The 141,438-nt window shown below is 36.0% G+C and overlaps 6 protein-coding genes across 9 annotated transcripts; 4 read left to right on the forward strand and 2 right to left on the reverse strand.

The window, feature by feature from the left end:
* Window positions 1–4,196: 4,196 nt before the first annotated feature.
* On the forward strand, window positions 4,197–18,569 carry LOC121422925 (cytosolic Fe-S cluster assembly factor NUBP2 homolog). Its single transcript, XM_041618166.1, has 8 exons — window positions 4,197–4,365; window positions 13,517–13,605; window positions 14,798–14,901; window positions 15,598–15,669; window positions 16,224–16,306; window positions 16,717–16,827; window positions 17,195–17,264; window positions 17,739–18,569. Exons 1-8 carry the CDS (start codon window positions 4,237–4,239, stop codon window positions 17,882–17,884), a joined length of 804 nt encoding a protein of 267 aa, XP_041474100.1. The 5' UTR covers window positions 4,197–4,236; the 3' UTR covers window positions 17,885–18,569.
* Window positions 18,570–22,365: 3,796 nt separating this feature from the next.
* On the forward strand, window positions 22,366–49,680 carry LOC121422268 (exocyst complex component 7-like). Its single transcript, XM_041617184.1, has 23 exons — window positions 22,366–22,465; window positions 28,618–28,738; window positions 29,283–29,348; window positions 30,059–30,158; window positions 30,895–30,979; window positions 31,327–31,432; window positions 33,146–33,263; window positions 33,759–33,797; window positions 34,399–34,586; window positions 35,132–35,196; window positions 36,419–36,453; window positions 38,041–38,156; window positions 38,364–38,468; window positions 39,098–39,217; window positions 39,744–39,842; window positions 40,697–40,756; window positions 41,073–41,142; window positions 41,500–41,565; window positions 42,130–42,250; window positions 42,880–42,975; window positions 47,370–47,490; window positions 47,974–48,107; window positions 48,874–49,680. The coding sequence occupies exons 2-23, from the start codon at window positions 28,688–28,690 to the stop codon at window positions 48,968–48,970; spliced, it is 2,058 nt and encodes a 685-aa protein (XP_041473118.1). The 5' UTR covers window positions 22,366–22,465; window positions 28,618–28,687; the 3' UTR covers window positions 48,971–49,680.
* Window positions 49,681–54,861: 5,181 nt separating this feature from the next.
* On the forward strand, window positions 54,862–61,749 carry LOC121422994 (brain protein I3-like). Of its 3 annotated transcripts, none has more exons than XM_041618262.1 (3): window positions 54,862–55,724; window positions 56,746–56,766; window positions 59,598–61,749. In XM_041618262.1, the coding sequence occupies exons 1-3, from the start codon at window positions 55,604–55,606 to the stop codon at window positions 59,888–59,890; spliced, it is 435 nt and encodes a 144-aa protein (XP_041474196.1). In that variant the 5' UTR covers window positions 54,862–55,603; the 3' UTR covers window positions 59,891–61,749. The 3 variants fall into 3 exon arrangements, with proteins under 3 accessions (XP_041474196.1, XP_041474197.1, XP_041474198.1); XM_041618263.1 differs by having other exon boundaries at window positions 56,752–56,766; XM_041618264.1 differs by lacking the exon at window positions 56,746–56,766.
* Window positions 61,750–64,279: 2,530 nt separating this feature from the next.
* On the forward strand, window positions 64,280–94,435 carry LOC121422217 (CDP-diacylglycerol--glycerol-3-phosphate 3-phosphatidyltransferase, mitochondrial-like). The gene is made up of 11 exons (XM_041617124.1): window positions 64,280–64,378; window positions 68,421–68,704; window positions 69,945–70,022; window positions 70,675–70,958; window positions 71,648–71,829; window positions 72,208–72,947; window positions 73,567–73,726; window positions 73,935–74,000; window positions 75,196–75,278; window positions 76,013–76,162; window positions 93,778–94,435. The coding sequence occupies exons 2-10, from the start codon at window positions 68,456–68,458 to the stop codon at window positions 76,130–76,132; spliced, it is 1,962 nt and encodes a 653-aa protein (XP_041473058.1). The 5' UTR covers window positions 64,280–64,378; window positions 68,421–68,455; the 3' UTR covers window positions 76,133–76,162; window positions 93,778–94,435.
* A 5,676-nt stretch (window positions 94,436–100,111) lies between these two features.
* Window positions 100,112–119,614, reverse strand: LOC121422631 (WD repeat-containing protein 13-like). Its single transcript, XM_041617793.1, has 14 exons — window positions 119,445–119,614; window positions 112,025–112,080; window positions 111,276–111,367; window positions 109,242–109,296; window positions 108,234–108,364; window positions 107,361–107,443; window positions 106,888–107,028; window positions 105,982–106,148; window positions 105,086–105,229; window positions 104,694–104,752; window positions 103,883–104,002; window positions 103,214–103,332; window positions 102,307–102,455; window positions 100,112–101,879 (listed from the first exon to the last, which is right to left on the reverse strand). Exons 1-14 carry the CDS (start codon window positions 119,521–119,523, stop codon window positions 101,814–101,816), a joined length of 1,461 nt encoding a protein of 486 aa, XP_041473727.1. The 5' UTR covers window positions 119,524–119,614; the 3' UTR covers window positions 100,112–101,813.
* A 1,137-nt stretch (window positions 119,615–120,751) lies between these two features.
* LOC121422974 (eukaryotic peptide chain release factor GTP-binding subunit ERF3A-like) lies at window positions 120,752–139,706 on the reverse strand. Of its 2 annotated transcripts, none has more exons than XM_041618226.1 (14): window positions 139,382–139,706; window positions 137,340–137,459; window positions 136,415–136,531; window positions 135,911–135,944; window positions 135,487–135,564; window positions 134,618–134,798; window positions 134,063–134,217; window positions 133,233–133,473; window positions 132,222–132,302; window positions 131,423–131,524; window positions 130,811–130,882; window positions 129,066–129,155; window positions 127,598–127,766; window positions 120,752–126,852 (listed from the first exon to the last, which is right to left on the reverse strand). In XM_041618226.1, exons 1-14 carry the CDS (start codon window positions 139,584–139,586, stop codon window positions 126,812–126,814), a joined length of 1,686 nt encoding a protein of 561 aa, XP_041474160.1. In that variant the 5' UTR covers window positions 139,587–139,706; the 3' UTR covers window positions 120,752–126,811. The 2 variants fall into 2 exon arrangements, with proteins under 2 accessions (XP_041474160.1, XP_041474159.1); XM_041618225.1 differs by having other exon boundaries at window positions 137,340–137,462.
* Between the last annotated feature and the right edge of the window lie 1,732 nt (window positions 139,707–141,438).

A 141,438-nucleotide genomic window follows, 5' to 3' on the forward strand; every position in this document is an offset into this window, starting at 1 on the left:
GGAAAGGTTATTAAGAAAGTAAGTGTTTGCAAATACCTCGGTGTATTCATCGATGAGAATCTTAGTTGGAATAAGCAAATAGAGCATGTTAAGGCAAAAGCTGTAAAAAGTTTATATCTTCTTAAGAGGATAAGACCTTACATCAGTAAAACAATTGCAATGGTATTTTATAAATCGGCCATTCAATCATATTTTGACTATTGTGCCTCTGTATGGGGAAATACCTCAAAGACTAATTGTAAAAGATTACAAACCTTACAAAATAGGGCTCTAAGAACCGTTCTACAAGTTCACTATTCATTTCCAACTAAATCTATTTTTTCAACTTTAAACATTGACGACTTAGAGATTCGCCGAACTAAACAGCTGGCAATAGTAATGTATAAATTGTTACATGATTTAGGTCCCAATTATTTAAAAGAGATATTTGTTTACCGTAAATCCAATTATAATTCCAGATCCGGTAATATGCAGTTAACATTAAATTTGCCCAAAACCGAATTCGGAAAAAGACGTTTCCTTTTCCGAGGTGCAAAGGTGTGGAATTCCCTTGCAAAACACATTCCATTCGAAACCCCATTAAATACATTTAGACGGAAAATAAACACTCTAGGCCTATCAAACGTACTGAATGACCTCAAGGATTAACTTCCCTGTTTGCATGCCCCCCCCCCTCCCCCTTTCCCCATTTTTTTAATGGTAATAATTTGATGATTTTTGTTATGTGTTTTTGTATTTTATTGTTTGCTACAATGTATTTTTCACGTATGTAAAGTATTTTTCATTTGTAATCTATCTACTTTGTATGTTTTTAATATCTGGACCCCTCAGAAGAACAGCCGCTAGGCTGAAGAGGGCTATCCAGCCCATGTGTTGGAAAATGAATAAATAAAAAAAAAAAATAAAATCAAAAATCTCAAACAGTAAAACAGCCGTAATTAGTCCGCCAGTCAAAAAAATAGTTCCAAGTCACTTTTTTATCTTCCCAATTTGGGCGAAGGAAGTTTAGTAGTTACCATTTCTAGAATCAGTGTTAGATTTTGAATCATATTCATACAGTTTTGTCGGTTACACTTCGTAATTCCGAAGCTTCGTAATTCCGAAACACGTAAATTGCATATACCTCGATGTTCGTTAATCCGAAAACGAAAAAGGGTTTGTTAATCCGAACATTTGTGGCGTAATTCCGACGATTCGTTATTCCGAAGGTTCGATAATCCGAAAACGAAATAAGGTTCGTTGTTCCGAAGGTTCGTTAATCCGAAAACGAAATAAGGTTCGTTAATCCGAAAAATGAAAAACGGGAAAGCAGAGGCAAGGGGCGGGGGACACTGTTGCTAGTTCAATTATTATGAGGATGGGAAGGCAAGGGCGGCCGAACGAATTTTCGTTGGGGGTAAAGCCAAAAAAATGAAACTCATACGTCAAAATGGGCACTTTGGTGATATTTTCACCTTAAGATTATCATCTGCTTGAAGTCATTGTGTGTTTGATAGTGATTAAGTAGAGAAAAACTTTTTTGAAGTGACTTCTTATAATGGCAAAATGTATATTTAGGCTTTATTTTTGCCGAGAGAGTATAATGAGCGAGCGGCTTGGTAAAACAAATTCAAAGGTGAAGTTGTATAACGTTTTTTGTGGTCAATTATTCTTAAAATGGCATTATTGCGAGGTGTTGCGAGCGTGAATCACAAGCTAAAACTTTAGGTTATTTCAATAAAAAATGAAAATTAGTTTTTAAAAATCCGAGCAGATTTCTGCTGTCATTAAAAAGACGTGCATCTAACTAAAGAATTAACACGAGCGCAAAACGCGAGCTTAAACATACTGTCCAGAAAAGGAACCTGTTAAAGAAAGCATTTAGTGACCTCTTTAGGATGCATATTTCACCAATCGAATGAGAGTGCGAAGCGCAAGCTGAAAATTTGCAATATTCCAGCCTGAAAACTGAACTTAACTTGTATACTTTAAAAAGAGTATTTTATTTCGACAAACATGAAAAACAGCATATTTATTTTTGAAAAAGGAACTTTCCCATTTTGGAAAATATTAATTCCCCTGTTTTTTATTTCATTTTTGGGGTGCAAATGCCCCCTGCCTCCCTCCCGGCGGATCCAACTTTCGTCAAATAGGGGAGGGGGGCAATATTTTTTTTAGCCATATTTTCCTTGATCGGCAGTATAAAGTTGATTTTTGTTTGTTTCTTTGACGTTTCAATCACACGATGCAAGCAAGTGAAGAGCCTTTGCCAAATGTATGTTTTGAATGACTGTTTATACGGTGTGTGACTGGAAACCAGCTCCTAAATGAGTCAGTATGTGTCTTTTATTCATGAAGTTACAGTGATTTAAGTGTGCATTTTTCTTCTAAAGGTGCTCTCAAAATACGACTTTTGGACATGAATTTTTGAAACAGTCCTTGCCGTGGGAGGGGGGTATTCCCCCTCCCACACCCTCCCCCCGCTCGGTCGCTTCGCTCCCTCGCCGCTGGCGCCCCCCCCCCCTATTTCAAAATCCTGGATCCGCCCCTGTTTTTCCTTGAGAAGAAATCAGAAATGCTGCTTTGTTGGGGCTTTCTCTTCTCTGCCATTGTCCAGCTCCACCACGGCCACTTGCATAACACAGAAATTGCGACTTCTACTTCGAGTATGATGACAGTAAAACTCTCAGTACGGCATCCTTTCCAGTATACCGACGTCAGAATTGAGTTGTACAAAAAAGTATGAGCACGTGCACGCGTATAGCTTGCCTCAAGTCACGTCAATCGGACGGGTGCGCGGAGGAACACATCAGGGATGGATTTGGGTTTACGCGCACATCATCGGCAGCAATCGGGGGGGGGGGGGCGGGGGTGTGTTCTCCCTCAAATATTTCGGGGAGGTCGTCCCTCCTAGATTTTTAAAACTATTTTTTTTTCGATTTTGCTGGCAATTTTTTTTTAAAGATATATTGTAATCAGCAAACCTATAGATTATCAAACATTAAAAATGGGGTAAGGGGGGGGGGTTAATGTCACAATTTCTACTTTTTAACAATACACAATGTGTCCTCGGGACGTTTTTCCCCAGCACGAAAGTATTTTTATTCTCCCCCCCACCCCACCCCCCCCCGTCACATAAAATCTTCGCTCCTTACGCTGACATATAGCTGCCTATACACAGCAAACGCGGAGTGGGGTCGACTGGTGATTGAGAATATACAATTTTGCTCCTTGATAATTCGTTGGAAGGATTGCTTCGGCGAAACTTAGTTGGGGCGCCCTGGATAATATGCCTCTGAATCTACCAGAAAGTGTAAAAGTTAGTTTACATTAAATACAAATATGTCTGACCTATACAAATCAGTGAAAACGTACATGACCAAGGCAGAATGATAATGCTGCGCACGTGGCGCCCGATATAGGGTTTCATCTTTGAGTGAAGAATAATCTCGGGGATAGACATTATCATTCGCATCGTTGACACTTTCTCTCGCGATCTGTTACTTACAATTTACATGTATTTGCCATAAAGACGGACAAACGCATGTTACAAAAAACACAAAATTTCGGGAAAAAATGATATCAAATCCAACATCTTCACACTGGTCACTGCACCGCAACTCCCGATTACAAGTGGTGCAACTTTCCAACCAATCGACTTGCGCGCCCTGGAATTCCGGAATTTACATATTGCAATACAGTATGACAGAGGTGCATTTGTGCGAACACAAAGGCCATGAGCGTAAGTTAAAATATAGTTTTGACTAGATGTAGCCCTTGAAATTGACTACATTGTACCAATCCAGTAAATATAACCATCAAAAAAAAAAAAAATCCGGCGAAAATAGGGGGGGGGGCGCCCGGGGCGCCCCCCTCTGGATCCGCCACTGTTTAGACCAGTAACCGATGTTCCAATTTCCAGAGTTACCAGTTAAAATTATACTGGCCTAACTGGTCCAGTGGAACTGGTTTTTCCTTCTGGGTAGTAGGCCTATTTAAAAACCGCGTTACTATTTGCGAGAGAATTAATACCATGAATGTGAATTTGTAAAGTGCTGTGTACGTAGTCCTTCTATTGTAATGAAAATCATTAGCTTGTGCACAGAAGTTTCCGTGACTTTCCCCCGGGGACTTTCCTTTGTCAAAAAAAATCAACAATTTCAATATTTCGAAGAAAAAAAAAAATTTCCTTTTTAATTTTGCCTTTTGTTGATACCTTTTTAGCTTTAGCTGTAGTATTACCAGTATTTCAGCGAAATGGACGAAGTAAAGAACAATTTGGCCAGTGTAAAGCACACTATTCTCGTTTTGTCAGGAAAGGGTGGTGTCGGAAAAAGCACGGTTGCAACGCAGTTGGCCCTTGGTCTTAAATTTGCAAAGAAAAAGGTAAGATTAGATGAAGTTTCTCTAAAAATTCACTGGTCTCATTCGTGTTCCTCAGCCCCACATGCTTGTTTTTGTTGTATGTGTGGATTTGGTTGTGACGCGTGAGTGTCGTTTTGCGACTGCTGGCTAGCGACCGACGGGTTTCCATTCTCAGCCGTTCTCTGATTGGTCAATTAAGGCAGTGAGGTGTCTGTGTGTTCCGTGTGTGTATGTGTGATGCGAAGCGTGCAGTACATGTGTTCACTGGACGTGAGGGCATAGAGTAGACACCCAGTCGTTTTCTTGATTTTAACTTTACAATAACAACGATCAGGGATGGGTTTATTTTGTTGCAGTGTGTGCATGTGAAGGATATTACAGCTCTTAATCAGCTGACTCTCTTTCCAAACTTAAAAGTGTAATGATAATTGCTACATTCCAATTATTTGATTTGTTTGTTTTAGAAAGGGTCTTTTATTTTTTACTCAGTTTATCAATCCTCTCATTGATTAAAGAGAGTCTTCACTTAATTGCGTTTCATTACATTAACAGAATGTCCACTGTAATGAAAATGGAAACATCCCAGTCAATTGACCAGCATAATGTGAAAATGGAAACATGCCGGTCAATTGACCAATATGATATGAAAATGGAAACATGCCGGTCAGTTTACCATATGTTTCAGTGTATAATGAAAATGGAAACATGCCGGTCAATTGGCTATAGGTTTCAGTGTATAATGAAAATGGAAACATGCCGGTCAATTGACCAGTGCATAATGAAAATGGAAACATGCAGGTCAATTGACCGATATAATAGAAAATGGAAACATGCCGGTCAATTGGCTATATGTTTCAGTGTATAATGGAAACATGCCGGTCAATTGACCAATATAATATGAAAATGGAAACATGCCGGTCAGTTTACCATATGTTTCAGTGTATAATGAAAATGGAAACACGCTGGTCAATTGACCGATATAATATGAAAATGGAAACATGCCGGTCAGTTAACCATATGTTTCAGTGTATAATGAAAATGGAAACATGCCGGTCAATTGACCAGCAAAATGTGAAAATGGAAACATGCCGGTCAGTTTACCATATGTTTCAATGTATGATGAAAATGGAAACATGCCGCTCAGTTCACCATATGTTTCAGTGTATAATGAAAATGGAAACATGCCGGTCAATTGACCGATATATAATATGAAAATGTAAACATGCCGGTCAGTTTACCATATATTTCACTGTATAATGAAAGTGGAAACATGCCGGTCAATTGGCTATATGTTACAGTGTATAATGAAAATGGAAACATGCCGGTCAACTGACCAATATAATATGAAAATGGAAGCATGCCGGTCAATTGGCTATATGTTTCAATGTATAATGAAAAATGGAAACATGCTGATCAATTGACCAGTGCATAATGAAAATGGAAACATGCCGGTCATGGCTGTATATTTCAGTGTATAATGGGAATGATGAAAACATGTAAGTCAATTCTGTTCAATTTCTCTCTTAATTTTTGTTTATCCCTCATTGTCTATCTACTAAAGAGAAAGACTCAGACGTAGTGTGTTTTTTAATTTGCTTTTTCATTTTATATTCTTTGAAAAACAGAATGTGACAAGAACGTTTTTAATCAGCTATCATGATATATGAAAAAAATGAATGTGCGCATTGAAAATGAAATTTGGCAACAGACAAATGAACATGATTTTTTTTTCATTTTTTTTTCATTTTTTTTATTTATTCACCATGCAACACACAATAAATCGACAGAAATATAGATATAATGATACATAGGAGGAGCTGAACATAAACAAAATATGTGCAGATAGCATCATAGGCAAATACTTCATTTGAACTAAAACAATTGTTCTAAATAAAAATATTTAAAAAAATAGAATAATGATCTATAGCATGTTAAAATATAGACATTACTATGATTACAGAGATTATATCATCTTGATGTATTTAAAAAAAAAAACATGTATCAACTATACCATGAGGAAAAGTATGCTTGGAAAAATCATCACAGACTTACAGTATTTTGAAAGAAATAAATCCATACAAGTACAACTATACATGTATAACATATTGATAGCGGTATATAATTCATGGTGGCCAGTGCAGTTAAAAAAACTGTTCTCTCAGCAGGCCCTGCCATACCCCGGCTTTAGCTGCTCAAGCATTCAATGAATGTTAAGGGGAGTGAAGGGGGGGAGGGGGCATCATGCCCCAGCCCTTTTTGCATGGGTTAAGAAGGTGTAAATTTATTTTCAGTAATTACCAATTTGATAATAGAAAAATTATTGGGTTCATAATAAAATAACAAATACATATATTTGCATATTTTCAACTGAAATCTGTCTTTCAGTGCACCATATGTGTAAACAGGGGCCGCGGAAGCGAGGGGGCCGGGGGCTTCAGCCCCGGCCCCCACTTTTTTCCAAAACAGTGTACAAAAAGTTAAAAATGACCATAGGATTGTGATTTAATTTTTGCATGGTCAGCACCCCCCCCCCCCCACTTTTAAAACCGTTCCGCGGCCCCCCACCTTTTTCCAAAACCGTGTACAAAAAATAAAAATGGCCATAGGATTGTGATTTAATTTTTGCATGGTCAGCACCCCCCCCCCCTGAAAACCATGCCCCTATGCAGTTTCGATAGAAAAATAACTTTGGAAGTATAGTAATATAACTGCATTGCCAGATCCAAATCTGTTAGTAATCTATATGTCCCATTTTTGGTCCATACAGGCTGGGAAAATTTGTATCTCAGTAGAATAAAATTCACAGAGCATAAAATGCTGAAAATAAGTTCAAAATTGGATAATAAATTACAAAATATTCTGGGCATGTAGGCTGGGTGGCTGATGATTTCACATCCCCACGTTTATAAATCTCGGGTATGAAATAAGGTTAGTAAAAACATTCTACCAAGAACTCAAACAACGGGATTGACTGATTAAGTGCATTATTTTGCCGCAACTTATTTCATCTTCATGCATTTACACATGAAAAAGTGAATTTATGATTTCATGTAATTTACACTGAAGAAAAAGGAACAAGTGGGGATACGTGACATCAGCCCACAAAACGTACCTAATATGAATATTCATGACGATGTGCATCAGTATACTGTTTTCACAAAATATTGATAAACTTTGAAATTCAATAACTTTGTTATATCCTCCTACACACAAAAATTGATTTTAAAAAAGGCATTAACATTCCGAATTAAACCTTTCTTTAAATATATATAGCTATAGGGAACTACACTTTATGTCATCATATCAAACTAAAAAACTTGAAATACAGCTGATATGCATTCTCCACTACCCCCCCCCCCCCCCCCCCCCCCCCGAGCCCCGATAATACCCTAACACAATAATAGCGTGGTAATCCCTTGTACTCATGTATTGAATTTATATAGTCTCATGAGAATTAAAAAGGGGATTAGCATGGAAGTTCCTTGATATGGATAAGTCCCTTCAATAGTAAACTTGTCAGACATTAAGCATCCTGCCATATAAATCAACAATATAAAATACATTATAATTACAACTATTAAATCATATGCTATAGGCAAACCAAACGCCCATACTCACTGACATTTTTTTTGCACTGAAACATGTCAATTGACCAGCATGTTTCCATTTTCATTATACACTGAAACATATGACTGGCATGTTTCCATTTTTATTTTACACTGAAACATGTCAATTGACCTGCATGTTTCCATTTTCATTATACACTGAAACATATGGTAAACTGACCGGCATGTTTCCATTTTCATATTATATTGCTCAATTGACCGGCATGTTTCCATTTTCATTATACTGTTATATACTGCGCTGGTCGACTGGCATGTTTCCATTTTCATTTTACACTGAAACATATACCCAATTGATCTGCATGTTTCCATTTTCATTGTACACTGAAACATATGGTAAACTGACCGGCATGTTTCCATTTTCATATTATATCGGTCAATTGACCGGCATGTTTCCATTTTCATTATACACTTAAACATATAGCCAATTGACCGGCATGTTTCCATTTTCATTATACACTGAAACATATGGTAAACTGACCGGCATGTTTCCATTTTCATATTATATTGGTCAATTGACCGGCATGTTTCCATTTTCATTATACACTGAAACCTATACCCAATTGACCGGCATGTTTCCATTTTCATTATACACTGAAACATATGGTAAACTGACCGGCATGTTTCCATTTTCATATTATATTGTTGAATTGACCGGCATGTTTCCATTTTCATATTATATTGGTCAATTGACCGGCATGTTTCCATTTTCTATTATATCGGTCAATTGACCTGCATGTTTCCATTTTCATTATACACTGAAACCTATACCCAATTGACCGGCATGTTTCCATTTTCATTATACACTGAAACCTATAGCCAATTGACCGGCATGTTTCCATTTTCATTATACACTGAAACATATGGTAAACTGACCGGCATGTTTCCATTTTCATATCATATTGGTCAATTGACCGGCATGTTTCCACTTTCATTATACACTGAAACATATAGCCAATTGACCGGCATGTTTCCATTTTTATTTTGAAACATATGGTAAACTGACAGGCATGTTTCCATTTTCATTATACACTGAAACATATAGCCAATTGACCGGCATGTTTCCATTTTCATATTATATCAGTCAATTGACCGCCATGTTTCCATTTTCATTATACACTTAAACATATGGTAAACTGACCGGCATGTTTCCATTTTCATATTATATTGGTCAGTTGACCGGCATGTTTCCATTTTCATGTTTCCATTTTCATTATACTGTTATATACTGCGCTGGTCATTGACTGGCATGTTTCCATTTTCATTATACACTGAAACATATAGCCAATTGACCGGCATGTTTCCATTTTCATCATACATTGAAACATATGGTAAACTGACCGGCATGTTTCCATTTTCACATTTTGCTGGTCAATTGACTGGCATGTTTCCATTTTCATTATACACTGAAACATATGGTTAACTGACCGGCATGTTTCCATTTTCATATTATATTGTTGAATTGACCGGCATGTTTCCATTTTCATATTATATTGGTCAATTGACCGGCATGTTTCCATTTTCTATTATATCGGTCAATTGACCTGCATGTTTCCATTTTCATTATACACTGAAACCTATACCCAATTGACCGGCATGTTTCCATTTTCATTATACACTGAAACATATGGTAAACTGACCGGCATGTTTCCATTTTCATATCATATTGGTCAATTGACCGGCATGTTTCCATTATACACTGAAACATATAGCCAATTGACCGGCATGTTTCCATTTTTATTTTGAAACATATGGTAAACTGACAGGCATGTTTCCACTTTCATTATACAGTGAAATATATGGTAAACTGACCGGCATGTTTCCATTTTCATATTATATCGGTCAATTGACCGGCATGTTTCCATTTTCACATTATGCTGGTCAATTGACTGGTATGTTTCCATTTTCATTACAGTGGACATTCTGTTAATGTAATGAAACGCAATTAAGTGAAGACTCTCTTTAATCAATGAGAGGATTGATAGACTGAGTAAAAAATAAAAGACCCTTTCTAAAACAAACAAATCAAATAATTGGAATGTAGCAATTATCATTACACTTTTAAGTTTGGAAAGAGAGTCAGCTGATTAAGAGCTGTAATATCCTTCACATGCACACACTGCAACAAAATAAACCCATCCCTGATCGTTGTTATTGTAAAGTTAAAATCAAGAAAACGACTGGGTGTCTACTCTATGCCCTCACGTCCAGTGAACACATGTACTGCACGCTTCGCATCACACATACACACACGGAACACACAGACACCTCACTGCCTTAATTGACCAATCAGAGAACGGCTGAGAATGGAAACCCGTCGGTCGCTAGCCAGCAGTGTTTTTCGGGCGCTAAATGCCTAATCAACTTGTTAAAGGAGAATGAAACCATTGGAACAAGATAGCTTGTGTGAAAACAGAAATATCAAAGAAACAGATCAAGAAAGTTTGAGAAAAATCGGACAAATAAAAATTAATGAGAAAGTTATGAGCATTTGATTTTGAATATTGCGATCACTAATGCTATGGAGAAAGCAAATTGGCAATGAGACAAAGATGTGTGATGTCACTGGTACTGTGGTAGGGACAGTGATTTTCCGCAATCGCGGAAAACGGACGGAATTCACGGAATCGGCTGTTTGAAACGGAAAGTGGCTTTTCAAACGGAAAATCACGGAAAACACGTGTTTTCTCAAAAATGCACAAAAATGAAAAAAGCAACAGAAATTAATCCCATATCCTCAACAAAATACTAATATCAACTGAAAAAACACGATCTCACTTTGCAACAACATTCATGACAATTTACACATCGTAACTGCACTCGAGCCTCTCCATCACTCGATCGTATCCAAAGGCAGAATCCGGCTGTGTGTTGCTGCCCTCTGCATTCTGTCATAATATAATGATCACAGTGATTCATCAAATCCAAAATGGCGGATATTCGGAAGTCGTCGACTGCTCAAAACAATGTCCGAAAAGTCCCCAAATCAGCGATAAAATCCCATTTAACAATAAAATAATGCTAATAATATGAAAGGTGAGAATATATTAATGTTGATTATGTTTCCCTAATTTATTTTTTAGCTCGAATCTCTTCGATTAAAATGGATTTTAAAGCGATGTTAGTACATTGGTAGATGCAAATTTTGAGCAGCGCTAGCATTTTGACATCACTACTCGTTGCGTATTGGTTTTCTATGTAAACGGAATTGTCAATTTTTCTTGTTCACAAAGTCTATGGGGAAACGGAATTTCCGTTTCCAGACATGCTGAAACGGAATTTGAGATTTTCTGAAATGGAAAAGGCAATTTTTAGAAACGGAAAATCACTGTCCCTACACTTGTGAACAACTCTCCCCATTACTTTAGTATATATTTCACTAGAATTGCCTCTTTTATCACATCTATCCATAAATCATGTTTTCTGTCTACATGAGGGCATGTAATACATATTTTTTAAGAATACATCATGGATAAAGACATAAAGAGTGTGTATCATCATAAGAAAAAGCAAAAAGAGACATTTTGAGGGTATTTTATTGTCTACCAAAGGGAAAGTTGTTCATCAGTGACAACACACATCCTTGTCGCATTGCCAATGTGAGGATCTCCATAGCATTAGTGATTGCAATATCAAAATGCTCATAACTTTCTCACTATTTGTCCGATTTTCTCAAACTTTCTTTATTCTTATTCTTTGATTTTTCTGTTTCTACACAAGCCTATTTGTTCCAAAGGTTTCATTCCCCTTTAATGTTAATGTTAATGCAGTTTCGCACCGGCCGACTCGACTTCGAGTAGAGTTTCCCATGATAAATTGTACGCAAATGTCAACACATGTCTCTCACTCACAATTCGAAATCACAGCTTTTCCAAATAATCGCGATCAGGAACGGCTGTATATTTGTAGATCTATTTTGCCTATCCTCAATCTCGAATGTTGACACTTGTTCACTGCCACCATCCTGCCTGTGGGGAATCTACAGGTAGGACTAGTCACTATGGTATGCCAGTGCTGTACAGAGCACACTCTTTAAAAAATCATTAAAATATCACTTTTGTAACCAAAATTACTAATTCCCATACAGTTGCAATTTATTTTTCATTTGTAACTTGGGAATAATTTTTATATTCGCTAGCGCTCAAAAACTTGAATTTTGGGCATATAATACATGTATGTGTATGCCCTCTATTGGTGGAAACTAATATGGCAAGAAAATTTTCATTTTTTTTATCTCTATTTTTAATTAAGAAAAAATAATTTAAAGAATCAAATTTACTTAAGGGCCAAGTTGTATGACGAATAGGTGTAATGGAAACTGTCAGTGTAAGAAAATTAAGCATTTGTCCCCCCAAAAATAGAGAAAATGAGCCAAACATTGCCACCCTTATTTTGCCACACATGGAGATATAACTGAGAACAAGGTTATATCATAACCTTGTTCATTGAATGAGTGAATGTCGACGTTATATTGATCTACAATCTATCATTCAAATTATTCTCAATCTCAGTAACGTTAGACTGAGTCTCACATTTTGAGTCACATCACTCACAAGTCTCAGTCAGACTTAGACCAAAAGCTTCAGTCTCTGTTGATTGTTACGCTGAAATTTGTCAAATTCTCATTCGTACATGTATGGCAATGCATACCATGGCATTGCCGTAGTTTTGATATAGATCTAGACTTAAAATTATTATCCAAAAGTTCTGCCTGCAGCAGCTCACCGGTTTGTTCACCACATGTTCACTAACTTCAGCTCAGACCATATGAAAATGACAGAGAATCCAACTCCAAGCAAAATGATGTCTGACTGAGACTTAGTTAGAACAGTGAATTTTAGATTGAAGCCAAAATACAGCTGTTCCTGATCGTGATATTCAGAGAAGCATTGGGTATATTGACCTTGAACTGTGATTGAGAGACTTGCTACATGTGTGACATATGCGAACAGTTACTGGTGGAGAAAATTCTCTCGAACTCGGCCGGTGTGAAATTGCTTTAATTAGCGCAAAAAAAAATCTGTATTCAATCCTACAGTATGACAAAAGTTATTCTTGGCCATTTAAAATTAAAGAGAGTCGCCATTGCAGACACCATAAAGCCTATTGCAGAAAGAGTTGCAATTAAAGTTGAAATATCACCCGAAACTTGATTTTCAACTAATCAAAAGTGTGTATTTACGACTTGCCTTTTTTTCAAGTTGCGATTAGACTTTGAACAATGGGCCCCACAAAGCAGCCAATTACTGATACTGATTTTCAGTAATTAGTGAAAAATTAGAAAAGAACTATATGCAAATTACTGATTTCTGAAGTTTCAGATTGATGTTTTGTCCCATGGTATTTCTTTTAAAATACTTATTTCTTCACCAGAATACAGATTTCATCTTTTAAAATACTGGAAAATTCTTGTTCTTGTTGGCAGCTCTGGTCTCAGGTGAGACAACAAAATCTTGATGATATGCTATCCTGGTCTGTTTATTTTTTTTCTCTTTCTTTCTCTCCTTTGAATACAGAATTCCTAATTTTAAATCGATTTTTTTTTGTAGGTAGGGATCCTAGACATTGATCTTTGTGGACCTAGCATTCCACGGATGGTTGGAGTAGAAGGTCATGACGTACACCAATGTCCACAAGGGTAAGGAAGGTGGTAGCATTACTATTAATTGTCATTTATTCTCAGGCAAGAGTCCCAGAACTATCTGACTGGTTCTTTTAGACCTGTAAAACCCCTCAATATACACACACACTCACACTCATAAGAATCACCTTAAAGTATTAAGAGTTGAACAGAGCACATGGATGAAAATAGAATAGGGAGCCAGTTAATATTTTGATTTTCGTTCGGTTTATGAAACAACCCCCCCCCCCCTCCCTTCCCCTTTGTCCTTGAGTGTGCGATTGACACTCTCTTCATCCTTAAAGGACAAGTCCACCACAATAAAAAGTTTATTTGATTAAAAAGAGATAAATCCAACAAGCATATCACTGAAAATTTCATCAAAATCGGATGTGAAATAAGAAAGTTATTTCATTTTAAAGTTTTGCTTGATTTTAAAAGACAGTTATTTGCAGATCCTGGTCTGTATGCAAATGAGGAGACTGATGATGTCATCCGCTTACTATTTCTTTTGTGTTTTATTACATGAAATATTCTAGATTTCTCCTCATTGTCAAAAGAAACAATTAATTCCTCCCTGAACATGTGGAATTAGCATTGTTTAATACTATATGGTTCAGTCAAGTTGGTTCTTACTGTCAAATCTGTAAAAAATGAAATATTGTATAATTCAAACAGTAAAAAAACGAAAGAAATAGTGATGAACATCATCAACTGGATCATTTGCAAGTCACCGAGTTGTGCATATCACTGTTTTGTGAAAAATAAGCAAAACTTTAAAATGACATAGCTTTCTTATTTTACATCCGATTTTGATGAATTTTTCTGCGTTATGCTAGTTTGATTTTTCTCTATTTATTCAAATAAAAAAATTTCTGGAATGGACTTGACCTTTCAAGAGTCATTTTCCCAAAGTTTAACATGTCTCTCCATCAATCCCGTACATTCTAAGGATGACTCAGCTTTGGAACTAACCTCTTGCCAATTATAATTTATGATTTGGTAATCATTGGCCACTTTTCATCATATATGTTGATGGTAACATCACACTCAAGTCAAATAAAAAGAAATATGTTTTTAATGCAAAAAAAAATTGTAAGATTATTTTATGAAGAGGTGTATTTCTGTTTGATCAAACATAAATTTGTCCAGATGTTGATGAGGAGAATAATGAGATATAAATTATTTGATCACTTTGTTTCTTTTGCAGATGGGTACCTGTTTACCCTGATCCATCTTTAGCAATCATGTCAATCAGCTTCCTTCTCGGTAATCAAGATGATGCGGTGGTGTGGAGGGGACCAAAGAAAAATGGTATTGTTGAAATGATCATTCCTAAGTAACACTTGTATTGCTATATTCAGAAATATGTAAATTCATTATAAAAGTTTATTTTTTTAGTAGTGAATTAATGCACCCCTGCTTATGTGTAGGCTAAAAATAAAATATTTACTGTTTTTCAAATTAAAATGGGGTATGTGTCATAAACAACTTAAAACTTGTTTTTATGGCTACTACCACGGAAATGGGCAATCAAAATCAAAGTTTCCATGGTACAAGTTTGTAAATGGAAAAGTAACCATTGTTTTGTATTCATGATATTGGCCCCAGGTATCTATATTTTCATGCATCTTTCATCAGGAGTCTTGTTTGTGATAAAGAAAAAAATATTGAAATCATTTGATTTGACTTGAATACTTTTCATTCTTATATTTTTAAACAAAATCTCTAATCGGTCCATGTCTAACATAAATTAGTTCAATTTATTTTACTTAATAAGCATATTACATTCTGGGACAGGCTGAAGATATTTTCTTCATGACTCCTGTGTTGGTATAGGTTGGTCCTATAACTCTGGAACTAGTTTTAGAAGTATCAAATTGTGTGATGAAAAGAAACTATACCAAAGAATTTAATAAACCATGAAAGATTAGTGCATGTACAATATATCTGCAAGTATTTGCTATTGATTTTCACATCCACTGTCTTTTTTCTCTCTCTCTCTTTCAGCAATGATAAAGCAGTTTCTGACTGATGTTGTATGGGGAGAATTGGACTACCTTATTATAGATACACCCCCAGGTTGGTATGATTCAGAAAGCAAATTATGAAAGTTTGGTAATTGGTTGTCATTTCATTTTCCTCATTTCATTTTACATAGATTCTAGCATTTACCTTTTTTACTTTTCCCTTTTTTCTTTCTTTGGCAATGGGAATATATCAGAAATTGTTATTTAAATAATGTATTCACGTGTAAAATTGTCATTATCCAAATCATGAGCAACCTTATTTTGTACATTGTTGGAATGTTTGAGCATTATTTAGATTATTTATTTGATGAAAAAGAGTTGAAAAATATATCTGTTGTAAGGGGTTATTTTACCTCGAAATCCCCCTATTTTTTTCACATGGGATCAAAGCAGTGCATTAACCAAGATTTTATAAAAAATTAAACTGACTTCAAGAATCAACATCTCAGAATTTTCAACGTGCTGGCATTTTTTTTATGAATCATTGCCTGATTGTAACAGTTATTTTTGGTGTAGTGATTTCTTTAATTATTGTCTTATATTGCATAATCTGTTCATCGTATATTTACGTAATCTATTACAAAATTGTTTATTGTATAAACACAGGTACATCAGATGAACACATCACAGTGGTAGAAAATCTCCAGTCTCATAACCCAGATGGGGCTGTCCTTGTTACAACTCCTCAGGTAATTCAGGCTCTGTGATATGTCACCTGTTATTTGCTGATATTATATAAATCCCATGCTTTTTATAGTATGCCTTATATGTTTTTGTTTTTTCTATTTACAATGGAGGAGGGAAAATTATATTAAACCATTTTGAATCATCACCTAATTTCATTTGGGAGTTATCCAACAACAGGTTTCTTTACTTTTGACACTGCTCGTTTATTGTAATGTATTCCCTCCCCCCTTCTGATGGCTTCCCCTCCTTTTAACAATTCCTAAGCCCCCATTTGCATGTTCATAATTTGCTCAAGAATCCTTTCTTCCTTTGCCCGTGTATCTATCATGAAAAATGAATAAGATGGATTATTAGATCATTTTAGATGTGTGATTAAGCTAGTATAATATTGTGGAGTTTTTATCCTGTGCAGGCAGTAGCTGTAGGTGACGTTCGAAGAGAGCTAACATTCTGCAGGAAGACGAGGCTAAGAGTGCTGGGACTGGTAGAAAACATGAGCGGGTTTGTCTGCCCTCACTGTTCAGTAAGTATCTGCTTTATGATACATTAGGGGAAAATCAGTGGCGTACCTAGGATTTTCCACAGGGTGGGGCATAACCATCCGCCAAAAAATTGACAAGCAAAAAAAAAAAGGTCTTCAATCACAAATAAATGATATTGTACCAGAAAAAAAAAGTGACAAGCAAAAAAAAAGAGGTCTTCAAGATCGTCAGGGGGGGGGCAATACAGGTATTCAAGCTCTTCCGGGGAAAAAGGTCTTTCGAGCTCGTCGGGGGGGGGGGGGGGCAGGGATACGTCCTTTGCATGGGTTGTGACTCGTCAGGGGGGGCAGACTGATTAATTAATTTTCACTCTTCTCTCCCCCCCCCCCTCTTTTTTATTCTTTGTAGGAGTGTTCCAATGTGTTCTCTCAAGGAGGTGGTGAATCATTAGCAAAGGAATGTCAGGTACCCTTTCTAGGTAAAAATGGTTTGTTTTCTATTTCAAATAATCAATACAAGAGCAGACATGAATGTGTTTTTATAACAGAATAATTACCAGAAGGAATATTTCAAGTAGAAAAAACATTGTTGGAAGGTAATTAGTATAATTTTTTTTTTAATAAATTTATTGTTAAAATGCTTGTTTTCATTTACTTGTACATCATAAGAACACACACTGTCAGTTTTATTTCCACCCTGGACAGCTGATGATGTACCTTATGGGAGCAAAAAATTCAAGATTGATATAAACTAATTACATATTACAAACTGCATACCGTATTAAAATGAAAACAATCTGGGCTTATTAGAGATGGGAAAGAGAAAGAGAAAAATAAAAGTTATAGTGATATATTGAAGGATAATATGGTTATCCGAGCAATCATTGTTTTTAAAAAGCTTATTTTTTTACATAACATTTTATGAGTCTTCTTTCATTGTGTGTATTTCACAGGTAATATTCCACTGGATCCTCAACTTGCGAGCTGCTCCGAGGGAGGTCAGGGCTTCATCGAGGCCTTCCCATCATCCCCTTCAGCACAAGCCATCAAGAGCATAGTCGAAGCAGTCATAGAAAGCACCGATACAAGTACGACGTGACACATGCTGCCGGGCTTCAGGAATACAAGTACTAAGAACTGTCTGTATAGGTTTTAATAGTTAGAAATAATCCATCGCCAGCAGTGCATGGCACACACCCTCGTCAGTGATCAATGGTGTCTGAACAACATAGGCTGTGCAGTTTTAGACCATTTGATGGAGAATGAAATACCATTGATGACAGGAAGTGAACAGGATCAAAGATGAAGTATAATGAAGACACAGCTATATTCAGCTCATTACTGTTAATCATTCTCAAATGAATTTGTAAGTGTTCATGGTTGATTTTGAGCTGTATCTTGCATGCAGTGGCTGAATTGCGCACAAATTACATAATAGCAGCTTTCATAAAATTTTGCAATTAAACAAATGTTAGTAAATTTTGTGATGAACCTCGATTTCTCATATTGGCACATCATGGAATGAACATGATGTATAAATATTTACCCAAATATTATGATGAAGATGGCATTCTTGGTTTATAAGACAGTGGCATTGGAGGCCTCCAGACTTGATTGCTCCTTTACTGGTTTGAACATTTTGGCTATTTCACAGCATGCTCCTGTTGTCACTGTATTCAAACGTGTGATCATGTTTATTCTGCAACTCAGAATTCGACCCTTAAGAAACCACGTTTCAAGTATATTTTCAGTCATTTTTAGCCCCATATTGCACAGAACAGATACAAATTGCACACAAATAGCATTTGGTCCGACAATCGCTTTGTCTAATAGTCAGTCTAACTGTCAGTGCGTCTAATGCCCTGATGTTCTTGTATAATAATAATATAGGATTTGTATAGCGCTCATATCCACCTTGCTAGGTGCTCAAGGCGCTCCTATATTACCCGTGCTAATCCACTTTGTCTTCTTGTTCAATGAGTGCACTTTGTTCAATGAATATTTCGTTCATAAACAATTCATCAAATGATATACACAAATAATTATTGGCATTAGACCAAGGGGGTAGATGATGAAATGGGAATAGCGTTACTGGAAATTACACAAGTTGGTTGGTAGACAAACTGGTTGAAGATGAACTAGGATTAGACCATTTGGGATGAGACCAAATGCAAAGTAGACGAAGTGGATGTGGACCAAGTGGCAGTTAACCAGATACAATGCCATTTGTAGCACCGAATTGTCTGTGCACAACGGTGGACCCTTCAAAACTATTGTCTAATCTGGCTAGATCCATCTCTGACTGGAGAAAGAGGAATTATATCCATTAAGAGTTTGAAGCACACATTCAGCCAAGTTGAAGTGAATTATTTTAAAATCAGAGTTGAAACATTTAATGAGTAGAGTGAAAATGGAAGTTTGTTTTGCTGATTATCATGGGCGTAAATCCCGGGGGGGGGGACACTTCCCCCCTACAAGGGGGGGACACAATATCAAATGTCCCCCGACTATTTGTGGTCTTTTATTATTGGAAAAAAAAGTTTTTCCCCAAGTGTGAGCCCCCCCCTTTTTTGAAAGTGATAACCTTTTTTTTGTCAAATCTTCCAGCACCCCTTTTGGAAACAACATCAAAGTGACAAAAATTCTTGACATAAAGACAACAGATTATATTGGATAGTCAAACACATCTGATGTGAAGGCCTAGATTTATTTATTGTTAATTGTTGTTTTTCTGTTCTTGACTTCTTCCATTACCCTCAATTTATCATGCTTTCTGTAAGACTGCTTTAAAAATATATCTGTTAAAAAGTGATATTTTTGCATACTTTTCTAAGTTGATTTGCAATATCATATACAAATATTATTAAAATTGTGATAATTTGGAAAATGATTCATGAAGTTTATTTGTATTCATTTGATCGAGGAGAAGATTACTGAAATAATTTGAGTACATATATTGCACAATACATGCCGATCACCTACGTTCATTATGAGAGGCCTACTATCAATATTGGAGTCAACAAAATTTTCCTTTATAGCATGGGCTTCAAATGTAAATGGAAAATTCAAGAAATATTTAAGAATCCCAAGTTCATGGAAGAAAAAGGATTGATTATTAAAACCAGCCGTGAGCTCCCAGGAAAAATAGTTTTGAATCGGGTGCCAGTGGCAATTAGCTCAGCAATCATCATAGAAAGAATATCTACAAATGATTGCATCGACTACAATGTGCAATCAATCTTAAAAATCAAGTGTATGATTAATTGCTAATCAATGTTTGTGTTACTGGACCCAGGAGAGAAACATGATGTCTAATGCAGGGTGTTAAGTGCACTGTGGTTGACCACTCTATCAAAATTAACATGAAGGAGTGACATGATATGGGTGAAATGATTGTTAAATGAGTGAATACAAAAAGTGATGCTTTTGGTAAGAAAAGGAAAGTGGAGATGAATGTTGGATAAGTCATAAGTAAGGTTGGGTGTATTTGTGATATTAAGGTCACATTGCAGAAGGAGTTGCAATCAGACACAAATAAAAATCAATTGCAACTTGATTTTCAGTCAATGAAAGATGCATATTAGAGACTATTGCTTGATTTGCATTTGAATTCAAATCTTTCTGCTACCGTCCATTGGTCAATGGTATTTTCTATGACCAAGTGTGTACAGTATAATTTTTTCAGATAGGCCTATCATTTTTATAAATTGCACAAATATGAAAAACACAATCTGAACATTGGGCTATTTTAATTTCTGTGTTGGTGTAAGTATTGGAAGCACAATTCAGATAATGTTTCCTAGCTCCAACACCTAATGTAAGTTTTCAGAATGATCTAAAGCTCATTACCAAGTGTTCAACACCAAGCGAGATTTGTCCCTGGACCTTTTGTTTCATGCTGTGCTGATGTAAAAAAATTGACCCAACACTGAACTTGAAATTAACAACTCCAGAGCTCTCTCCCCTCTTCTCATGAATTCTTTCTATGTCTCTCCCCTATTTTTATTTCTCTGTCTATCTCTCACAATTCATTTCTCTCTGCCTCTCTCCCTCTTCTTATTTTTCTCTGTCTCTTTCCCTCTCCTTTTACCTTTCTCTTTCTCTCTCTGTGCATGCCCCCCCTTCATCTCTTCTCTCTCTCCCCTCACTCTGTTTTTTTTCTGTCTCCCTTTTCAGCTCGGTAAGTGTCTTCACAAATGGAAGTTGTAACAAAAGAAAAGAAATGTGGGATGAGGTTTAACCTGCCTCATTTGCAGAAAGGTGTATGCAGGGGGGGTAGGATTCACCCCCCTCATATTTTTTAAAACCTTTCTTTTTGCTTGTCAATTTTTTTTTGTTACGAAAATACCTAATTTTTCAAATTTTTTGGTTTAAAACCTTTTTTTTGCTTCTCAAATTTTCATCGGGTGAAAACTTCCCCCCCCCCTTTTTTCTGCTTGTCAAGTTTTCAGTCAACTCGAAAACCCCCCTTTCAAAAATCCTGCTTATGCTGTTTGCAGTAATATCTCCAACCATCTTCAATCAATCCTATCTTTCCCTAAAAGGAAAAGTGAAACCAGAAAAGTGAATTCAAACAAAAGAAAAAAATAAGTAAAGGATTTTAATTAATAAATTTCCAACCAAATTTAAAAAAAAGTGAATGTTTCAGTTTTCTAATAGATTGGAGTGTCACTCCAGTCTGAAAATAATAAAAGTTCATCAAAATCTATTAAAAAAATCATGAAGTTTATATTATAAAAATTTGGTAACATTTTTCTATTTCTTTTTTTTATTTGTGCAAAATTTTGATCTAAGTGCTCCTCTTCCAACTTTGATGAAACTATATCAGTGTTTTGTTTCTCTGATAATTTCTGACTGTTCTAATGTTATAATTTTCAGCCTGGATTATCCCTTAAACACTCATTATTTTGTATGCATTTCTTCTAAGCGAACATGCTCTCATGAACTTTGCACATACATATCAGGGGCCGCGGAACGGTTTTCAAAGTGGGGGGCTGACCATGCGAAAAATCCTATGGTCATTTTTTGTACACGGTTTTGGAAAAAAAGTGTGGTTGAAGCCCCCCCCCCCCCCCTCCCCCCGCTTCCATGGCCCCTGTATATATTCCAGTATTTTCTAAACACAAGAACAAGAAGAGTAATTGCTACCTGTTCCATCCCAAGTATTTAAAAATAATTATTTTTGCAATATTTATGCTTATTGTCCAAAAAATATCTTCCCAAATTAAGTGTGCATGGGATCAAGCCCATGCAGGTGCCATAATAAATCCTTCAATTATAGGCCTAAATCAAAATGTAAAAAAAAATAACTCCCAGCTTGTTTATGTTTCTGAATAATTTTAAATTTTCTTGTCACTATCAAAATTACAAATTGTGGCCATGTCCCAATATCTTGTATTTCTGTGTTTTAGGGTTTGTCGGGGCGCTCGAGAGTCACCAAGATTCTGGCTGTGATGCCATTTTTTCTGTTTTGTTCTGAAGACACTGTATGTTTTCATTTTTGGTAGAAATTGGTCGCTGTATTTATTCGACGGGGTGTTGGAAAACCAATGGAGTACGCTGTTGAAGTAACAGATCGACGTTTGTTATGTGGATTTACACGGTACCGGTACCGGTACAGGAAGAGGTCAATCAGATAGGATCGCCGAGTTTGCATGAAGAAATTTTTTATTTTCCACTGGCATGTATTTTGTTTGTTTTTATTTGCTTGTACATTATAGTCTACTTTTCTGTTGGATTAGTTGTTTAGATCTTATTTTGCTAGAAGTCATAACTGAGTCTCAATCTTAGCTTTGGCCGGCCAGGCCAGTTTGGGAGAAGGAAGTTACTGTTTGGGCCGGGCCCGGGACTGGCTGCTCGCCTCTGCTACTCCGTCTCTCCGGCGGGAAGCTCAGCTCCGGGCTGCGTAAGACTATGGGTCTCCGATCTCCGTTGCGTCTCAGTCACAGAATGAAAATCGCGGCGCTAGCGATAGCGCAGCATAAGAATAGTGAGTAGGCCTACTGGTAGTGGTACATGTACCGGTAGGTTGTTTTTGTAAATAAGGCGCTAGGCCTAATATAGACCAAAAGCTTCGGTCTCTGTAATGTTGGTTGTTCAGCTGAACTTCGTTGGCTTCACTCACCAAATACATAGACCGAAGTTAAACCGTTGTTTGTACGGGGGCTCAATGGCCACGGCTAATTTCTTGTTTTTCTCCTCAATACCGTGATATTTTACACAAACAGTGCATTCATATGGGCATTATCGTGATCCAAGTCCCCGGTGACTCGGATCCACGGACAATTTTTCACAACGTAAAACATGTCCTACCTGTTTCTACCAACCTCCATCGTAGTTGTGTGTGACTTGTCTCTTTTCAGTCTCCACCAAAGATTGTAGAGCGCCGCGTACGCGCGCTCTACAATCTTTGGTCTATCTTCACTTTATTGGCGTTATAAATCAGATCGAATTGCATCTATATACTCCTTTTCAATCTCTATTGCTTTAGTTGGTAAATTATACTTTTCATATAAATAAATCATGATTATATTCATCTTCTTATGTTTCCCACACTATGAAATTTGCTTTATTTCGTTTACATTTTTACTAAATAAATCGGCCCCGAGTATATCCCTCGAACAGTCTCAATTGCTTTATTTCGTTGATTCCTAATTTACTAAATAAATCAGGATTGAATCATCTTTTCAATCTCCATTGCTTTATTTCGTAAATTAGTACTTTTCATATACATAAATCAAGATTATATTCATCTTCTTATGTTTCCCACACTATGAAATTTGCTTTATTTCGTTTACATTTTTACTAAATAAATCGGCCCCGAGTATATCCCTCGAACAGTCTCAATTGCTTTATTTCGTTGATTCCTAATTTACTAAATAAATCAGGATTGAATCATCTTTTCATTCTCCATTGCTTTATTTCGTAAATTAGTACTTTTCATATACATAAATCAAGAGTATATTCATCTTCTTATGTTTCCCACACTATGAAATTTGCTTTATTTCGTTTACATTTTTACTAAATAAATCGGCCCCGAGTATCCCTCTTCTGCAGACATTGCTTTATTTCGTTTATCCCTAATTTACTAAATAAATCAAAATTGCATCTACTTTTCAGTATATATAGGCTTTATTTCGTCGTACTTTTTAATTATACTATGAATAAATCTCATTATGTTTGTCATGATTATGCTTTATTTCGTCTATCACGTTTTTACTAAATAAATCAAAATGCATATCTCTTAACTGTCTCCATGCTTTATTTCGTAAGGTACGTAATTAGAATGTCGGTCTATCATCATACTCCTCGTGATTCAATTCCCCCTTCATCCGAATTAAACCACTCTGCCACTTTTAGACAGTTTCCTAGAGATGAAATATTTTCGATAATAAGAATCATTAAAATCAATGAAAATCACATTAAAGACACTATTTAACTGTCTAAAGAATTGAATTAAAACAGTATATACTACTCCTTGTGATCCAAGTCCCCTCTCCTAAAAATACAAAACGGCAATTAACCCGTTGATATTCATCTACCCCTCATTTCCCTCCTCTTCAAAACCACTCTGCCACTTTTAGACAGTTTCCTAGAGATGATTAATAAATATTTTCGATAATAAGAATCACTAAAATCAATGAAAATCACATTAAAGACACTATTTAACTGTCTAAAGAATTAAATTAAAACAGTATATACTACTCCTCGTGATCCAAGTCCCCTCTCCTAAAAATACAAAACGGCAATTAACCCGCTGATATTCATCTACCCCTCATTTCCCTCCTCTTCAAAACCACTCTGCCACTTTTAGACAGTTTCCTAGAGATGATTAATAAATATTTTCGATAATAAGAATCATTAAAATCAATGAAAATCACATTAAAGACACTATTTAACTGTCTAAAGAATTGAATTAAAACAGTATATACTACTCCTCGTGATCCAAGTCCCCACTCCTAAAAATACAAAACGGCAATTAACCCGTTGATATTCATCTACCCCTCATTTCCCTCCTCTTCAAAACCACTCTGCCCCTTTTAGACAGTTTCCTAGAGATGATTAATAAATATTTTCGATAATAAGAATCATTAAAATCAATGAAAATCACATTAAAGACACTATTTAACTGTCTAAAGAATTGAATTAAAACAGTATATACTACTCCTCGTGATCCAAGTCCCAGCTCCTAAAAATACAAAACGGCAATTAACCCGTTGATATTCATCTACCCCTCATTTCCCTCCTCTTCAAAACCACTCTGCCACTTTTAGACAGTTTCCTAGAGATGATTAATAAATATTTTCGATAATAAGAATCATTAATTAAAATCAATGAAAATCACAATAAAAACACTATTTAACTGTCTAAATACTCCTCGTGATCGGAGTCCCCTTCCCGTGTTAAGTTCGTCCAATTTCCCATAGGAGGGGACTTGGATAACGAGGATTACTATTACTCGTGATCCAAGTCCCCTCTCCTAAAAATACAAAACGGCAATTAACCCGTTGATATTCATCTACCCCTCATTTCCCTCCTCTTCAAAACCACTCTGCCACTTTTAGACAGTTTAATAGACATGATTAAGGAATAATTTCGATAATAAGAATCAATAAAATCAATGAAAATCACATTAAAAACACTATTTAACTGTCTAAATACTCCTCGTGATCGGAGTCCCCTTCCCGTGTTAAGTTCGTCCAATTTCCCATAGGAGGGGACTTGGATAACGAGGATTACTATTACTCGTGATCCAAGTCCCCTCTCCTAAAAATACAAAACGGCAATTAACCCGTTGATATTCATCTACCCCTCATTTCCCTCCTCTTCAAAACCACTCTGCCACTTTTAGACAGTTTAATAGACACGATTAACAAATATTTTCGATAGTAAGAATCATTAAAATCAATGAAAATCACATTAAAAACACTATTTAACTGTCTAAATACTCCTCGTGATCGGAGTCCCCTTCCCGTGTTAAGTTCGTCCAATTTCCCATGGAGGGGACTTGGATAACGAGGAGTACTATTACTCGTGATCCAAGTCCCCTCTCCTAAAAATACAAAACGGCAATTAACCCGTTGATATTCATCTACCCCTCATTTCCCTCCTCTTCAAAACCACTCTGCCACTTTTAGACAGTTTAATAGACATGATTAAGGAATAATTTCGATAATAAGAATCAATAAAATCAATGAAAATCACATTAAAAACACTATTTAACTGTCTAAATACTCCTCGTGATCGGAGTCCCCTTCCCGTGTTAAGTTCGTCCAATTTCCCATAGGAGGGGACTTGGATAACGAGGATTACTATTACTCGTGATCCAAGTCCCCTCTCCTAAAAATACAAAACGGCGATTAACCCGTTGATATTCATCTACCCCTCATTTCCCTCATCTTCAAAACCACTCTGCCACTTTTAGACAGTTTAATAGACATGATTAATGAATATTTTCGATAATAAGAATCATTAAAATCAATGAAAATCACATTAAAAACACTATTTAACTGTCTAAATACTCCTCGTGATCGGAGTCCCCTTCCCGTGTTGAGTTCGTCCTATTTCCCATAGGAGGGGACTTGGATAACGACTATAGTACTCCTCGTTATCCAAGTCCCCTCCTATGGGAAATTAGACGAACTCAACACGGGAAGGGGACTCCGATCACGAGGAGTATTTAGACAGTTAAATAGTGTTTTTAGTGTTATTCTTATTTAGTGTTTTGATCATTGTTTCATCAACTTGGAAGAATATACCGCCACAGGAGTGAAAAGAAAGAGACTATTTTTGTCGTTTGAAAAAGTGTCCGAGTCAGTTGTTATTGTGTCAATGGGAAAACGTGTGGTGGAAGGAAGTCCCCGCTCAGTGAGAAGCTTCGCACCGTTTCGCATCGCGAACAATACATTTCTTTGAAAACCTTCCAACCGTGGATTCTATTGAAAGATTGCTGATATTTGAGGTGTGTCTCAAGTTTGTCCCCAGTGACTTGGATGACGATAAGGCCATTCATATGCACCTTTAGGTGATAATGTTTAAGTGACGACAGTTTCTTACCCTAAATTCCCGCTTTGAAACTGGCATTCAGAGGATTGTCTCTAAAAGTTGACACTTGCGACTCGAAGAGTGGGCAGCCATCTTGGTAATGAATTATTCATGAAAAGTGGCCGGCGAAAGTTAGACTCCGCCCCATGACCTTTACGTCACACATATACCATGTATACAGTGCCCGGGCGAGCAAACGTTGAAAAGGAAAAGAAAATTAATATTCATAAGCCTGACGTAAAAGAGATGATCTGATTGGCCAACGGTTTCGATAAGCAGTTGACCCGGAAGTTCATCCCACCTCATATGTTTGTGTACATTATCGACTTCGGAGGAACGAGTGAATTGGGAGCTACACGACAGCCGAGGAAAGTCACTGTTTTTGTTCCTTTTCAATTGAATTTTCACCACTTAAATGCCAATCAAAGCCTAGAGGAAATAACAAGCTGCATTTTGGTAAGCTTCTTTTTATATATTGTAATTCATTTAAGAAAATATTTGATGAGCCCCGCCGGGGGGATTTTGCGTTGTACCTCCCCTAATGGCGGGGACACGCTAGCGAGCCGTCTGTCGACGAGGAGAAATTAAAAAATGTTAAAAAACTCCTCGAAACAGACGGCTGCCAGCTGTCTAGGCCTAATATTAAGTTTCACATTGGCCGCCGGCCGATAACCTGACCGGGCCGTGCGATGTACTTACTATAATCCACTCATTCAGTGAACAAGGTTATGATATATGATATGCTATTCTATATATATAGCCTAACCAGCTTTTAGGTCGTTGTTGTTGTTTGTAGTAGTGGGTCGTTTCCACACACCTAGCCAGGGAATCTAGAGAGTAAAAATCATTTACTAACGTAACTAAGGTTAATCTCAACGAAGCCAGGTCTTCCTTTCTATTCATTTGTGTGTGGGCCTACCACAAAAAAACCTGAAACTTTCACCCCCAAGATTTCTACTTTCATTCTAAAAGATCTATATCTAGCCCTAAAATCATGTACATGGGATACAACTTCATTTTCGACATTTCTACACTATGGATTTTATTCTTAAACAAGAATTCATAAAAAAAATGAGAAAAATATCATGAAAAGATGGAAGAGACTTGCCCGATGTTTACGCCGCCATCTTGTTTCCTATTGTTCTTCCCCAACGGTACGCAACGCAAGCGTCCGTATCGTGGGTGAAGAACAATAGACCAATATAAGAGAGACCTACATGTAGGCTAATTTTTTGGTCTGTAGCAATGTGAATCCCTACCCTATGGCCTACAAAACTCTTTAGTATTGGAAACAAAACAGTACCCTTGACAAGCATTCCCTATATGGGCCCCTAAACAAGTACAACGATATTTTAATTGTTATGTCATGGGCATAATCATGGACATTGGCTTTACCTTTCCTTTTATAGTACACTGTACCACCCCACACACCTCTCTTAAATCGGACCTTAAACAAGTAGTGTTGGGGCAAAAGTACATCCTTTATAAAGTATTTTAGTCTTTTTATACCCTCGCAAATTGGACCGTAAACACAGTTTTTCTAGCGGAATATATACCCCTTTTTCATTATTTTAGTGTTTAAGACACTCTTATTACGTTACATATGTAACATGCCCTGTTTTGAAAAAGGAGATTCTTTTTACATGTCTTTTTTTGGGGGTCACGCATGGTATCCACTCGTCAATGGAAGTAGCCCCTGCGGCCCCACCAGCCATGCACAATTCAGATTTAGGCCTATTGAATTATCATTTTTCATATAGCAGGATTCACTTTTGGTTTTCATTTCAGGACTTGTAGGTGACCAGCTGATGTTAGAGTGTATCTTCCAACGTTGAATTGATATCTATCATCTGCAAATATGGAAGATACTGCACAAAAGATTCGGATGATAGAGGAAAAATTGGCAGTTGTAAGCAAACAATGATTTCTGCTCACATGTATTGCATGATTTATAGAAGTCCATTCTAAAATTAAAACATATTGTATTTGCAAACATAGATGACATGTGCATTACAATTTTTTTGTTTGCACAACATTGATGCATATTACATGAAAAAAATTAAGCCAAATTTTATTACTCCTCTAATCTTTGCAGAATACATTTAGATTAGATTTTCAGGAAAATTTTGCATTTTTACATTTTTATCATTTTACTTTTGCATAATTATGCATTATTTAGATTTATATTGTATTTCATGTGATGTGATAAAGACATAATTTTCCTTTTTTTCTTCTTCAAATGATTCTGAAGAGTGGCATTTTTCATTTGTTTAACAGATGGATTTTGCATTTGCAGTATTTTAATTCATTTCATATTTCATGTGATATAACTTACCGGGTAATTTTTTTTTTGTTCATAGGATGCTGAAGAGTTGCATTTTGAATTTGTTTATAATTGGAATTTCAATTCTGTATTTTGTGTGATATGAAATAACTATTTTTTTTTTTCAAAGGATGCTGAAGAGTTAACTTTTATCAAAGATAACTTACACAAGAGTCAGCATATGAGCCAGAATATGGTGAGTTATATTCTGATGATAATTCTACTTCAGAATGATTAAATTCAGGAATATTTGATGTATGTGGTACATGTACATTTAAATTAATGTACCAGCATACATACCTATTTAGGATGTAATCCTGTTTAATGCAAAATTTTTAGTCACTTGCTTGATTTATCAAGAAGCCAATGAAGTTGGGAATTTAAAGTGCATCACCACAGACAGGTATGCAGGTAGCCAATGTTAGACATTCTTCATATTGAAAGTTACAATGTAAATACTTCCACATGCATTAACAGTATCAAGGTTTGTCTTTGATTGATTGGTTAACATTTTCAGTGTAGAACAAGGGATCATTCTAAAAATTGTATCTTTGGAACAGGTCTCATGCCCAAAGCATATTCAAGGGCATTTGGATTACTTCCAAGTTGACAAGTGTGGGTAATTATTCTAATGCCCAAGCAGAAAACTGGTGTATTATTTTTGTTTTTATAAGATATTGATGTGGATCCTTGTTAGTTGATAAACCATCATTACCTCAAAACTATGACCATTTAATAGAACTAGTCATTAGCACAGTTGCCTGTTAGCTAAAATAAAAAGCTGGTTATGTGATACAATTCAGTCAATCATTTGATTATGCTCCATGTCACCATTTTGTAATGCTTGACATGCATTCGTTGTACAAGAACAGACATTTTGATTTTTAACTATTATTTACTTGTAAGGTGATGATCCTGACATCTTTTGAGAATCGTCTCCGCCAGCTAGAGGAAACTATCTTACCCGTCCACAGGGAGACAGTCACCTTGCAAAAACTACAAGAGAGTATCCTTTCCTATTATTGTTTAGACTAACAGGCTTAAACTATTGGACACAATTTGATCACAGTACACATGTATGTAATAGCTATGTCAATAGACCATTATAATAATTGATAATTATACTTTCTTGTTTAGCTCTTTCATGTAGCACTTTCTTTACCAAAAGTCTCTGAACAATCTAGAAATACAGTGGTGCTAAAACGTTTGTGAAACCCACCAGAAAATGCACACCTTCATGCTGAGTGTTGAATGTTGACAACAGTCCTACAAAGTCCGGCAAGCCCATAGAAATAAAGTTTATTGAATGTAATATTTTATCACCTGACTTCACAATCAAATATCTAAAAGATGGCAGAACTTGATTACTGTTAAATATGTGCATTTCCTGGTCTGGTTCCCTAACTTTTAAGCACCACTGTATATTGCAGGATAATTTACCTGGCCTGAGCAGAGCAGTTGTTAAGTGCTGTAATACTGGATTCCAATCACTGAAGTTTATTAGTTCACAATTTGTATTGGCTTCATCATAAGAACCTTAAGATACGAACACCGATGTTTGACAAATTGAAATATTTTCCATGGAAAAGGGTAAATTCATGGTTTTGAATATCATTTTTATATTATTTTAAACATAAAATAACTTTTATTGAACCTGCTTTGATGTTCCAAAGTTATATATTAATATTGTTGATTCATTTTGATTGAAGTATGTATATTTCTTAACTTGCCAATCTTGTAAGATATTGAATGCACCCTAGCTTCATTTGATCACGTTCTGAGCTACCATGATGCTGTTAGAGAATTAGAAAATGCTATCAAGGAAGGGTAAGTAAATAGAGTTCTGTTCAGTGATATGAGCAGTATCTTAGTGATTTTCACTCATTTGTTCAATCAGATGCAAGCATTTCAGTAGCTTATAAAAGTTATTGGTGGAAATTACTGACTTTTTATGTCATTTAATGTTTCCCCAGCCTTAATCAGTAGCATTTCTATTAAAACTCTTTCTCTTCTGCAATTTTGAAATCAAATATTTTTATAAATTTCATGAATGAACTTTGATTGAAAGGCAAGTGGTTTTGGCACTAGGGCAGGTAAGTCTGACCTCCTATATGTGAGACCTGTCACCTAGTGAATATCGGTGCCATCATGTGTTTTCTTATGTCCTTCTTTAGGCCTGGAGGAAACTATGAAAAGTATCTCAGTCAGATGGCACAGATACAGGAAGCTCTTGACTTCTTTGCCAAGAACAACCCAGGAAGTCCAGAATTGTCCAAAGCAGTGAGTATACTGTGCTCATGGTCGGTCATGGATCAGGGGTGGGAGAGGGGCTTGTCTGAATTTTTTTTTTTGACAGAATAGTACTTTTGAAAGTAATGATGATGATCTTTCAGAAGTTTCTTCTAACCCTCTGTAAACCCTGGTTACATCCCTGTTTATGATTGGCTGTGAGAACCAGATGGTCACTGTGATTGGTCCATCATGATTAGAATTTCAGTAGTCAATGGATTGATATACAGTGCGTCCCACAAAAAACGAAACCGAGGTGTATTGATGATTTATCATAACTTAATCACAAATACAATATAATGACCTACCATTGTAAAGCTAAGAATCTCCTCTTTCATCTGAAATTACTTAGATTATTTCTCATTCACGCATGAGTGAGCAAAAACAAATTGAAGAGGGGATACCAAAAAGTCATTTGGCGGGCTGTATCTGGGTTTCAAAAAGAAAACCACATTTTAAAAAAGTTCAATTTCTGCTCTTTTATTTAATACCTTAATTACAGAAAATGGTCAAGAAATAACAAAGTTCTGGTTATTTGAAATAAGGCTTGAATTTCAATAATTTCATAAAATGAAGAGGTTCTACAGGCTAGCGTTCAAACTCTCTTGACACTCTGTTTTGTTGACGATCAGCCATGCATTAAATCTTTTATTAACCATGCGATAGCTTCTGTGGGAAACCGGCGAAAACACATTTATTCAATGAAATTATGGAAATACAAGCATTGTTTCGAGGGAACATAACTTTTTTCCTTCTTGACCATTTTTTGTGAGTAAGGTATCAAATAAAAGAGTAGATGTTAACCTTTTTAGGCATATGATATTCTTTTTTAAATTCAGATACCCCCTGCCAAATGAGTTTTTTGTATCCTTTCTACAAATTGTTTTTGCTCACTCATGTGTGAATGAGAAATAATCTATGTAATAGATTCTAAGCTTTACATTGGTAGGTCATTTGTCTGTTGTATTTGTGATTAAATTGTGATAAATCTCGGTTTCTTTTTTTCTGGGATGCACTGTATATTGGGTTCCTATTTCATTACTGGATAAGGGAAATCAGTGAGAGGCTGCTATGCATTTTGACATAATGACACTGCCTTCAAAAAGGTCAGATAGACCTTTAGTCTGGACACCATTTTATGAAAGCAATAACAAAAACTAATTCTCTGAAAGTTGCTGTCATGAGAACAGTGCTTCAAAACAAATCAAAACCCAACAATTTTATCAAATTTGGCAGTGCCAACAACTTTTGAAAAGGTCTGTAGAACTTCTGTAAAGAGTCTGAATCTTAGGGAAAGGGATATTTGTTTTTTACCCTGTACAACATTATTTGGGAGGAATAAATCTGTCTTTATTAGTAAAATATGTTGCAAAGATTTTTCACAAAACATTTCTTAGATTTCTTTTAACAAATTCTTTTTAAGATCTAATTTGCTTTGATTTGCTGATTAAGTGACGATATAACATATATAGTTTGTTAATAATTATTAGGACATCAGTTGCAATTACAAGAGAAACTTGTTCAGGGGCCCATTGCATAAAACTTTTGCCATAAACAAAAACTCTGGCAAACAAAATTATGCCATTGAAAATAAAACAAAAAAAATCTGGCAAAAAATTTGCCAGAGATTTTTAAGGTAAAAGTTTTATGCAACGGGCCCCAGATGTACTAAAATAGCATTGTTTTGTTCTCTTTTTTATCCAGACTTCAATATTCAATACTGGTAAAGAATTACTTCAGCATGAATTCAGGAATCTACTTTCTAGACACAGTAACCCTGTTCCTCCAATCAAGATCCTAGATATCCTGGGTACAGATGAAGGTAATAACATATTTTCAATGATAGTAATGATAATAATTTGCAACATTTATGAAGCTTTTGATATATATGTGTAATTGCTGCATGCTATTACTCCTGCTCTAGCAAGACTACCCTGATTAGACACTCATGCATTCAAGGAATCAGAAAGTTAATTCCAAACTTTTCAGTTATCATGATTTCTCTTTCAAATTGGTAATGTATCAGTAATATGTCTATCTGTTTTGTTGTTGCTAAAATGATGGAATATAATTCAATGGCCAACCATTTGATATGAGTTGATATGCAATGCCAGTAAAGTTTGAATCTTTTGATGTTTCACTAAAATATGTTTTGCAAGTCTAAGAAGCATGATCATTATTTTCTCTAATATCAGATGGTTATATGATTATCAAGTTTCTTTGTAACAGTTGTGTTTATTTCATGCTCTCAAGTCATCATAATTCATTATTTATTTTTCTAATGTTTATAAATCTATTATCAATTTAACTATTTTAGAGTTGGCTCCAGAGGATGCGTCATTCAAGCAATTACCAGGTAATTTTGAGGCTTTCAGAAAATTTAGGCTTTTAGCAAATGGTTTTATACTGATTTCATGCTTAGAGGAATCCAACGGCTACATGAAATAAATATAATCTTCAGGCATTTCCCCTAATTCAGGCCCTGACATTTTCACACTTCAGGCCTTATCAGGCTTTTTAATGTAGAGCAGGCATGGGGTTCCATTGTGTTAGTTTCTTTTCAGGCCCAGTCAGCAAAATTGACTGACATTCATGATTAATGTTTTAAGGTAGCAATGAGACCAATCTGTTTAAGTAGCCCAAGTAGGTTGACCATGATTGTGTTAGGTGGTATGAGATTTAGATCACTTTCCAATAAACCAAGTGAATACAATCCTTTTGAATGAGTGTCATAAAATTCTTGAAGCCTTTGGCAGTGAATAGGTAATGATAATCAGTATTTTCATTTTGAAGTTTCCAGTATAAACCATGACTGGAAAATTGAATAAATGAAGCAAAATTATCAAGGAATTATTGTTCAAAGTGACAACAAAAAAGATATTCAGGCTCTATTAGCAGACCTTTCATCTGCCTTTAAAAAAAGGAAGGAAAAAAACTTTTGTTTATCTGTATTATAGATGATGTCATAGAAGAACTTTCTGAGATTTCAAGATGGTTGCTAAACCAAGGGCAGACTACAGAGTTCATTGAGATCTACCATTCCACAAGAGCAGCCACACTGAGAAAATCCATGGAGGGACTCAAAGATCACCTTAATAATAAATCCGGAGGGACAGGTCCTGGTGGGCCATATTCCCCTCTAGTGGTAAGTGGTTTTGTCTTCCCACCTTTTGATTTTGTCAGTTGGCATTGTTGACTGGTTTGGAAAATTGAATATGGGATAGACGTTCATACCATGTTTTATTTATTTTAGAGTAGTTTTAGACACATTTATTCAATAAAATAATAAATTTGAATTATTCAGTTGGTAATTATTATAAAGATGTTTGAATTATGATATTCAGTTCAGTAATGAATATTGTTATTTTTAACATATTGTATAGTTTTATTTCAATTTCAGTTTCATATATTACTCCTAAAGAGATCAGATAAAAATACATAAAATAGAAAATGAGGAGGGAAATTGCTGAAAAGGAAGATACCGTGTGATAGGTCAACCCGTAACAAAAATTTAATATGTCTATAGTTATACGAGCATGCACACAAACTGTTTCCGTCTGCATATTTTTGTTTATATCTTTGAGATATGAGAAATAAATATCAGATTTATTCAATTGATTGTTTTTGTGGATCAGATTTCTGGGCTGCTGCAATCAAAGATCAAGTATTTCTTTTCTACTGTTGATACAGGTTGGTGGTAAATTGCATAGAGGAAAAGAGCAACCACTAAAGAGAACTTCTCATCTTCTAAGATCGTAAGTATGCTAGAGGGCTCTTTCACAAAGGGGAGGGATGTTTCACAAAGTCTAAAGTGTGACTTGAGAGTCAAACACCGACATGCACATGTTGGTGACATAATCTGATTGATGGATACATGATAGTGTCTGTCCTGTACACATGATCTGACCAATGCAGCAATACATTACATGAAATTTAATCTTTGTGAAACACCCCCAACATTATTTATTTATTTATTTATTAGAACATTTATTCAGGTACAAAAGATCAGCAAAAACTGTTTTTCATCAATGACCTGATGAAAACATAAAGAACAACATAAATCATCATATCATACATGAAAATAAAGTCAAAATCTAAGTCAAAGATAACAATACTAAGTAACATAAATCAAGGACAAGTCCACCCCAACAAAAACTTGATTTGAATAAAAAGAGAAGAATTCAACCAGCATAACACTGAAAATTTCATCAAAATCGGATGTAAAATAAGAAAGTTATGGCATTTCAAAGTTTCGCTTATTTTCAACAAAATTTTATGAACGAGCCAGATACATCCAAATGAGAGAGTTGATGACATCACTCACTCACTATTTCTTTTGTATTTTATTATATGAAATATTTTGATTTTCTCGTCATTGTCATGTGAAATAAAGTTTCATTCCTCCCTGAACACGTGGAATTCCATTATGTTAACATTTTGTGCTTCAGGCAAGGAGGTCCTAATCGTCAAATTCGTAAAAATTGAAATATTATATAATTCAAACAATAAAAAACAAAAGAAATAGTGAGTGAGTGACATCATCGACTCTCTCATTTGAATGTAACTGGCTCGTTCATATAACTATTTTGTTGAAAATAAGCGAAACTTTGAAATGTCATAACTTTCTTCTTTTACATCCGATTTTAATGAAATTTTCAGCATTGTGCTTGTCTGATTTTTCTCTATTGATTCAAATCAACATTTTTCCGAGGTGGACTTGACCTTTAAATGATAATATGATACAAATAACTAAAATATTGTAAGTTATCAAAAGGGAACAGTTACTAATTTTAAAACTACTAATTGTATAATTTATTCGCTGATAAAAACACTGAACAATGAAATAACTATGGTATTATGTTCATGGCAATCAGTTATGCTGATGTACATGTCACTTACAGTGAATATTGTGTTATGACTGGAATTTTATCATTTATTATGTTTTCTTCTGAATTATGCTGTTTCTCTAATTTGCAGGGGAGGAAAGGGAAAAGTCTCCTCTAGTATGTTTGGTAAGTGTACATTTCATTACATTAGTCACTTGAAATTATCATTGATTAATTTATCTCATTATTGTCATGAACTATGCCATTGGTGGGCTGTCAAAACCTGGGTCTGTTTCACAAAGAGAAACGCAGACGCTCTTTGATATGAACACACTATCTCATTGATTATTACACAGTGACGCACATGAGTGATGCCTTTATATCGCATGCAGCTGGGCATCTTCAGTTTGACTCGTTAAGTCATACATAATTCTTTATAAAGCACACCCCAGGTATCTCAAAACTTACCCATTTTGAGGACAGCCTCGAAAATGCTTGATTTTAAAGTAATGCAATAAGTGGCAACCCTCCTTTTCCTACAAAGACTTTGCTTCAGTAATTAGGATTATGAGATTTTTTGATAATGAGATTTTTTAATTTTGTAATTTTTAGCTCATCCGGCCTGAAGGGCCAAATGAGCTTATGCCGTGGCGTGGCATCTGTCATCCGTCCACAATATCAAAATGCTTCTTCTTCGCCATTTCAAGTCCGATTTCAATTCTGTTTGCTTTATATGATAGCACTAGGTGGGGGATTCAAAACTTCTACACAGAATTTCAAAATTTATTGAATATGCTATTTTTTGTTTCCATCTGGTAGAGCTTCATGTGGTTCACCAAACTTCTATACAGAATTTTGAAATTTTGACCAGAACAATTTTTATGCTAATTTATGCAAAATTAATTTATATATATTTTAAAATTCACATAAAATGCTTTTTCTTATTTAATTGTTGACCTATTTTGATTTTTTTCTTCCATCTGGTAGAACTTTATGAGGTTCACCAAACTTCTACACAGAATTTTGAAATATTCAGTAGAAAATTATGCAAAATTTATTCATAAATCACAGAAAATGCCTCCTCTTCTTTATTTGTTGACAGATTTTGATTTTTTTTCTTCCATCTGGTAGAGCTGCATGAGGTTCACCATGCTTGTACACAAAATTCTGAAATTTTGTCTGGAATTTTGTCTGGAAAATTATTTATGCTAATTTATGCAAAATTTATTCATAAATCACACACAAAAAAATCTTCTTCATTTGATGATCAATTTCAATTTTTTTTGCTTTATATGATAACTCGAGGTGATGATACAAAATTTCAACACAGAATTTTGAAACTCATTAGATATGCTAATTTATTCATATATTCTCAAAACTTACAAAAATTACTTATTTGATTGTTGATTGATTTTGATTATTTTTGTTTTATCTGAGAGCTACATGAGGTTCACCAAGGTTCTACACAGTTAAGAAATTTTGACTAGAAAGTTATTTATGCTTAATTTATATGAAATTTATTCATATATCACAAAAATGCTTCTATGTCATTTCTTCATCAATTTCAATTCTATATCCTCAATTTATGTCACCAATATAATTAACTACAGTGTCAACTGGGCTGAAATTAAAATTGTGTTAGATTTCGTTGCGAGGTGCCGGATGAGCTCCACATCATTGATGTGCTAGTTTTTGCTCCATATGAATTTGGTTTTTGTTTTTATATCCTGCTGTGTATAACTATATTTTTCTTTGTGATTTTGATTGATGCAGGCCATAGACGAACTGGATCTAATGTATCAGAGAATACCTCAACCAAAGATGAACAGTTGGACCCAGAGACTGCCTGCTATCTCTTCTGTGTATCAAGTCTTATTAAACTCATGCAGGTACTCTAGAAACTGAATATATCTCTCTGTTTTCTCAGTTCGGTGGTATCTTCAAATTGACCAAAACCTTGGAAAAGCAAATTTTGTTTGTCTCTAGATATTCTGTTCAGATTTAGCTCTGCACATAGTGTGTTATCTTCCAGTGATGTACAAAATACAAACCAAAATGGATGAATGAGTAATAATCTTTTCTATCCTATATTTCAGAGTGAATCTCAGCTAATGGCAAACATCATACCTGATGAACACCAGAAGAAAACCTTTGATAGGATCATTGAGAAACCTCTTGATACTATTCTACATGATGGAGAGGTAAGAAGAATACATTTTTTCAAAGCTTCTGTAAGTATGTAGATGTTTCTCAATGCTTTTGTTGCTTCCATCCACCTCAGGTGGTTGTCGGAGCCATCAAGTTTCATGTCATCCGTTTAACGGTCCGACCTGTTTTCCTTGTAACAATAACCAAAGAACTGTTTGAGCAATCAACTTCAAACTGGTCCAGCTAAAGGAGAGTCAATGATCAGGGGTTGGCGGGTGAAATATGAGGGATCATGTAAGGCAATTTGACAATAAATAATAAAATAAAATAAACTAATAAAAAAATAATATTAGGGAAATCTTGTTAGTAGAATTAAATTTTGATGCAATTCTGTTTTCAGTTTATCTGCTTTGTATATTTTAAATCATGAAAATTGTGAATTGACCCTTCAGCATGTGCTGCTGGTAAATATATGTTAATGTAAGTCCCAATATTCTTTTTAGATTAATAATAATGATAATTAGTGATAAGGATAATTTTGTTACTTATGAGACACTAAGGACAATAGTACCATTCAACATACACCCATATATTATTACACAAATTTATAAGAAATAAGATTCGGGAAGAGGCGTTATTTGGAAAAAGATATTTGTTAAATTATTGAATATTTTCCTCGCAGCAAATCATCAGTGCAGCAAAGAGAGCTATAGCCAAGCACGAATACTCTGCCATCCTGGGTATATTCCCTGTGCTGAAACACCTACTAGCCGTCAAACCAGACTTTGATGAAGCTTTACAGGTATGTTACATGTTTTTTTTCATATAATATTTTTATTATCCATCCATTTATTCTTTGTAGCCTACTGATATTGATGTGTTAACAAAATCAATTTTCATTCGTCATGAGGGACACGAATTATCTTTAAAATCAAATTTGAAGATTTGTTTCTTTCTTTTTAATTCTCGATAGTAATTCATAGTCTATCTGAAGCTTTAACAAAGGGTCAGTACCTCAATGTGAATTATACTCGAGTATCATTAAGGATGGCAATATAACAAAAGTGAAGTGGTCATGCACATACATTTTTTTGGGGGGGTTTACAAAAACTATAGATTGGCTCTGAATGACAAATCATGTGTTGTCCAGTCTATTATTAGGCCTATATTGTATTTTGCATTGGATGGTCATGCAAATGAAGAAAATAGAATGATAGAAACAAAGCAAAATAGGAGAGTAAGAGAAATGTGAAAAAAAAAATATACAGTATGCGCAGTGTTCTTCATGCATATTGTATAACATTGATATTGTTATGTTGGTAACACAGGGCACAGCACCAAGTACGCGTAGTAAACTACCTAGTCTCATCTCCAGTCTGGAATCAACAGGATCAAAGGCTCTGGAAGAATTCTTTGATATCATAAAGGTACTCACTGGTTGTATATTCACATACAGTATATCTCTTACATTAGATTGCTGGGTTATTCATTGGTTTATAGGAGAATGGAACACTTGAAATAATTTGAATTCATATAAAAGAGAAAAATTGAAGAAACAGATCAGCAAAGTTTTGAGGAAGATTGAATGGATAATGACTATTAATGCTATGGAGATCCTCCCATTGGCAATGCTAACAAGATCTGTGATGCCACACATGTACAAATGTCTTATTGCATGTCCAATTTCATCCAAAATGTCATTCTTATTTTTTGATTTCCTGCTTTCACACAAGCTAACTTGCTGTAAGGGATTCATTCTCCTTTAATTATGCAAACATTAACTGTTGGATTTCGTTCATTAAACTGAGATATGTATATACAAATGAAAGAAAACATTGATGACCAGTGGGATTTTTGGGTAGTGAGGGTGATGAAATGTTCCTGTTGTTTTTTTCTTTTCATGCTCACCATATCATAGAAATTCTTGAGAATGAATACGTCAACATCATAAAATTGTCTGAGCATTTGAGCCTCCAAGAATAAAATACATAATAATAATGATGCTATTGCTTCTGATGACGACGATGATGATGATGATGATGATGGTGATGATGATGGTGATGATGATGTTGATGATGATGGTGATGATGATGATGATGATGGTGATGATGATGATGATGATGATGATGATAACAATGAATGAAAAATATATTAGGAAATACCATTATAAGTACATGTATACATGTATAGTTCCAAATGAAATATATATTTACAGATTCCTTAATTCTAGAACCTTTCTATCAATTCTCAATTTTATCAAATTTTTATTCCCTGAAAACAGAATGATCCTGATAAATCCAATATGCCAAAGGATGGTACTGTCCATGGTTTAACCAGTAATGTAAGTAAAGCCATTTCTGTTATTTAACTTTGCCTTCATTATAAATCCTATTATTGTGAAATAGAAAATTTAGAACGAACACTTTGCAAATGTTTATGTGATTCCATTATTCAATCAATTTTACTGTTCTTTTTTTGTTCCTTTTTTCAATGACGGCAAGTATGTACATTTATTTCCATTCGCCTTACGCATTGCATTTTATGCATATTTTTATTTTTCTTATTATTATTCTAAGTGTGTGTTGCAAAGAGCTTATATGCAATCAATTGCAATCTTTTGACGCAATCCTTTTTTTCCTCTCCCTTGCTTTCAACAGGCACTTATCTTCCTTGATAATCTATTGGATTTTGTAGAAACAGCTGCTGCTATGCTTGCCACACAAAAAGGTAATACTTTATTACTCAGTTTTGTGGAAGTTTTTAACTTAAATCACCCAAATTCAGTTATAAAATCATAACTAAAAATAGAACTGTGAAAAAAAATTCTCCCTCTTTTCAGCTTCTGCCATTATGAAGCATTTCTTCTTGTTCCAGTTCTGGGAAAAAAATTACTCCCCCCAAAAAAATAAATAAATGAATTAAAAAAACCTCAATATCTTCATAATCATGAATATTACAATGATAATTGATTTTCAGTTGTATTTTATATTATTTCAGATCAAGACATTCTCTTTAATTTGTTGTTTGGAATTTAATTGGCTTGGTTTATATGCTAGAAGTTTAATCTAATTTTATATGTTGCAGACCCCACCCTGCAGATGCGAAGTGCTGATCCAAAAGCAAAACAAAGAAGAGTTGCAACCTATGTTGGTAAGTACGGGAACTGTAGCTTTACACCTAAATATCTGAAAACTTGTATTTCCATTTCAAACTTGATCTATAATCGAAATTCTGTTGTGTCATAGAAAATGTACACAGCAAAATCATTAATTCCATTTCACAAAGGTATATTCAATGAATTTTTGTACTAGAAATGAAGCACCAAAATGGATTTTCAATTTTGATTTACCAGTATAAGTGAAAAATCACTGTGCTTGTAGTAACAATCTGATTATGATTGAGAATAGGAACAACCACGTAAGTCGTAAATATTTGTAAATATATAAATATGTATTGAAAGAAATATTTTTAAAATTGATTGTGTGTATAAAATTTGTAAGTTGCTTGGGGTGGGGGCGTTTACTATGTTTTTTGGGGGGTTTCAGATAAAGTTTGTGAGGTGCTATGTTTGCCATGCTGTCATGCAGAATATTTCAATCTGTTTTTCTTTTGCGGGGGGTGGGGATTTGTTTGTTTGGCTTTTTTTTCAGGTAAAGTTCATGAGGGTATGTGTTTGCCATGTTGTCACACTAAATATTTCCCTCTTTTCCTCAGGTAAAGTTCTTGGAGCTCTTAGTTTGAACCTAGACCAGAAGGCTAAGACCTATTCAGACCAGTATCTTGGTGCTATCTTTCTTCTCAACAACTATCATTACATCCTGAAGTCACTCCAGAGGTAAAGTAATTTGTGTTCAATAATGCAATATCCATAGGAAACTTCTGAATTCCAGGAGACTGTTGCGTTAAGAGTGTACACAAGGAGAAAACGAATAGTTTCCCATGAAATAGTTTGTTTCATTGCTGACACCATGCATAACTTTTTTTTTTCCAGAGAAAAGGTAACTATTTGCCCCCCATACATGCATTGGGCTAAAAAGACATACACTGCACCTAGCAACCTCAAGCCACTGAGCTCATCCTGTGGTTCCCAGGTGCACCTAGCATGGCTGCCTGCCAAGCTAGCTAGCAGCATATTAAAAGAGTTCGGTGAAATTTTTCATAAGATGTGACCTTATTTTTTTTTCTTTCTTTGTTATTCATGTTATTTCTTTGTGATTTGATGTACTGGGGAATAATAACAAGTGGAAGGGATATAAAGCAAACACATGGCTCGTTCTCAAAAAAGCTAAAACTATTCACACTCTGGGAAATAAGTTCTCCCTGGGGCCCTTGTCCTTTTGGTAGAAGAGTACAGTTTGATATTCCTCGATTGTTGATAATTTAGCCAGATCCTTGAGCATCATGGTGTATTTGTGTAGTAGGGTGCCATCAGCTATTTGATGTGTTATTGTTTTTTGTCTGTAGGAGTGGTTTGGTGAAGTTAGTGGTATTGAGTAATCCTGATATTGAATCTCACTATGAAGACATTATCAAGGAACAGAAGAGAGAATACTCCAGGAGGTAAGCAAACCTACATGGAGCCCATTTCATAAAACTTGTTACAATCACAAACTTGTAATAACAGTGTTTAGCTACTGAAATCATTCAATTTGATTTGCTATTAGTAAACTTGTTATGGAAATTGTCCACTTGTTATGGAAACAAGTCTTTATGAAATAGAACCCTTGTGTTGCACTCATTGATTAGTTGGTTGCATGAAAATACAAATGACAAGATCAGAGCTGCCAAGTAGTGCAGACTTTCAGTATTTAGTTGTGAAAAAAAAATGAGAAGAATACTGACAGTTTCGTGCAAAATGCTCATTTTTAAAATTCAGTTTTATGTGTTATCCTATGGCATTTCTTTGAAAGTATTGATTTCCTCACCAATCTACTGAAATGTTCTTCTTCATGTTGGCAACTCTTCAAGGCGACAGACTCAACGGAGAATGAAACCTTTGGATCAAGTTAGTTTGTGTGAAAACAGGAAGAAAATAAATTAAGAAAATGGGATTTAAGAATTTTTTAGTAGAAGTGGATGAATACTGAAGCTGTGAGCATTTGAATGTGGATAAGGCTATGGAGATCCTCCCATTGTTAAAGGATAATGAAACCCTTGGAGCAAGTCAACTTGTATGAAAGTTGAGAACTCAAGATCAACGAAAGTTTAAGTAAAATTTGACAAGCAATAAAGAAAATCAACCATGAGCATTTGAATGTGGAGATCACTAATGCTATGGAGACCCTCCTGTTGTCAAAGGGAACAAGATCTGTGATGTCACAGAAGTACAACTGTCCCTTTAAACACTGAAATACCCTAAAACCTCTGTTTGGCTCATTTTTACAATAGGACAAACAATTTATCAATGCTATAATGTTGAGAAACCTGTATTACATGTCCTCTCAAAAAAATAGACTAGATAAAAGAAGAAAATTTGAGTGAAATAAGTATTCAAGGAATGGGGAAGTTGTACGTGTGTAACATTACAGATCTTAGTCACATTGCAATTAGGAGGTTCTACACAGTATAGTGATTTAAATATTAAAATGCTCATAACTCTGATTTTTCATTCACTCTCCCTCAATTTGTCATTGATCTTTTTTTTTCTCTTATATGAATGGAACTGGATTCAAGGGTTTCATTCTACTTTAATGCAACCAAGATGGGTGATGTCACAAATAAATAACTAGATATCCTTTTATCGACAAACTGAAAAAAAATCTCTTTTTGCTCATTCTAATGGAAGTGCAAACTATCATTCAACAGTTCATTATATAAACCTTGATATATTTTGTTGAACTTGCATTACATGCCTTCCAATAAAAAAGAACACTCATATAGCACAGCGACTATGGTAAATATTCCATTATGGTAATTACCATGGTAACATAACTCAGCAGACAAGCTATTCATGATAGTTATCATAATGGCAAGTCACCATTATTGTAAAGCAAGTCTTTATGAAAAAGACCTCTGATCTACCAATACATGTTAACTCACTTAAAGGTCAAGTCCACCTCAGAAAAATGATGATTTGAACAAATAGAGAAAAATCAAACAAACATAATGCTGAAATTTTCATCAAAATTGGATGTAAAATGAGAAAGCCATGACATGTTTAAGTTTCGCTTATTTTTCACAAAATAGTGATTTGCGCAATTTAGTCACATGCAAATGAGAAAATCAATGATGTCCCCCACTCACTATTTTTTTTGTTTTTTATTGTTTGAATTATTCAATATTTCAATTTTTACAAATTTGACAATAAGGGCCAACTTGACTGAACCATAAAATGTTAAACAATGCTAATTCCACATGTTCAGGGTGGAATAAAAATTTGTTACATGACAATGAAGAGAAAATTAGAATATTTCGTACAATAAAATAGAAAAGATATAGTGAGTGAGTGATGTCATCAGTTCCCTTGTTTGCATACCAACTGGGATGAGTGTATGACTGTTTTTGTCTCACCTGCATAGCAGAGTGAGACTATAGGTGCCGCTTTTCCGACGGCGGCAGCGCCAGCGTCAACATCAAATCTTAACCTAAGGTTAAGTTTTTGAAATGACATCATAACTTAGAAAGTGTATGGACCTAGTTCATGAAACTTGGCCATAAGGTTAATCAAGTATTACTGAACATCCTATCAGAGTTTCATATCACATGACCAAGTTCAAAGGTCATTTAGGGTCAATGAACTTAGACCATGTTGGGGGAATCAACATCAAAATCTTAACCTGAGGTTAAGTTTTTGAAATGTCATCATAACTTAGAAAATATATGGACCTAGGTCATTAAACTTAGACATAAGGTTAATCAAGTATCACCAAACATCCTGCATGAGTTTCACGTCACATGACCAAGGTCAAAGGTCATTTAGGGTCAATGAACTTTGGCCGATTTGGGGGTATCTGTTGAATTACAATTTTGGATCTGATTCATGAAACTTGGACATAATAGTAATCAAGTATCACTGAATATCCTGTGCAAGTTTCAGGTCACATGATCAAGGTCAAAGGTCATTTAGGGTCAATGAACTTTGGCCGAATTGGGGGTAATTGTTGAATTACCATCATAACTTTAAAAGTATGTTGGTCTAGTTCATAAAACTAGGACATAAGAGTAATCAAGTATCACTAAACATCCTGTGCGCATTTTAGGTCACATGCCCAAGGTCAAAGGTCAATGTACTTTGGCCATAATGGGGGTATCTGTTGAATTACCATCATAACTTTGCAAGTTTATTGATTTGACTTTTGAAACTTGGAAATAAGAGTAATCAAGTATCACTGAATATCACTGAATATGTGCAAGTTTCAGGTCACATGATCAAGGTCAAAGGTCATGTGAGGTCAATGAATTTTGGCCACATTTGGGGTATTTGTTGAATTACCACCCTATCTCTGTAAGTGTATTGGTCTAGTTAATAAAACGTGGAAATAAGAGTAACCAAGTATCACTGAACATCTTGTGCAAGTTATAGTAGTTTTCAAAGTCAGCACTGCTGCTACATGTATGTTGAATCATGTGATGCAGGTGAGACGGCCAGAGGCATTCCACTTGTGTTGAATTAAGCGAAACTTTAAAATATCATAACTTTCTTATTTTTTATCTGATTTGGATGAAATTTACAGTGTTGTACTTGTTTGATTCTTCTCTTTTTATTCAAATCAACTTTTTGTTTGGGTGGACTTGTCCTTTAAAAGAGACGATTCAACTGAAATATGTACAAAGGTCATGGGGAAGTTGTTTCATATGTGACATCAAACTTCCTGGTTGATTGTAATTTTTGTGTAGAACCTTTTTTTTAAAAGAATCTTGTGAATTGGTTGAAGATTAAACTGATCCATAGACAAACATGCGATTCCCTGTCATTTTCATAATTAATGAATAACTTCTAGCTCTCATATCTACCCACTTGAAAGCATATCAGAGTCCAAGGTGGGTTAACTATGTTTGCACTGATAAAGTATTGTTCATTTATTGAAAAAAAATTGGTGTATGGTATTTCTTATCATACATGCTCTCCACAAGTCAGTGCCCTAAGAGGTATACCAGTAATCGACCAGTTCAGCAATCCACATGAAAGTGAATCATCAAGTAAATCCTGCAGAATTAAATTACCCAAACAAAAATGAATTGTATTATTTATTTTGCCAGGGCTCTCTAAGGCCTGTCATACTATGGTCTGAGGTCAAATTTTACAACATGTTAATAAAGACATTTTTATCTAGGGTGGGGGGGTATCTTTGTAAAGAACCCATAATATTCATTTATTTCATGAGCCATATGTTTGTATTTTTATTCGTTTTATTTTTTGGTTGATGCAATGATCATTGTGTGCCATAATCCCCCCGCCCCTTATCTGAAAGCACAGACTAATATGTGACACCAACTATACCAAGTGGAGGGTGATGACTAAGTCTCTGTGTCAGTCACAGTAAGTGAGCGACACTAGTCACTACTTGCATTATGCAAAATCCCAAGGTCTTTGCCTGCAGACTACCCCTTCTCCCCCCCCCCCCCCCACTATCAGGATTGAGAATCCTTTCAGGCTGTAATGGCTGAACTACCAACTTGTGGATCAATTTTAATTCAATGGAACAGCAAAAAAAAATCATTTTTTTTTCCTTGTTGCATGTAATAGTTTACCACTTTCCATAGTTTCCATTAATGGCATGTTATTTTCAATTTTTATGTTACCGTTATTTATTCATATATATTTGTATTTTATTTCGTCAATGAAAACTAGTGTCCTTATTTATCATTAATCATCATTTTGTACATATATATTTATTAACATTGAGAGGGCTTTCTTATGAATCAAACCAATTGTCTTGAATTGGACAACTCTGTCTTAAAGAAAACATAAATGAATAATTAATTATTATTATCCTCTTCACTTATGTGTGTAGTTGGAACAAGGTCCTAGCCTACATCCTAGAAGTCAACAAACCAGTGGGTACACAGCGATTAGCACAGGATGCAAGCAAACTCAAAGACAAGGAAAGGCAACAAATCAAGGATAAATTCAAGGTTAGTTTTATTCCTTGTCTATTTCATTATCACCAATACAGCAATATACCCTTAGATAATTCTACTTCTCTGATTGTTTTTATATGGTTTACAATGAAAAATTTTGAAAGCTTGTTGTATTTATCAGGGATGCCGCTTGCTTTTAGAATAATGTCTGAATTCAGACGCTTTGATCATGTTTTGGGGGCTAGAGAAATCACCTTTTTATGTAGGTAAAGAGTAATTCTCGATGATTTTCAGACTTTTTTTATCAATTCTAAGTGGCATCGCACCCGGCATGCCTGATTTGTATGTAGACTAATGAATAGTACTTTGGAGTATGAAGTAAGCGAATTTCCCTAGTAGTTTGAATTATAGAGATGATTTTTCATTATCCAAATAGCAATGTCAAGAATGGTGAAATCTGAGTGTCCTGATGAAATTTAGAATTCATAAAGAAATATGAAATCCAGTTGCTTTATTTTATTATTCGTTTTTGATCAGGGGTTTAACACGGAGCTTGAAGACTTGCACCGGATCCAACGAGTCTATTCGATCCCAGACGTAACACTAAGAGATGCAGTGAGGAGAGATAATAGAGACTTCATTGTCCCCCAATACTCCCAGTTCAGAGACAGGTGAGGCACACTTTTACTTAGAGTACGAAAGACGTCACAAAAAAAACTCCGGGGGGGGGGGGCATTTCAGTATATTTCATACCATTTCTCTGCAGAGCCTGATGAAAAAACATTCATAGTTCAATTTTTTTAGAAATTTAAGTTATCAGGGTTCCCACCATCATTGAAAATCCTGGAAAATATTTTAGTTATGGAAAGTCAGGGAATTTAGAAATTTGTGAAAAGTCTTTGAAAAGTCATGGAATTGCATTTACCTCTTGGCTATGGCAGCTTTCCAGTTTGTCGTGTCTCGCGACTCTCATACTCTGTGATCATACTCTGCTATTATAACTGGTGTTCATGATTTCCATTTTCCCAGTTTTGTGACATTTCAATTTCTACATAACTCTCGGGACGTCACGGGAGGTCATGGAAAGCAGCAATTTAGTCATGGGAAAGTCATGGAATTCTGTTTTTGAATTTTTGTGGGAACCCTAATTGTTTGTCTTGCACAAAGTAAAAGAAAGGAAGAATGACCTGAAAATTATATTCATGCTAGTCCAAGGTACGGCTAACCGAAACTTAAGTTTGATAGGAAGTGATCCTTTGGTGCCCAAGATTTGGCCATATTAATACCATTCACCATTAATTGTTTTGGTTCCAAACAGTCATCATCCTCATTTGTATTATTTGTAGTTAGATTTGTGACAGGGCCATCTTCATTTCAGTTTGGTGCTATGTTGATATAAATTGCACTTAATGTCATGTTTTTTTCTTACAATTACAGGTATTTCAACACAAACTTCACCAAGAACCCTGAGAAGTACATCAAGTACACACCGGACAATGTTAAAGAGCTTCTTGATAAATTCTTTGACCTATGAGCACTGTATCCCTGTTTTCTAGTTGGTCACACTCCAAATTGTATTGAAGTAGTATGCAGCAAATCATTGTAACTGATTTGTTGATTTAGCTTACTTCATGTAACTACATGTAAACTTAAACTTATTCAGTCAAGGTGTTCAGCCAAGCTCTATATAAAGTTATGCATTAATTAATGTACGGCTGATACATGAAATGCGATAATGATTTAAGTCATGAATTATACTTTGGCTTGATGATTGAATTGAACAGATAGAAAAATGGTCAGTCAACTACCCCTTTTATATTTCAACCTCTGCTAATGGATTGTCACAGTACATCAGCCACTAACATTCATTATCATTCCTTTTTTTTCACCTGCTGGTGAACAAATGCAATTTTAGGTTGCCCTTAAATGATGCTTCTAAAAGTAAAATGGGGAACACAAAAGCAAAAGTTGGAGAGCAGAGCTTCAAATCATAACCAGCTCTAATCAGAAATGCAGACCCCGACATATATAACCAAAAGGTGTGGTGGTCCCCCTGCATTCCCCCCAATCAGTTATATCGGGAGGAGAGACCTGCGGGTCATAGTGATTCAGTTCGCTTTTCGCCTCCCAGGCACAGGTGACGCCAAACAAATAATAATTTGGACCTAAAGCCAACAAAGTGTGTATTCCAAATACTTGGGAAAGAGCCCCTAACAAGAAGCATGAAAATTAAAGGCACTTCAGTATGTTGAAAAAAGAAAACATATTCAACAAGAATTACAAAAAAAAACATACAGAAGCAGTAACTATCACATGGTAAACTTGAAAACAGTTTTCATAAAGTGTGAATGTTATCGTTTCAGAAGAGATGATGTGAAGTTTTCCTGTACCATCCTTGTAAGCCAGTCTGGCATGAAAGAGAAAGAAGGGTCTCTTTCCCTGATCTTTGAGACTCTGAAACTCATCTCTCTTGTTTTTACGTTGCTTCATGACTTTCTTGGATTAGTCGTCAGAGACTTGTATATGCATATAACCGCAAAGGTATCAGAATCTTCCCTTTTTGTTCTGAGGATAGCATTCAACCTTGTGAAAAGGGGGAAAATGAAGGATCCTCAATTTTGACATGTTAATTAGAAGTTTATCCCATGTTATCAATCCTAAACACACCCTGCTAAAATACACTGGAATTGAGTAATACCTCTTACAGATCACATTTATCCCTGAATTTATACAAAAACGACAAGAGATGCTAAAGAATTAATTCATTAAGACAAACAAACCTACAGACATCTAACACAAGACATGAAACATAACATACAATACCAGACAACATTAAAACAAAACATGAATTATACAATCACTCGTTGCAAGAGAACATCTTTTATTCTTGATAAGGTGTAGGGCAGTCAAAGACCACTCTAATCTTATTTGGCTTTCTAGGATGATACAACCCAGTGTGAGGGATATAGTTAACACGGTCCTGTAGTCTGAGATGCTCAGCAGGCACTCAGCATTATTTTGGATGTAGTCTCTGCCGAACTTTGGGTTCATCCGCAACCTTCCAGACAGCTGGTTATACCTCTTCAGCGTGAGGCCTGCTGAAGGAAAGACTAACCTTTTGGAGACTTCAGAGGTAGCGGCATCTCGTAGTGGATATTGTAGCGTCTGCGGATACCACCTTCTAGGATGTCCAGGAATCTTTTCTCCACAGAGTACGCTCAGTGTTCAAATTAGAGTCCTTGAAGTCCTGTTCGCAGATTCAGATCATTTTCTCTGTGTCCAAGATCTCCTTTGCCTTATTCGCTTATGGCCCGGGGGCAGTTGTTCCCAATAAGGAGTGATGCCTTGATACTCATGTTGCAGGGCATGAGACACTGGCTCCAGATGAGGCCACTCCTTTATGAATTCGCCTTTGGGGATCTGGGACATACGAGCTGGAACAGACTCTCTGTAGAAGCATGATGGAAGATCGATCTCATTCTCCTTCTTGAAGTCCAGCACCTGAGGTCCACATACCTGCATGCTCTTGATGCTCATTGTGGTGTGCATTGTCGTTAGTCTGAGCGTGGTTTCTGCTGCTTGGACTCACAGCTACTCACACAGGCCATCTGATACAAAGCCTACATTGCTTTGATTGTCCAGGATTGCAGGAAACCTTTGGAAGGTTTATCCACACACTAGAAAAATCATGCAGTGCTCTTGGCCATCTTGGTCTGGAAGGGAGCAGAAGTTTGTACAATTGGATGAAGCTCCTTTGCCCTGGATCATGGCTTTTTCATATCGATGAAGGCTTGCAAGATCACTTCCTTTACACACCTTACACTTTCTTCGGTGTTTGCAATCTTTCACCCGATCTTTCACACTGCAGGTATCCTTGGTGAGAAATCTATTGTGTCTCTGCCTTAATTTCAGTATTTGCATCCTCCTTTTTCAGTATGCCGTGGCCTGTACTCTGTAACTTCACCACTTGTCCCTCCATAGCATCTATCAACCATGCCAACTGAAGTTCTCCCTGGTCTTCCTCTGTCTCAATATCTTCACTCTAAATAAATATTAAACAACTTAATAGTCTCTTGCACCCCTTATGATGCATCTCCTGTACCTCCAAGCACAGGATTCCTTGTATATCTATTGCAACCACAAGTTCTACTAAAGTCTTGGTGCATATCGGCCCAAGATCTTCCAGGGCAAACTCTACAATTCAAGACATGGTTTTCCTCAACAGTCAATGCCATGTTCACCCAAGAGTTGTTATACAAGGGTTAATTTGTTGTTTGAAGGTTTGCATGGTGGCATGTACAATTGCTGATGTGGTTTACGGTACACCATGTGGAGTGTTATAGAAGCAGTGGATAGAAGAAGAGAAGGAAGTGGATAGGCGAGAAAGTGGAGATTTGAGAATAGAGTATTCTTTCTTGAGAATAGTCCTGAAAAGGACTGTAAACCAGAAGGAATGTTGAGTGAGAACAGCTTGAGTAGTAGGGTTAATTTACTTGGAAATGTTTGATGGTGCATTGAGTCAATGAGTGATGAATGGTGAGACTTCTTCCAGTTAACTCTGACCATCCAGGCACTACCTCCAACATGTAGCCCACCTCACACCCATATCACAAATCTTCAACGAGAAGGAAAAATTGGCAAGTGTTTCCTCTGTGAGATATAGCAATGGAATGCTGTATTCTTCCACAGGAGGGAATATCTTGCACTTTTGATGTATTGTCTGATTAGAATGTTCTTAACAAAGGTTTGGAGATGCAAGCCTTTGTTAACACATGGAACGCCCCTCTAATCTCTTTTCAGGTCAGAATGTTTCCATGCCACTGACCTTCTTTAATGCCAATGAAATATTTCACTGTTACATGAAACATACAATCAATCTCATAGATCAATCATAATTCTTTGACACAACCTTTAGTGAATAATTACACCATTGATTCCATATCTTTATGTAGCAGGCATGTGAAAGACAGTTATATCAAATTTTTTCCAGCTTTTATAGAGAAGGCACGATGATATCAACAGGTCCAGAACTATGTTTATAAGGGGCTGCAGAATGATTGTAAAAGTGGAGGTAGGGCTGAACATGCCAGAAAAACAATCAGATGGTTATTGTTACGTTTTTATCCAAGAGCTCTTTTTATAAAAATATTTGAAATTTGTAGGTATCAACAAAACGATTTCCAAACATTCCATTTGCTCTAAATTGTAATTTCCATTTGACTCTGTTTTATTACTTTTGACCTAGCAGTCCTGTAAATCTATGACTGGAACTTTATAAATGGTATTTTTCCTATTTTCATTTCTTCAACTAATTTTAGGGAGCCAAGCATGAATTTTGCAAGGAGATCTTCTCATGACTAATCCCTTTCTCTCGGGGAAAGTCTTGTTTATTTTATTTTTCAAGTGGATTAACTCATATGTGTTACATCAAATGACAGATTGTATGAGATAAAATATCTTTGGTATGTACGTATTGTAGCCTATGTATCGTAGATGAGTGCAATATGTAAATAATATTAACATCATCTATTACCTATAGAAAAATGAAATTAGATAAATGCTTTGAATTATAGAATATGCCTTTGGTATTTGGTTATTATATTACATTTGTTCTTGCCTCATGTTTAAAAAAACAGTTTAATGAGCATGTATAATTGTATGAAATTTGTGATGATGTTAACAGTGATGACGAAGAGAAGTATAATGGTGATGGCAACGATGATGGTGGTGATAATGAGGAGGAGGAGTTTGAGGAAAATGATGATGAGGCATGGTGATGATGATGATGTCAATTGTGATGCCTTGACAATGATGGTAATGATGATGATGATTATAATGATGATGATGATGATGGTCATGATTAGGATGATGCATGATAACTATAATGGTCATGATGATGATGGTGGTGGTGATGATAATGTAGATAGTTAAGATGATGAAGATAAAGATGCTGATTTTGATGGTGAAGATGACAATGATGTTAATAAAGATGAAGATAATGTTTTTAGCGGAGATGATGATGTAGATGGCGTTGTTGGGGATGGTGATGGTAATTATGATGAAAATGATTGTGAAGATATGGGATGATGATGATGCTGATGGTGATGACGATGATGATGGTGATGGCGATGATGATGATTATGACGACGATGATGGTGGTGGTGGTGATGATTATGATGATGATGATGGTGGTGGTGATGATGATGATGATGATGATGATGATGGTGATATTGATGGTGGTTGCGTCAGTCGGTGATGGTGATGAGGAGACGGAATATGAACTGAAAAAAAAGTATCAAATCATGTCCAGATTAGGAAAATTTTCTTCTCACTTCTGGTGGGCCATTATACGATGATTTCGGTTTATATAATCATTTTTGTTTGTACTTTATGTTCATAGATTGGTCTCCTTTCACACTCAGGGCTAGGCCTATTCGTATTGCCTCACATCCCACATTTTCATAGGTCAAGCGGGTACACCAAATTGTGCATATAAACAAATTAGTAATCCCTACAACCCCAAACGATACATCGAGCGGGACATCGAGACGGTAGACGATAAATAATGCGTGGGCGTGAACTAGAGGAATTTCCCCTTCATTTGTTCATAATAAGGAGGCAAGACAACCTATTTTATGACTATATCTCTTTTTTGTACTCTCATTTCTTCACTCTTTCTTATTATCTTCCGCTTTTTCTTATTCTTCTTTCCACTCCTTATAAATCATAGTTGGCGGCCCCTTTTTGAGGACCGCGCCTGTTCATTCATAATGGCATTCGTTTTACAATTCCAACTCTCATTTGTCAAAATGCTGATTTACAAAAAAAATATATCAAACCTTTTCCCATGACCTATCATATAGGAAAGATTTGTGAGGGAGCAATATCATACCAAGTCAAAGAATTCATCAAACTAATAAAGCGAAACAACCTGGTTTAAGGGCGTTCTTTTATTGATATTGAAATACCTGGTCCATAACTTTGAGTGAAATAAAAGAAAAGGCTTTGTCTCTACAACATAGGAGGTAAAACCCCGCTTCATATGGCCTGCGTGCACCATATGATTTGACTAATTTGGAAGTGATTATAATTAGTATTCGATATACCAAACAAACAATCTGTAAGGGACAAACTCAGAATTGGATTGCAATATCATAATGAAAAAAATGCATTAAGATTTATTAATTTCGATTTGTGATCCTAGCATCGCCTAATTAGCGTCTACAAGAAAGGCCTCGCTGTGACTGTGTCTAGTTATATTTACATTGTTAATGGTTAAATGAGTAAGCATCTTTATCAATATAATGTGGCATAGTCCAACCCGCCACTGCCCACCATTAACTACGTCTTTCGACAATTAATCATTAACCCGTTTTGTTACGTCATTAGATAAATTGAACCTTCTTGTTCGTAGTATACGAATTACGTGATGTAATGTGAGAAAAGGGAAATATAGGATCGTCAGTTGTCCCCGCTTCCATGATGATATTCATCTCTACTGGTTATTAAATGTTCTTACTGAGTGGTGTTTTGTCTACCTGGCTGAGAAAAAAAATAAACATCTGATTTGTGGGACTAATGTTTCTTTCCATACCAACTTGGTATAGCTCCGTGAAACACATTATCAATTGTGAATCTTAAGTTAGCTCTCGGACAGCAGTAATTAGGGTAAAGGCTCTAGCTGTCCTACGCCTCTCGGAGATAAATATCGTCATTGTAAATTATCGTCGGATTTTTTTCTTCACATAATGTGTTACATTGACACGTTCTTCGCGTACCATCTATGCATTCGATTGATCTCATGAAGTAACGGGATAATTATGAATTTTGAGTTTTTGTATAATCTTACTCCTGCATCGCACAAGAGCTGAGAAGATCTTATTCTCATCGCCGATCCATTGAGGAAATTAGATCACGCTGTGGATATAATTAGGTGGATTATTATCGCTGCTTTTCTGTTTCTGTATCATTAATGAGGCGGTCACTTGCAGATTGAATTATTTATAGCCTACTTTTCCAACTCAACATCTGATTCATAGTTGATTGATGGTACTTAACATTTGACTACGAATCGTATGCATTTTTCAATTGCGACATAAAGATTTCATTGCCAGGAGCCACATTTCATCACTTCGTATTATATCCGTGAATAAAGTTCAAATCAGTCATGACTTCAGAGAAGCCCGCCGATGCCCCAGATATGGGGGCACCCCCTCCCTACACCCCCGGAGATGCGGGCCTTCCTCCCACTGGAACACCATACCCCGCTCCACCACCAGGCTTTAATCGTGAGTATACCTTTAAGCTGTCAAAAAGAATTAAAATGAATCTCAATTCGTTAAAGGTATACTAAATAATAATTTGAAATATAACGTTTGATTTTTCCCAAGCAGTCTTGGGCTAATGCCAAAAACTCAACAGGATGCACATAGATTTTATCATTGTCAGCATCGATTCCAGAATAATTGTCGACAAACTCGAGTCATTATAGGTTAAAGGTCAAGTCCACTCCAGAAAACTGTTCATATAAATCGACAGAGAAAAATCAAACCTGCATAATGCTGAATATTACAACAAAATTGGATGTAAAATAAGGAAGTTTTGACATTTTTAACTTTCGCTTATTGTTCACAAAACAGTTATAGGCTATGCACAACTCAGTGATATATGCAAATGCGAGAGTCGATAATGTCCTTCACTCACTATTTCTTTTGTTTTTTATTGTTTGAATTATACAATATATCGATTTTTACAGATTTGACAATGACGACCGACGTGACTTCACCATAAACAATAAACAACAATAAGGAGAAAATTAGAATAGTCATATTTCATATAAGAAAATACAAAAGAAATAGTGAGTGACGTCATCAGTCTGCTCATTTGCATACCGACCAAGATGTGCACATAACTAACATGTAATTATATTAAGCAAAAATTTATAATGTCATAACTTTCTTAATTTACAACCGATTTTCATGAAATTTTTAGCGTTGTGCTTGTTGGATTTTCTCCTTTTATTCAAGTCAACTTTTTGTTGGGATGGACTTTTCTTTTAATAGGTTATCCATGTTATCAATGAGTGTTATTTGTTTTATGTAAAGACGAGGTCCCCCATTCTCGTGATTGAAAATGCCGAAGCAATGGAGATACATGTTTATGCCCCGTAATTATTTAAAACAAAAAATGAAAGGGCATAAATGTACATAACGAATCAAGATTAAAAAGATAATAATCCTATTTTTAGACTAAAAATAATTATGCAACTTTTACCAAATTCTATTTTTTTGTCTGCAATTTTTTTCTAAGTTTCAGATGATCCTTATCCAGGTTCGTATATTTAATAATGACTTTCATTCATTTTCTGAATGATTAACATATATCATATCACCATAATGATGTGATAAGAACTTTACACTTTTCACCTTACTAATTGAATAACTCATTTATGAATTACATGCATTACGTACGTTGTGTCTTCACAACCATTTTAAAAACTATTTCATGGGGTAAAGCAGCATGTTTTATTCATTCATTTATTTATGATTGGTTTTGTTGGTGAACACTAATTTATTATCCATTTCATTTCCAGTTTGAGACCTCTTTATGGTTGGTTTAATCATAAATTCCATTCACGGAAGATATTATGACTGAAGCCCCCGAACAAAGGTGTGATCGTGACCCGGGATTGTGATATTTCACTTACGATCATTCAAGGATCATAGGAAAATTAATCCTTTTGCTGATATCTACACACTAAAAAAAATTATAACTGAAAATTCAATGTATACTAACAAAGTGTACGATAGACTAATTACGACAATATAGTATAGAAAAAATAGAATAACGACTACTTTTTTTCTACACTAATACTACTACATACAGCCCCCGGGATACAGCCACTATATTACTTCTACTGCTACTACTAATACTACTACTACTACTAATAATAATAATAATAATAATAACAATAATAATAATAATAATAATGATAATAACAATGATAATAATAATAATATATCAATAATAATAATGATGATGATGATGATGATGATGATGATGAAGATGATGATGATGATGATGATGATGATGATGATGATGATGATGATGATGATGATGATGATGATAATGATGATGATGGTGATTGATTATATTTATATCTATATTAATGATATATTGGCAATATCACCAAGGAATATACCTGACGCTTACGGTGCTCTGAATTTATTCTAAAACAGAAACATGAAATAAAGACGCTGGTAATATGATAGAGTAGAGCAGAATAGAACAGAATATTTTAAACAAAATGAAATGGAATAGCCTAAAACAGATTTAATAAAATAGGAGATCAGATCAGAAAAGCGAAGAGAGAAGAGAACCGAAGAAAAGAGAATAAGCAAGAAGATACAAGAGAAAGAAGAAAATGGCAATTTTTTTATATGCAGAGAAGGGTATCATTAGAAAAAAGAGGAATAATGATATGTCACTTTCATGTTCAAGTGCCCATTGGTGAAGGCCATTAAATATTTATGGCGAGTCATTTCCATTACTTGACATCTACATATACGTGCACATCACTCACGATTGACACAATCAAAGTATAACGTAAATTCTTAATTACACCTTTTAAGGGTTTGTTTGTATTGATCATTATAAAGGGCAGCAGCATGACAAATTTTGATCGGGGACAGGACGGCATGTTATCTCGATATGGGGACTATAACATTTCCACTAATCAAGATCGACTTCTCTTACCAAAAATTCTTTCTCCTCTCCTATTATTGATTTCTTTCTCATTTTATTTCCCTCCTCATCTTTTTGGATTTATTGTAAATCACTTATCATGGGGGTCGTCCCATACCCTTTGAACTGCCGTGAGTCGGCGCCTGTATCAATCATTAAGCTATACCCCCACCCTCATTCAGCCACGGAGGGATGAAAGTCCAGTGTGATCATATCAATCGTTGTTATGGTTTCATTTCGTAATGCATCATGCGACTCTTCTAATGAATAACAGCTAACGGAAAAGCAAAAAAAAGGACATGAATAAATCATTTTGTTCATATATATGGGAGCAGACCCATGATCACTCCAGGCTCGAGTTAGGCCTATGTCATACATATAGCCCTATAAGTTACACCATTACAGATAAGACCTCTTAATGTTTCGAATTATGTTTAGAATGTTAAACAGGGCATTTTACTAATCCATCGTGTATATTCTAATGGTCACCTCGTCATTGTCCATCGTTTTCCACTCACTTTTGATCCTCGGCCGCTATATTTTGCTACTCAGAGTTCATTGTTTCTGTTAATGACTCACTACAAATTAAAAGCACGATGATGATAGAAAGTGACTTTGCAAAATTATTAAAGAACCGTTCTACTTCATATCATCATTTTTTCTACAAGTGTATATCATAAGCCAATGTGTCAATCATTGAAACAGAGAATAAGTGATCAACATTGTTCTGTTTTCATATTTTAGGCTCTTCTAAATAAATGATAAAGTTGGTCGACGACCGTGTCACAATACAAAAGTATATAGGCCTACTTCGTATTTGATGATCGTTATCATTGCTCTATACCTTATCGTGATCACATGCGACCGATTTTGTCAATAAATCAACAAAGCTTATTCGAGTTTCACAACGCGGTCATGACACAATGACGTATAAATTCAAGACAATAATCATCTTTCACAAGACCCAACATGATAGCATTCAAGAAAACCTAAACTTAAAACAAAATAAAAACGAATCACTCATTGGGAACATTATCCCACATAATGGAACGATATTCCATCCCTGCATCCCAGGAGCATGACATCTGCATAAATCCCCCTCAAAAGATATATATGACAATAACAAGGATAGTGGTAATAATAGTATAATAATTTATGAAATAATAATGAATGAATAAACAAATAAAATCTTCAAAGTGTATCAAAAATGCAAAAAATGAAATAAAAAATTACAAGAAAAAAAAATAATGATAATCAGAAGTGAATACATTTTGAAGGTTTTATTTGTTTAGCAGGAAGAATAACATACTTCTAAAATGAAATAAATTAGATTATGGAAATATAATAATACATAAGCCTTACGTTCTATTGAATAAATTATCTAACGATTTACTTCCTTTTTATTCATTTTTTTTCAGCCTCAACCGCCTACCCACCCCAACCGGGTATGCCACAACCCGGAGCAAACCCCTACATGCAACAAACCGTCGTGCCACCAGCACCACAAACCATCACCGTCACGGCCCACCAAGCCCCAATGGTGGCCATCGTCGACCAGTGCCCCAACTGCAAAGTCGGCAGCCTCCAAGAGCAGTTCACACCGTTCGGGATCCTGTGCGCCATCTTCTTTTTCCCTTTCGGGATCCTCTGTTGCCTGATGTCCCGCCATAAGATTTGCCCTGTCTGTGGAACCATCTTTCACGGCCGTTAGCTGGTCTGCCATGAGAACACTGAAATAAATTTGAGGATCATTTGTTTTTAAAGAGAAAAAAAGGGAGTTTATTATTCCTAAGAAGACGTCATAGTAATTATCTTTGGATAGGAATTCGGATGCTCTGAATGCTATGTAAAAAAAAGACTGGGGAATTTTTGTTTACAGTTCACCGCTTTATATGTTTTCCTCTTCTCCTTGATGAGATTTAATTGGGACCTCACCCCTTTTTAGTGGAACTTTTCATAAGATGGCCAGGCCCCTAATCAGGATAAAGAAACCACACACACGCGCGCACACACACACAGTTAACTCCGCAGCTGGATCTCCCATTGCGTTGTCGTGAAATTTAACTTTATTTAAGCAGTTACAACACACAAAAGACACCAGCTTATCAACGTTACTAAAAGGCATTACTTTTTCAGTGCCATGGTAATTTTTTATGGATGTGCAAATTGAATTTAGCAGGAATTTCTGACATACCTGTAAAAGAATCGACGTTACTGAAAATAGCGATACATAGTTAACAGATTGAGGAAAGAAAAATCCTCATGTACATTCATTTGATCACATATGTCTTTTATGTCTTGCATGATTTATTGAAATTAAATCATAATGTTATGTACTATTTTTGTCGGTTAGAAATTAATACTTATTTGATATTACATTGAATATGACATGTCGTTTGAAGAATGTCTAAGATGTTATCAAAATTATTTTTGAATGAAATGTCCATGCCTGCAATTATTCTTTTTTCCTTATATTAATGTGATACACAGCTGACTGATACACGATTTGTCTCGCACAGAGTGGTTCATTATACATTGCTTTTTAATATATTTAGATTATTTTTGCATTATGATGACCTATATCCGATCAACTGGTCAAGAGCATGATGAAGGTGTATTTTTATGATCAGACTGTCCTGTATATCTAGCGGGGGCGTCGGTCCATGTTTCAAATGGGAAACAGAAGTGGGGAAAAAAGGTCTACAACTTTCCAAATCATAATGTTTATGGTATCTTATCTCATTTCATTTCGTTTATTTCCATTTTCAACAATTACAGTTTCTTTTGTACATGTTGACATCATAACAAAACATATTTCAAATATGTTATCCTGGCATGTTACATTATATTTATTTCAAGTTGTCAAAATTATTAGGGGGTTCGCCCCCCGCCCCCCCCCCCCCCCCCCCGACCGACTCATCTGATATCTAGTCAGATATTGGTCTACAGTACTCTGTTTAATTTACATGTATATCCTTATGTCGACACTTACTGTTTTTACAGTAACTAAACAGGTATTAAATTTGATATAATTCTAAAAATAACAGTCCCAATGATATACACGTACCTGTACTCTGTAATTTTCGTTTCAATTTCGATGCTATAGTCGGTGACAGTCATCAAGTATAAATACTAATAATAGGACTATCACTGAAATAATTAGTCGGTCATGTGATATGATGAATTTAAAAAATCTCTGTACATCGAAGACTAATTAATGAAGTCACTGTAGTTGGTCTTGAAACAATCGTAGAAGACGCATGAAATCGACTTTACATGCCTATCATATTTTAGAAATGCTACATTCATATTGTCCTGAAAATGATATATTGAGAATTATGTGAATGTAGTGTATACACAATTTCTGTATATATAGATTAAGGAAAACCATATCAATATTTTAATCTCACATAAAAATATTTGTTGATAGCGTAAGGATCGTCTATAACGATTGTGACTGAAACTAAAAAAAAGACAAATTGAATTGTATTATTTTCTTATTTTTAAATCTCGTTTGGTGATGATTGTATGAAAAATAAGTAATGTATAACATGCTGTCAATTCTATAAAAAGACGTATTGAACTGTCTGTGCTTCTTTTTTTAATCTCGTTTGGTGGTAATTGTATGGAAAATAAATCACGTATAACAATAATATAGCTATCAATTCTATAACTGAGAAGCTTTTATGGATCAAATGTGACAATGATGAGATAGAAAATTATGGAAAGGGCCATGTGTGTGGGGGTGAGTGTGTGTGTATGTGTAAATCTAGTCGGTGATCAAAAGTAAGATCCACCCAAATTAACAGAATTAAACGAAAAATTAAATGGGCATAATATAAAAAAAATCATCAAGGTCAGATGTTAAATAGGATGACATTTTAAGATTACGCTTGATTTTCAGAAAATAGTATATATGTGTCTTAATGCGCAACATCATGAACATTATGTTATGCAAATGAGAGACTCGATGGTGTAACCAATTTAATCATGCTTTATATTTTTTATTCCTGAAGATTTGACAATAACGAGACTCATCAAATTTCAGTAGGTTACAACAATGACAAACATTATGTTCAGGAAGAAAATAAAAATGTGTTCTACACAGTGAGTGGGAGACGTCACTGGTTCCCTCGTTGGCATGACCTAGATGTGCATACAGTGCAAACTGTTTCGCGATACAAGCGAAACCTGAAATAGCATAATTATATTTGACATCAGATTTTTTTATGAAGCTTTACATTTATGATTTAATGGTAAAATTTATCCTTTAAATATTCTAACAAACAACACATATCGGCCTACTTTGTTGTACTCTGGGCTGAAACCATGGAAATCAATAGAATGAAATTCAATTACTCTTAAAACAAATCAGTCAAATTGACTAGACCAGTAGTCAGCTGGGATCGAGCAACTGAGCAGCAACTTCATCAAAATCTGATAACAAATAACGAAGTAATTGAATTTCAAATTTAAAGCATCGCAATATTTTGGGAAGACAAAATAATGTGCACCCAACATAAATATACCATCGGTTGGCGAATGATGTCCTGTCCATTCCCTTTCTTATTTCTAACATGACATCATGATTATTTCATATTTTGATACATGTGTGTAAGATATTTTTTCCCTGTAACCAAATAAGTTGCAGCAATGATTATCTGACACATTATTTAATAATCAATCAATCAATTTTTTTTATTCTTGGAGGAAAAAATGAATGAATAGTGTAATATCCTCGATAAGATACACAATAATAAGTGGGGATATATGACATCAACAGAGGTTTTAATTGTTTTAAGTTAAATAATGCAAAACTTGAATATATCATAATCTTTTTATCCTTGTCCGAAAATGAAATTTTCAGTGTTTGGTTTGTCTGATTTTGAATAACATGCTCTATATTATTCAAATCATTGTTTTGCAGCCTGGATTACTGGGTAATCCAATTACCTCTAACATTCTAGGGGGAAAATAACCGGTTTTGAAAATATTTTTCCACTTATTTTTCAACGTCAATATGTGAAATATTTTCTTGATACCCACAAGACCAAAAGAAAACACGAAAATCAATTAGAACCCCAACCTTGGACTTCAATAATGGCATAAGTGGATCTAGGGGGCCGAAGCACAGCCCCACCCCATTATTAGCAGAGTAAAAAATGTAAAATTAGATAATAATCCGCTTAAAAGATAGCATGGAGCTTAACAGATGGATAAATGAATAAATAAACAAATAAGTAAATGAATAAATAAACAAATTATTATCATTATTTGTTTGGCGTCACCTAGCTAGCTGGGCCTGGGAGGCGAAAAGCGAACTCAATCACTGTGACCCGCAGGTCTCTTCTCGCGATATAACCAAGGAGATATGATATCTCCTTGATATAACTGATTGGGGGAATGCAGTTGGACCAAATAAATGAATAAATAAATTAATTAAAATTGAAACTTATTTACCATGCACAAACTTCATAAAAAATAAATAAATGGAATGTATACACGAAATGCTGATTCACTGAATGCGATTACCTAACTGACACAAATATTGAAAGTTTCACTCCTTGCCAAATGAACTTCAGAATATTTTAAACCTCCTACATTTCAAGAGGTCGTATAAAAACAAGTATTTTTAGATTGACAGTAGACTGATATTTTATCTATATCTTATTGTGCAATTACAGTTAATTCTGTATTAATAATACATAATAAGTAGTTGCACTCCTTTCTTTCCCCCTCTCTCTCTCACTCCACACTATCTCCATCTATCTCTGTGTATTTTTTTCCTGAACTCTGCATCCTCAGATTCAATATTCCTGCTCTTTCTATTTTTCTTGCAACTTTTATTGTTAGTTAGTATACCCAGTATTTTAACTTAAGTTTGTAACTATGCATTTTTTTACATATTTTTTTACATATTTTAATGTAGCTTTAAGATCGTGTTCAAAAAGTGTATTTTATCTGAACAAGTTATCTAAGATAGATAGATAGATAGATAGATAGATAGATAGTTAGTTAGTTAGTTAGATAGATAGATAGATGAATGAATAAATCGTTGCTGCCCTCACGTTTGTTGGTACGCGATCACGATTTTGATTTTGCGTGAGGAATTGGAAGCCGGTCTCAGTCTTCTGCAGACGCTGACTACGGAGAATATTTTCATTTCTCCACAATCTCCAGTTTGGGTAGATTTGGGATGGTAAGTATCACAAGACAGTTTTAAAGATCGAAGAATTAATTTTAAAGATTGTTTTTTTACTATAAAGATCAGTAAACTTGTCACCGACAGACTGATTTTGAGTTAAGGTTAAGCATCTGGACTTCTGGTCCCATACGACGTTATTTGTGTATGGTTCAGAGTCCTCTGTTAAGTTAAGACTCTTGATCTTGTGCATGTGTGGTGAAATAATTTAGTCTTTAGGACGCAATGATGATGACTTTTTAAATACTGTCATATACTTCTTCATCATTGACGTCTTAGTGTTGGCACTCTCTCCATAGTCTCATAAGCGAAGGATCGAAACAAAGATGGATATCCCTAGAAAATCTATCTTTTTTTAAATTTTATTAATTTTCATGTAATTGGTCGTGATTATATTTATCTCTACACCTAATGCTTAGGAAGGTTAAAAAACAGGCAAATAAAAAGATGAAAAATAAAGGTTTCTTACCAGACCGATGTCTCGTAAACCCCTCGATCCACATGTAAACAACGCAAATACAATGGCGTCGACCCTTGAACCGCTTGCATTACCTACTTCTGATACGCAATGCCGTCTTTATGTATATAGATTAAAAATATTATTTCACAAATGAAAAATATAATTCGTGATTATAAATAATTAGCAGTATTATGTCAATTATTTATAATTACGTAAGGAATCTGGCTTTATCATGATTTGTCACACTCATTCAATGAACAAGGTTATGATATAACCTTGTTCTCACTTATATCTCCATGTGTGGCAAAATAAGGGTGGCAATGTTTGGCTTATTTTCTCTTTTTCTTTGGGGCAAATGCTTGATTTTTTTTACACTGACAGTCTCCATTACACCTTTTATTCATACAAATTGACTCTTATTTAAATTTGATTCTTTAAATTATTTTTTTCTAAATTAAAAATAGAGATCAAAAAATGAAAATTTTCTTGCCATATTACTTTCCACCAATAGAGGGCGTACCAAAAAAAATATGCCCCAAATTCAAGTTTTTGAGAGCTCTGGTGAATACAAAAATTATTCCCAAGTTACTAATGCAAAATAAATTGCAACTGCATGGAAATTAGTCATTTTGGTCACAAAAGTGATATTTAAATGATTTTTTAAAGTGTGTGCTCTGTACAACATTGGCATACCATAGTCCTACCTGTAGATTCCCCACAGGCAGGGTGGTAGCAGTGAACGAGTGATTTGTCACCAGTTTTCTTGTATTTGTTCATTTTTTTGTTGAGTCTGCATTAGGCCCTATGTTGAAATGAAAGGATTGGATTTTTATGTGTGGACGCTAAGCCCGAGTCATATCGATTATTTTGAAAACCGGTGTTCGACAGCTCTAATTCGATCGAACATCGATGCATCGAATATTGAAGGCGGGGAAAATTTAGTCTTTTGTTTTTGCGTCGATGCGATGCGCTTTGCATATGCACTATGCACTGACGGTATGCGCTGGCGTTGGCCGGGTGAGCGTTGCACAAGCAGATGACAGCAAAGTTCGTATGTATTTTCCATGATCACAAAACACACAAAAAAAGGCCGGGGACCAAAGCAGAATTCTTCCCAAAATATCTTCAACAATGATATTTGCAGATGACAACATATAAGTTTAAAATGAAACAATAATAAAGACATGAATCACGCAGAGTCGATCCGAATGATTTTCGGTCAACTAGCATTCGCAGTCCATTCACCAGCCCCGTCCGCAGCTCCGTACACTCACTCTCCCGAAACGACAGGCGTGCTTGACGTAAGCGCCAGCAAACGAGTGCAATCAACGGAGAGCGCTGTAACTTGCCTGAGATTGTGTAGTTGGATCCAAAATGAGCTCCAAATAAATTTATGGGAATAAATACGTAATTTTCTCTGGATGGTCATTTGAATTGCTATTCAATGTTGATATAACGATTGTGAGGAAAGATTGTGGAATATGAGTTATGACGATGTCCGAGAATTAATCCTGATAATGACAATCCAGTTTTTTAGACGCAATTGAGCATGCGATCAAAATAAATACGAATGTTTCGAATCGAGCCCTAAATTCATCTAAATTATTACGATTTAACAAGATTTTATGGTCATACTAAGAATATTGACGATGTCAGCAAAGTATGTTATGTTCATATGGAAGAATTAATACTGGCCGGATTATTTCTATTGACTTGTTATTCCATCTCTGGACGTCTCCTCCAAGCTCCGAGAAAATAAGCACAATGCGCATGCGTGTTCGATGACGTATGACATATTTTCCCATTCATGAAATCAGAGCCCAAAGTTGGGCACAAACTAGCTTCAAATTGATGGGGGAAAAAAATCAAACGCAATTTTCTCTGTTTTGTCATGTAAAATGTTATTATATGGTGATATTACTACCTTGAACAGAGTTTTTGCATGTAGACAATGTTCGAGGATCAATCCTGATGTGCATGTGGTGATGATTATTTTTTTTAGACCAGTGCACTAGCTCGTAGTCAAGTCGATCGTCATGCAGATGTCCGCCATTGAAAATTGAAACGAAATACAAACGTTTCACATCAAGCTCTAAATTCATATTAATGATTATCATATGCAAATTATTGTTAAATATTACGATTAAATAATGTGCTATGGTCATGATATTAATATTGTTCATGAAAGCAAGATTTATTTTACGTTGATCGCGTCAATTTCCGGCCATTTTCTGGTTTGATTAAAGAACAGTACTGCGCATGCACGATCAATGGCCATGACTTCCATTCATGAATTCATCATGCATAAATTATCTCGGCACGAGCAGACGAGTAAGACTCGAACTATGATCGAAATAAACTTCAAATTAATGGTGAATAGCATCATAAAAAATACTCAATCGGTTTCATTTTGGGGGCAATAGAAATCAAGTAAGTAGTAGTAAAGTTGGACATTACTGATATTTTGATGATTGATTGTGTAAACCAAACGAATCGGCCGGCCGACGTTTTTTTTGTTTTTTTTCCGATGCACCGATTTTGCAAAATCTGCACCGGTGTTCGATGACATCGATCGAACACCGATTTTAAAATCGATTCGACTCAGGCTTAGTGGACGCCCAAATTAAGGATATCTTTTTTACCTCAATTTTCTTAAGTTTGGCTTGTTGTAGTTACACAGGACTCAGGGGATTTTATCCTCGAAATGATAACAAGAGCTAACAAAAGCCTTGGGGATTTTTAGAAGCCTTCTGAATATCCCTATTAATTCATGATTCTTTTTCATAAATAAGGAAAATTTGAATTCAGTATGTCTAATAGGCAACTTACATTTAACAGCCTTAGTGCTGATTTTTTTTTTAAATATGTAAATGTAGGAGGTTATTTTGAATACAAATTAATGAATGTTTCTACATCTTTTCTTTGGTAGAAGAAAAATGTGTGAATACATATAGAACTTGTCCCAGCCCAGAGCTTTTTTTAAAGAGAACACTTCTTTCACCAATGATGCAAGACTCTATGACCCATATCCTGAAGCCCGGTTTAACTTAGGCCATGGTCTAACTATGTGTTAAAATGGTTTATTTCCAATTCGTCTCATGCCAATCCCTCCAACTGCCATCTCGTCAACTATCATTTGGTCTACTATTAGTTCGTCCACTCACCACATGGTCTACTTTCATTTAGTCTAATGCCATTCCATTTAATAACCAGTTGGTCCAATAGCCATTTAGCCCATATACCATTTGGTCTAATTAGACTACTAGTAAGTGTTTAATTGTGCAAAATGAATGAAAATTTAATGGATATTAGACCAATTGGTTATGAGACAAAATGGTCATAGACGAAATGGTGATTAGACAAAGTGATGATTGGACCAATGTTGATGGAAGGAATGGCATTAGACTAAATGAAATTAGACCATGTGGTGAGTGGACGAGTTGGCAGTAGACGAATTGGCAATTTAGTGTTAAAATTATAGGAGCCAAAAATGTCAAAATTTTGTTTACCCTGTATATTTATTGTTTTTTCTATACTTACAAATTTGGTAAAATCTTACCTAATGCTTTTCAATATTAGATTGACGACCTGATGCCATACAGGAAAGTAGTGCCATGCATTGTTTGTTGATCAAGCAGATGAGAAGTTTGGTGAAATTCAAACATTCACTGACCAAACATTTTGTGATCGGAGTTGCATACTCTACGTTCAACATGAGCCAAGCTAGACAGTCTTCCAGGAGTCCTGATGGAATTCATAGACTTCCGTTCCAGTGGCTCAAACTGAGAGCCCCTGAATTCAGAGTCAATGGAGATCAGATAACAATCCTCCATGAGCCATCAGAATTCTACAATGCAATTAAGGTTTGTTTCTAATTTGAGATTTTGAATGAGCTTGAAAAGGCACACATTAAGCTTAAATATGTATAACCTGTCAAAATTGCTCAACATTAAGCCACTCAAGTACTTGGTTGAAGATTCATTGATACATGTAGCTTCAAAATATTAACATAAACAAGGTTTAAATGTTTGAAGTATTAGATGTGTGCATTATCCAATCTCGGTGGAACTTCCAAGTATTTTGGGGAAAAAATGATGCATAAAAAATCCTACATTTAGTATCTTATTATCCTTTACAATTTCAATTTGACAGTATGAAGGAGAATTACTCTTTCAGATAAGCTAATTTTCTAAATTTTATTTTTTGAAATCCAAATTAGATTCTTTCCTTGCCACTTCTTAATTTTGGGATGGCAGGTCACAGATGTAAAGTGAACAATCTTTTGAGACTATGCATTAATCGTGGGTTCGAATCCCAGCCATGGCGTAATTTCCTTCAGCAAGAAACTTGATTCACAATGTGCCGCACTCAACCCAGGTGAGGTAAATGGGTACCGGTAGGAAGTAATTCCTTAAGAAGCTGTGTGCGCTATGAACGCCTAGCTTAGCCGGGTAATATAGGAGCGCCTTGAGCACCTAACAAGGTGGATATGTGCGCAATATAAATATCCTATATTATTATTATTATTAATAATCCTGGGGTGCTGGGGCATTATGGTTCTCCATGTTTTGCATGATGAACAAAGAAATGTCATGTGACTTTATTTAACAGTATTATAAATACATGTACAATAAAAGAAAATCATTAATAACAGCTTTTTTGACACAACTGATCCCAAATAGAGTCCGTAAAGAAAAATATATATATTCAGATTTACAGCTATTTTTTTTTTATGGTCTGAAATTAAATGAAAAGATTTAACGAAATTTGTTGTGCAACCCAGTGTCATTTTCGAACCAAGATTGAGCCAAGATCCAAAAGGGGCAGCCATACTATTGTGAATTACTGTTATTATCATCATCATTGCTAATTTGTTATTATTGTCATCATTATTGGTTTTGTTACAATTTGTATCTTACAATATTTGTATCTTTCTGTACTAATGGAGTAAATAAAGATTATATGTGATGGAGTAAACATTGTTGGATGTGATTTGAAAGGGCTTTTGTCAGTTAATAGCATTATTCACCCTTTATAAACAAGACTATCATACTAATCTGACATCCTATATTTCTTTGGCTATATATCATTTGTTTTGATTAGGATAATATTGGTTTGTCAAAGAAGAGCATTGTCTTAGCATCTCTATATCTTGGTGATGGAACGATGGAAGCAGAACTGGTATGTATAGATCTAAATTTAGTATCATTTAACCATTATAATAGATTACCATGTGGTAAGTTTATATACCTGTCATTTAAGTACACTGAAAAGATTCAAACAAATGCATTTTTAAATGCTTTGGTTTAGATCATCATTTATTTGATTGATGAAAGAATTTGCTGATATGTGTAACTGGTGGCATTTTCCAACCTTTTATCCTTAAAAATTTGTCTGTTTACGAATTTCATGAAGTTCTCTTATTTCTGTTTTAAAAGAAATACCAGTGTTATCATTTGGAGGCAGCTTTCTTTTGTTTTGTTTTTATTTAAACAGGTAAACAGCTACAATTTTTTAAGGATACACCATAAGATAATTTATGAACTTGGATGGTTGTAATGCTTTCAAAATGTTCATAAATATTAAAAAAGAAATCTCTAATATGTTCCACTTCACCTGAAATATAAGGATGAATTGTTTGCCTCAAAAATTATTCTATTGATTCAAATCAAATCTATTTGATTTCAGCTTTAGTTATTAGTTACATGTAATATTGCATTGGTGGTTGATAGGCATATTTACCATGTGTTGTACCATGAAGTTTATGGAATGGATGCTACATATGTATTTCAATACATAAATAAGTCTAATCTAATCTAAACTAATCTTGCAGGTGAAATCACTACGTGATGCGTGTGAGAGAGCTCAGAGTGAAGGAGACGACCTGTGTGTTCACGTCCATCTGGACTGTGTCCGGGGATCGCGAGGAGCGAAGAACTCCCGCACCATGCTGCAACCGCTCTTGAAGGAATTCAGGGATCGAGTGACGGTATCTCTCTACCACACCCCTGAGCTGAGGGGTGTTAAGAAGGCTCTTATCCCTGAAAGATTCAACGAGGCCATCGGTCTCTCCCATCTCAAAGTCTACACCTTTGATGATAATTTACTCATGTCAGGGTGCGTATGCATGTTTGGGCTTTGTAATATAATGTTTAACAATTGATCGTGAGACTGATTTCTACACTTGATTGCATTGGTTATTGTGTATTATCAATCGTAAAAACTAGCTTCAGGATCAATTGCTGAGCTTGATTTACAAGTACTTGATTGAAGGCACAAATAATTCTGCAAGGACTTCAAAACACAAGGTGAAAATAAGAGTTGAAGTTCGGGGTTCACGTAAGCATGAGACGTGCAAACTAGGTTAAACTTCCAGGCAGTCCGCAAAATAAATAATGTCAATGAAACTCTTGAATGTGCTCTTTTATTCAAGTTCACAACTTTGAATTTTTACAATATGAAGAAGAAGAATTACTCTCTCAGATCGGCCAATTTTTAGTGTTTGCTTTTTGACAACCAAATTACTTCAGAGAACCCTCCCTCATGAATTGTTGGTCTAGGGTGGCTGGTCACATACATGTATGCCATTGTCACATTTCTGGGGCCCCATCTTACAAAGAGTTACAATTGATTCGATCAATCACAACTATGGACAGCCAGCAACATCAACATCTATTATGCATGTTTTTTCAAAATATTTTCTAGCTATGATGTATATTCATGCATCCATTGATTAACAGATTGAATGTCACTCAATGGCTATTTGTATCATAGTTTCGTAAAACTTTCGTTGTCTTATTTTGCAGGGCCAATTTAAGTGAGATGTATTTCACCAATAGACAAGACCGTTACATCCTTATCAAGAACTGTCCCGAGTTGGTAAACTTCTTCAACAAACTGGTCCTTGCTGTCGGCTCTCTGTCTTTCCAACTCCATCCAGATAATTCATTAAGTCTCTATTCAGCCAACAGCATTCACCCATTTGAAGGTGAGATTTTCTTTCGTTTCTTGATGTATTGTTATATACATTGCGAGCATTTTATGAAAAGGCTTCTTGAATATTTATCTTACAGAGTCTGTTTTATCTGACAGTCACAATTGTAATGGTTGGACTCTAGGCCTATTTGACACGCTTCTTAGCCAATCAAAATTAACAAAAGTTGTTGTTTTAACAACTCGTCAGATGTCATGTTTAAAATACTCTTCTCACTTTCCTTGCTCAAATATTCGATATTGATAATTTATGTAGAATTCTGTGATTGAAGGTTGAAAATTGTTTAAATTTTCTTCAGAAAGGAATACTAATGAAACAGTTCCTTTTCTTTCTTAATATCATTTGTATCACTTAATTTTCTTTTTATTTTAGGAGATTTTGAGGAATTTAAGTGGAGAGCATTCAACAAAATACAGAATGTTCTAGAATCCCAAGATGATAGCCATAGCTTAGAGTCATTAAGAACATGGCAGAGGACAGTCATAGAAGGCAGTGAGAGCAATCGTACAACGGACAGTCTCCAAGAATCAAGAACTGACCAAAGCAATCAAGAACAGGCTCCATTAGGAAGTCTTTTAGTTGCTCAAGAGTCAAGAGGTGTGCATTATGTATATGATGAATCGGCGAGTATTAGAACTAAGCACTCTGACAGAGAACAAGCGAGCGATTCAGGAGCATCTCAGGGAGACGGTGTCCATGGTCATCCGAGACAGGGTAGAACTGAAATTGATTCTGTCAAGGAAACGGTGGATCAGGTCAAAGTTCACCTGCAGGATGAGGAAGCCATTCACGTGCGGGGGAACGATACTCAAAATGGAACGAATACCATGCAAAGAACTCTAGATGACTCAAGAACAATGTCGATGGAAACGAAAGGCCTTGAGGATCAGGTCAGAGACATCAAGGAGGCTGACACTGTGATCTATCCTTTGGTTCAGATGGGTCCTCTAGGTATTACAGTAGACCAGGAGGTTACGAGACAGCTGCTTGGTGAAGGTGATCCTGCAGCAGTGTGCTACTTAGCATCGGGGTACTTCAATCTCACCTCTGAGTACATGGATACCATCTTGCAGTCCAATGCTACCTTTGAAATGCTGATGGCTTCTCCTCAGGTAAGGATCTTTATACCACCCAACACATGAGGGTAGTTTTCTTTTCTGGCCCCAGATTGTTCCTTTCTGGCCGTAATCAGCTTTGTCATGTCATCTTTTAAATTGCCAGATTCTTACCAGTTATTCAATTCAGATTTGGTTAATTACATACATTCAGAAGTTTCAGGACTAATACTACAAATTTTACATAAAAAAATATGATTCCCATGTACTGATTTTGAATGTATTAAAAAATGACCATTTATTTTAATTGCAAAGTTAAATGAATTTGAAAACGAAAGTACAAACATGGTGTAAGGTTAAATGGTTGTTGTTAAAAAATTATGCTATTACCTTTCGCTCTCTGTCCACACACACTATTAATAAAGAGGGAGAGAAAGAGTAAGAGAGGGAAGGGGTTAGAGAGGGGTAAAGAAATAAAGAGATGTTATCAATATCCTGAAGTAGTCAGTATAAATTTTATCTTTTTATAATAAGCTGTTATTATTAGTTCAAAGGCTGTAACATGTTTTTTTTTCAAGCTGAATAATAAACTCAAAAATTTATTTTTGGCGACTTATTTGTATTGGGGTGCCAGCTTACATATATGTTTAAGTATCTTCACTAATGCCCTTTACAGGTCAATGGATTCTATGGCTCCCGAGGAATATCAGGATACGTCCCCGACTCGTATACCTTTATCGCTAGCCAGTTCTTCAAAGCTATCAACCAATGTCGACAGCAACGTAGGATAACACTATATGAGTATTACAGAGATGCTTGGACATTCCATGTTAAAGGTATGGACAATGCTTTTGATTGCCTCCAAATTCTATTTCAAATTCAATTTTTTTATTTTTTTTTTTTGTCCTTTTGGCATTACCAGTTTGCCACTTTTTCGCATGAGGGGATGTTGCTCCTTGAAGAAAATGCCGAGTTCATAAATTTAAATGAATTCTGAAATCTCACACACCCTTGAAATTCTGATTGATTTCATTTTCCTCACAGGTTTGTGGTATTATCTTCCTGAAGAGATTCACCCTTCTCTTACTCTCATTGGATCTCCAAACTTTGGTGAGTAATAATATACAGTATATGAGACATTGATTGTGTAGTTGCCTATTCAATGGCACACTATTATGCTTTTCACACTGCACTTTTTTCCTTAACCCCAGGAAATTAATGGAGCTAAGGGGGGGGGTCTTAGCCCCACCAATTTCTCGGGGTTAAGCTTATCCCACTTCGTTTTCACAATACTTTTTGGCAAAGTGGGCTAGCACGGTAAAAAGTACGGTACTATCTGGCCCTGCAAAAAAAGCAGGGTTAACCGGCTTATTGTGGTGCTAGCACCACAATTGCGGTGCTAAGAGATGCAGTGTGAAAACGAAACAGGGCTAAGGAAGGTGGGGCTAAGCATTAGCCAATCACAGAAGTTGAATTGCACGTTAATCACGCTCTGTGTGGTAAAATCATCAATATTCATGAGCTGTGGGATAGTCCGGGGTTAAGGCATTAACCCGGCTAAGCAGATAGTATGGGCATAAGAAAGACAGTGTGAATCGAAAAAAAGATAGTATGGGGTTAAGTAAATGCAGTGTGAAAAGCATATAAATACTCAAAAGTTTAGCTCCAGATTATAAAGGTGCTTGGTGCATTGAAGGAATTGATCCTGTCAGGTACCCATTCACCTCACCTGGTTTGAGTATAGCATTAATGAGGATTTATTTCTTACTGAAGGAAATCATGCCTTGGCTGGGATTCGAACCCATGATCCTCTGTATCAAAGGCAAGAGTCAGAACCGCTAGACCTCAATGCTCCATGTGATCTAAACAATGTCTATGAATATCACACATTGCTCTTTATTTTTTATATTTTTGATAAGTGGCACCTTCATAGCAGGATCATACAATAGATTTCACAAACTCATTTTCCAATTAAACTCAAATCAGAACTCCTCAGAAATCTTCATGTCTTGCTCTCATCCATGTGTAGATTATGATTTTTTGCCCCCCCCCCCAATTTTAGCTGTTGATGCGCCATCACAAAGAAAATTGGCATGCATGTCATCCGCGACACAAAAATAATAATTCAACAGTTACTCTTGAAATAAAGCTATAAAAAATACTTGGTTTCCATTTGAACACTCTTTTTAGTAGTCTTATCAAATATACATGTATATTCAAAATATGGTGTTAAATATTTCTCATGTACTGTATTTTAATCTTTGCAAATTAAATTTATTTTGGATGTTATTCATCATTTTATCAGGTCATAGGTCAGTTCATCGTGATCTTGAGGCTCAACTTGCCATCGTTACCCATAATACCTCACTCAGGAAGCAGTTACATGAGGTAAGAAAATCACATTTTTGAGATCATGCTTTCTGAGAGAGAAAAAATGACTATGTGAAATAATGACAAACTGATAGAGCGAGTTGATATGATTTGATTAATTGATTTCCGTTTCATAATTGTACATAATATGATAAACATAACAAGGTAAAAAATACTACAAGACATAATACACTATATATATATATACATATATATAATATAATCATAGATTTAAGGAACACAATTCAATAAATAAAGTTATCTCGATGACATTTGTATGTAGAATGTTTTGTTTCCCCAAGCAAAGCCAGTATCCAGTGGGGTGGGAAGGGGGCTACCAGGCCATTCTTCACATTTTATGCGATTAAGTCTGCATCGCGAAAACCTATCACCAGGGGCCCTTAACACAAAGGTTAGGGATTGATCGTATATTTGATTTCATGATTAATTGTACATTGTAGTCAGTGCAATTGATTGTAAAACTTATGTTTTGTAGTAATTGCTAAGCTTTGTGTTACAGGCCCCAAGACTTTTCATGATTTGTTTCTTTCAAATATCGAGCATCTACGGAAACTGTGGATCATGAATAACTAAAATCAAAATGTGATTTAAGTCATAATTTGTTAATGTATGATGATATGAATTTTTTTTTGGGGGGGGTTACTGAGCAAAATCAATTGATTGCATTTTGGATATTTATTTGCATCATATTTTTTGGTAAATTTGTATCTTTCCATTTTCATCCATCTCAGGAACATGAACGGCTTTATGCAAGATCAGAAAAGGTATCGGCTAACACATTCACTCAACCAGAGAGGAGAGTACCGCTGTGGACAAGATTGGTTACCATAGTAACTCGTAACTTCTTTTGAAGCAAGAATTTGAGCTTTGAAAAGGGTGGTGTAAGTCCAGAGTGCTAAATGGGATAATTTTGTTATGTTATGGTGGTATAAATGAAAAATATTTTTTGGTTGTGGGGTACTGGTCCTGTGACAGAAGTATGATATTAATATATTGTTCGGAATTTATATCAAACAATCAAACTGAGCTTGATGGTAATAATATTGATTTTCTTTCATTAACATGGCTATGAGCCTCTCTGTTGAGAATATCAGCGACTTAAAAACTGGCTACTTTTGAGTAGGTACCCATTTTACACAGATTCTGCGATGCTTTCTTGGTTTAACAAGTCAGACAGTATGAATTACCATTATAAATGGGGACTGATAGTCATTTTAGAAAGATTATTCAACAAGTACTTGTTCATTTTCTTCAAGGGGAAAAAATATTTTTGACAATTCTTGACAGTTGGTCTTCATACAGAGGTTCTTAGCTTGTGCAACTTTATACAATTAGTGTCACTTTGACTAGCGGCCCTATGAACAGATAGATGGGGAAAATTAGGACAACTATAATGGATTTTGCAAGGTTGAATCTTCTTTTATAACATGAATGATGTTGAATATTGAAATACTTGCATTGGTTCTTCAAAATTTCAATTTGTTTCATAAAACAAAACTATTTAAAAAAAAGTTTTATGGGAAAATGTAAAATTAACTCAGGTATGTGTGATGTGCTAATGGATAGTGTGCTATCAATATTTGGTACTGTCTGTTTATCTTCAATATAAATAAACTGGTATAGACATATGTTGAAGTGAAATGGTTTGCAAGTCTCATGAAAACTAAAGCAAGAAAAAAAAATTACTCATCACAAACGTTTTTGTGTTGAAAACAAAATTAAAAACGGCAATCATGCTTGTTTGCAGCAATATCTTCCAAAATGAAAACTCCATTTCAAACACAGTAAAGCAGGTGAAGTCCACCGATTGTTCTACACTGTCTGAATCAATCGTCATCTTCCTTCTAATAGCTTTCCACACAGATTGTTATCAAGTATTCATTGAATGTTATGTTTCCACATTTTTAACACTGGTTGCGCATCTTTGCCATGTTTTTCCACAGGTATTGATAGGAGTGTGATTAGCCACAGAAAGTAGGTATTTGGCTTTGTTGAGTCCGTCTTTCCTGGTTGGCAGTTTAACGCTAACCGATGCCCCTGTATCTATCAGATATTTTTTCACAGTTTGGATATTCATGATGTAGAAGAGGTGACTAATAAGTTGTGTACTGCCATGGCTGCATGTTGCCAACAACTCCTGGGGCCCGTTGCAGAAAGAGTTGCGTTTAAATGCAAGCCAAAAAAATCAATCGCAAGTCCAAAATGCGTGCTGTTGATTGGTTGAAAATCAAGTTGCGCCTAAATTTGTAGAGTTGTGATTGATTGCAACTCTTTCTGCAACGGGCCCCAGGTCAGGGTTGCTTGAGGTGACATCAGATTTTAGCTGTGTGCATGGAGATGAACAACATTTTGTGTTACCTTATTTCCAATGGAACCAGCTTGTGTTTCACACCTGGGGTCCGTTTCATAAAGCTGTTCGTATAAAGTTACGAGCGACTTTAAGAACGACTGGTGTACCTTTCTTATGCGATTAAACCATCGCCAATGAATATACCATTTTCCACAAGAAACGATCACCAGTTGTTCTTAAAGTCGCTCTTAACTTACGAACAGCTTTATGAAACACCCACCAGGTACAGTATTTACTACATGAACGTTTTGCTGGTTGACAATCCCTCTGAAGTCCACAATCCTCTGCGAGGTGGTAGAGAGCCACCACACAGAGCTGGTTGGCGGTCGCGTGTAATATCGCCATCAATATATCCTCAATATATTATCATCCATCTCTGGAAGTTGCTCTATAGGGGTTGTCTCGGGGGAGGAAGCAAGTACAGCTGCACACTGTCCGAAAGTCTTTGCATGAAAAGTTGCTTCATAACACCTCCAAAGATTTTTCCCCTGAGCACTCATCTTTAGCAATAGCAGTGATGGTGTCTTATCTCCCAGCTCCTTAGCAATCAGGAGTTGGTGAATATATTGCATACATTGCAGCTAGCTATCCCTGAAACTGACCTTGTGAGGGATTCTTCAATGCTATTAATTAAAACAATATCTTGATTATCAACCTGAAAGTTTCAAATCTTTTGGATTAAGTTGATTAAGCTTGTTATGGATGTGACATCATCTTTTTTTCTGACTGTATGAGAGGACTTAATGTATGGAATTGAATATAATGGGCCGTTTCCATAGTTCTAAGGGTCGACCAGATGACCTATAGAATAACAATCTTAATAGTGGCTGGGTAGATTAGGATGGCTTTCGCGCCTTTATTCCGCAGCTCTTTGACTAGTGGCATCTTCTCTCTCATTTGTTGTACCTTACGTGAATAATCATCGGACAGGTACATCCGATCATCCTTGCCCCTCCAGCATTGTAAGTGTCCATCTTAAAAACTAAAATCAGCCTTTTCTTTGCAGCTTCCTTACTTAAGAAGGAGTTGAAACCAACATTAATTGGCCTGGGCTTTCTGTTGGGATTTGTCGACATGAACCCAGAACGATGGGCCCTCTGGATGGTATCGGTAGCTAGACCCCCTTCACCAAGCAGATTTTTGATGAAAAGAACACAATCTTGGCTCTCTATCCCCTCTGGTGCGCCCCATATCACAATGTTGTTTTGGCAAGATCGATTTTCTAAGTCGTCAATTTTCCGTGTAGCTTCTTCTAGGGAGGTGGAGAGGGATTTGATCTCAGCTTTCATTGTATCCATCTCAAAGTGAATAATTTGATGTTCATCCCTGCACTCTTGGAAAAGTCTATCAAATCTACTATCCTGGCGTTTCTCGAAGGCCACAAACCATGCTGGTGGGGAGTCATCATGTTGATGGCGAGGTCGATCACTGCCAGGCTGCTCTGCCGAGAGCTCCCCTACCCCAGCTGGGTCAGATTTAGATCCACGTGGCCGTGCAGTTACGGAACTATATGTACCAACTTTAACTTTTTCTTTCTTCTTAGCAGGAGAATTTCCAGAAGAATTAGTGATAAGAGATGCATTTCTGACTATTCCCTTGGTACTCATTTTTGCTTCAGTGGTGAAAACAAAATGTAAATCAAAATATAAATCAAATGGGAGAGAAAAGAATACGTACAATCAAGGTCTCACACTCTTGACACTCACTCCGCCATCTTGAGTCCCCTGTGACGTTGTCATCTACCACAAAATTTTCAATATCTTTTGTGTAATTATCATTGAACATTAGATAACTTGAATTGAACTTATAAATATCTGCTCTGCTAAGGAAAACATATAAACAAACAAATATGACTTTAAATGTAAAATAAAGAGAGATAGTCAGGGGCCTTAGCAAAATTTTGGGGACAGGATTTACAAAAGCGCCATTTTTTGCACGTGGGTCCCTGGTATCAAAAGCATTAATTCTAGATAGGGTGCCCCGAAATCGGTGAAGGGCACCCTATTTTAAAATGCTAATTTATGCAAATTTTATGCAAAAAACTCATAATTCACCATATCTCACTAAAAATAATGTTCAAATGCCCAATTTTTGTGTATTTGGGTCTTCTTTTGCTAAACATTCAACTGCAGGTCGATTTTTATAAAACTGGTGAGTATGAATCAATTTGTAAGGTTAATTTATGCAAATTATATGCAAATGACATGTAAAAACACATGTATTATCATATATCGACATATAGAATTGTCAAAATCACAATTTTTTTTCCACATGTGTCACTGGTACCAAAAACATTAATTCTTGATAGGATGCCTCGATATCAATGACTGGAATCTTTTTCATAGGGCTAATTTATGCAAAATTATGCAACATCACACTATTCACCGTGAATTACTGTATATGTATAGTACAGACCTAAACTTTTCTATAGAAGCTTATTTCTTTTCTGTTTTTTTTCGGGGGGGGGGGGGGAATTGGGATTTATTTTGACGGGGCATCAAATCTAGATTGATTTCTGTACAGCTCCTGAATAAGAATCAATTTTCAATGTTAATGCAAATTTATGCAAAATTTATGCAAATATGTGTAAAACTCATCAACTATCCTATTTTGAGGTTTTAAACCGAGGGACAAGCACAACACTATGCATATGAGACACTGTTACACAATTCATTCATTATGGTGACTTTCCATGCGATCAGAGGAGAGCATCATCTTTAAAATGCAAATTTATGCAAATTATAAATCCTGTGCATACCCCTTTCACAATTAAAAAAAACCCTGAAATCATATGGAAAAGATAAACAGTATTTCATCTTTCTTTTCAAAGCAATTCAAGAGGTCATATTTTTTTCCCAAGTAGAGTTTTTCCCTGTCAGAAAGAGGTATATGGATGGTTCTCATGGCAGAAAAAGCTGTCCATGTCTGCCCCTCTGACAACTATGTACATTTTTTTAGAACAGGGACATATAAAATTTGAGCAGAGACCTGATCCTTCTTCTTTTTCTGTCGTCCCTTGATTGAAGGTGACTTGAATAATTTCAGTGATTTTTCCTTTATTGGCTTATGAATTGATCTCTATCTCTAAAACTAAGGTAATTAACACCAAGACCAAATTCTCCCAATCAATTTTAGGCCGAATCAGAGTCGAATTTGTCTGGAATATGTCCCGAATCAGAGCTATCGACTTCCCAAAATAATTGTCCAAATGCCTCGTTTTTTCCCCAAAATTAATTCAACCGAATTCCATCCAAATACATCCCTAATGTGGCTCAAAAAATGTGTCTTGGCCACATTCTGGAGTATTTTGGAGGATATTCGGCTGGTTTTAAAATTTTCAAGACAAGCAGAATCTCTCCACGAATGTTTCCGTTGGGGAGGGAGAACAGAATAGTCCTGGATCCTTCCGAAGCGATTCCGGGAGCTCCCCGAATCCGAGATGAATAAGTACCGAATCCAGGCCATTTTGGGCAGAATTGATCCGACTTTGTTCGGGAGAATTTGGTTTTTGTGTAACCCTTTGCTTAAAGCTAGGGTTAGAACGGAACCGAATCAGCTGCGAATCCATCCATATACACGTATTCTGGTGGTTTCAGTAATATTCTGTTTTGCATTCGTAAATGCCAGAAAATTCGAGAACATTCGCTGAAAAATTCAGCTCATTTTGAAATGTTCAAAACCAGCCGAATACCCTCCAGACTATTCCCGAATGTGACCACAACAAATTCCATTCGGGCCACATTCGGGATGTATTCCGATGGAATTCGGTTAGAATTTTGGAGGCATTTTGGGGTATTTTGTGAAGATTAAGACCTATTCGTATAGTAATTAAAGGTCCGACGCTTGCCCCCCCCCCCCCATATCGTACGAATCATTATTCGAATACAAAGAAGAATATAGACGAGTACTGAATTGGCCAGAAATTTAAAAAATGGCATCCAAAAAGCTGCCGAATCGGTAAATTATAGCCCATTTCGAAAGAATCTGGCACATTTTCGGGAAATTCTGTGGCGTACTCCGCAAATTCGGGCATAATCGTTTGATTCGGGTCGTTATTCAGGTCGTCATTTGGCGATAATCGGAGGATTCGGGCTAAATTCGGCTCGATTCTGGCCGCTCTGGCTCGATTTTTGCCACTGTTCTGGTTGGCATACGGCTTTATGCTTTATGTGATATATAGTCAATGGAATACAGCTTCATACATAAATTATTGTTAATTTACATAATATAACACACTTTTGCATGGAAACGGGATTTTCAATAGCATACAATTGAAGATTTGAACTAAGTGATAGAGGTCCTTCAATAGTTTGGCCCCCTTTCCACTGTTAAACCCACTGGAATGGGACTAATTTATACATATAAAATAATTGCTAATTTACATATATTAGCATATTTTGCATGAAGACGGGATTTTCAATAGCACGTTTGATAGGGAAAATTAAATCTATGGATCTGATAGATTTTCTTTAAGTTTGGTTTCTTTTTATTCCTTTTTACTAATTTTTACTATTCATGCATAAATCAACTGCTAATTTACATAAATTAACATATTTTTGCATAAAAACATGATTTCAATATCCTGTTTGATAAGGAAATTTAAAACTATTGACCCAAAAGAGACTTTCTTTGGTTTGGTATCTCTTTATTTACTTTTATTAATCAATTCCTATTGGCATATGGCTTCATGCATAAATTACTGCTAATTTACATAAATTGGCATATTTTTGCATAAAGTTGCAATTTTCAGCACCATGTTCTGTGGGAAAAATTAAAGCTATTGACCTGATAGAGACTTTCCTAAAGTTTGGTATCTTTTTTATTAACTTTTATTAATTCCCATTGGCATATGGCTTCATGCATAAATTACTGCTAATTTACATAAATTAGCATATTTTTGCATGAAGATGCAATTTTCAACACCATGTCCTGTGGGAAAAATTAAAGCTTATGACCTGATAGAGGCTTTCCTAAAGTTTGGTATCTTCTTTAAAAAAAAATTATTAATTAATTCCTAATGGCATATGGCTTCATGCATAAAATACTGCTAATTTGCATAAATTAGCATATTTTTGCATGAAGATGCAATTTTCAACATCATGTTCTGTGAGAAAAAATGAAGCTATTGACCTAATAGTGACATAGGGAAAGTTTGGTGCTTTTGTAAACTCTGTCCCCAAAACTTCAAATTTAAGGCCTAAGGCCCCTGACTAAGATATCAGGCCCAGGAAGGTAGGCGTAAATGTATGGCAAGTCAACCTAAATATATTTTTTTTGCCTTGTCGTGGAAGCGTGCTCTATGGAATTTCCAGACTAACACATGTACAGTTTGTGAAAGAATTTCCTACGCTACAGTCTATTATACCAAGCTTAGTAATAGTTCAAATTAGATCTAAAGCAGCTTACCCAGCAAAACATGTGCAAAAGGCACTCTGCACCATTCCAGTCTTCTTTTCCAGACATACCCATACCTTCTAAGATATGTTATTTACCCTTTGCGAAGGGGTACACTCTGTTTTCAAAAAGCAATATTTGCTGTCTTCATCGATAGGATGGTACTCAACTTCCTTAACCCACCCGGAGGCAAAGTAGCTATATGATTTCCCATCCTTGTAATCAGACATCAGTCTGTTCCTTAGGGGCACATCATCGATGTTTCTCAGGTATGTTCCTATGTCGAACACCATTGTTCCGTTATTGAAGAAGTCTCAGATTTCCAATCCTGGACTTGACGTGGGTCCGGCATATTGCTTCCACCAGGAAGCCACAGCAGATCAGCTTACTGTTGGTCCTTCTCCCCTATTGACTGATGCGGCTCTGCCCCATCTGCCTCTGAATCTGGGCAAAGTACTGGCATGAAGATTTCATAGTCAGCTGAATTAGCTCCCTGTCCGGACCATAACTGCACCCATGTTTCCTTACTGCATCCTGTAGATGAGTATCTTTCTCACGTATGGCCACTAAATAATTTTATTTACATAATGAGGGTAACTACGTCGGATTCTCAGTGACGAGCAAGAAGGAACAACTCTCCGGATTCCTGCACCAAGACGGCCGTGGTGAATAAGAACAAACTGCTTATATGCATAATGGCAATAAGACTCGTTAGAACAAGCTATGTCTCTTGGAAATTCATTGTTTGCTGCACGCATTGCAGCAGCAAGGAAGTTTCCATTAAGTACTGCATCAGCAAATGCTTGTGTTGTTGACACACAGATGTCAAAACCACAGCATACATTTTCAACATCTGTTGGCATGGGTCAACATTTCCTGTAAAGATGCAAGACATCTTAATAAATGATACTTTAGTCCATGTTTACCGAGTCACGTTGTTCCTTTATTCGTGTCTAAAACGTACAGTGAATCTAGCTGATCACTCTCAGCATAATCACATAGCATAGACTATGGTGTCTTTGAATCACAACATTACATCTCTCCCTTTTTTCAGAGATAAAAGCTTAACATTTTGTCTGGTACAATATGAGACATAACATTTTAATTGCACTGGGCAAGTGTTGTCATGGATATTGGCTAAACATTGTTTACTTCGAGATTTCAAGTTTTGGTATCTAAAACACTGTCTGGTATTCTAATTATTAAAACTGTGACCTATTTGTTTCAGGTTTTGTTCGACTACACGTTTGGCTGGTAAATCTGAAAGATAGAGACAATAACCTGTGAGAAAGAAAATTCTGCCTTATGAATTTTTTTTTTTCCAATGTAACATGCACCATGATAGGTGAATTTCTGATGAGAAAAAAATACACAAAAATGGCAATAATCAAACTTTGCATAATTATTTTGTAGGCATTGTGGTTTGTTGTTTTTTTGTTATGCAAATTTTAAAAACAAAATCCTGTGTAAGAAAAGCTACATGAATCAAACATACATGTGATTGTTTGAAGGCACTCAAAACTCATCAAAAATCATGATGTACATAGAGGAAATAAAATGACAAATATCAAACAAGATATTATCACAGTCTTGTCTGTTCAAATGATTACTGTTTTGTCATTTGGCCTTTTCTTAGCGAGACAAAATCATCGTAACGCCTAGGGCGTCTGCGATCACGGATTGGATTTTGCATTTGCTCATTGTCGTGTTCATTGTCAGAGCAGTCGAAGTCAGAGTCAGTGTTATCCACTACTATAGACATATCTAGCACCTTAAAGAAAGAAGCATTTCGAGTTATTGCTTGCTTTCCACGACGTGCAGTGATCATGGATCCTTTGGTGCTGACAACGCCAAAAGGCTTAGGGTCGAAAGGGGTCGTGAACTTGTCGACGTAGCCATCACGCTGGACAAGGACTTTGTCACCACATTTGAGTGGCGTCTGGCGCATCTTCATGTGTCGCTCCGCGTTTCTCTACATTCGCGATTTATTCTGCCTGTCGCGATCACGAACGCGAGAATTTTCAACTTGACGCGGAACTTAGGGGAGACGCGTACGCAGTGGACGGCCAAACATCAGTGTCGCTGGTGCTTCGCTAGTGGTCGCGTGCGGAGTAGCTCTGTAGTTTCGAAGAAACCGGTATAACTCCTGTTTCCACAATTTGCTCTCAGTGAAAGCTGTGCGGACGACCTTCTTCAGGGTACGCATAAGGCGTTCATCTTCGCCATTGGCCATTGGTGTAATTTTCCTGTGAGAGAATCCGAGATAGTGTGCGAATTTTGCGAATTCTATGCTATTGCATGGAGGTCCATTGTCGCTTCTGACAACTTTTGGGACTTCAAACATGGCAAACACGCGATCTAGCTTCGGGATAACCGCTTTCCCATGAGCCTGATTTGATCGCTTCCATGCATAGATTGAGACATTCATCAGCTTTGGTTGCATCCTTGATGTCTTGCAGAGACATCATTTTTGGCACCGCATGCGCACTGATGAAATTGATATGCTGCTCAGCAGCCTTCTCCTCGCTGCTAGTGGCTCGCGTGGACGGTAGCGGATGTCGCGAGAGATAATCGGCCGGATTTGTCTTGCCTGGCTATGATCTATGGTGACAGATTCATCACCATCCATTTTAAGAAATATAGTGCAAAATGGTACGAAGTAGCAAGCAGATATCAATCACATAGGGGAGATCGGGGTTAGTTGGAATGCAGAGTAAGTTGTAACATTGTAATTTTCTTTAACGCCTTTAAATAATTTTTTTTGCAGCACTGCCCTCAATTTATTGCTATTATCAACAGCCATCCACCATATTACAGACAACACCTGTGCAACAAGCCTGGTGAAGTTAGAAAGAACTTTTGTTTCTTCACCTTCTGAGTAATTCTTTTCTCTTTCAGAAATTTTTATTATCTCAGAGAAGTTAATAGATCAAGTTTGCCTGTTTGGGAGTAAAATGGACACTTGTACCAAGGTACAAAACAAGGTTATTAATATGCCATGGTGAAGTCCCTTTTTTGTGCTGTTAGCTTATAAATGTCAAATGGGCCTCTGGGTTTAGTTGGAACATGATTGAAGGGGCTAGTTGGTACATGTTCCAACTTACCCTCAACATAATTATGAATAAAAACATGGGATATGAGAAAGAAATGTATTCAGTATTTCACTTCTAAACATGTATTGTACACCGTGCTTGTTTTGTTTCTCAGTTAGGTCTGAGTGTGCATTTAAGGCGTATTGCAGGCCCCTAATGCAATATTAACCCTTATTAACCTGCTTTTTGCTGATATGAGGTCAAAACACGATCTTGATCCATCATGGCCCCAAAACGCACAATGATTGGGTCGTGACCACGGCTGACATTCTGCTCACTTCCATGTGTAGATCTTCTTGTCAACCTGTGGGCATTAGCAATGAACATTCTCTCTGACTCTTCCTTGAGAAACCAAACTCTTGAATCGCATTTCTCACCACCTGTAGCACTTTCTCGTCTTTCTTTTTCTCAAGGCCATAAATGAGCAAGTTCATTTTTATGTCACCTGCGAAGCAGAGTGAGACTATAGGCGCCGCTTTTCCGACGGCGGCGGCGGCGGCGACGGCGGCGTCAACATCAAATCTTAACCTGAGGTTAAGTTTTTGAAATGACATCATAACTTAGAAAGTATATGGACCTAGTTCATGAAACTTGGCCATAAGGTTAATCAAGTATTACTGAACATCCTATGAAAAGTTTCATGTCACATGACTAAGGTCAAAGGTCATTTAGGGTCAATGAACTTAGACCATGTTGGAGGAATCAACATTGAAATCTTAACCTGAGGTTAAGTTTTTGAAATGTCATCATAACTTAGAAAATATATGGACCTAGTTCATGAAACTTAGACATAAGGTTAATCAAGTATCACTGAACATCCTGCATGAGTTTCACGTCACATGACCAAGGTCAAAGGTCATTTAGGGTCAATGAACTTTGGCCGAATTGGGGATATCTGTTGAATTCCCATCATAACTTTGAAAGTTTATGGATCTGATTCATGAAACTTGGACATAATAGTAATCAAGCATCACTGAATATTTTGTGCAAGTTTCAGGTCTCATGATTAAGGTCAAAGGTCATTTAGGGTCAATGAACTTTGGCCAAATCGGGGGTATCTGTTGAATTACCATCATAACTTTGAAAGTTTATTAGTCTAGTTCATTAAACTTGGACATATGAGTAATCAAATATCACTGAACATCCTGTGCGCGTTTCAGGTCACATGACCAAGGTCAAAGGTCAATGAACTTTGGCCGAAGTGGGTGTATCAGTTGAATTACCATCAAAACTTTGAAAGTTTATGGATCTGATTCATGAAACTTGTACATAAGAGTAATCAAGTATCACTGAACATCCTGTGCGAGTTTCAGGTCACATGATCAAGGTCAAAGGTCATGTAAGGTCAATGAACTTTGGCCATGTTGGGGTTTTTGTCTCACCTGCGAAGCAAGTGAGACTATAGGCGCCGCTTTTCCGACGGCGACGGCGGCGGCGTCAACATCAAATCTTAACCTGAGGTTAAGTTTTTGAAATGACATCATAACTTAGAAAGTATATGGACCTAGTTAATAAAACTTGGCCATAAGGTTAATCAAGTATTACTGAACATCCTATTAGAGTTTCATGTCACATGACCAAGGTCAAAGGTCATTTAGGGTCAATGAACTTAGACCATGTTGGAGGAATCAACATCGCAATCTTAACCTGAGGTTAAGTTTTTGAAATGTCATCATAACTTAGAAAATATATGGACCTAGTTCATGAAACTTGGACATAAGGTTAATCAAGTATCAATGAACATCCTGCATGAGTTTCACGTCACATGACCAAGGTCAAAGGTCATTTAGGGTCAATGAACTTTGGACGAATTGGGGATATCTGTTGAATTCCCATCATAACTTTGAAAGTTTATGGATCTGATTCATGAAACTTGGACATAATAGTAATCAAGCATCACTGAACATTTTGTGCAAGTTTCAGGTCACATGATCAAGGTCAAAGGTCATTTAGGGTCAATGAACTTTGGCCGAATTGGGGATATCTGTTGAATTCCCATCATAACTTTGAAAGTTTATGGATCTGATTCATGAAACTTGGACATAATAGTAATCAAGCATCACTGAACATTTTGTGCAAGTTTCAGGTCTCATGATTAAGGTCAAAGGTCATTTAGGGTCAATGAACTTTGGCCGAATCGGGGATATCTGTTGAATTACCATCATAACTTTGAAAGTTTATTGGTCTAGTTCGTTAAACTTGGACATTAGAGTAATCAAGTATCACTAAACATCCTGTGCGTGTTTCAGGTCACATGTCCAAGGTCAAAGGTCAATGAACTTTGGCCGAATTGGGTGTATCTGTTGAATTACCATCATAACTTTGAAAGTTTATGGATCTGATTCATGAAACTTGTACATAAGAGTAATCAAGTATCACTGAACATCCTGTTCCAGTTTCAGGTCACATGATCAAGGTCAAAGGTCATGTAAGGTCAATGAACTTTGGCCATGTTGGGGTTTTTTGTTGAATAACCATCATATCTCTGTAAGTTTATTGGTCTAGTTCATAAAAAGAGGACATAAGAGTAACCATGTATCACTGAACATCTTGTGCGAGTCAGAGTAGTATGCAAAGTCAGCACTGCTGCTATATTGAACCGCGTGATGCAGGTGAGACGGCCAGAGGCATTCCACTTGTTTGTTGAATAACCATCATATCTCTGTAAGTTTATTGGTCTAGTTCATAAAAAGTGGACATAAGAGTAACCATGTATCACTGAACATCTTGTGCGAGTTAGAGTAGTATTCAAAGTCAGCACTGCTGCTATATTGAACCGCGTGATGCAGGTGAGACGGCCAGAGGCATTCCACTTGTTCTGGTATGAACCTCTAGAGCCAGAATCATTTGTTTCAGATCTGTTTAAAGCTTTTCATTCTTCTTTTTCAAATTAGGCAAGTCGCTGTTTTCAATGTTGGTGAGCCTTGCAGCGGAATCCACTGCTGAAGCTTGCAAATCTGCAATGTTAGCACGAAATTCAGCCATATCCTTTCTCATGGTAGTGATATTAGTATTCAGTAGGTCTAGTTTTTCTATAATCGTATCCATAGACTTAACAAATTCTGCATGGCTCACCGTATCTGGATCTGGAGTAGGCACCATATTCACATTCGCTCAGCCTTCGGCTCACCGACTAGTTATAGCAACCTTTTCGACCAAAGTTTTGGAACTTTAGCCCGACGAAGCCTGGACGAACCAGGCTGCTCAGACCTTGTTACACCAACTCGAGTCACTGACAAAGATTGGGTTTTAACGTTAGGATTCCTATCCCTCAACAAATGCGGTCCCTGGCTTATTTCTTGTCTCTTGCTCATAATCTTTTCTATAAATATACAAAATCATATTCTCCGGTCCGGTAAAAAGGGGGAAAAACCACGAGTACTAGAGCCTTCCAATCTTCTCCATGCCCACATGTAACCTCCTGATGCACGCTGTTGTCAAAGTGCGCCAAATTGAGGCCTGTTGTCTTGGTTAAGTACACTACGAGTCCACTGTTTGAAGAGTGGACTCATTAATTTAAAATAGTGGACTCATGAAAAAAAAATAGCGTACTTAATCATGACAACAGGCGTCAATTAGGCGCACTGTGACAAAAGAATGCATAATTATTATCTTAAGATATGCGGTAAATAAGCGTAATAATCAGGAAATCTGCATAAACCCTTGGTTCAACCAATGGTTATAAAAACCACCTTTGTGCATTCGGGCCTATAACTTTCATTTATCAATTCATTATTATTACTATTAGTTTGATCGTCCAAGAGCAACCATAGCATTGATGTCACCCACCGTCCATGCGCGCAAGTGACGTGACAGCCGATTCTCTTAGCTTTAGAGCATCTATGATATTTAAATCTTCCTTCTGGAGTTATTTAGCGAGGTTGCTGGTTTCCCTCATTACGTTCTTCATAAACATCAGCGATATGACAAAATCAAGTCTTCATCTTCTCTATTCCTGAAGCTTGTGCAACCAACTGCCTGTTGGTAGGGGTTGCAGAATTTGTGATTTCCTCCAAAGCTTTTAGAATGGTTTCATATGACAACAATACTGCTCTGATTGATTCTACCCTTGCTGTCCACCGTGTTTGTGACAGGTTCCGGAGCTTTTGAGCATTGGCAACATCTTCCATGCACTTACTCAGGACATCATGTCACTTTGTGCTACTGGAGAAGAACAAGTACAACTCTTGCATGATGTTGAACATCTCCTGTATGATACGACTGCTCTCACAGCCATTTCCATCCACTATGCTTGCCCTGTATGCCTGACACAGGATGCAAGGATCATGCCTGTCGAGTTTCTATGACACCAGAGCCTGTGCACCATTCCTTAGTACACCTTGACTTCTAAGAGCTACTCCCTTGCTGTTCCTTCAGGACTAATGTATAGCATTGTACTTTGATTGAAGGCATATTCATATGGAAAAGGAAAAGAAAAAGTCTACTAAAAAATACTCACCTGTGAAATATTTTATAATTATATTTTTCTTAAATTAATCATCGTTTTGATTTTGAGTATTAATATTTACAAATTGACTCACTATTTTTAAATTCATGTGTTTTTTTTATTTATTTTTCACCAAATCGAGCAGCATTCTGGTTACAAGTGGATTCATCTGTGGCCCCTTTTAAATTTGAAGTAGTTGGCAGTGCTCTAATTTTGTGTTGAACAAATATCATAACAGGATATGATTTTTGTTTAAAGTGTAACAGTGTCTACTCTCTGATGTTTGAGATAAGTAAAACCACTTAAAGAACCCAACAACAATAATAAACCTAAAGACCAGCTTTGGTTACAATCATCAAAATTCATTCCTACAGAATCCAACAAAGTGACCACCAAGTATGAATAAAAAGATTCATATTCTACATAAATTGAATCCTGTATACTGATCGGTTTAAATAGCATCATGTGATCAAACATATTCTCACTATTTTGCGATGATGTCGAAAATGAAATGCCCACCAAAGAAAATGTGCTATTCCGTGACGTCAATGATGGAATAGTCGACTATTCCATCATTGACGTCACAGATCATGATGGCGCAAGCACTATACGCATTCCGTGCACTGAGCCTAAGCGCTTCAGGAAAAGTAGGTCAGTCAGCACAGCTGGTTTGATTCAGATTAAAAAAAAAGGATGAACTAAGAGTACAAGAACTAGATTATCTAGATCTATTTCTATAACTTATTAAGCAGGATATGAAACAAATATACCAGGCCTTTATTTCGAAAGTATAGAGGGAATTATTCATCCTCGGTTGTACTGGCATAATCACTATTTTTTCCCTCGGGGCTTCGCCCATTGGGAAAAATAGTAATGCCAGTCCAACCTTGGATGAATGATTCCTGCTATACTTACTCAAAGCCTGGTATATTTGTATAATATGCCTTGTCATTCTGATAGAAAATGATACATTGCTCAGTAATTAGCAAAATAAGCAAGAATTTTAGAAATAAGACAGGTCTTTTCTGGAGGGTCTGATTGATCATGAGAGACCAAACTACATGTCCATGTATGCTAAATCCAAATCGGCAATTTTTTCCCATTCTCAGTTTTTAGATAATTTTTATTGTTATTTCACATTTGAACAGCAGGAGTTATTTGCTGAATGTACATGTATTTTGGACAGCTCGTATCCAGCTCCCGTTGCCTGTAGCCTTCCACTGTTGGCTGTACATTATTGCTGATACAACATTTGACAAACAGGCTAACTAATTCCTTGCTAAAGGCACGGTAGCATATTTCCAATAAGGTGAATGTTTTATGGTTGTCCGATCCTTTTTGGCAGTACTTTCGTGTCTTTCCTGATTTGAATTCCAAACAGTATGCGATGGTTGACATGAATCTGTCCCAGCTAATAGCTTCATGAGTGATCAGGAAATATTCATCTCCAGGTGGAGCAATCCCATGACCGAGACAACCCAGGAAAGCTCCCTGTAGGCATCTGCCTTTCCAATGAGATGGCAAGGGTGCTCCGCGAATTTGTCCTGTCCAAAGTGACATTCCTTGCGTCTTTTACAGAACCAAACATTGTCTATCAGACTCCTCATGATTGTATAGGGCAATCCATCACACTCAACAAACATCCATTCTCTCTCCTTTCCTCCATACTGCCTCTTGCAACCTCTTCTCCCTATCCCTCTGAGCACAGTGACTATGGTGTCAAAGCTGTTGGGATTTAAGAATTCCGGTTCACCTGTCACAGTTGCCCCATTTTCAGTACAACCCACTTCTTCAAAAGCATGAAGTGGCCCTAAAGACTTGTTTTCTTCTTGATGGAGGTCTGGCTTGGGGCGCTTTATCAAACTGCCTTTGCAAGTGCGACATACCCTCTTGGCGATATCATTTGCTCCTTCGCACTCAACACAGATTTTTTTGTCACTTTCTGCATGAGGTCTTCAGTTTGTTGATTATGTTCATCATATACTTATTGGGTTGCATGAGAAAGTTATCTCTCGTATTTTGAAAAACAAAATCATCATGGTCAGTCGAAAATACAAGCAGGTTACTTCCTTCTTCATGTGGAGGTGAAGTCCACATCCAGATGGCTTATACTTTTGCCTTTCTTTGTGCATATCCTTTTTTGAGGTAGATATCAGATAGAGGTTCTTGGCTGCATGGATTGAGTTAGTAGATAAAAATATTTCAAAGTAACGCTATATACTAGAGCTTCTGTGAGGTTTCACAATTGTTGTATTCATGAAGTTTCATGGTTGGATAACACCATTTTGATTTTTTGCATCATTTATTTTAAAAAATGCAGTAAAAAAATGACAAGATAATGCATCTGTTTCATGTTACTTTATTACATGTATGTCTTTTGTTTTCCTGTTGTGATCCATTTTTTATGCAGATTTTTTACTCACTGAATACAATTAGGTGTGTTTTCTTACCAGTAAAAAAAAAACTTCCCAGTAAGCATTTCTCCTTTTTAACTGCAATTTTCCGTTTTCGTGCAGCATGCTGGTCCCTTCCAAACATACATTCGTAGGTATCAGTATGTACGATGGAGAACGGGTGTTCATTGTTGCAGATTACATTTTGCTTGTCAATGAAATGAATATTCACTCCATGCTCTAAGGAGTGAGAGATAAATTTTGAAATAAGTTATTTGTTTTTGATTTTGTAATGTGTACTTCTTCATTAGTCACAAAATCATCTTCTACTTCTTCATTAGTCACAAAATCCACTTCTGCCGTACTATACCTAAACACTATACCCTTTGGCATAGGCCTAGACTTGTACGTCTGCTGGTCTAACTTTCTAATCATAAATGTTTCTGTTCAGTTTAAAAAAAATAGCATGTTGTTGAGTTTCTGTCCAGTGTTATTCTGTAGCTTGTAATTGTCTCTTGACCCGCAGTTTGTATAGCACAGATTTCTTACTTTCATAGTTGTCTCGAAGAGCATTGGACTATTAAAAAGTTATTCCAAGAAATGACAATCCAACTATAGCGAAAATGAGTTAAGGGGTGGACTACCCAAGGCTCCTATCTGCACAAAGTGGGTTATTCTGCCCCTTAAAAAGGTACAGTTACTATAAATCTAGCCTGTCGGGACATCTTCACTTTCAATGATAGTGATTTTTATTTTGAATCACTGGTTTATATTTACTAGGAGATTCCTGAAATGATGCAATGTTCTTTTGCCACATCAGGGTTGTCTCTGTCCTCGAGGTCATCATTGCAGTGATCTCCTGCTAGTTGAACTTTGTCAGCTATCTCTTGCTGCAGCAGTGTCCCTCCTGTAGAAAGATGGCATCCCTCTCTTGACCAGGCAGCAACCTCTGATGTACCTGGAGATGCCTGAGCCTCTTGGACACTTGCTTCCCCATCTTCCTCTAGACCTCTACCATAGTTGATCAGGCTCTACATCCATTTCTTCAACATCTTCAAGATGGTCGAACCAGTCAGTGAAGTACTCAGCCTCAGTCTCTTCCATAGCATCAGTCTCCTCCGTAGATCTAGATCATCTAGTTTGAGAGTACAATTGCCATCAACGCTGTTTAAAATTGCAGTTTGAGTAGTGAAGATTGATGCAGCCCTTACTGGTCCTGGGACAAAATACCCCAGTCACCAAAGGAGCCACAGTATCACAATAATGGAATGCCATTGATAATACACAACTCTCCCCTGCCAAATATAAATTTCCTCAACCAAAATTTCATGTTGTTTTGTGTAATTATTATTGTTCAGTAATATGTGGTTTGACTAGATATGAAGTGACTCAATAGACATCAGATTTGGTACTAATAGTCTGTCCTGCTTGTGTCTTATGCTTTTGTCTTGTCTTGTCTTTGTTTGATATGTTTTGAAGAAAAAAATTGAAATTGTTTAGATAACGAATGAGTTTTTTACTGACACGTCTAGAAAACATTCCAGGAAAATCTGCTCTAGATTATGTCAGGGGGTCTAGCATTTGGTCATGGTCTGGTCTGGTCTGTCAAGAATGTTTCTGTCTGTAGCTGTATTCGTAGGCTGCATTTTTCCAACTAGCTCAGCCATACAAGGCACATAGGGAACATTTCTCAAATTATCTCCTTTTTTCTTTATAAGTAGCTTGCCGTCCAGGTTGGTGAAAACATGTATGCATGACTAGGGGGGTGTTTTACAAAGACTAAAGTATAACTTAATCACACTTAAATGCCTATGTGTACATGAAATGAGACACACAATCTTATTGATCAATAAGAATGGCATTATCTGACCAATGTAGTAATGTCTTTACAATGCAAGCAACTAGGCATTTTAGTGCAACTCTATGAAAATCATACTTAAATCTGTGTGAAACACCTCTCCCCCCCCCCCCCCCCTCCCAACCTGCAGATCATTACTCCCGTTACCTCTACTGGGATTCTCTATTACGAACACAAACTTTTTGTCCTACTTAAAGAGTGGGTGAAGTTCATGCTTCCTTCCAACCACGTCATAGTCTTCTTTCATGCACTTCCTATGTTGCTCCAGACATCCTTGGTTCTGTTGTCCTGGTTATGTTGTATAGGTATCAAGGTTAGTAGGCAGCATCAATCATAACTGTATGGAAATCCATCATTGTCATAATTTTTTCTACAGGAAATTTGCAAAATGTCCTTCGTAAATAAAGGAGAACACACCAAATTGTCAAGAAATCAATGGATATACATTCATATCTAGAAATCTTTTTGAGCAATCATGCATATATGTTTACTTTGCTGGCTTTCCATAGTTGCGATTGATTGGATCAGTCGCAACTCTTTGTAAGACAGGCCCCTGGTCTAATATGGAGCTGGTTCAGTATGAAATGAGCTATCTTCTGTCATATTTTACATCTTATTTTTATGACATTGTCAGCATTATGCTTGATTTTTCTCTATTGATTTATATCAACATTTTTCTCTGGTGGACTTGACCTGTAAATTTGGATGGAATGACATGACTCCCAGGTGGGTGTTTCATAAAGCTGTTCGTAAGATACGAATGACTTTACGCACGACTGGTGATCCTTATGCTATGTGATATCCCTATATAATTGAGTTATTACATAAAACATGTTCCAGTCGTGCGTAAAGTCGGTTGTAACTTTACGAACAGCTTTATGAAACACCCACCAGGTATGCAGATATACATGTATAAATGTGGGTGCAGTCTATGCAACTTACATGTATGGTGTTGGGCATTCCGGACACTTGAGCAAGTCAGTCTGATGCTCGTCTACATAGAGCATCGGTAACACTGGCAATTGCCCTACTCTGAGATGGCTGGCTCATCCCGCCAACATCTCCCACCACATTCTGAAAACTTCCACTGGCCAAGAGTCTGATGCTCATCTACATAGAGCATCGGTAACACTGGCAATTGCCCTACTCTGAGATGGCTGGCTCATCCCGCCAACATCTTCCACCACATTCTGAAAACTTCCACTGGCCAAGAACCTTCAAGTTGAGGCAACTTTATTTTCAACAGAAAGGGCCCTGCTCGCCCTTTAAATTTGGGATAGGTCGTCCCTCAGCGTGTCACATAGCCATGTAAATTCCTTGAAATTGAGTCTAATTCTTTCGAAATTCTTCTTTTTCAATGTCTTGTACCAAATGCCTACTTGCTGCCCAATGGTATCTCATATGATATCTATTATTCCAGTTGGCTTCTGCTGCAATAAAGGCAGCCATCGTCACCCGTAACTTAACCTCTCCTTAACGTAGTGTTAAATGTTCATGTTATCTTTAAACAAAATTTTAGCAAACACCATTTTTTCAGAATACCAAATTTTGTGTTATCTTCCCACTTAACACCGCGTATGGGGTTGGGCGTGGCGCATCACATATTTCATTACTGTGCACGGTGTTATCACTTGGGCCACATGTTTTTCATAATACAATTTTCAGAATATCAATTGTGCAGCTAACACTGTTTTTGTAGTAACATGGTTTTCAGAATACTGTAGTAGGTGTTTACCCCAACTTTACGTCTTCTCACAATGCATCAACAATTCTGGAATAAAATGTTGTTGTAGTTTTCAAATATTCATGTACCAATAGGCCTATATTTATTTGAATTGATATATTTTTTGTATATGTACACCCAATCCAATGTATCATTGTAAATGCAATGTCAACTGAAATATTGTATACATGTGAACATACTTTGAAATTGCAAAATATATTTATATTTGCTTATATCATAAGAAGTGATACTAAATCTTTCACCCTCATCTTAGCTCAGCCCAAAGACTAACCATTGAGGTTACTTTGACTTTTTCATGTTTCATGACTAATGATGTACATTATATATTGAGAAGTATTTTATCATAAACTTATTCCTGATAAACAGACATGTAATCATGTAAATATGTACCCCATACTTGATGGGAAAAATAACACCTGGGGCCCGTTGCATACAACTTTTTACCTGTGAAAACTGGTAAAACTGAAAACTATGGTTAGTCCGATTTCTGCCATTGACTTTAACACGGCAAAAACTACGGTAAAAACAACCCGAGTTTTCTCAGGTAAAAAGTTTTATGCAATGGGCCCCAGGAGGTCAACTAATGGTTTAAGTTTTGTGATGAAATTTGTTTTATACTGTTTTTTACAGATATAAAATTAAATAAAGTTAAAATATACCACTTGCATTGTAATAAACATTGAATGTTTGTTTGGGTGTTGTGTATACCGGTAATCCTGTCTTTAAACAGTCATTGACACCTGTTCTTACATCATATTGCAATTCTTCTTGAAAATTCAACCAAAACTGACTGGCTTATTTCAGGAGCTCCTACAGGGTTGCTTTGTCTCTGTGTCATCGTAAGTAAAAGATCCTGGACATTGCATAAAAACGCATTTCCTAAGGTGTGGAGCGTTGTAGTCCAGTGGACTACAATGCTCCCTGTCTTTGAAGAAGGGAGAAAGAGAGAGAAAAGGGGCAGCAGAAGAGAAGGGATACAGAAAAGAACTTGAAGGGGGAAAGGAAAGAGAAATAGAAGAAAAAGGGGGAGAAAGAATGTAGAGAGAAAGGAATAGATAAAATGAAGTCTACCGAAAAAAGGTTGATTATGTTTAATATGGAATTGCACTATCATTTCGAGACCAAATAAATCGAGACAATTTCACAGCAAGACAAGCATTCTGACTGCATTTAATACAATCGATCAACGCCATCATAATTTGGCGTGACAGACTAAACTTTATTTTAAGCAACATTGTATATATATTAATATCCTAATTTGAATTTTCAATACAAGAAATTAGTACTGTTGAAAAGATACTTTATAAGATAAACATTACTATAGCTTTTCAAATACATCTATTAGATCTATCATTTGAAAGGGGGGTATGAAATGAACAAGTCAAAGTGAAATGTTCAGAAATGGCGCTGAAATTCTCAGCAACATTGTACAGAAGACACTATCTACACTGTGACAGAGCTTCATCACATCATGCACGTACCAGAATGATTCGCAGCATGCCTGAAAGAAAAATACTTTTTTTTACAAAAATAATTTCATAAGACCATGAACTCACTATTCTTTTTTGATCATATGGAATACCAGTAGTGAAATATATGATGGACAGTATGGTAAACGGAGTACTGTTCAAGACACGTTGATTTATACTTTGCAAAAGAAATCAAATTACATATTAATAAGAATTGAGTGTATAATGTAATTACATTTCACAAATGTTATAGATGATTACTGGGTCCCATTTCATAAAGACTTGTTTTACATTTAATAACCAATGAACCGTTTATGTGAAACGTATAAATACCACCACACACCTTACGACTGTTCGCGATCGGATTTTGGAACAAATCACATTTTGCTCATTTTCTGAAAATGCAAATGGAACATATCATTTTATTTGATGCTTAAATTAATTGATAGAATACCATTTTGAAAGATTGCAAGCCTTTTTTTTCGGAGTTAAGGCCAAATTAATTTCAAATCATAGCTAATCGTACAACTGCATCATTACAACTAGATAATAAATTTGCTTTTATTCTAAGAAGGATGATAGCATAGTCAGAGATTTGAACATAGGTATTCGTACGATGATTTAGTACATTACACTGGAAGATATTTCCAGTCTCAATTTTAGCATCGAATTCTACTACATTTTATTCTGAAATCGGGTTGCAGACCAATCTTAAGGTGTGCGGTGGCCTTAAGACAATCAAATTGAATGATTTAAGTAGCTTTAAACTGTTATTGCAAATTTGTATATAACAGATTTATGACACAGGCACAAGGGGCCCGTTGCATAAAACTTGTTATAATAATCAGAGTTTAAAGCTACTGAAATCCTTCAAATTGAATGGCTGATATTAAACTTATTATTAGAAAGTGGGCATATGATATTATAACAAGTCTTTATGAAACACGCACCTGATTCACTATAAGATGTGTTTGGTTACACATCATGCTAATGGATTGGCATCTAGATAAATCACAGAGATGTTTTTGAATAAGAAATTACATTTTTGTCATTTGCCTTCTTTTGTCAATGTGTGGCAGACTTGCATGGTATCAATATAAACTTCAGATATAATTCTCATTGAGTATATCATCAATTCAAAGCATTTTTAAGTTATAAGGTCATAATTTTGTACTAGTATGGAACAGAAAAAGGAATCTAAGAATTTCTCTTACAGCTTCTTTTCAATTCTATTGCACATGGTACAAAAAGTGAGTTCAGGTTATCAGAGAAAACAAAATCTTTTGTTGGACATCTTGTTCAATTAAATAACCCAGATAATCATCTCATTATAATCGTTACTGTTTTGTAATACTCTCTCCCCACAAAATTATATGTAAATAGGTTAGAATGTATATCTTTTTAATATGCATGCCCCCACTGTTCAAACCTGGAAAACACACAGACAGCTATTTTGATATTCTAATATCAGAAAAATTAAATAATGAATAATTGAAACTACTCAGCTATTGAATGTCAAGAATCGAATCCTACTCGTCTTATTAATTAAAGATTCAAAATAGAATTTCATATAGTTACCTGTATTCGGGTAAATGCTAAACACTAGTTTCAATAACATAAGGCGATAGATAGCACCCATAGAATTATTAATGGTAACATCCATATCCTCATCAGAGGCAACGATCCAGCACTCAGAAGTGACTGACAGATCATCAAGCATATTCAAGCAACCTCCCAGTGACAAAACTTCCTTTTGCATTTACCCATGCACTGAAGCACATTGTCACATTCTGCTGTATGCATATGACGTCATAAAATCATAGCGCCCTTCTTCAGCGGATACGGATTTGTCAAAGATGTGCTAGCAAGCTGAAGATCACCAGCGCATATCCGTATGCAAGGCAACGACCTCAGCCTCTAGGATGGCGGAACAATGACGTCATGGCAGATTTATAGCTTGCCAAGACTAATCAAACACATATGCCTGTGTACAATTATCAGTGCTATAGTGCGATATTCCCAGTACAAGAAGCTAGCCCCACAATCTTTCAAAGAAATCCAAGGATCTGTCTAGTATACTACAAGGATCTGTCTAGTATACTAGTATAACCATTTTGAAAGATTGCAAGCCTTTTTTTTTCGGAGTTAAGGCCAAATTTCAAATCATAGCTAATCGTACGACTGCATCATTACAACTAGATAATAAATTTGCTTTTATTCTAAGAAGGATGATAGCATAGTCAGAGATTTGATCATAGGTATTCGTACGATGATTTAGAACATTACACAGGAAGATATTCCCAGTCTCAATTTTAGCATCGAATTCTACTACATTTTATTCTGAAATCGGGTTGCAGACCAATCTTAAGGTGTGCGGTGGCCTTAAGACAATCAAATTGAATGATTTAAGTAGCTTTAAACTGTTATTGCAAATTTGTATATAACAGATTTATGACACAGGCACAAGGGGCCCGTTGCATAAAACTTGTTATAATAATCAGAGTTTAAAGCTACTGAAATCCTTCAAATTGAATGGCTGATATTAAACTTATTATTAGAAAGTGGGCATATGATATTATAACAAGTCTTTATGAAACACGCACCTGATTCACTGTAAGATGTGTTTGGTTACACATCATGCTAATGGATTGGCATCTAGATAAATCACAGAGATGTTTTTGAATAAGAAATTACATTTTTGTCATTTGCCTTCTTTTGTCAATGTGTGGCAGACTTGCATGGTATCAATATAAACTTCAGATATAATTCTCATTGAGTATATCATCAATTCAAAGCATTTTTAAGTTATAAGGTCATAATTTTGTACTAGTATGGAACAGAAAAAGGAATCTAAGAATTTCTCTTACAGCTTCTTTTCAATTCTATTGCACATGGTACAAAAAGTGAGTTCAGGTTATCAGAGAAAACAAAATCTTTTGTTGGACATCTTGTTCAATTAAATAACCCAGATAATCATCTCATTATAATCGTTACTGTTTTGTAATACTCTCTCCCCACAAAATTATATGTAAATAGGTTAGAATGTATATCTTTTTAATATGCATGCCCCCACTGTTCAAACCTGGAAAACACACAGACAGCTATTTTGATATTCTAATATCAGAAAAATTAAATAATGAATAATTGAAACTACTCAGCTATTGAATGTCAAGAATCGAATCCTACTCGTCTTATTAATTAAAGATTCAAAATAGAATTTCATATAGTTACCTGTATTCGGGTAAATGCTAAACACTAGTTTCAATAACATAAGGCGATAGATAGCACCCATAGAATTATTAATGGTAACATCCATATCCTCATCAGAGGCAACGATCCAGCACTCAGAAGTGACTGACAGATCATCAAGCATATTCAAGCAACCTCCCAGTGACAAAACTTCCTTTTGCATTTACCCATGCACTGAAGCACATTGTCACATTCTGCTGTATGCATATGACGTCATAAAATCATAGCGCCCTTCTTCAGCGGATACGGATTTGTCAAAGATGTGCTAGCAAGCTGAAGATCACCAGCGCATATCCGTATGCAAGGCAACGACCTCAGCCTCTAGGATGGCGGAACAATGACGTCATGGCAGATTTATAGCTTGCCAAGACTAATCAAACACATATGCCTGTGTACAATTATCAATGCTATAGTGCGATATTCCCAGTACATGAAGCCAGCCCCACAATCTCTCAGAGAAATCCAAGGATCTGTCTGTCGTCATCTAAGATAGAAAGTTCATTTCGATTCTTTGATTTTGGTGCCATCTTGAGCCATCATGTCTGTTCAACAAGAATTGGAGCTCCTTCATCTTGTTGTCTCTTCCAAACAATCACCAAACCCTGAGATGTTAACATAAAAAAAAAAATATTAAAGACACATGTATTTGATTTGCAAACATACATTGCAGTCTGCAAAAATAACTATTTGTTCAAACAAGAAGTAGGTGTTCTGGGAGGATCTCATACAGTGTATAATCCTTTTCTCTAGTAGTGCTATATTTTTTTTTATTTAGCATTCATTTCAAAAGTGTATAGTTTTTTTTAAAGTACAAATTACATGTATCTGGACTGTCTCTGCCCCCTACCCCATTTAAAAGTTGCATTTTTTCAACATACAAGTGTATATTTGGACTGCCCCCCCTTCCATTTCATAAGCGTATATATTTCTGATGCAATGCCTCTGCCGCAACCCATTTCAACGGTGTACAGTTTTTTTTAAGATGCACTGTACTGCCCCCCCCCCCCATGAGAACTGTAGCGTACTTACCTCAGCATCTGATGTAGCAAGCAGACTCTCGTCATAGTTGAAGCTCACACCCATTACAGGAGCAGAGTGACCCTGGAGCTTGTTCACACATGGCTTTAATTTACGTTCTATGTCAAAGAAGTACACGCTCATGTCCTCACTGCCAGTCACTGTATAAGAACACATATCAATAAGATTTCAAGGAAATTCTTTTGAAAATACATAAGAAAATGAGATATGCTGGAGTGTGACATAATGGTATCACGTGGGGTGGGTGCCGTTTTTATAAGAAAATATGCAAATTACATATTGTCTTTATGATGTACATTACACAAAATAGTAAGAAGCAATACGGGCATCTTTCTTTATTCTCTTTACATTAGCCCGTATTCGGAACTCTGGTTTAAATTAAACCATGGTTTAAATTTGTGGTTTTAACTATGGAGAGCCAATTGGGGCACAAATCCCTAACACTACACATCCAATTCATTAACTCATATGAAACCCAATATTGTCTGGGAATGATAACTGATGTATTTTTCTTCATTATGAAAGCAAACGGAAACAAAAAAGTAAACAAGAAATATACAATATAAAAAGAATGTTAGAATTTTTGGCTCCCCATAATTTTAGCACAGACTTAGACCATGGTCTAAATTAAACTTGACTTCAGAATACGGGCCATTGACTTTAAGTTCAATTTTCATAAGACACACAAACAAGTCGGGATTGGAGCTGATAGAAACCCAGGCACATTACCATCCAATGGTAACTTCAATGAAATCCTAGATTTGGAAAGTTGTTCAGTATTGTTACCATGACAGTTACTATACAGATAACTTTATGCAACAGAGCCCAGGCCCAAATTGCCAATTTGAAGAGGTAAAGACATGTCACAATGATTACAGAGTTCAAAGGTCATTCTTACCCACACACGCTCCCTCTCTGAATGACATGAGAGGGCAGAATGAGCTCCGGATGGTCTCCTTGCGATGCTTGATGGAAAATGTCTTCTTCAGACTCACCTCACCGTCACTGCTTGTTATCCTAACATTGAATACCAAATATATCACATAAGGGGTGATGTTAAAGATAAGAGTCTAGGAACCAGAAAAGATAAATAATATTGATGATGATGATAAAGAAGAAGAGAGGGATGATGATGATGATGATGATGATAAAAATGATGATGATGATGCTAATGATGTTGAAGATGATAATGATGATGATGATAATGATGTTGAAGATGATGATGACGACGATGATGATGATGATGATGATGATGATGATGGTGATGATGATAATGATGTTGAAGATGATGACAGTGACTTCGATGATGATGGTGATGATAATGATGATGGTCATGGTAATGATTGTGATATTGTGACTTTGATATTGATGAGGGCTTAAACCTTTAGGCCACACATGCTTGAAAGTTGCAAGTAAAAAAATCACAACCTCCTGCCTAAATTTGCAACAATGGATAAACTGAAAAACATTGTAGTGAATGGGGGTTTTCCATGGTTCCTTTGAGCATTAAGAAAGATACATCACTCGAGCCCCCGTGTAGTTATTTTTTTCCTTGCTTGACACTTACTTGTAAAGGCATAGTTGATTGACAGCACAGTTGATGAGGAGAAGGGGATCCCTCGCTTCCCTAGATACCCAGGCTCGGAATGATATACAGGTGATGGGACTCCCCTCGCATACAACCAATCTAATTATGTAGAGCAATAAAAACATTCTTGTTATTACTAAGGCCAATTTCAATATACAAATAATTAATTGTTTATGAGTGCAATGAACGGAATACTTCATGAGGTGAAAGATGAAATGATCCATTCAACCAGGCGTAGCCGAGTTGAATGGAACATTATTTCATCTAGTATTCTGTCCATTGCACGAATGAAACGAACATTCATTATTTGTTTTATAAGACACCTAAAAATAGATCCTTGTCATTTGACATTTATAAATTTGAATGCAAACGTGCTTTCAGTGCGAGCATGGTCTGTTGAGTGTTTCATACATACAACTCTGGCACTGTTATAACGTGTAGCGCCGTTTGTCACGGTGAGCGTGTAATGGACAAAATCATATGGATCCAAATTTGCATGGATGATGACATGATCGATATCAAACAACCAATCAAATGACAAGGATCTATCTAGGGGTCAAATAATACATATTAAAACAAAGTACAGAAACCCATTTCATAAAACTTGTTATAATAAAAAAAATTGCAATATACAGTTTTAAGCTACTGAAATCATTCAATTTGATTTGCTGTCAATTTTCTCTTTCTACATCAGAAGTTAAGGAAAAGTGAAAGAACAAATCTGAAAAAAGAAAAATTATTCATTCTGATATTTTTTTTTTATTTGCCCGATATAAAAAGATATACAAACCTCTTTCCTTTGGTGAGTTTGCCTGTAGCCATGTCATATTGGAACGATGAGATTACACCCTATGGGATTGAAAAGTGAATTGAATTGAAAAAAATTGAAATGCATTAAATTGAACTGCATTGATTTATCATAATCAATTCACTTAATTAAGCAATACAAATAGGAGATTAAAATCAATTTTCTTCACTCTGCTCCTCTGATTTTTCCTCATTCATTTCAAACCAATTTAAAAAGATTTTTAGAACAGCTCAAGGCATTAATTTGAATGCTTTACAACTCTTCATATGAGCAAGGATAACTGTTACATTATAAATTTGTCCAACATTAAGAGGTTGGAGGAACATAGTTTATAGAACAATAACATTCAGCGCACTTCCCCTAAGAATCCTCACCTTATCATCTCCACCCCACAGAAGGGTACCTGAATCGTTGAATGCCAGACATAGCACCTGACCGGTCAGTTTCCCTTGACCGCCCTTGGTAGGTTTCCCTGTGGAAACATTCAGGACCTGTATCAGACCTCTGGTATTGCCCGTCTGTGAACAAAAATGGCCGCTCAGGAAAATGTAAAAGACAATATCTAAAATGAGACTACAGTAAATATTCTTTATCAATAAATGATAGAGAAGCAATAACAATAATTTTAAAACTCTGATGATCCATAAGATGAGGAATAGATTTCACAATGCACTAAAAATATGACTCCATTTCATTTACTCTTCATTACTTACAATGGATTCCAGTTGAAAGGAGGGATTCTTTTATTAACACATCAATCATTTAGTTACTCTACCTCCTCCACATGTTTGCATAGCTCAATTTAATATTTCATCCTAGACAGTCTCTGCTCGTCACCAAATGCTCTATTGCTCATAAATGTAGCATAATACATGGTTTTTCAGGTATCAGACCAATGCTATAGAATCAACCACCTATCCAATTACCTCTAACATAAACATTCAATTCAAATCTGGAGAGAATAACTTTTGTGCTTCTCAGCTAATCAAATAAAAGGAAGGTTGTCACATTTGACAGCAAAAAAAAAACAAGATTAAATGCTCCCCTGAAAACTAATCTGTTCCTCTCTCATTAACTATTTCATAATACAATACATTCAGAAGAGTTTATATTTCTATTTGTATTCATTCTCAATTGTTAATATGTACAGAGAAATTTCTTTAAGTGCCACGAACAACAAAAGGTGCACTAATGAACTACTAGAATATAATAGTTAGCCACTATTATCATTATCTCAAATGATTTCTGAATTGGCAACTCAAAAGGATACAACCACCATGTTGTTATTGAGCGGCTGGAAGCAGCATGCATGTAGAGGGGCACGCTGGGGATCGGTGACTGTACGAGCACAGGCCCCACTGCTCACAACCCATAGACGAGCTGTTGCATCCAGAGAACATGACAGGATGAGGTCGTTGGACAAAGACCAACTAAAATCTGGAAGAGAGATTGAATTATGAAAGTAGAATACCCATCAAAAAATAGGAAATCATTATATCAAGTTGATAGCTTTAGATGGGATATCAGAAATATTCAATAAGGAATATTACACGAGTCAGGGATGAGCGAGTAGGATATTTCTGAGCCCTGTTTCACTGCCATTGAAGAGTGGACAGAATCCAATAGAATCGTCCTGAAAAAAGCACGCTTAATGAGGTTTCACGGGCAGGACACTAGGAAATTGTAAACACCAATTCTGTATCACCCAGATTTGCACTCTAAACAAGGATTATTGTGCAGATATCCTCGATTTGCAAATTACATACTCTATTTACATTTTCGGGCATCATGATTAAGGGGGCTCTTTTCTCATTTTGGCATTTTTTACACTATTCGCATTCTGCACCTACCTGCCAAAAAACATCCCTTTTTTCCTTTATGGATGCTCTCCCACTGTCAAAAGGAAGTGACCATCACCCCCCCCCCCCCTTGGTTCATACCACACCTACATCAATCATAGAAACCAAGACACCTCAGACACACAAATATCATCCAAAAAAATATATATTTATGAGAGAGTAAACAAAAATAATACAAATTAAAGCTACATACATGTATTTTTAAATCATACAATTCAATTATTGTGATAGGCATAGGCTAGCATATATACATTTAACATTTGAGCTATGGTATTCCTAATATCTCCAACACAAGAAAGAAAAGTATGGTATCCTACCTGTGATTCCTTTGGTATGTCCCTTTAACACACAGACCACTGTAGCGGGTGAAGGCAACACCTGACAGATGGAGATGGTCTTATCTAGTGAGCTGCAGGCTATCCTTGACTTGTCATCATTAGCAAACTTCACTGCAGTCACTAAAATTGAGAATTGATCAGTCTTTTCAATCAGGATACAGTTGATAATGATGATGATGATGATAATAATAATTATGAGTATTATTTGACCCAAAAAAAATGTTCTGCTTTTATAAAGCGTTGGAAACCAATAGGCATAGGAAAACACATCATGGTCAGAAATTTAATGCACAACCCTGTGTTTGAGAGAGTCAAAACCATTTTACCACATCATCATCTTACATGTATTTTATTGTTACTTACACTGCACTTTTCTAATAATACTAAAAACTATATTCAAGCTATTCAACATTACATTACATTTAACATGAAAATTAATGCCAAAATATTACCTGCCCGTTGATGGTGGTCAAATATATGATGCATACCAGTGAATGCATAGTTCTCTGAGAGCGAAGTCCCTCCTGCCATAGCTCTGTGAGGTAATCAAAATGTGGATTCATTTTAATCTGATCCAATCTATGAAAATCTTGATATATCAGACTACAGCTGCAATCTTTGTTCATAACAGGTCCTGATTTGTTTTTCATCATTGATCATAGATCATACACAGTCTGCTATGCAAACCCTTACACTCGGATTAAGTGGTCTCGATACAGTCTACAATGATTTATGTACTGGAGGCCCTCTGCAAGTTATATATGTGCTAGTCTTGTGTGCAGAACCCACTTGTTGATCAAAAGTTCAATCATAATCTATGCCTACAGACTTGTAGATCACACAGAGGGTCAAATTTTCAGGCAAATACAATTATCACACAAGAATCATCATACACCTGGTGAAAATAGTCCAGCATGCGTTATGTCATCAAGATCCATAGAAATCACTGATTATCTTCATTGAGTCATGGGTGTTCTTAACCTAATAACATAATCAAAGTGTACAAAGGACCTACTTGAAACACAATCTGCAGCAGTATGTGGAATAATTGAATAAGGGTTTATCTAAAACTTGTAGTCAAGCATTTGAACAGTAATGATTGCCAACCCCTCTCCACAACAAATGTTAGGATTCTGTGACAAATTAATTCTATGCCAACAAAATGACAGGATTTTATTAGTTTATCATAGTAGCTTGGATAATTTTAAATAATAGCAAGTTTCAGGAAAAGAAGGAAAGTAGAATTATTACTACATTTTTTTCTCCAGACTTTACACTTGCTTTTAGGCAGAGGGATTGTAAAAGGCCCAAAGAGCTAGACTCACTTGCTAGCCCCAGCTTCTCTGGTGGGAACCAGTCTAGCCTGATCCTCTACCATCAGGTCCAGTTTACTGGAGGAGCCACGGCTGTGCTGACGACGGTGGGTACGGATCTCACTCAGGCTATCATCAAGCATCTATTAACACACCATAAAAATATCAAAAGCATAGGAAATACATGAGGACAACATGGCAATTTTGCCCGGGTGGGCCACTTCCATTCACGAGTGGATACCATGCGTGACCATGAGATCTGAAAAAGCACCCTAAACACGCATTTTCCACATTCTGAAAATGCACCCCTTAACAAGTATTGCGTGTGAAACCATACCCTTAACAAGTATTGGAAACAAAATGATACTATTGGCAAGTATTCCCTGAATTGTACCCCTAAACAAGTACAGCAATATTTCAAACACGGACGTCGGTCTTACCTTTACCTACGTCATTGGGTTTAGTACAGCCCAACTCGCGCAAATTGTACTCTGAACACGTAGTGTTGACTCCTGGGGCAAAAAGTACATCCTTTATAAAACATTTTAGTCTTGTTTATACCCTCGCAAATTTGACCCTAAACATGTAAATTTCCTAGCGAAATAGATACCCTTTTTTCATTATTTTAGTGTTTTTGACACCCTTATTACGTTACGTACATAACATGCCCTATCTTGAAAAAGACATCCTTTTTACGTGTTTTTTTGGTCGCGCATGATATCCATTCGTCAACGTAAGTGCCCCCCCGGGCAATTTTGCCCTCATCACAGCCCAAATAAATCGCCCCTTGAATTTTACATACATGTATTTATAACTCTGCTATATTTTTATAACACAATTTCATCAAAACTTCACTGATATTTTTCTGTTTCCATTAAAACCAACAACTTCATTCATGGTAAAATTCCCCATTAAATACCAAATGAATAGTGAATGAAAATATAAATGAACAAATAGATAAAGTTAATAAATCAATACCATGAGTCAATAAAAATACGACTGAATTCAAATCTGACTTACGTCTAGATTGGTGCGGCTTCCTCGAACACTTGCACTTCTGCTCCACAGGCTACCACTATATAGTAAATTGAAATGAAATATTAGTGCCAACCACAGCATACCAAGTCATGTTTTCTCTTACAGACATAAGATTGTGAACAGAGGAAGCTTTATGTTTTCCTGGTGATTAAAGGGATGGTCCGGGCTGAAAATATTTATATCTTAACTCATAGAGTAAATTCACGGAGCAAAATGCCAAAAATTTCATCAAAATCGGATAACAAATAATAATAAAGTTATTGAAGTTTAAAGTTTAGCAACATTTTGTGAAAACAGTCATCATGAATATTCATTAGGTGGGCTGATGATGTCACATCTCCACTTTCCGTTTTCTTATGTTATCACATAAAATCGTATTTTTTTCATTATTTCATACCTGTATGAATAATATGTCTCCTTATAATGAAATAAGTTGCAGCAATAAATATCTAATGCACTAAATCAGTTGTCAATCTAATTTTTCTAGTTCTGGGAGGAAAAAATTTGAATAAACCTAATTTCATATAATAAAATACAAAAGAACAAGTGGGGATGTGACATCGTCAGCCCACCTAATGAATATTCATGATGACTGTTTTCACAAAATATTGCTTAACTTTTAATTCAATAACTTTGTTATTTGTTATCCGATTTTGAAGAATTTTCAGCATTTTGCTCAGTGAATTCTACTCTATTTATTAAGCTATAAATACTTTCAGCCCGGACCATCCCTTTAAGGTAGACAATGACTACACAACAGGTTCAATCAAATTATCAATATGGCAGTTACTCATCTTAACAAGTTTTGGGGTTGGTAATTTTATGCTATTGTAAAAGGTTTCCAAAGCAGTTTCATGAAACTAACATTTTAAATGACTATGGGGACGTAATTCTGCTTCAAATTTTTTCAAAGTCTGCTTGTTTTGTATCTTGCCATCTCTTTTACCATTTGATGTAAGGACAATATGTTTGGTAAATCACCTGAGCTGTGTGGTTCTAAGAATTTTCTTATTACTTTCATGATATTGTGGCATTCAACCATTATACCAAAATCTCACAGAGCGGAAAAGTCTTCAGAGGAAAACCAACCTTGGTCATGAAATAGTGTGTGGGAGAGAAAAAAATTAGGAAACAAAGAATTTGGTAAAAGTATGAAAGAAATCAGACAAGGAGAATAAAGTATGGCTCTCTTAAAATTGAAATCACAGAGTCTATGTAAATTTGGAATTAAAGGGGAAGTTCACCCTGACAAAAAGTTTATTGTAAAAATAGCAGAAAAAATAATTAAAAATATTGCCGAAGGTTTGAGAAAAATTCATCAAATAATTAAAGTTATTAGAATTTCAATTATTTGATTTGTGACGTCATATGCGAGCAGCATCCCTACATAGCAAATGGTAAAAAATCAATGAAATGTCATTTTCTCAGAAAATTGAAAATGTTTTTCTCTGTAACTTTTGTATATCAATAGACAAATCGTTTCACATCTGATCATGAAAAGAAAACAAAATTAAGTCATCAGGAACCATACCAAATTTGAAATTCATACATTTTATATTAAGTAACACATGGGGCAGCTGCTCGTTTATGACGTCACAAATCCAAAATTTTGAACTCTAATAACTTTCTTACTCTTTAACGGATTTTCCTCAAACCTTCACCAATGTTTTTACTATTTTTTCTGCTATTTTTACAACAAAGTTTTCTTCAGGGTGAACTTCCCCTTTAAGAAGGACCATCTGCCTCCAAAAAACACATATTCTTTTTCTCTTCAATACAATTCCTGATTGTAAAAGGAACCTACTTTGAGACCCCCTGGGCCCCATAACTACAATGGTATCTATGCCATCCAATGGTAACTGCACATGGTAACAATGCTCAACAGCCAATCAAAATCAGGAATTCCATGAAACGGGGGGGGGGGGGCAGTTCTTAAAGACCACCTTTTATTTTTTTCTTTGATGGCCTTTGTACACAAGCCTCACTGTATTACAGACATGTTAATTATTGCCTAACCTTTGATCTGAGAGTGAGATACTTGCACCATACTTGTCAGTCAGGAGCTGCATTCTCTGTTTTAGATACTGCTTTCTCAGCTGGGGATCAAACTGTTGAAATGAAGGAGATATCATCTACATGGTTAATTCATGACAACATACATTAATAATTCAAATGATCTAGTACATCATCATGTCTTATTATACATGGAAACAATTAAAACAGTGACAAAACACTTTTAAAGATTAATTACTGATAGTCAGTACAATAAAAATATCCACAAATTTTGAATTTTGTCATACTACAACTTTTTTGTTGCTGCAATATATTCTTTCCTTCTCAGATATTTTTTGGGGGTATGAAAGTCTCTTAATCTGAACTGCTTTAGAAGAAAAACAAACAAACAATATTGAAAAGATTTCATTTTCCATGTCTTACAGAAACATATTTTATGAGTAAATAAAAATGAGAAAAAATTAGCCTGTACAGAGAGAATGCTACTATAAAAAAAAATTATAAAGAAAAGACATTAAGTCTTCATGATGAGAGCTGAGAGCATGTTACGTTGAACAAGTATTCCCAACTCCCAATTCAAATCTTGCAGCTATATCATGAGTTTCAATCAATATTTTGTTCCTTTCAAAGTGAAACCTTTGATTGTTCAAGTAAAAAAATTTCAAACTCATCAAAAAGTAATGTAACTACATTATAATTCTAATGAAATTGAAGTCTTAAGATATAAATCATGACAAAAACTATTTTCCTACCCCAGCCTTGGCGCTTTCTCTCAGTAGCTGGCTTCTTCTTCGAATGTACAATGTTCCTGTAGAATGTACATAGGGAAAATACCATCAGGGTCATTAAACATGTGTGAAATGGCAATCAATGCACAATTGATGAACGAATTACCAATCCATTAATTTTCCATAATTAATAGTGGCAAGACCAAAAGGCCAATTCAAAATCCCAATCTCCTCTTTTGAACAGCAAAGAACCTTTCTATCAAGGAATTATTCAACATCATATTCATCACCTAAGATTCCTGAATAAGGATTTTAATCAACTTGTTTAATCATCATAAATTCAAACTCCCCCGTCATACTCATCTTTACTCCTTAATTTCTATTTCAAGTCATGGTGATTGATGCAAAAATATATTCTGTACCAACGCCTTAAGCCTGCATAGGTCCCAGTATTAAGACTGAGAAAATAATATCTAAAATCAACTAAAGCCCTGCCCCCCCCCCCCCACTACATAACATGTACATATTCTGACTTGAAAATCTGACTGAGCTGCCCCATCTTTTGGCCCACTGGCGGATCCAGGGGGGGCACATCTGGTCCATGCCCCCCCCCCTCGAGTGGGATAAAAAAGAAAAGTAATGTAAATATGTTTTTCACCCAAGTGTGCCCCCCTTTTGAAAGTGAGGACCTTTTTTTGTGTCAAATTTTCATCGGGTAAATGTGCCCCCCCCCCCTGAATATCCCGGACCCAACCCTGGTTTTCACGACCAGCAAAACAACCAAAACCAGTGTTTTGATTGTTCAGCCAAGTAACAGCCCATTAATGCATTGGCCGATTTTTCTTGTTTCCTGAAAAAAAATTTTGTCTCATTAACTTTAATTTTTATATTACTTCACACAGAAAATTTTTAGTTACTTTATTATAACAAAGATACTACAAGGGGAAGATCGGACAGTACATACATGTACATGTAGACCGCGTAATGAAACACTTGGGAAGAGTGCCCCACAGCGTTGAGTAAGTAACGAACTTTTTACCTTTGCGTATCGCGAGATGGTCGTATACAAAACATATGAAATGGTGAAGGGTTGATGGGATAGACTATTTTTACATTTCAAAATTTTTTTTCTTCAATGTTTTCCCCCTTACATTTGAGATGTATTTCAGATGTTTTCTTGGTAAGAAAATGTGGAAATATTTTCAAGAGCCACCCTTGAGCCCTCTCCAAACTCCGCTCTCTAATTTCCCCCATATGTTTTATACACAGTAGGCTTGGGCGGTTCTAGTCTTGGCGAGAGTCGACTCCGATTCTTGCCCCAGGCGTCGGTTCCAGAGAGAGTCGACTCCCAGCGCCGATAATGAGCTTTGATGCCCCTACACTTGATACCTTTATCTCGGTGTACGCTTGTTTCGGTTCTTCTCCCAACTCCCTGGTCCTTTCCCCAGTCATCACAAGATCCAACTCACTGCATTGCAAACATCAACCACAGTTATCACACACAAAAATTCTCTCCCCATCATCACAAGATCAACTCGCTGCAAAGATAACACAGCACACGTTTCACCGTGGTTTGACCTTCGCATTGTTTCTTTGAAGTGATTGTTTCCGATTTTAGTGTTGTGATGATAGATTGATTTTGGTGCTTGAATGATATCTGAGTTGATTAATGGGAGGTAGAATCTCCATGATTTAATCCAAGTTTGAATGTTTGATACTTGGTCAAACATTTTTTAGCCCATTATTTGTCAAATTAATCTAGAAAGATCTGTATTTGTGTCTGAAGACAATGTCAAAGAAAAAGAAAGTTCTTAATTTGTACAGTTCTGAGGTAATTTATTTTATCATACAGACATACCTGCAAATGTTATGAAGTTGAACAAATATCCTTCGTACATACATTTTTGACACATTTTAAAAAAGACTTAAAAATTATTCATACAAATGATATATGTCATGAAGGTCATTGAATTGTTAAGCGTTCGTATCAGTTAGAGATTCTAGACAAATTAAAAAGGCCTACCAGAACCAAAACTGCCAATTTCCAAATCATCTATCAAGGAAGCCTCGCAAAGCCTCTAATTGAAATAAACTTAATATCCACGTCTTTGCAAATTTTACCTGACCTAATTTCTCCAGACAGTGAGAGAGGCCATGTGGCAGCCAAACCCAAACAGAATAAAAAGGGCGGCAATCTCGTACTCCCCCCACCACCGCAAGAATATCAGATTTCCAAACATGTGCTTCTCAAGATTGTGCAATACATGACGGAGACAAAGAAAGTTTTGTAAACAAATTGGCGAAGGTTGATGTCCCTGAATTGAGGAACTATAGTCTACGTTTTCAGTCACTTAAGAAAATGGCGAACTGGTCAAAGGTGAAATTCATCATTGAAAAAAATGAATGTTTGGATTAAAATAACTAAGATTAAATGAAATATGACTGAAAAATATCCATAGTTGAATCTCTACTTTTATTACTGACAGAACAATAACATCATTTTTTATTATTAACTTCTCGCCAATATTCCAATAAGGCAAGACTCTCATTTAAGACTAGCAAGCAAACGTTATCAATGGGATTTTGGAATGAAAGAAAATGCAACTGACAGGAGGGAATGACCACAAAAGCGAAATTATTTGCTAAACACCCCCTCCACTGGGGGTTATCTCCTCCAAACTACTTCATTTCTCCTCCCCACAAAAATATTTATTGACACTCTCGAATGACATTTTCCAGATGAGGAAATATTCAGGAAAGGAAAAAATACAGTAGAACCTTCGAAGCCCACAATACCTTTACTGTTCAAACTGTAAAATGCGTAGTTTTATGTGTACGTTTCAATCATTAATTAAAGTATAAAGGATGGTTAATAAACATGATATTCACTCAAAGCGATATGCAAATAAAGATATATCTCATAGTAATATAAAGAATGCTTGTTTATCAATGCATTTAAATTCAAAGGGGAGACAATAAAAGAGCTAGGAGACTTAATGTCCTGAAGATTATCATTGATTTCGAAACATGGGGTATATGCTGCATATAAAATAAGGAAAACGAATTTAAGTAAACTTATTTTGAACAGATATATAAAAATATTTATAAACAAGAGGTGATAAACACTTCATTAAAATTATAATGAAATTCGTAGTGAATTACAACTTCTCAAAGGAGAAATTAACAAGAATAAGAGGGAAATAAAGTTTGGAAGAAGGAATGAGAGAGAAGCTTTGGGGGAAGGATCGGCATGGGGCTGGAGAGTGTACATAAATGGGAGGGGGGGAGCAATCATCTATTCAGTCACCCAAATCTTACACAGAGCTACCAAGTCTCACGCATTGTGCGTGAGACTCACGCATTCAGGGTCCGTCTCACGATCTCACGCATAGCACCCATTTTTCTCACGCATCGGGACCCGACAGAAAAAAAAGGAGAAAAAGTAGCATTATTCGCCAGATTATACGACTGGCCGACCGCCTTCGCGTCTAGCCCAGGCACGCGAGACGAATCGAGAGTGCAGTCAGCGCACAGCTAGTACGTGATACGATGAATCGCGTGCGTGCATCGCATAGTTTTGAAGCCCATTTCTCATGTGCGCGCGCGTTGCGCGCGCCTTTTCGCAACGTACGAGTGTAAGTACTGGCCACGCGCGCACAGAGACGTCGAGTCATGAAAATCTCACGCATAACATTTTTTTGAACTTGGCATCTCTGCTTACACCTTCATAACTTCTCACACATTCCACACACAAATCCCAATACACTAACTTTCATGATACAATCACAAGTGTCGCTAACCTAGTGTTGTCAGTCGGTCCGGGATCGGGATGAATTCCCCCGGCGGTCTGAGGCTCCGAGACGGTTCCGAGACGGTTCCGGGATCAATCAACTTAGACCGTATCCCGGCAGGAAAATAAAATCAATAATGGCCAAATTCATGTTGTAATATTTCCCTAATTAGTTTTTGTACTTACGAAATACGAGAGAACAATTTAGTTTCAACTGGCTGTGTGCACATGCACCTCGAAATATTACGCAATCTGTACTCGTCGATCGCATGAGCATGCACGCAATCTAGCTTTGCACACGGCTCCGAGAGATCTGCGCAGACAACAATCGTCTACTGTATAGTCTCATGTGCAGACCTCTTTCACCTCAGTTCGTTTTACTGAGTCATTCATTTACCCCATACTTTCGAGTTGAATCTGCTACGATATGTATGGACTAGTGAATTTATCATGAAATAATTTACTAACAATTGACGATGATGATCTATGAGTATTTGCAAATTTAGTCATTTAAAAAAGTCACCATTAATTTTGTGATGATTGTATTTGTTGGGGTATTTTTTTGCGAAAGGGTTTGCAAATAACAACTAGACGAATGCGCATCATGTTTCAGCTGGTTAGAGCCGGGAGAGAGAGAGAGAGAGAGAGAGAAGGGGGAGGTTACGGGAAGTGCTTGGTTGTTCACGACTGGGGACCATCTGTCATCTGTTGACTTGATGTTTACAATTGCAAACCAGTCGGTCAAATCATGGAGCTGTTAATAGCTCTATGGTCAAATCATTTCTCCTAGATATATTTCGACTTAAATTATAAAATTGTACCAAAACGCTGTTAGAATTGGCGATGTTTAAAATGGTGTTGTTTAAACTTTGAAACAACATTGTTTTGAAAGTCATATCATACCCTATATGTTGTAAAAATATGTTGTTAAATGCATCAAACAAATTATCAATGATATTAACAGTTTTAAATGATATCGTTGGAAATTGCAAAAAATATTTAAAAACAAACTGTTTAAAGTTTAAAAAAAATTCTATTGGTTTAATAGTTTAAAAACAGTTGTATATTGACTGGCTTAAACAATGTTTCTTAATATTTAAATAGTTGTTCAAAATATTTTTTACTGTGAATAGTCTGAGTATCTATTCAAATAATGTTTTCTCGATCGAAAGTAATTCATGATTAAAGAAAAAATGAGTTTGTTGTTTTGATGCGAAGTGCCGGCCGCCGGGACTAATCTTGTGTAAATTTCCTAATAAGCTTCTCTGATAAGATAGTATTCACTTTTCTCAGTAGTAGTGATATCAAGGAGATATCTCCTTGGTGATATCATACTGTTCAGAGTTACGAGAGAGGGAGAGAGTGAAACTGAAAGTTAAAATTCCGGGCTAGCTAGGGCCACAGGCACACTGACAAGACATTACGCAATTTGCTTATAACTGTCAACCACGTGCGCACCGACCACAGATCAGTGGCACCGACATGTGTGTTATTGGACTGTCAGATCAGCAGCTGGGTCGACTCGAACATAATTCGGGTCATGTCAGTGGTCATTAATGTTTACAGTTTGCGGTGGTGGCACGCTTTGACTGTCTCATCATTATTTTCCCCACGTTTTGAGTGAATGTTTACAATTTGCGGTGGTGGCATGCACACTTTGACCATGGAGCTAACAGTTAGTAGTTCTATGCTTTGACTGTCTGGTGCACCGCCAGTGCGCAGTGTTTAAGGCTGGAAATGTAGTTATACACTTTTGGATTGCATTTGTGCGTGGAGATATGTTTCGGGATTCGGGACGAGCCGGGATCCCGATAAGGAAATTTTGAAGTTGCCGGGACGGTTTCGGACCGGGATTTTTTTTCTAGATAACAACACTACGCTAACCACAACGCACGTGGTCTCTACTGGCATTTTACAGTCACATACACACACGTACATACACAGTACACACAATGCACACTATGCATCTCCATACCACATGCAGTCATGCACACTGAGCCTAATGCACAAGGTATACTGCATGCAGGCTCCAAACAGAGAAACGTTCTGCTCGAAGTATGTGACTCTTCAGCTCCAAATTCCACATTTATTTTATCTCAGTGCTTGGATTCGGCGCTGAGAGTCGGCGCTGGGGCCGATTTTCGTCCATGAATGAGAGAGCATGACAAAGACTCGAGTCCCTTTATCTCAGAACCGCCGCCGCTTGGTACTCGAGTCTCTAGAGATCAGGGTCGACTCCCCGACTCTGGCATTGAGAATCGGGTAGACTTGATTACCCGGCGCTGGCTCCCAAGCCTAATACACAGTCGCGTGCCGATATGCAAAGGTTTACTTACTCAACGCTATTGGGCTAGCAGCATTTATCGGGCGTTTCAAAAAATCGCCGAAGTGTCCGATCTTCCCCTTTTAGTATCTTTGTTTATAATTACAAACATGCAATGACAAGCCCAATGATGCAACATGATTTTATTTCTCTATTTTCTTTTTTGCAAATTCTGCCAGCATAAAATGGTTTAGGCCTATGCCTATACATGCTGTTTTGTTATTTAGGGGAAGTTCCAGATGCCATCAATCATGCATGGCTGCGGTGGAGAATTGTTACATCAGGCCTACATAACATTAGAATGATTCGATTTCTATCAAAATTTTACTCATATCAACAGAGCCAGGCACAAATGTCTTCAGTCGCTCTTTGACCCTGCTGACGTTGCAACATGTGAGACTGTTAAAATCACATGCACCCTGCATGCCCTGCCTGGTCCCTGCTGTAGGCCTACATATTCATGACATCAGTTCAAAATTTCATGATAAAGCAAAAATGAATAATTCTCGGCGCTAATGCAGTTTCGCACCGGCCAATTACCAGCACACCTAATCACCAATACTTGTTACCAAATGTCATGACAAGTCTCTCAGTCACATTTCGATGTCAATATATCCACAACTTTTCAAAATATTGTGATCGGGAATGGCTGCATTTCGGCTTCGATCTCAATGTCGTTGATCGACATCGCTTCGCGGATCGCTTGGATTCACCGTGCACCGTAATGTTGATATGAACTGAAGTTAGCAACCAAATCATGCGAACATATATTCGCATGCGGCATATGCGGGCAGTTTGTTCACCACATTTTCGCATGATTTGGTTGCTAACTTCAGTTCATATCAACATTACGGTGCACGGTGAATCCAAGCGCATCTGCGAAGCGATGTCTACGCCGTGTCGATCAACGACGTTGAGATCGAAGCCGAAATACAGCCATTCCCCATCACGATATTTTGAAAAGTGGTGGATATATTGACATCGAAATGTGACTGAGTCTGAGAGACATGTCATGACATTTGGGAACAAATATTGGTGATGAGGTATGATGCTGGTAACCGGCCGGTGCGAAACTGCATTAGCGCCTAATTCTCATTCAAAAAATGTTACTGAACAGCTGATCCAGTACCAATTTTTCTCAGGCTCAGCCCTCGCCCTCCCTTGCTTCAATCGTCGTCGATCGCGTAACGGCGTATACATCGGGTCGCCAGCAGGCAGCCTGCCGGGAGTTTAGGGCAGAGTCGAAAGAGGGCAGCGCTCGACTAGCGATAGGACGGGGCGTGTCCCTCAGTCACAGTTCCGCATGAGAAAAGTAGACCAAAAATACTTACTAAATTGGGGATTATTCGGCGTTCTGTAAGTGTTGTATTTAGCGTCTATAGCCAACACTTGCTGCCACATCGTAGTCATGTTTGAATTCAAACACTATATATCTTTTATATGCTATTTGCTGCAATAAAAAAGTGACTTTGCTAGACTGTAATTTCAAACATTTCCCGAGTTCTGTGTATACGATAGATTTAGTGTAAAAATAAAAAATGAAAAAGAAATGTTTACAACATATAAACAACAACACTTATTGAGAAATTCAATGTTTTCCCTCGGATTTTCGCCTCAAACAAAAAATTCCATGCAAGAAGTTAAAATGTGACAGAATTTCAGCTTGATATAATCAGAGAATACATTGACTTGTCTTCTGAATAATTATTATTGAATTATTTAGTCTTCATAAACCCACTATAGGACGGCTCCTCCAAAAATGATTAATCACCTCTAAAGCGGATAGGGATCAATTTTGAAATGGTACATACTGAGAACCAAAATACAAGGTGTATGATGAAAATTCATTATCAATGATAAGAAATAAAAGCTCACATTCATATCAATTTTATAAGCCATAATATCATATCATTAATACACAACAAATTTTGCTCACTTTTGATGAAGGAATGTTATACAAGCATCTCATCTGGAGTATCATAAAAAAAATTTAAAAATGGCAGCGGTCCTTGCAAAGAACCTTTCATGCTTTGAATTGCTCCTAGATAATCTCTTGATAAAGCATAGTCATAAGAAACAATATCATATCGGAACAACATGCATTCGACCTATTCATCAATTCATTCATTAATCAATTCATCATTTATACATTCATCAATTCATTCATTAATCCATTCATCAATTCATTCATTAATCCATTCATTCATTAATCCATTCATCAATCCATTCACCAATTCATTCCACTCATTCATCATCTATCAATATTTGTTTGATTTCATCAAACATAAATTAATCAATTATAAATCAGTCAAGCAAAACATTCACAAATCACTTTTTTATCACACATTACAATTCAACCAAGAGAAAACATGTCATGTATTTTTCGTGTAAAAGTTTAAACAGTTTTTCAAGAAACAGTCAAGACTCAATAAACATATCAGCATCCACAGTGGCACAAACATAGACATCATTACACAGGTATTGATCTTTTTAATCCCTAATTGAACGCTTGTTTTCCCCTCATACTGGAGAAAAGATCTTTACATGATTCTTGTTGCAAATAAGAAAAGAATATACATCATTCTTCATGTGATACCAAACATTACCCAAAGGAAAAGAAACAAACAACATCATCTTGTTTCGTAAGATATTCTGATTTATTTCTCTTGATAAAGCATAGTCATAAGAAACAATATCATATCAGAAATGTATATTCAGAAATCAAGAAGAGAAATATTTGAACTTAATTCTTTAATAACATGGAAAGAAGGATATTCACATTGCTTCTTCCTTTAAGAAACGAGAAATAAAAACATATACAATGAATAGCTACACAGAAATGTGTAATAAGATGTACTTATCTTGACAGTGCTATATCCACCCACAAAGATCAAATGGGTGATTTCATGCATCATAATCAGCAACTGCATACTCGTGAACTCTGTCTGGAAATGTGGTAATAAGATGCAGATTTCATATACGTTATGACATAATTTATTCAGGAATTTTACAATATCCCACAACATTGCTTAACATGTTTTTTTCAATCATTCAATGCAGTTCCACAATAAATCTTTATAACTGACAGTTGTGTGCGGCTGAGGGTCTTACACAACATCAGAACATCTGTCCACCCACTTCTAACTTCATATGGCTATGGTACGCCATATTCCTGTCCAAAAATTTTCATGCTACATGGTAATGCAGGTATGCCCAATGCCTACATAATGGCTGCTCATATAATGGATAGTTATGTAGCTTTTCAAAACATTAATACTCTCTGCCTCATGGCACAATACCTCTTCCAACTACCCCTTCTTGCATTTGCTAATGGGGGAGCTGAAGGACTAAAACGTAACAGAGAAATACTGTGGAGTAAAAAAAATAATAAAATACATGACTGGAACACACATTAAATCAAAATGTGAGTGTTAAATCGTTACCTAGGTGCATGCCTAACAGCTAATACCAAGATTAGGTAATACAGAGAATACCCACATAATTACACTATATGTTTCACCATCAAAAATTTTTTTTTTGGTGACAAACAAAAGACATGTTTCCCCAAAAGGTACATATTAAAAAGAGGAAAACTATCTAATTGCCTTGTAAGAATCTAGGATTAATATTTCAAATGAATGTTTATATATGAAACCATTAACACCAGTTGAGTTTAATACTGCGACTAACTAAACATTGACATTTCCATGAGTCATCCTGATTGTCTTCTTGAAGTTTTAACTTGGAATATTAAAAATCCTGGGCCAACATTCAATACCATACTTGATTCTACTGAGAAAGCTCCCCAGGAAGTGGAGAAAAAGCACAAATTTTGTGAGTGGGCATGAAAGAATCTGATAACCGAGCAATAAAATATTTTAGACATGTCCTATGTGCTTCCTACAAACATACAGAAAATTAAATTGTCCTATTGAGATATTTACTTCAACAAAATAGTTTCCCAAAGTATTTTAACTCATCAACTCCCAAGGGGACATACATGTATATTGGGGTCTTGATATTTAATCAACACAGAATCACAATGTAGTATTTGGTACAATCACAATGTAGTATTTAGTACACTGCATTAATTGTGCTATAACAGTGTGTTATCACTCACTATACTTTCTCGTGACATTTTTTTCCACAAATCAGGCTCCAAAATATAAAATGCTGCTTGAAATGAATCAGAATTAAGGTAAATTTCTTGGCCACGCAAAATGCTTGTAAAAGCTGTAAACTATTAAAATCAAGTATTAAAGTGAATACCGAACCTAATCTCTATCAATACATGCAAGTGCAACATGGAATTACCTCTGGAGTATCAGGAATATGTATAATGGAGCTTGATATACTTTTTTTCCACAGGAAATATAATAGTATTCATAAACATACGGTTCTAAAATTAACATACATACTTGGCCATTGAAGTGTGGACGGTATTGGGGGCATGTGAATGATCTTCTAATAACATAAAAACTAAAATTGATTTTCTCTTCTTAAAACCCTTCAAGCAATCATAATTTTGTTTACTAATCTATAGATAGATATCAGATAAGTGATATCTTTGAAATTCCACCTTTTTACTGTTTTTCAATCATCAACAAATTAATTTCTTCATGAATTAATGTAAAACTGGAGTATGCAATAATAAATTCCAGAATTTACACTTTTACATCAAAATATATGGATAAAGAGAAATTTTCTTCTTTTTCATCCACATTTCAATTAATTGTTATCACTTTTCTGTAAAATAGTTATCCTAAAAAGAGAAAAGAAAGAAAAAAATCAAACATAAATGTTTTATCATAGAATTAGTACAATACACTAAAGAAATAAAATGTTACCATTATATTTGGTTAAGATACCATTTTCATAGTGGCATGCAGAACTAAATAGCAGAGCAATGGATGAATTCAACACAAGCCACGACTTGCACACTTTCTTCCAATTAATGACAAAAATTCATGACTTCCATAGTTATTATTCAAAAGTACTTTATCTGGGTGATCCACATGGCTTTTGAATCATACAATGGAATAGTTATGATTATAATCTTCATATTACAGGTTTCAAAATAAGAAAAATGCTGAAGAACATTCTCATATATTCTTAACCAATATATTCCTATCAAATTAACAGCCATTGGTCTCTAAAATAGGTTCAGAAAGCGCAAAAGTGTATCAAAGAGCTGAAGAACCTGCTTCATGAAACTATGAAGTTCTATAAACATGGTTCCCACCATTTCAAAGAAACAAATTTCCTGATTTTTACATGACAAAGTCTGAAAATTCCATGATAATTTTTCAACTCATTTCCAATGTCACATGTTTTTCTACATTGCAGCTGTGAACTATTTGTTTTGATATGTAACAAAACATCACAGATTCTGACTGATAACTTCCAGATTAGGGGGCTGATAAAAATTCTTTGATTTTTTTCCTGACTGGAGAAAAAGAAAAATATTAATTCCCTGATCTGCTGGCAACCCTGATTAAGTCTCAATAACACTTGTAAGCTACCAGAATATCTGACTCTCATTGGCTCAATGGGTCAGGGAGCTTTTCCTACATCCTAAGAACTTGTCACTAATGATAAAGTTCAGGGAATAAGACACTGCATTTATGAATCACATACATTTGTTTAATACAGGTGTTTCTTTAATTCTATCATTATCCATACTTGATGATTGCTCCAAATCCATCCAAGTTTGTAATTTACTAAAAAGACAAGCTTTCCATTGAAAATAATTAATACAATAAAGACAAAGTTAAAAAAAACTAATATATAAAATATCATGAGGTTGCAACGTAATTGAATTCACTGATTTAAAATAAGATTTTGTCAACTTCAAATTTATAGCATGTGAAGTACTTTTCTTCATCATATAGAAGCACATTTGTGATTACCTGCAGTATTCTCACATAAAACTACCACAGAATACCTCTTCTCATTATGGAACAGAGTTTGACTTTTGCTCATTTATCAGCGCAGTACATACAGAGTAATAGGAGTGGACATTAAAGCCAATACATGTATACACCGGTAATATAGCAGGTCACAGTTCTCTCCAATTTTGTTTTTAAAAACCTTACATTACCATTCCTTTAACTTTGGCAGTAGACTTCTTATAAACCTATTTCATCACAGAAGAACTGATAAAATATTTTTTTATACATAATTGTCTAAATAAGTGTCACATATTAGCTCAAACACTTTAAAATGTGCAGGTCATCAGCATGCTGTTACACATCGACTCTGTGGTAGTAGCCTTCTTCATGTTCACAAAATGTGTACGTGAAACAGACCCCAGAATTGCAATGATAAATAACGAAGAGTTAAACAGTAGGAAGTACACAAAGCAGTGATATCACACAGACATACGAGATTCAGATATGATCTTATGACAATAACAATAAGAGAGGTATGGAAAGAGAAGGTGAAATGAGCACGTGGGAAATCTAGAAAGGGTGATAGAAGGACATTGTAACGCCTGCAACATAACGTACTTTGTTCTATAATGGAAATACAAAAGATGTCATAAATAGCGACTATTTTTCACGATAGAAAATTGTACAGTGCTTCATGAAAGCTACAAATAAAAGCCACAATGTAGAATCATCCATTTCAGTGACTTTGATTTCATAGTGAAATAACTACAGATGGGATAGAACATATTCATATATTCCTAATCTAAGATTCAACAGCTAAACTATCCGAAAAGTTAGCCTAAAAATAATAATAATGTAAGATTGGTTGTCTACATCATAGAACTCCATACCTGTTCTTCTGCATTGTGCAGTACACCACACATAGTTTGCTCATCAGAAAGTGACATGATATATAACAGGAATGAAAAGGCAGACAGTGACACTTGAACTAGATATCTACGGTGAAAGAATATTACCACTTGCAGAAACTAGCAGCCAAAATTACCCTCTACCCCTTAAACTCTTAATCGACATACATTACGACAGCCTTTTCTTCAGTGGTATAAACAAAAACGCTCTACACAAGAGAGCAATTCAAACATAAATTTTTGCTGGTCTAGTTATTTTTTTTGTCCTTTCAAAGCGTTCTCTTTTCACTCAAGGAAATTTACTGGAAGACATTTCCAACATGATCATACCAAGGGTCAATACATCCTGCATCAATCTTCCTACGAGCAGCCACAGCCATCCCCCCACCCCCCAAAAAAAAAGTCAGTCAAACCAATGAAAAACCACCAGTGAGAAAACGGCCGCATATTAAGCAGTCAAAGCTCCAAATAAAAAGATTTAATTCGCAATACAGGTGACTTTGCAAGAGTCCAATATTTTTGTTCGACTTGGGTGAAATTTGACTCAGAGCATGTAAACAGGACACGTTTTGCATATTCTGGTATGAAAAAATGCTTGGAGTTCTGATAAAGGCAATTATTGGACTTATGGAAGGTTGGCTTATGAGAGCCTACTGTACTCCTAGGTGGTTTTTCTATACAGCTGTTCATTAAGCATGATTTTCTGCATGACTGGTGAGCCTTTCTCGTGCTAACAGTTGCACTCCCATCAGCTAAATTTGAAATCTGTTCTTCTTACGTTGAAATTCTTGTTCTTAACAATTAGCTCAATGCAAAGTTTATAAATTGTGCATATTTGATGAGAATCAGTGGGAATGCATCCCCATTATGTAACAGGAACAATTTTGGTCTATCTCAATTATCTCAATAGTCATTCAGTCGAGTGAACTTACAGTTTTATGAAACACCCACCTGATGTTCACGAAGTCCTGAGGCCCATTTCACAAAGAGTTACGACTATTGTAACTTTACTGTAAAGGCAGCTGCCATGGTAACAAGGCTCAGCAGCCAATCACAAGCAGGAATTCCATGGTAGTTACAATAATATCAAGTATAAAGTCTTTGGAAATGGGCCCATGGGGCCAGATCTTAACCTGTACGAAAGATTCCTTGCTTTTAATAACAAGGCATTTTTTGGTCCCAAGCACCTTGCTATATACTGAGCTTCTACCCTAAATTGATTGTTGGTGTGTTGACATAAATTTGATGGTGCAAATTGGCGTAGGTTTTGACAATCCCCTGTAAAATAAGCGTGTTTATCTACTACCAATGCCCTTTTTATTAAACATAAGACTGCATGCAACAACATAATAATGGGATGATAATAAATAATACACAAAGAATCTCTCTCCAAGAGAAATCCTAGGAAATACCTACATGTTTAACAATTCCATTCTACATAACATGAAGGGGGGCAACTACAAATTGCTCCCAGAGTCCATACTAGCTGATCACTTCTTTCGTCTATGTTCCATCATTTGAGCTCTGTATTTGGCTGTTGGAATAGCTAGTAAGGCACACCTCTCCTAAAGACTGGCAAACCAAGCAACAAAGCTTCAAGACACTGCTCTTCACTTGTTTCCAAATGGATTCTCAAGTCAAATTCATTCATAAAGACCATACTGAATATGTTTGCTTTGAGTGAGGGTGAAAAATGAAGAGTTTGGAGATGTGTTTGATGTAAGAAAGTAGTTCCAGCTGATGTTCCTTGCCTCGAGGATCCTCAAGTTCCTGGGGTGCACTTTGAGATCACCATGAGATCCTGGATGCTTTGGTGGTAGTGGCTTAGGTTTGGAACTGTTTTTTGCGCTAAGTGTCACAGGTGTGACTGTATTTATGACAATGTCTGGTGGTTAGGATTTACAATAGCTTCAGGACCTTGCCAATTGCAATAGTTTTACCTAAAAAAAGACGAAAAAGAAGAAACAAATAAATGTTAGTTACCTCAAGATGCACACCTTCCTAAATCTTAACATGACATTTACAAGAATAGAATACGCATGTCTCAAGTGGGCACATCATAGTCTACAGGTTCTGACTCTCACCTTTTAAACAGAGGGTCATGGGTTCAAATCCTAACCATGGTGTGTTTTCCTTCAGCAAGAAATTTATCCACACTGTGCTCGACCCAGGTGAGGTGAATGGGTACCCGCCTACCCGGGCAGGATTAATTGCTTGCAATGAACTGAGCGCCGGTGATGGTAGCTCGAGCTAAATCTGGGGTAATAATAGCAGCGCTTTGTATCCTCAGGCAAAAAGCGCTTTATAAATCAAGCTATTATTATTGTTCTTATTATCATTGATGATTTTCCTATCAGAAACTATACTTTGTTTGGCTATACCCTTGCACTTCACCGAGGTGTTTTTTATATAAACTGCCGAGGTGTTCAACTTTGTCGTGACTATACAGCCCTTACGTATACCAAAGGCAACAGAGCAACAGTCTTGGGTGCCCACCTCACATACCATGCCTTGCTACCCTTGAAATTCCCTTTACTGATGGTGGTTCTAAGGCAAACAAGTGGAACAACTCAGGCAGTCTAACTATATCTTGGAAAATTCAGAACCAGCATAAATAATAATGATAAAAGTAATATACTGATTTATTCACAAATATTATGTTATTAAAAATTCAGGATTTCTTACCTTCATCTCTAAGAGTAAAACGACCCATTTGTGAGAATTCCTTAAAGGTTTCCATACAGAGTATTCCTGTTGTCTCCAATCTAGCAATGGCTACCTGGTCCTGTTTGATGAAGCGTGGCCGTTGCTTTGTCTTGGCCCCTGTCTTCTTATCTATCAGTGCAATGATTTTCTGAATGAAGAGAAAACAACCAGTGATGACAACATCTGAAGCAAGAGTCTTAAAGACATACTCCAGGCTAAAATAATTTTTTCTCAAGTAAAATTCACCAAGCAAAGCAAATCTGATAAGATAACAAATTATGCAATCAGGGCGTCATAGATATCCAAAAGATGGGCTGATGATGTCATGTCCCCACTTTCCTTTAGGTTATTTTTTTTTCATGAAATCATAATTTCATAATATAAAATACAAAAGAATAATTGGGGATATGGCATCAGATTGCTCATTGCATATTCTGAAGACGTGCATAAAAGTGTTTTCAAGAAAATAATGAAAAATTTAAAATGCCCTAACTTTGTCATACCTTGTCTGATTTAGATGAAATTTTACTCTATCTGTTCAAATCATATTACTTTCAGCATGAGGTGCAGCAAAGGCAGCTTCGTTTAGACTATTCTAAAGCACTTGTCCCATTCTACATAGGACCTTCATGAAATCATCTCTAATCAAATGTCTCTAATTTCTAATTCTCATGAAAATTTATAAGGTGGGAGAGGTCTTAAGTGTGCATGCCTTTGCATCTGGATTAATTCTTCTTTTTTTTTCATTTCACTGATCATCACAATATTCATACCTTATATAATCACCAAATATAGTGTTCAAGCAAATTTGAAAAAAAATCTAACTTCTAAATTCAAATTTAAAGCTTGTGTATAGTTTTGGTAAATCCACCAAAATGCACCTATCACTATTCCAATTCATTGCTAGCTAATATGAACGGATATGCCCTATAACAGTTATGATGTGGAGGATATGAAATGAAAATGTGTTTTACAGGATAAATTTTGCGATTTTACATGGAAATTTAACTTGATCGGGTCACCCGATCAACTTAAAATATCTGTGTATTTTTGTCTTTCAATTAAATCCTATTCCAAATCATGGAATGGGCTGAAACTTTCAAGATATGTTCTTTGTAACTTTTGGATATCTAATCACTGAAGTTATAAGATAAGTGCTTGAATGCCCATTTTTTTAATTTAAAACAAGCATCGCCGAGAGAGGGCGCTATATATCCAAGATTTGAATATTTGAAATTTTCTCAGAGAAGTGCAGTTGGAAAAATATCTAACGGTCTCTACGCTTCAGTAAGACTGTCATATTAGATGATATTTGATTATCAATCACATTATTGACCCTTTACCAAAGCTATACACAGGCTTTAATCTTTTTCTTTGAATATATGTATCATGGAGTGGAGTAAAAATGGACATAACAGTTAACTATGCTCATGTCAGTCATACTTACAGTGATTTGAACTTCTTCTACAGCATTGTGGATGTGAAGCACTGCACCATAGCCTGAACAGATAATGGACTTATATTCTACAATTGCAATCTGTACAAAAAAAATTAATAAAATCGTGAAATTTACAACAACAAAATATTGCATTGCTCACTTACATCTCTGTATGATGGACTGCTTTTTATCATCTTCACTACTGAAATTCACACAAAAACTGGCGATGGTGTTTACTAAAAAGTGACACCCTCCCCCACCCCCGATAATATATGGCCTGTGCAGTTGGTTAACATGTTTTTATATAAATGTCTTCCTAAAAAATATATTCTTGCACGATGTTGCAAAACATTAATGATTTTTCTTGGCAATTAGCATCCCTTGGGAAATTGGCATTAACCTTTTGCCTTTTTTTACTGTCAGAAAGGCTTGTGCCCTTCGCAACGCTTTTCAGATATGCCACTAGTCTTAACATTCTGTGTCTTAATCTTTATAATCTAACACTTCATTTGAGAACAAATTAAAAAGTTTTATGCAACGGGCCCCTGCCCCATCCATAGATAATATAATGCCATTTGTGTTCTCAGGCAAAATTCACTAACGTTTAATTGATTTTTCCAAATTAAAGTCATGCTGTGATTGCTCATAACAATGTTACTGATAAGTTTTCTTGAAAGAACAATTTAAATTGAAAGACAATCAAATAGAATAGACATAGAGATAGAAAATAGTTTGTCCTTGGTACATTTGTTTAGAACACTACAAAAAATGTCTACACCAAAAATGAACACATTTTGAGGATTATATAATAATTATCAGCAAAGTCTCTTCATTGGCTCCCAGTAAAATATCTTCATTGGCTCCCAGTAAAATATCTTCATTGGCTCCCAGTAAAGAAGAGAATTGTCTTTAAATTACTTTTTTGTCTTCAAAGCCTTTAATAACCAGATGCCAAAATATATCAAAGATAGCCTTTCTTCCCATAGACCAACTCGCCCTAATCTCCGTTCATCTAAAGACCCATATTTGCTTGCCATACCCAAAACTCGTACAAAATCAGGTGATCGCACATTTAGTGTTACTGCTTCTAAAGAATGGAACAACATACCCACTTTCATTAAATCATCAAACTCTTCAGATCAATTCAAGAAACTTCTAAAATCATACCTCTTTTCCGATTAATTTCTTTTGAATGTATTTTTATTGTAATTATTATGTACTCTTGTTTTTAACTCGTTTGTAAACGCTGTGATATAGTTAACTATGGAAAGCGTACTAAATGCTAGTTATTATTATTATTATTATTAGCAAAGTCTGGCTTACACATGATTATAATAGCATAAGTTACTATCTAGTTGATAACTCCCATAGACAAAGCACACAAAAAAACTGAAAATAAGACCTAAAAAAAGCTGAACTCTCACCCACCTGTGTATGATATTTTGTTCAATAAGCATGCTGATTTTCACTAGAAATAGAAAATACATCCTGGGGGGTGTTTCACAAAGATTTAAGTATGACTTAGAGTCGCACTTAAATACTGAGTTGCGTACGATATGAAAGGATTGACTGCATTGGTCAAATCGTGTCATGGGGACGCGCACTACTGCGTATCTATCAATAAGATCGCGCGTTGCATATCAAGTACGCGTCGACATTTAAGTGCGACTTAAGTCATACTTAAATCTTTGTGAAACACCCCCCTGGAGACAGAGACTTGCACCCCCATCCCCTCTAGAAATAAAGAGACTTACCTGTGCATCAAACATTTTGGAGGTATGACATACATCTGTTGTATCACAAAGGACAAAACCAGGAGATACATCCTAGGAGAGAAATCAACGATTATTTTACTTCAAATATGAAAGAAAATGAAAGCTTCTGCAACCGTGCTCCACAATTGTCCAGTAAATCAATTTCTCTTCTCCGAAATCAAATCTGTACCTTGGATGTATCAGGAATGTTGACAGGTTTGAATTATATAAATGAATCATAAAATGTTGTTTTTATTCCAGATAAATATTGATACTTGATTGATACTTTTAATATACTAGTATTAATACATCTCACTTACCATCAATTTCAAAAAGACATTATTGGACTACTATTTTACAGCACGGATGACGTCTGAACAACTGGTTCTGGTTTTCTTTTTTCACTTATTGAATCACATGACCATAAAATGAGTCGTAAAAATATCAATGGCTTATAAATCATCATATAAAGTAAAGTACAAAATATTAAGTCTTCTCACAAAATGATAGACTTAGAAGATTAGCAATAATAATCCAAACACTTGCTATTCAATTCAGCTGGTGTAAAGACTTTCTTTCACATTGAAATACAGGGATCTTAATGGCTCTTACCTCTTCTTCTACCCCTCGAACTTTTAGTTTGACGTTTTCTCCCGTTCTTGCAGAGTTAGTTTCATTTTCATCTGAGATGATTTGAAGAATTTCTACATTTGTCTGTATGAAGAAAAATACATGATACAGAGATACAAAAATATAACTGTGAGCTTTGTTTCTTTTACCATAAATGCCAGCTGTGATTACAATTTCTAAATGGGTTTGGACAGATCTAATAAAATCAACTGTTTGAAAGTATTAATCAAAATAGCAATATCTCACTCTCAGGCATATGATTCTTGTAAAAATGCATGAATGCCAAGAAATTAGTAAAGTAAGTATGACATTCTTGCCTGGTGTTGTGTATTTTCCTAAGCAATAATAATAGACAGTCCCACACATGCTTATCTGTGTTCGCTTTCTTCATTGTGCTTCATTTTCATCTTAGCTTTCATGTTTACAAAAATGTACCAGACCTAAATCTATGATGCATGATGGCAAATTATTAAGACTTATTCATTTCATTAATCATTGTTTGCTCTCTGCAACTACATGAGAATAGCTTTTATAGGAAGGTTGCTAAGAGAATTGGTTTCTATTATTAATTCCAACCTTGGTAGACACAACGTCATCTTTCTTGTAACATGACATTACATATGGCATGTTTAGAAGATTCTTCACCCCCCCCCCCTTCTCCTGAGCAAAATCAATATACAAGGTGGATTCCATCCATTATTAGATATAAGACAAAGACAATATTTAAATGTGAAGACATTTCAATGAATATGTTTTCAATACACAAAAAATTCAAACTTACTTTGTTGGGCATTAGGGTATATGTTCCTCCTCTCCTTAAATTCCCTGATTCTACTTTTCCTAGCAAGATTGTACCCATGTCCTGAAATAGAAATGTGATAAAAATTTTCTTCATTTTCGTGGTCAAACACAGGAAAACAAAATATTGGAGATCAAGATCAAATAGCTGCCAAAAGAAGAAAATCAAGTACATGTGTACTTGCAAAAGAGCATTCATAAAATCATGAGTATTCATCAAACTTGGTGATCTTTCTGACCTCCACATGTATATCTCAAAAAATATACTCTAGCTTATGAAGTCAAAAACTAATAGATTTTTTACTTACAGGTTACAAAAAAGTGGACCATCCCAAACTTTGGATTTGGAGAGCCATATGAAATCAATGACTACTCGGCCTTAAAAATCTAAAAAGAAAGGAATAGGTCATAGCCACCTTTCTGTATGACACTACAAGGGCAACAAAATTTCCAAGAACAATAGGAGGGGCATTGAGGTCAGTCAACAGGGCATCTGCGGTCATGGCATTGGATTAATTTATGCCCTCAATTACCATTTGCCAAAGGATCAACCTCAATGTCAAAGGTCTTGATGATATCATTGAACAGTTCAGCATTGTGGCCCAGTGGATTAGTCTCTAACTTTGAAACAGAGGGCCGAGGGTTCAAATACCAGCCATGGCATTTCCTTCAGCAAGATATTGATCCATTGTGCTGCACTCAACCCTAGTGAGATAAATAGGGGTTCCTGGCAGGAATTTATTCCTTGAAATTCTTGTTGGCTGTATTAGGCTAGCCAGGCTTATATTATCTAAGGCCCTTTGGAAGCGTAAAGAGACGTTGAATGGTGCGTAATATACCAGAAATCATCATCGCCATCATCAATATCATCAACATCATCATCACCATCATCATCATCATCATATCATCATGTTCCTCATCATTGCCATCAGCAACATCATCCTTCATTAACATCAATCATCATCGTCATCTTGAAATGCTTCTGGTGACTTACCTTGTACCTATCTGTGATGGGTAACCGTAGAGGCCCTGAGGAGTTCCTTGCAGGCAGCGGGGGTAATTCATCTATGTATGTGATGAACGGGTGGCCGGTGTACCAAGGGCACTTGTCTGTTGCGGACACCTTGAGGTTGGCCCCCGTGATCCCCGACACAGGAATGAAATGAATGTCTTTTTTGGGATTGAAGCCAACCTTACGGAGGAACGGAAGCAACTTCTCCTTGCACTCGTCATACCTGAAACCGACAAAGGATCAAGGCATGAAATAAAACGAAGAGGAAGTGAGAGAAGAAAGCCAAAGAAATAAAACGTAATAGAAGTTGATAGAGGATTTGAACAGGAAAGAGATGGGGGACAAATGTACAGAGGGGGTGAGGAAGGATTACAGACCTTCAGACCACCACATGCCTAACAATTGGCCTGTGACCAGATTTTGGAACAAAATGTAGTATAATGTGGTGCGAATATTGAGTTATGAAGCATCTTGTAAAGTTCTAAATCCCTGTACGAATACTACATGTTCGAATCTGTGACAATGCCATCATCCTTATTAGCATAACAGTGAATTGAAAATCTAGTCGAAATGAATTTATAGCAATCATACGATTGGCGAAAATTTGAAACTATTTTGGCCTTTACTACAACAAAATGCTTTCAATCATCAAAATGTTACATAGTAGCATTCTTACAGTTAATTTGAACCACAAATTTAAAAAAATCACATTTACAAAAAGCAAAATGTGATTTGTTCCAAAATCGGATTATGGACCTGTCGTAAGGTGAGCAGAGGGCTTTACTCAGTTGCTACATGGTTGATAAACTCACCTAGCAAGAGACCACTCTACTGTAGGGTCATCCATTTTATTAATAAGAATGACTAGATGTTTAACACCGGCTGTCTTCGCTAACATTGCATGCTCTCGCGTCTGTCCTCCCCTTTCAAAACCAGTTTCAAATTCACCTTTCCGTGCTGATATTACCTGTTGGAGAAGTAAAAGCAAAAGAAAATTGGAGAAAATGAAAAAAATAACTATCAAAGACTAGGATGAACATAGCAGATCAGGAGGGAGGATCTTGCTCCCCCTGCCTTTCTTTTTTTTTGCTCATGTTTTGCTTTTGAGGCGGGTGGTTAGAGGGAAAAAGGAGTAACCAAAGAAGACATGCAAGAAGCAAGAAGAGTAGGAAGGATGGAGGAAGCACTGAATCATGCAATGTGAAGGGAATGGGTAACAGGGATTGTCAATAGTGTGAGGTGAATCTGGCCACCTCTGTTCAACAGGGATCAATCCAGATTTCAAACTACTGACTGACTGACTGACCTTTTCCATTAATTTTTTTTCCATTTATTCTGACATATCTGACTAAGGAATCATTACTCACCAATACAGCTAAATCAGCTTGAGCTGCACCACCGATCATGTTAGGTACAAAGCTTCGATGGCCAGGAGCGTCAAGTATTGTGAAATGTTTCTTTTCTGTCTCAAAGTACGCTCTGCCGACCTCCACCGTCTTTCCCTTATCACGCTCTTCTTGGTTGGTGTCTAGTGCCCATGATAAGTACCTTTGGAAAGACAGAGATAATACTGACTTAATGGAATGTCCATAACAGATTTCCTTTTAACAGAGGGGTATACTAAAATGAAAACAATATCAGTAGAAACATATCGATCACAACTCTATATCACACACAAAACAGAGATACCCAAGAGATTAATTTTCACCAATCAACATTTTTCATACAATTTCTTATCATTATAAACTTTACATAACCATAGGCATATTCTTAAAAATAAAGGTGATGTTGTCTTGTACATACATGAAATCTTCAAATGATAAACAATTCATACCATGTCAAACAAAAAAATCTACTTTAAAGTAAGGAGGGGGAGGAAGAGACGAGGGTGATGATGACGATGAAGATGACGATGGTGATGACGATGGTGATGATGATGGTGATGCTGATGTTTATCATGGCGATGATGATGGTGGTGGTGTTGATGATGATGATGGTGATGATGATTGTGTTGATGATGGTGATGATGATGATGGTGTTGATAATGGTGATGATGATGATGATAATGGTGTTGACGATGGTGATGATGATGATATTGATAGTGTTGATGATGATGATGTTAATGATGATGATGATGATGACTATGATGTTGATGGTGAGGATGATGAAGATGAAGATTATAATGAAGATGGTCACTGATGATGTTGATATCTTGCCAATTTATAAATCAACTTACCAACTCTCTCTGTTCTTTTCTTTAGCCTCTCTTTCATATTTTTCTAGTGTTCTCTTATCTACACCTCCTGTGAGATACCTGTACAATAAACATAATTTCATACAATAAAAAAAAATTAAAAAGAACAAGTAGGGATATGACATCAATTTGCTCATTAAATATTCATGAAGACATGCACAAAACTCTTTCATCAAAATAATGCAAATATATGAAATCCATAACTTTGATTTTCCTTCTCAGATTTAGATCAAATAATTCAGTGTTTGTTTGTCTGATTTTTCTATATCTGTTCTATTCATATTATTTTGAGCCTTGAGTAGCCCTTTGGATCTTAGCAATGACCTGTGGCGTATCAATTCAGGATTTTGAATCCAAATTTCCGATCCCCATTTAACCACCCACATTCTTGCCCATGCATACTTACATTATATGACCTCCAATGGTGGACTTCCCTGCATCTGTGTGGGGAATAACAACAGTATAAATTTGTCAATTCAAATTAATAACAACTATTGCTTTTTAGCGAAATGTATCAAGAAATAAGAGCTCACATGAATCAAATTTGTTAAGTTTGGCAACTTGCACCCAGCTGGACATTGAACTGTTATGTACTACTCACTGAAGCAGAAGATGAAATTGAAAATAAGAATAGGTTATTTTTTACATGCTAATGAAACCTACATGTATTGTGCCATATCGTACTTGATCTATTTGTCATAGGAAATGTAATTGGCAAAAAACATCAATTTTGTTTTGCAAAGATAAATTAATGAGTTTTCACATGAAAAGTTCAGAACCAAAAAGAATTTTCCATCTTGGTTAGAACCAGTGAATGCAAATCACTATCCGTACATCATTGATGGCAAATATTCTTCCCTTGTTACATTCAATACATGTATGAAGTTAACTATAATAGAAAATGTCTTACCAACGTGCCCGATGAAGACAACATTGACATGTTCTTTCTTAGATTCTGGTTCTTCTTCTTTAGGAGTTTGTTGCTTGGAAGGCTTGGGTGCAATAAAGGCTTTCATTGATCCATTATCTGAAGAAAAAAAATCATTAAAGCAAAAGTAGATAACTAATCCATCATTTTCCGAACCACTGAACAAATACTTATACTATAATACTTTATCCCCCTGCAATGCACTTGATTACAATTTGCTGATTATTTCATTGAAATTGACATATTCATAGAATGTTAAATGCTTTAGAAATTTGATGATATTCAAGGATAACATAATCCCAATATTTGATAGGTTGAAATGCAAGGCAAAGTACATGTAAAGGTAGCAATAACTTATCTAAGAGCAATACAATAATTCTAGACTTTCCTTTTAATGTTAACTAGAAGTCTAGAAGTTAACTAAAAGTCTGTATGACTTTGCTAGGCACTCTGGAATGAGACAGAAAAGCTACTCCATTGGAATGTGTACATCTGACCCTCTTACATGTAGGTACCTTCCTATTCCTAGAATGATTACTCTGTTTCCTCTCAAATTATCACATTCATAGCTTGAGCAGTTCACGTTCAGTAGTCACAGACCTCGATATAGGATTTTGGAGGTGTATGGCAATTTTGGTGAGGGGCACACTTTTAGATAAGCCAGAGAGCACCAAGGCCACATTTAAAGGGGCATCATTCAAAATCACATTTATAAAAAAGGGCACTTTTTATAGTGGTCTCAACTTTGTTTACAAGGAAGTGGGCTTCAAAGCCAGTGCTAGAGCATTCAGGAGAGCTAGAGGCCATTGCCTCCCGCGACAACAGGGCCTGAGTAAAAATGCAGAAAATGGGTGTCGGAAACAAAAAAAGTTTATTTTGTTGAATTGCTCAGGAGCATCTTTATTACCTTTGACAGGCTTTGGAGATTCTTCCTCTTGCATGGGTTCTTCTTCCTCCTCCTCTTCCTCTTCAACCTGGGCTTCCATGACGACTGCATCATCATTACCAAACCCTGCACTCTCCAGAGCTGCTTTGGAGGATGTTACAGAAACAGACAGTCAGAAATGTTTCTATATTATTCAAAGTTCCAAAGAAAGCCTTACATATTTCAGGACATAACATCAAGATGTATTAGCAATGACTAAAGATGCTAATGAACTTTGCATTGAGAAAAAAATAAGTTGCAACATGTAGGCAGGGGTCAGGTGTTGGCACTTGGCAGACCCAGTAGCCCCCTAAACCCCTTCTCCTTTTTTCATATTTTGTCAATTTTTTGTATGGGAAAATGGGCCCTATGAATGGTACTTGCTAAAAACCCTTTTTATCATCATCTTCTTTTTTTTTCAAGAAAAATTTGAAAGGAATGCTGCCCTCCCCCTTCCTAGTAAATTCTGCATCTACTGCTTACAGCAGGTATAACTGCTTGCTCGATTCAAATCTGTCAAGGCACAAGACATTTACTTGACCACTGATTATCTGATTTTCAATCAAGGATCAATGAACTGCCGTTATCATCAAACATGCTGACCAGAACCTTGATAATGTTTGTTGACCGTTATCTTGTACTTCTGAACACAACTCATTAAAGTTGACACATCCTTGTAAACATCCTTCAGGAAAAAAAAGGGTAAAAAGTTTCCCCCGTATTCTGATTCCCCTCACTACCCATTTGAAAGAATTGAGTAAGAAATATAAACACACACAGAAGTCACCAATGGGAGGAACCATCAAGTTTTATATGTATTGTATTCTACTATTCTTAGGCTGCTGAAACTCGATGTTGAATTTCCTGTCACCTGTCTGTGTTACGAAATTTGGCCTGCGTTTGAAAATCAAATTATGAAAATAATTCATTATTTTATCATTTTGACAGAAACTGATAAAGGTCTATAAAGTCGATGTACAAGTTCAGATATTACTTATTTATTGAATGTATTGCTGAAAATAGTGACTCAAAAGGTCATCAAATTGTGTAACTTTCATATTCTAGAAAATAATGAATAACGAATAATGAAATCTTCTTTATGAGATAAAAAAAATGTGATTCTCAACTTCATATTCAAAAACTTTGTTTCATTTTTCAGATCATGAAATATACATTATTATCAGAGGAAACATTGATTTTACATTGAGTTTACTTGTCAAGTTGGATAGTAGGCCTACGGTAATCACAATTTTCATGGGATGTATTATAACAATCTCTGATATTTTGTTTTTAGGTTCAAAATATATGTTAACTTTTTAGCAGTTAATTTATAGTCTAGCTTAAAAAAATAATTGCAAATAGCAAAAACAAAGAAAAAGATGAGAACATGATAAAATATATTTTTACTTGATCTTGTCAATGAATTCAATATGTTATCAATTAATCATTACTGTCATGATTTTTAAAATCCATTATTAAACCATTACAATCAGAAGTCAAAACATATGTTAGTATTTAATGCAAGCAATGAATCCTAATTATCAATTCGGGTAATGTCAAATTAACTAAAGAAAGATCACAAATTAAATTTAGAAAAGGTGTGACAATCGATCTGCTAATTAATGAAAGGTAAATTAGAATGTCAAACAGACGGAAAAAATCTGTCATTAAAGTTGCACCAAACTTTCACTCATACTTGCACTCATTCATTTTACCCAGTTCACTAATGTATTGTACATTGATTCATGACAATGATTCAACATGTGATAATTTCCTCACATTGCTATTTCAATTCATTTACATTCATACATCATCAAACATCAATGATCATGATGATCATCATCATGATCATCATTCATTTCCAAATTCCAGTATTCACATTTCATCACATTTCGTCACATCTTCAATCATGTCAATCTTTCCCTCTCATCATGCTCATGCTCTCCTCATTCATTATCATCTATTAATTAAAACAGATTAGGTTCAACAAAAAAAAATGAAGTGTTCAAACAAAGTCAAGTTACCATTGCCTGCTGTGGCAGTGGCCTCTAATTCCGGTTGTGTGTTGGAGGCATATGATCCCGGCACAAATGCCGGTGCATTCACGTTTGGTACGAAGGGTTTCGCTCCCACATTTAACGTCGAAAACTGGTTAGAAAGACCGGGTCCTGGATCTTCTTGATCGGCCCAGTTTTCCAGAACCGACGATTCATGAGAATCTGTTTCCATTTTTATAAATTCTTTTGTTTCTGTTGGTAATCGTTCACGAATCAAATTCTGATGTGGTTTCGTATCAATGATTAGTCACACAGCTCACAGCTAGTATTGCATGAATTACACGCGCACTAAACTATCAAAGATTGCTAACTCAATTCGTTTAGCGTAACACGTAATGCATTCGGGATTTCATGCATATTCATTTCATCAATGAATCAACTCATGTAAAGTATATTTTTGCCTAAGCAGATCACTCACTGCTCCTGGCACCATGGCCGTACGCAGAGGGGGATGGGGCAGTTGCCCCCCAGAAATTTTGAAAAATTTAATTAATTTTTTTTTTACTGAAAATGTTAAAAAAGTCACCAAAATTATGTGCCAAATCGGGCCAAATCCTTCAATTTAACAGTGCAAAAATGCCCCAGTGACAACTCGATCGCTTCTATCCCTTGCTTTCAAGGTTTTTTCGAAAAAGTTTATGCGTACTGCCGGTTCTCCCCCCCCCCCCAGGCACTGCAAATAATTTCATTTATCTTGCAATTTCATCTTGCATTTCAATAAATTGAAGGGAACATCTGAAATATTTTGCAAAAACTGCCGGAATTAAAAAGGAGTGTCGAACTATCATCAATATGCCTAAGTCCCAGACCTAAGTGCTGCTTCGACTTACTCCTTTTTTTTTGTCATGCCTCTGATCAAATGTGATTTGCATGATGATTTGGGCAGTAAGTTTGGTGAGGATACCGAGGGAGGGGCATGAATTCCAAACCTTACCCCTGACCCCCCCCCCCCGCCCTTTAGTCTTCAAGTTACTATCCAAACACTTTGTACAGAAAATGCTCTCCAATGAGAGGGAAATGATGACAACTTTTTTTTTCTTATAATTTTTAATACCCCCTGTAAATCTTTCGGGCACCTTTTACATACGTTGTAAAATCCCTTATGTTATTTTTTCTATGTGTAGGTATCTGCACCAGAGAATTTTGATAAGTGACCATTTATTCAGTTGGATAGTACCTGGACATGGACTTCCCAAAAGCTGCATGCCGCCCCCCCCCCCCGGCATGATACAGAAAAACAATGGCATTATGCCATTGTTTTTCTGTATCATGCCGGGTGTTTGGATATAACGCCAGGGGGGTGCGGAGGGTGCGAACGCACCCCCCTTCAGAACCAAAAAAAAAATTAAAAAAAAAAAAAAAAAAAACCCGGAGGGGGGGGGGGGGTAGGGATACTTGAGGGCTCTTTTGAAAAAAAACGTTGTTTTTTGTGTTTTTGTGTTTTTTTTCATAAAAAGCACCCCCCTAGAAAAAAGCTGGTGACGGCCGGCCCTGGCATAGGACCTTATACTCTGACTTCAACTATTATGTTCCATCATAATGTATGTACATTTTCTCATGTTGATTTTACCGTGTATAACAAGATATATTGGGATTGTTTTTTAATATGCAGGAGAGCAATTTTTATGTTGATTGGGTATCCTGTTGAAATATTGTTAATGAATAAATAAATACTATCATTTTCTGATCAATGTCAAAATCTATCACGTTTTTGTCATTAAGTCAAGATTTTTGTCTAAGATTTCTCACAGGTTTTCGCAAAGTTTGTACGCCATATCTAGCCCCTCTTTATTTTATTTTTGGGGAGGGGCTCATTAACCCTCATTACACCACTTACGACACACACAAAAATAATGAAAAAAAATCTAGCTGGTTTCCCGAATTCTTCTCAAATGAATATTGTCCCGGCGAATTGTGAACCGACTACAGTAGTGAAAGGCAATATCGACCAAAGTGCGCTATCTTTGCCAGCATATCTTCACAGTCCCATACACAACGTGTATAATCGCAATAGCTAGCAGCGC

The sequence above is a fragment of the Lytechinus variegatus genome, chromosome 10, assembly GCF_018143015.1.
Source record: "Lytechinus variegatus isolate NC3 chromosome 10, Lvar_3.0, whole genome shotgun sequence".
Classification (NCBI taxonomy): domain Eukaryota; kingdom Metazoa; phylum Echinodermata; class Echinoidea; order Temnopleuroida; family Toxopneustidae; genus Lytechinus; species Lytechinus variegatus.

Coding starts and splice junctions, on each gene's coding strand:
- LOC121422217 (XM_041617124.1), top strand. CDS start 68,456: ATGCATTGTTTGTTGATCAAGCAGATGAGAAGTTTGGTGAAATTCAAA. Junction 70,023..70,674: donor GAACGATGGAAGCAGAACTG/GTATGTATAGAT, acceptor CTAATCTTGCAG/GTGAAATCACTACGTGATGC. Junction 72,948..73,566: donor TGCTGATGGCTTCTCCTCAG/GTAAGGATCTTT, acceptor TGCCCTTTACAG/GTCAATGGATTCTATGGCTC.
- LOC121422268 (XM_041617184.1), top strand. CDS start 28,688: ATGGAAGATACTGCACAAAAGATTCGGATGATAGAGGAAAAATTGGCA. Junction 33,264..33,758: donor TATCCTGGGTACAGATGAAG/GTAATAACATAT, acceptor TAACTATTTTAG/AGTTGGCTCCAGAGGATGCG. Junction 41,566..42,129: donor AAGAGTTGCAACCTATGTTG/GTAAGTACGGGA, acceptor TCTTTTCCTCAG/GTAAAGTTCTTGGAGCTCTT.
- LOC121422994 (XM_041618262.1), top strand. CDS start 55,604: ATGACTTCAGAGAAGCCCGCCGATGCCCCAGATATGGGGGCACCCCCT. Junction 55,725..56,745: donor TCCACCACCAGGCTTTAATC/GTGAGTATACCT, acceptor TTTTTTTCTAAG/TTTCAGATGATCCTTATCCA. Junction 56,767..59,597: donor TTCAGATGATCCTTATCCAG/GTTCGTATATTT, acceptor ATTTTTTTTCAG/CCTCAACCGCCTACCCACCC.
- LOC121422974 (XM_041618225.1), bottom strand. CDS start 139,586: ATGGAAACAGATTCTCATGAATCGTCGGTTCTGGAAAACTGGGCCGAT. Junction 130,883..131,422: donor TTCGAGGGGTAGAAGAAGAG/GTAAGAGCCATT, acceptor TTTCTCTCCTAG/GATGTATCTCCTGGTTTTGT. Junction 127,767..129,065: donor TAGAAGAAGTTCAAATCACT/GTAAGTATGACT, acceptor CTCTTCATTCAG/AAAATCATTGCACTGATAGA.
- LOC121422925 (XM_041618166.1), top strand. CDS start 4,237: ATGGACGAAGTAAAGAACAATTTGGCCAGTGTAAAGCACACTATTCTC. Junction 13,606..14,797: donor GTACACCAATGTCCACAAGG/GTAAGGAAGGTG, acceptor TTTCTTTTGCAG/ATGGGTACCTGTTTACCCTG. Junction 16,307..16,716: donor TCCTTGTTACAACTCCTCAG/GTAATTCAGGCT, acceptor TATCCTGTGCAG/GCAGTAGCTGTAGGTGACGT.
- LOC121422631 (XM_041617793.1), bottom strand. CDS start 119,523: ATGACTACGATGTGGCAGCAAGTGTTGGCTATAGACGCTAAATACAAC. Junction 106,149..106,887: donor ACATACCAAAGGAATCACAG/GTAGGATACCAT, acceptor TCTCTCTTCCAG/ATTTTAGTTGGTCTTTGTCC. Junction 102,456..103,213: donor CAGAGAGGGAGCGTGTGTGG/GTAAGAATGACC, acceptor GTTCTTATACAG/TGACTGGCAGTGAGGACATG.